This window comes from Petaurus breviceps, unplaced genomic scaffold (assembly GCF_028583685.1).
Source record: "Petaurus breviceps papuanus isolate PSGF00001 unplaced genomic scaffold, PetGlider_PUasm1.0 151, whole genome shotgun sequence".
Taxonomy (NCBI): domain Eukaryota; kingdom Metazoa; phylum Chordata; class Mammalia; order Diprotodontia; family Petauridae; genus Petaurus; species Petaurus breviceps.
In genome coordinates this window covers 29667083-29801305 of record NW_027185712.1, presented here as the reverse complement: position 1 = coordinate 29801305, position 134223 = coordinate 29667083, and the positions used below count along the sequence as shown (strand labels likewise).

Below are 134223 nucleotides of genomic sequence, written 5' to 3'. Positions count from 1 at the left end.
ATTATTCACTCTGAGAAGTTTCTTCACATACTACTCACATTCTATCAATCCCTAGTTAGCTAGGAATTAGCTAAAAATAGGTTATGAATTTGCAGCTTAATTCTTGAACTTTGCTATTCTTTTTCCTCGCCACCTCAGAAGGCCTGGTGGACCCTTCATTGTTCTGTAGCTTTACTATGAGTGTCCCAATAGGAAATCATTCATTATTTCTGATCTCACAGGTGAAGATACTTCCTCCACTGATCTAGGTCAGAGAAATGGATAGAGAATCTTTTTATCTCAAATCCATATTGATAAAGCGCTTTTACCAACATTTGGAAGTTTTTCATAGATGTCAACCTCTACTCTTTTTTCCTCCTGCAGCTTGGCCAAGAAAGTTTGTAATTTTTCAGAAGCATCCATAATAATGACTTCAGGACCTTGAATTTATTTTTTATGATTCATGTGGTTAAAAAAATAAATGTTATCTAGATAAACCAACCAGTAGATAAAATCCCTCCTTTCAAAGTGCTCCAACACTGGATTTTTCCTTTCAGAAAAAGTGAAACTTCTGTATTTATTTCAAACAAGTGCTTTGAGATTTGTCATCTTGAAAGCCAGTATACCTCTGTATGGTTAAACTTCACTACGTAATCTGCTATCATTATTGACAAAATCATCTTTTAAATGGGATGATTCAGAGACTCGATTTTGAGAAGTTGATAACTTTTATGGCTCTTGATAAGACTTTTTTCAGGGTTGTTGGAAGAGTCTTTGTTTCCAGCATCATGCTACTGTAAAAAAAAAAAAAAACAATGAGAGGAGGAACTGCTTTTTTCATTAAATTAAATAGACATGTCACCAAACAAGGAATTCCAAATTTGCAAAAAGTATGAGGCTTTTCTTTCAAGCCAAAATTTTGTTTGGGGGGAGGGGAAAAACCCCTACCATTTCTAAAATGTCAGTGGCCCTTGTTTCTCACAGGGACTTACAAAATAAAAATTCTTTTATATCATTAGTGTACCATCAAAAATTATTCTTTGATGGCATAGTGAGCAAAAACAAAAAACTGGCTGCATTGTCTATGATGTCTATAGTTTCATCCAGTTGCATAATGAAGGGGAATGGCAAGGCTTTCAATTCCTCAATAACCTTCATGTTAACATAGACTATCTGAGAACATATCATTTCATATGACAATGAAGCACTTCCATTTTTTTCCCTCTGTTTCAGTCCTTCTATAAAGTCTCTCTGATAGTGTGAGGTCTGCTTTGTTTGGCAATCCAGTAAGAAATTTATAGGATGTGACAAGAAAAGTTTTTAGGAAATGGCAAATCCAAGTTTTGAACCAATCCCAGATTTTTCAAATTGAACTTCTTTTCACGGAAAGAACCTATATCTAGAAGATGCATTTTCAGGACAGACAGATGTGAATTGTTCTTTCAGTTTTGCTGGCTTCATACTTCTATTCACAAAAATTGTTCTGCACAGAAAAATCATTAAGGCTTTTGTGTCTTGTCACATTCATTAATACAAACTATTAATATACAGTCTTCATTGTACTTTCTTTTTATTATATATCAACTTAAATTGAATCTATAAAAACATAAAATTAAGCTAAAACTAAATGTTTGACCTAATTAATGTTTTAAAACATTTTGTAAGGCTCTTAAATGATCTACTTGACAAATCTGCAGAGGAATAAGTAGAGTGTGTTGTTTAAACATAGTGTTAATGTGCCACCTCCTACAGGAAGCCTTTCTTGATCCCCTGGAGTTGCTAGTGCCCTCCTCCTTCTCAAATGATCACACATACATTGTCTACTTACATGTTAAAATCATTAGAGTTTAAGTTTCTTAATGGCAGAGACCATTTTTCACTTTGTCTTTGTACTTTGAGTTAGAACTAACGAGACACTAACATGATACTGGCCACAAAGATTCTTCCAACAACCCTGAAAAAAAGGCTTTTCAAGAAACATAAAAATTATCAACTTATTGAAAGCAAGTCTCTGAATTATCCCTTTTTGAGATGATTTTGTTAATAAATGACAAGAGAGTGATGCATCACTATATAGGAGCATAATGGTTTTCAGGGTGACAAGTATTAAAGCACTTCTTTGAACACTGGTTGTTGGATTGAATTTGTTATAAATTGCTTCTTAGAAATTTGGCCAATGGTTAAAAGTCAAGTATCAGTATAAGAGATGGGAAAACAACAGTCCTTCTAAATTAATTAAATTAATAAGACAGACTTTTATTTTTCAGGGTTAAATTGGGCCCTGATAATTTGCAATGCAAGGGAGAAGGTCTACATGTCTCTTCTTCATATTCCGTTCTTTCTGCTTCTTGGTTTGCTGCTTGTTGCAGGCAGCGTATGGAGGATGAAAGTTGTTAGGCGGGTCAGTGAGTGGAGCACTGGACCTGGAATCAAGAAGGCCTGGGTTAGAATCTGACCTCAGACACTTAAAGGCTGCTTGACCCTGGGCAATTCACTGAACTTGTGTCTGCCTCAGTTTCCTTATCTATAAAATGGGGAGAATAATGGCACCAATCTCCCAGAGTTTTTGTGAAAATCAAAGATAATATTTGTAAAGCACTTTAAAAACTTTAAGGCACCCTAAATGCTAGTGGTTATTATTATTATTATTGCCATTGTTATCATTATCATTACATTACAAACATCCCTGCAATGTGATTCTTTCTAGAAGCTGAAATGGAACCAAAGTAAGCAGAGAAAATGGTTTAATCCCATTCCTTCCGCTTCTTCAGGACCTTTGCTCCATCAATCATTATCTTTCTCAAGCCATCTTTAATCTCTCCCTTCTCTACTGTCTCCTCATCTACCTATCTATCTGCCTTCCTCCCTCCCTCCCTATCTGCACACACACACACACACACACACACACACACACACACACACTTTTTCCTTTAACCTATAGTCCCACTGCCCTATTTCCTTTTCAAACCCAAAAAACTTTTAGAAAGGATTCTATAGGGGTGGCCAGGTAGCACAGGAAGTAAGAGCACCGGCTCCAGTGTCGGGATGACCTGGATCAAATCCGAGCTCAGATACTTATCACCACACCCAAAAATAACTAGCCATGTAACCTTGAGCAAGTTACTTAACCCCAATTGCTTTAAAAAAAAACATTAACAAAAAAAAGAAAGGATTCTATAACTGATGTCTCCACTTCAACACCCACTCTTTGACCCCTCCAGATATGGCTCCATCACTCTACTGAAATTGCTGTCATTAATATCTTTAATGATCTAACATCCAAATCTAATGTCCTTTGTTCTGTCTCCATTCCCCTTGACATCTTTCCAGAATTTGATACTGAGGGTAATCCTTCTTTGATAATCTCTCTTCCTTTGTCTTATAGGACATCACATTTTCCTGGTTCCCCTTCTACCTTGTAAACTACTTCTACTCTGTCTCCCTTCCTGGCTCTCATTCTATTTTCCAACACTTTAATACTTATATTTGGAAAGGTTACCTCCTCAGTCCTCTTCTCTACTTCTCCACTTACTCTCTCATTTGCTAACATGATTTCTGTGTTAATGACTCCTAAACTACTCCTAATATCTCTCAGATACAGATTCTTATTCTCTATGGATTATCTCACCTAAATATACTATTGTACCCTAAATCTAACATACCAAAAACTAAATTATTATATTTCTATGAAAATCTGTTCTTCTTGACTTCCCAATTTCTGACAGTAACTAATGCTCAAAAAATGAAAGTTACTTTTCTGACTCTCTTACCTCCCATATCCATCAGTTGGCTAGTCCTGTTGACTCTCTATTTGTCACAACTCTTCTAGTGACCCCTCAATTTATTTTCTTACCATAATCACCATTGTAGTCTCCCTCCTTGAAGGTAAGGCAAAGGGGCTCCAGGAACATTTTCTCCACTCTGGGTTATCAGAGTTGATGTATTTCTTTAAAAAAAAAAAAAGAAAGAAAGACTGTAAAAAAGAAAATTAAAAAAAAAGAAATCAATGTAAAAACTGAGAGGTTAAGAGGCAGAGAAATGCTAATGCAACAGGAAATTAGAGGATGAAAGAAATTAGAAGAGATTGAGAAAAAGGACCACTGAGCACTTGAAATCAAGTAATAGATATGAGTCTATCCTCAAAGAGGATGCAGCTGGACAATCTGAAGAGGAAGTTGTTGCTTGTCCCAGAAGGAATGATGATGATGTACCTAATCCATTCACTGACCCCTTATCCTGCATATTCATGCTTGGAATTTTCCTTTACATATGTTTATAACACTGTAGTCCAACAGGTGCTATCAGGTGAGCCATCACCCAGGGAGGGTCAGAGGAAGAAAAACAATTCAACATTTACTTCAAAGTAACAAAAGAGACATTTGCTTTCATCCCAGGGCATATATTCAGGAAGGGATATAGAACCACCTAAGGTGTATCCAATATGAGGACTACTATTTACTTTCTGATGATTCACATATGCATAAATGGTATAAGAAGAAGGAATTTGAAAAGCATTACTAAGATTATGATATCTTGGTCATGAAACTAGAGACCTTAGGGGCTCAAATGTGTTTCTATCATTGCTGACCAAGAAAGAAGAGTTTCAGACAAGAAAGGCATATTTAGTTACAAATCTGGTATCTGAGAATGAGTTTTGGATTTATGGCCCATGGCTTAAAATACAAGAATAATAGTATCAGGAATAGAATGTACATAGTAGAGTGAGGTAAAGTTACATTTTATAAAGGTATAGTTTTCTGGAGTCTTGCAAATCTAATCAAAAAGGGTTTAAATTAAAAAGAAAGAGGAAGGGAGAAAACTGTCTATGAATCTAGATAAGCTAGATACTACAGAGATTACCTACAATGTTGGGACAAATGGTAGAGAAACCCCAAAACCCACGGAATATACAATTAAAGAAAAGACCTAGCAAAAAAATCCATGGCCTCAGATGTCTAGATACAAATGCACAAAGTATGGCACAGAGCACTAGAATTGGAGTCAGGAAGTCTTAGGTTCCAATCCCATCTCTAATACCTACCATCTTTGCAACTACTAGGCAGCTCCATGATTCTGAGTCTCTTCTCGTAAATTCCAATTCTTTGCAAACATCTGGAATATATAATTAAAGGAGAGTTATGAATATCTAGAAAAAGAAAAGGCAGAGTTTCATCAGAACTGGTTGCGCCCCCACTAAGCCCATTTCCTTTTTGGATACTATTATGGGACTGGTAGATCAGGGGGAATAACAAAAGTGGAGTTTTTCTAGATCTCAATAAAATGTCTATACTATTCTGGTGGAAAAGATTAAAAATGTAGGTCACAGAAGATTATAAGTGAATAGCTTCTGAAGTGGTTGAGTGGCCAGACTAAAAGATACTAATTAATGATTTGTTGTCAACTTCGATGGAGGTTTCTGTGATGAGAGAATTTTGTCTTTGATCCTGTGTGGTTTAGCATTTTAAAAAAATCAAGCATTTATACAAAGGCATAGATGTCAAATTTGCAGGTGCCACAAATTAAGGCACATAGTTAATATATTGGATAGTAAAGCGAGATGCAAAAATATTTCAAGAGGATAAAATATTAGGCATAATCAAATAAAATGAAATGTAACTGAATAAATATTAAAACTTACACTTAGATTCAAAAAGTAAATTTTGGGGGGAAGAGCCAAGATGGCGGCAAAGAAGCAGGAAAACTCCCTGGGCTCCCCCCATAGCCACCTCAAATACCTATAAAAATTGATTCTAAACAAACTTTAGGGCTACAGAACCCACAAAGTGACAGAGAAACAAATCCTCCACTGAAGACAGCCCAACAGGCAGACAGGAAGGGTTCATTACAGCATGCTGGGAGCAGAGCCCAGCACTGCCTGAGCCTGAGGTTTTAGCCTCAGGGTGGCCCAACCAGCCACGTCTAGTGGGACTTCAGGAGAGTAGATCACCAGCAGCTGTGGCAGTTTCCAAAATTATCAACCCATAAATGCCAGAGACAAAGTAAAAGGTCAGTGTGGACTTTGGGAACAGGGGGCTGAAGAGTGTGTCCGACCTCTGGCCCAGGAGGGAGAAGTGGCTGAGGAGTGGTGGCTGCTGCCACATGGCTACTCCAGAGCTCCTGACCTACAGATTGTAGGGGGATGAAGCAGCCAGTCTGAGGGGTAATCACTCTTACTTTAAACTGCTTGGATCTGGATCACTGTCTAGGGTGGAGGTCCTGGGGTGTGTGACCAGGTGCCAGAGCTTGTGGAGACTTCTGAGAGGGCACCCAACTAATAGATCTGGCAGCTGCAAAAACCCCAGCTATTTGAGACAAAGCTCTCCTCTCTGGAAGCAGAGTTGTATTGTGGCAAAAAGCTCAAATGGCAAGTATTTGAGTGGCAACATGAGCAAGCAAAGGAAGCAAAGCAAGCACAGCAATCCAACTTTAGATTCCTATTTTGGGGACAAAAAGGATCAAAGCATGGAACAGGAGGAAGACAAATAAGTCAGAACTCCTGCACCAAAAGCTTCCAAGAAATATATGAACTGGTTACGGACCATAGAGGAGCTTAAGAAGGATTTTGAAACCCAAATAAGAGAAGTGGAGGAAAAATTGGGAAGAGAAATGAGAATGATGCAAGAAAATCATGAAAAGAGAGTCAACAACCTGACTGAAGAAAATAATACCTTAAAAAACAGACTAACTCAAATGGCAAAAGAGGCTCAAAAAGCTAATGAAGAGAAGAATGCCTTAAAAAGCCAAATTTGCTAGATGAAAAAAGAATCTCAAAAGCTCACTGAAGAGAATCATTCCTTCAGAATTAGATTGGAGCAAATGGAAGCTAGTGCCTTTATGAGAAATCAAGATACTATTAAACAGATCCAAACAAATGAAAAAATAGAAGGCAATGTGAAATATCTCATTGGGAAAACCACTGACCTGGAAAATAGATCCAGGAGAGATAATTTTAAAATTATTGGATTACCTGAAAGCCATGATGTAAAAAATAACCTAGAAATCATCCTTCAAGAAATTCTCAAGGAAAATTTCCCTGATGTTTTAGAACCAGAGGTCAAAAGAGAGGTTGAAAGAATCCACTGATCACCTCTTGAAAAAGATCCCCAAAAGAAAACTCCTAGAAATATTATAGTCAGATTCCAGAGTTCCCAGATCAAGGAGAAAATATTATAAGCAGCCAAGAAGAAACAATTTGAATAATGTGGAAACACAATCAGGATAACATAGGATCTGGCAGTTTCTATATTGAGGGATGAAAGGACTTGGAATATGATATTCCAGAGGTCAAAGGAGTTGGAATTAAACCATGAATCACCTACCCAGTAAAACTGAGTATCATGTTTCAGGGGGAAATATAGTCATTCAATGGAATAGAGGACTTTCAAGTATTCTTGATGAAAAAACCAGAGCTGAATAGAAAATTTGACATTCAATTACAAGAAGCAAGAGAAGCATGAGAAGGTAAACAGGGAAAAGAAATCATAAGGAACTTACCAAAGTTGAACTATTTACATTCCTACATGGAAAACGATTATTGTAACTTATGAAACTTTTCTCGGTATGAGAATAGTTGAAGGGAATAGAAATGTGTGTATATATATGTATATATACATATATGTATACATACATATATATCTATAGGAGGGTATATGGGTGCATGAATACATACATGAGTATGTGTATATATGTGTACAAGTATATATAGACAGAGGGCACAGGACCAATTGAATATGAAAGGATGATACTTAAAAAGTAAAATTGAGAAGCGAGAGAGGAATATAATGAGGGGAGATGGGGAGAGACAAATTGGGATAAATTATCTCATATAGAAGAGGTAAGGGGAAACTGTTACAATGGAGGGGAAGAACAGGAAGGCAAAAGGGAATGGGTCAACCCTACTCTCATTGAATTTGGCTTAGGGAGGAAATGACATACACACTAAATAGGGTATCTCAACCTACAGGAGAGTAGGGGGAAGGGAATAAGATGGGGGATGATGGAGGGGAGGGCAGGTTAGTGGGGAGAGAAGTTAGAAGCACACACTTTAGAAAAGGGACAGGGTCAAAGGAGAGAATAGAACATGTGGGGGGCAGGATAGGATGGAAGGAAATATAGTCAGTCTTTCACAATATTTCCACTATGAAAATGTTTTGCATAGCTACACGTGTATAACCTATATTGAATTGTGTATCTTCTCAATAAGGGTGGGTGACCAGGGAGGAATGGAAAGAATCTGGAATTCAAAGTTTTAAAATCAAATGTTTATATATATATGTGTGTGTGTGTGTGTGTGTGTGTGTGTGTATATATACATGCAACTGGGAAATAAGATATACAGGTACTGGGGCATAGAGATTCATCTTGCCCTACTAGAAAGTCAGAGGGGGTGATGGGGAGGATATAGGAGAAAATTTGTAACTCAAAATCTTGTGGAAATAAATGATGTAAACTAAAAATAAACATAAAATTTAATTAAAAAACAAAAAATAAATTTCAAAATAACAATATTGAAATTAGGTGATTACACAGTATTGTGTCTGAAAAAGATCTGGTGTTTTCAGTGAATTGCAAGTAAGGTATAAGTAACAGTGTAATATAGCTCTCCTCAAAATGAATGCATTAGTCGGGCTATATTAGGAGCAGTGCTCAATTCTGGGCATGAGTTAGAGCAAGGACATCGACATAAACTGGAGAGCATACAGAGAAGGTCAATCAGGATGGTAAAGAACCTGATGATCCTGCCATAATTGTTAGGAAGTGTGATTGAAGTATGTTTAGCCTCAAGAAGAAAGGACAGTGGGAACATGATAGCTGCCTTTTAAGGATTTGAAAGGTCACTATGTCAGCAAGGAATTAGACAGATTTTCCATTGCTAGAACAAACCTAGAAGCAATAAGGAGATATTGAATGAAGGCAGAATTAGGCTTACTGGAAAAAATAAAAACTTTGCTTATATTGTATAAATTCCTTGAGGGCAGGGCCTGATTTGGTTTTTTGCCTTACTTTATATCCCCAGTGCTTAACACCTGACACATTGTAATCCCTACTAAATGCTCACAGGTTGATTAACATTTAAAGCTAACCAAAAGCGGGTAAGTGTCTTGAAGATAATGGATTCTCTCTCACAGAGGGTCTTAGAGTATACAGAGTGGTGGTCTTGGAGTGAGGAATCCCTGGCTTCTAATTCTACTTTAAACACTTACTACCTGTGTGACCAGGGTAAATTATTAAATCCAGAGCCTTTTTAAAAATATCCTCTCTAAAGTAGGGCTATTAGCACCTATTTCACGGGGCTATTATGAGGATCAGCTATGGATATATGTAAAGTCCTTTGTAAACCTTATATAAATAAATGCAAGCTATCATTATGCTAGAGGGTAGGAGTGAGAGAGATTCTTGGCTCAATATCGGTTGGACTAGATGGCTTCTGACATCCCTTTTAACTCTTTTTTTCTTTTTGGCTTTTTGGAGGGGGAGGGCAGGGCAATTGAGGCTAAGTGACTTGCCCAAGGTCAGGCAGCTAGTAAGTATTAAGTGTCTGAGGTGGATTTGAACTCAGGTCCTCCTGACTCCAGGGCCAGTGCTCTATTCACTGAGTGACCTAGCCGCCCCCCTTTTAACTGTTTAAAATTTGTGATCTTCCAAGTCTAATTCTCTCATATTACTATTGTAATACCTTTTTCCTTACCTCCATTCTTTTCCATAATCTATCCTTCACAATGACTACAGATTCATCTTTGTGAACTGATCTAACCATGCCACTTGTATACACAAAGGTTTTTAATAGCTCCCTGTTATCTATGGCATGCTGTCTAAACTGTTCAGTTCAGCATTTAAGGTTCTCTGCATTTACTTCCCCATCACCTTTCCAGTCTCATCTTATGCCACTCACTTTCACATATTCTATATTTCAACAAGAATGAACCATTACTTAATAGCCCCCATATTATATCCCTTGGATTCTCCACCTCTGTGTTGTTCACAGCATTTCCTATTTTGAAAATACTCTCCCCACAATATACTGTAAGCCTACTGACACTTCAAGGACTAATTCAAACAACACCTTTTTCTTGAAGTTTTTTTTTTTTACTCCTTGGATTTGAATATCCTTTCCCTAATCATTTCTTAGTATTTTTGTTTGCATCTATTGTGTTTTATTTTACATTGTAGTTATCTAATATGCCCTATACCCTATTTGTAGAATTTTGTAGAAGTCTCAAAGTCGGGAAGACCTCCAAGTCTCACCTCTGACACTTACTGATTGTTTGATCCCATTAGTTGTCACCTAACTCACATCATTGCTCAGGGCTCTAAGAAAATCCTCTTAGACTGTAGGTTACAGAAAAGGTGCCAAATTGCATTGGTAGAGGGTGCCTACTATATTGATGAAATCTCAAATCTCTTCTCTGTTGCTGTGTGTATGTGATCTCTTACTCCTAATGTCTTCATTGACAACACTGAAAAACTTGTCTGTACCAGATATATTCAATTTTTACTCCACAATCCCTTGCAAATTGGCTTTTATCCTCTTCATTCTACTGAACTACTCTCTCAAAGGTCACCAATGATCTCTTAATCATCAGATCCAGCTGTCTTTTCTTCAATTTTCCTCCTCCTTGGCTTCTCTGAAGCATTTGATATTGATTGACATTCCTGCTTCCCTTGCCTTCAGAGACACTAAGACCACCTTCATATACCAGCCTTCTCTGGCTTCTCCTATTCCCAATTCCTTACAGTGGATGCCCCTCAAAGTGCTGTCCACACCTTTCTCCTTCTACACTGTCTCCCTTGAGGGCAAGGACTGATTTTTCTAACCTCAATCTTACCCAGCACTTAGTATAGCTCTACACATAGTACATGCTTAACATGTGTTCATTAAATTGTCTTTAATACAAAACAGTCCATGTATAATTATATATATATATATATATATAGAAACAACAACAAATTTTTAGCCCTGATGTCAAAGTTTTGACAATACTAAATAACAAGAAATGAATCCATTTTTCCCCAACTTATTTCAATGCCTATTTAAAGTAATTTAGTCATCTGATGTTTGCTGATTGGGAAAGGTGGGTTCAATAATTTGTAGTATATGAAGGTAATGGCATTAAAAATGTGATTAATACAGGGATATAGGAAGACTTATGAGAGTTTAGTAAATTATATATACAAAACAATATTCATGATTAAACAGTGTAAATAAAAGAACAACAAATTTATTGAAACTAAATGCTGTGAGGTTGTGATAAGCAAGCTTGGACCCAAAGAAAAGATATGAGAAGACCCCCAGCCCAACTTCTTTGAAGAGGTGAGAGACTATGGGCATAAAACCTGTATATGAAGTCATTTTTTTCAACAACATGGTTAGTTTTACTGAACCTATGTTTTCCTCTTTTTTAGTTCTAATTTAAAAAATCTCTCTCACAGAGTGGGTTGTTGAAGGGCTGTATTGGAAACTACAGGTGATAAAGAAACAAAAGGTATCAATGCATCTCCTTTGCCATCCCAAGGAAAACAAAGCAAAATCCTGCTTAAGAATTAGTCATCCCTAGAAACTGTGAGGTATCTGAGAAAGATGGTTCAAAGATACATGTGCGAACTTAACCATTCTTAAGAGTATTTGAAAAGCACATTGATATTATGGAATTTTGAAATACAAAGTGGAAGAACAAAGGCAAGGGTGGTGGGAAGTCAGGGGTAGTGGATCAATATTTTAAAAGGAAAATTTTACGTATGTTTGACCTATTATTGGACAGAATTGTCTTCCTACAATTTTCCCACATCCAAATTCTTAGTCAATGTTGAGTCTGTTGTTCTGTTACTAGCTCTTTAAACAAGCCTAACCTGTGACTCTTTTTTACAGCCCATATATAATGATAAGTTTTCCACTTCGTAAGAATAACTTAAATACCACTTTTCCAGGGCAGCTTGGTGGAACAGTAAATAGAGCACTGAGGCTAAAGTCAAGAAGACCTGAGTTCAAATCCAGCCTCAGACACTAGTCCTGGGCAAGTCACTTAACCTTACTTGCCTCAGTTTCCTCATCTATAAAATGAGCTGGAGAAGGAAATGGCAAACCACTCCAGGGTCTTTGCCAAGAAAACCCCAGATGGGGTCATGAAGAGACAGACAAGAATGAGGCTACTGAATCCCCACTTCCACTCTAGTTCCACATCAAATTCCTGGGGAAAGTATTTCCTGACTAGATTGTCCTAAACTCTTCTTTTATTTCCTGGATACCATAACTCACAATCAACCCTTTAACTCTTCCTACCATCATTATTCTAATATGACCCTTTTCCTTAGAACCTTCTTACAGCTTTGCTTTCTCCCCTTTATTAAACAGTTTTTGTCCTCCTTTCTCTACTAAACCACCTGGGCTCTTGGCTCAGTTCTCTCATTTAATCCCATACCTCATTATTACTCCTCCTAATGCCTAGAAATCCTTTTTTCCTTTTAGCTTTAACAATACTACCTACAAGGAATGTCAAAATTCGTTTTTTTTCTTCTCCATCCATATATCTTAGCACAAAATTCTCACTTAAGCTATTACCTAATATAAATGATATTATTGACCCTTTGAACTGGGGCTTTTTGTTTATTTTTCCTTCATGTGTACCCATAACTATGCAACCTGTAAAAAAAATATTCGTTTGTAGAACACACAGCATGGCATGCACCAAGAAATATGATTTCATTAATTATGGAAAATTCAGCCCTTATTTTTGCCCCCTTCAATTCTCTCTTATCAGCGTATAAAATTTACTAATCTAGCTTAATTATTGGGCAGTTAGGCAGTACCATGAATAAAGCGCCAGGCCTGGAGTCGAGAAGACATCTTCATGAGTTCCAATCTGGCCTCAGACGCTTACTAGCTGTGTGACCCTGAGAAAGTCAGTTGACCCTGTTTGCCTCAGTTTCCTCGTCTATAAAATGAACTAGAGAGGAAATAGCAAACTATTCCAGTATCTTTACCAAGAAAACCCCAAATGGGGTCACAAAGAGTCAGAAATGACTGAAAACAACCAAATAGCAAAAATACTAATTATATGGTGTGAGGTCCTTCAATTTTCCATCTCACAATGGGTCTGGATACAGCCTATAATCGAGACACTTTAAGTGAATTACACATATCCCAGCTGAAGCTGCCAAGAGATAACAGGATATGTTTAAGCGACCTTGAAAAGTAAAAAAAATTATGATGCTAGTGAAAATAACAAAGGAAAAATATTTCTAAGAAAAGATTAGTTGATGAGTTACCAACCAGATCAAGCTGGAAAGTTATGGCAGTTCGTGTTTGACTGGAAGGAATGTACAGTCAAGGTGTAATCTCCCTGGACTTTTCCAAACATTGTAGATATTTGTGGGTAGTGCTGAATGGGTTTGCTTGTAATTTATTTACCACTTGATCTTCCAAAAGACAAATAGGCAAGGACTTAAGCACTATACTTATGTATCAGACACAGCTTTAACAACTGACATAGTAGGATCTTTTAACTTTTTCTTTTGTAGAAATTGTTCTCACAGCTATTTACCCCTTCATTTAGTGTAACAGTAATATACATATTTGTGGCTTATTTAATATATATTACTTACCTGGACCTAGATATCTTTTATTAGGAGCCCTAATAAATTGAGGTTCTAAGCTAATTTACAAAAATACATTTGCTAAGGGACAATTTGAAATAGGGCTTAAACAAGATATATTGGAACTGAAGGGATGTTGTGATTACTTAGTCCATTCTCATTTTACAAATGAGCAAACCGAATTCCACAGAGTTCAAATTACTCATCCAGGTTCTGTGACTAACACAATGAGTGGCAGAAGTCAAACTAGAAGCCAGAGCTCCCAATACTCAATGTTCTCACCACTATAACCAGGCTGGGAACCCAGATATCTCTTCAAATCACTGATTCTACAATTTGCTTTGGGACCTATTGCTAACTTTAAACCTAAGTTGTCTGAAAACATTCCTAAAACTTTACAAAAAAAGTTGAGTCAATGTGCCCAAGACAGCATGGTTGCAAAGTATCAATGTTCCATTAAAACTTTCATTGTATTGTGATAATAACAAAAACTACTGAGGCACAATGTAAAGACCATGGGCTTGGGTTTATATCCTGAATCTGCTCCTTGCTTTTTGCTCCATATTATTCACTTGGTTATTTCATCAACTCCCCTAGGTTCTTTTAGATGGATGGATGGATTGATGGGAGAGATAGACAGAAAAATATCCCTAGACCCTCTACTGAGCTATATATAATCACAAATTTCCTGTCTCTTGGACATCTTTAACTGAATAATCTATAAGTGCCCTGAACTCAACACATCTACAATAGAGCTACTTCCTCATAAATTCTCCCTCCTTCAGAACATATTAGGCACTATCATCCTCTCAGTCACCTCAGCTCACAACCTTGCTATCCTCCTTACTCATGTTTATTCCACATATCCTAATCCACTGCCAACTTTTATATTTCTTAGAAAAGGTATACCACAAGCCTTATTGCAGCTTAAAACTGTATCCCCTTCTCTCTACTTACAACTACAACCTTAGTTCAGGCCCTCATCACCTCTCACTTGAACTACTGCAATGGTTTTCTAAATGGTCACCCTGTCTCTTCTCTCTACTTACTTAGCTGCCAAGGTGATTTTTCTAAAGCATAGGTCTGATCATGTTACACCCCAATTTTTCAAGAAGCTCCAGTGTCTATTACCTACACAATAAAACAGAAACAACTCTGGCATTCATAGCTAATATAATCTAGCTCCTTCCTACCTTTCCAAACTCCTTACATGTAAAAATCTTCTCTGATGTTGTTTGAGATACAATGGCCTACCACAAAATGCTATATCCATGCATAGAATGCTTAGCCCACATACCTTTCATCTCTAAGTTTCCCATATTTCCTTCAGCTCAAAACTCACCTTCTATAAGAACCTTTTTTTCCCTCCTAGACTATTTTCTTTACTCTGTAAGTATCTTGTACCTTCCAAATTATTTACATGCTGTCTCTCCATTCCGAATATATGCTCTGAGAACAAGGGCTTTTTTTCTGTTCTTTGTGTCCCCACTGAGTAGCACAGTGCTTGATATGTAACAAACATATAATAAATATTTGTTAACTAATGAATGACTGACCTACGTAAATCACAACCTCTCTAGACCTTGTATTGACCAAAGAAAAGGAAGGAGGGGGAGAAATTACCCCAAAGGTCCCTTTGAGCCCTTAAATATGATTAACTTGGGCAAATGTTTGTATAGAGACCAAAGGTTTAGGTTAATATGCTTATCTAAAAACATCTGTGATGGGGCCTTGTTCAATGTTTCTTTAAAAACTTGATCCATTTAAGCAAAACAGAAAATATGTTTTCCTCTGAGAAAATATGAAGCCTTTTGGGGAAAAGTTTCTAGTTATAAGCTGTAGTTTTCATAACTTCCAGTTCCTGCAAATCTTGGAATAAATGAACTCTGAGTGGCAACATTAGTTATACTTTTCTCATTCACAAATTGCTGTTTTTGATAAGTTTAAAAAGATACTTGGACACTTCTCTCCCCCAACCCATCCCCTCCAGAGGCAGAAATGGTTGTTTTTAGTATTAATTCAGTATTGTTCATTTAAACAATTCCTGCTCTTTTCAATGGGCAAGTTCACAGAGCTCAGAAAGACAAGTGATAATGCCAGTAAAAAATTAATTCTGGACTTTGCCAGAATGATCTAGAACAAGTAGTTATTCTTTCTCTCATAAGGATGTTCATGGAAAGGGAGAGAGGGAAGAAGAGGGTGGGGCACAGAGGGGTAAAGAGAGAGAGAGAGAGAGAGAGAGTTGGGGGGAGGGAGAGAGTGTGTCAGAGGGAGAAGGAAATGCAGAGGCAGAGATAGGGAGAGAAAAAGAGACAGAAGAGAGGAAGGTTAGGGGAGGGGAAGGGAAGTAGAGAATCAGACTCCTCTCTAGAGAGAAGCTAAATTTAATGCATTTTGTTAAGTTTTCCTCTTTGAAAAAATGCAATGTCTAAAACTTACCTTTAAAATTTTGTATTTTAAATTTCATCTTTACTTCATTATTTGGGAAGATCTATAATTTACCCACATTGATGTATTCTTTTTCTCTTCTCCTTCCCCTCTACCAAAGAAAAGCCATCTGGTGGCCAAATTCTGGTAATAAATATTCTCTGAATTTTACTAGATCCAGGTGACAGACACAAAAGTCTGTTATTAAGTCTGCATTTGAAGCCTTTCTAGATAAGCAGGAATTTCAGAAGCTTGTCTTCCACTGGCATAGCCTTTCAGAATGAATACAGGATGCCCCCTATTCCATGAAGTCAACATAGAAATACTTCACAGCATGACTCTTTTTTATCTAAATGTATACTATTCTTTGAATTACAATGTGAGGAACATTTTGAGCAATATTCCCATCAAGAACATAACTAGATTTTAAAATGTAATCACATCAAGCAATTTTAAAGTGTTTTGAGCTTCTAATAAAGATTGTGTTGATTTGAAATCTGAAATGCACACCTTCACTATACCAACAAAACTGTCCCAGCTTATCAAGAGTTGAGGTTTGGAAAAACTAAAATCCTACTAAAATTAGTATACTTGAAATAAGAGTAACTATTAACCTGTGAGAGAATAAGTGATCTGAGAATACAGAGAAAGGAAATATTATAAGTTATGATTTTTTAAAATCCCATTTAAATGGTCCAAACCATAAAAACGTGCAATTTAACAAAGAAAGATATATATCCACAAAGACAAAGACAAAAGTGGTTTCCAAAGTTTATTAAAAATCAAAGAATAGAAAAACTTTACATAAAAATATGTCAATTTTAGCTTCCACATTGTTGTCCACACACAAAAAAAAATCTAAACATGATATCTTTTTTTTAAACCTGTAGCACATAACCACAGTGGTAGCCAGGCCAATTCATTTGGTTCACCATGACTGAAATGGAACATGATACCTGTGTTCTATGAATCTAGCTTTAAAATGCACACTACATAAGATACCAACTAAAGTCTGTGTAGTGGTTTCCTTAATGTAGGTTTATACTCAATATTGCTAATGTGTAAAGATTAGTAGTATAGGCCTATGTATCAGTCTTTATAAATATCTGTTTATGAATAGGTTCACAATTTAAATATTTTTAAATATTTTTGATAAGTTTCAATCATCAAGAACTGCAGAAAAAATGTGCTACTCTATTCTGGAATGCCCTCCTTCTAAAAAATCTGCAGTTGCAGTTTATAGATTCCAATGACAATGTGGGCTAGTCCTGCTTCAAAAGGCATACCACAGACATTTTAAAGCTTTATCATGCTAGATGCCTATTTTAACATTCAGATATCAATTCTAAAACTTCCCACTTCTCTACATCATTTAGATGTCATGGTAATAAGTTTTCCTTTCAACGTTCTCCACTAGTGGACTTCAAAAAACAACCCACCTGTAGTGTTTAGCAGGGCTAAAACCCCTCATTTTAAAAACGGGAAGTAAGATGGCATATGAGATGCAACCAACTCCCAGGACAACTGTGGTGCTTCTAAAACTCAGGGTTAGGCAGGATGTATATATTCTTGTTCAAAAAAAGGTAACAAAGACAGTGGTTGTCATGGCAGAATACACTTGCATAGTATACCTGTATGCATCTGTAAATTAAGTGCCAGTCACTCAGACGTGTGCAACCCTTGGCTGTGCTCTCTTGCAATACATTAAAAGATACTTCCTAGAGTGCACTGAGCAGATGAAGTACTTTTCATATATTTGCTCTTAACAGAACTAATGCATACTGCTATACAGATTCCATAATGGAATCAACATAATTCCTTTCTCCAACATTCCTAAAACTGGGCAAACCTTTTTCAGTAATGATGTTCAGCAGATCCCCCAAGTCATTACAGGTTCTGTTTCATTACTAAAACTGACTGGAACATTTCAAAATTCACGAAATTTTTAAAGTTTTTTTTTTTTTTTGGATTTTATAATTGTGACAACCCTTTTTTCACCCTTAGAAAGTTATACTTCTGGCACTTTAATTGCTGGATTTGTTGTCTAGTTAAAAAAGGAAAAAAAAAAAACAATTAAAACTCACTGGTCAGAGCAAGACAACTGACAGAGGCCAGACTAATGAGCTAATGAGGCAGGGTCAAAATGGTTTGGAGCTTAATTCCTTCAAAAACCATAAGCCAACTCTGCCTGTTCGTTATGAATCAAGAAGCCTCACATTTTACCCAAGGAAAAAAACAAAACAAAACAAAAAAAAATGCTCAAAACAAAAACAAAAACCCCTCAGTGTGGTGTTTCTAATGATATTCAACCTGCCAAAACTATAAACCCAACTTAGAAAATTCAACTTGGGAAAGGATATAAGATTAAAAAAAAAAATTCCCTCCTCCCTTAAATATAACTTATGTGAAAATATGAAATTAAATTAAAAAATTCTGAGTTATTGCACAAATTATAAGTTTTCAATATTTACAGAGCAAAAAAGTTCTGAAATTTGAAACAGAACATGAGGGCAGTAAAACTGTTACAAACTCCCAACTGTGACTGCTGGGGAAAAAAACATCAGGGGTTTAACTCTGCTCTGCTTCTTTGACAGAAATAAAAATAAGAAACCCAAACTGCTAAGGAACAAATGCAGCTACAGCAAAAATGCCAAAGCATTTAATGTCCTTGCAGTTCTTTATGAAGAGCTGCTTCGGCACTGAATGAATAATCCTGGGAAGGCAGAAAACAACTTCCACATTTAATAAGGCTTCACAGATGAGCACAACTACTTTTTCTTTAAGATGGACTTAACCACCACACAAAGAAACATGCAAAATAATCAGCTGCAGATATTTCACAATACCCGTACGCTGATGTGCTGAATGCTGGTCTCAGTTCCCCAGTTTAGTGTCCAATGTCACTCAGCTGCAGTTTGTAAAATTGGGGATAGATAATTCTGACCTGAGCCATTATCTGCTGAGACTAATAGGCAAACTGTCTCTTGTGTGTGTGTGTTTTTTCCTTCTCCAGCCAGTACGGTTATATTGGTGGTGTCCTCTGTTGCCCACAGGCTGCCGCATACCACTGCTGCCAACAGGATTGTAACCATTGCCTTGGTTATGATTATGAGTTCCTTTCATAGAAAATTTCATGCCATTGTGCTGCTAAAAAAAAAAAAGAAAGTTCTCAATGATGTAGCTAGCCTAACACAGCAACAAGGTCAGAAGTTATCTCAACTACAGTACAGTTATGTGTTATTTAGAAAACTTAGAATTGGCAAGTCTAGCACAAAGGATTCTAAAACTGAAGAACAGTTTAAATATTATGTAAAAAGTAAACATGCACATAATTTCTTTAAGTTCACAGACATCAATCTATTGGTACCATTTCCCATAGAAAAAAGACCCATCATAAACTTCTAAAGTCATTTATTTATAGAGAGACCATAACAGTAAGACAGTGATTTACACTTAGGTTTATATCAGTCTGTCAAATCCTGCACTTAGAACTAATTTCAAAGATTTGAAAAGTTTAAAACTCACTCTATAGATATTCAGTATCATAAAGACATTACAAGATATTCAGTATCACAAAAGAAACTTCTACAGAAATAGTTTAAAAGCAGAACAAGAGTAAACTCGAGTAAGAGCTGGAAAGCTTCCACAACAGAATGAGTAACAAGTTTGGGGGACAAAGGGGAGAAGATAAGAAAAGGAAGAAAAATCTCAATCATTTAGCATATTTGGAAGACTATTCTCAATTCTTACAAGTTCTGAATTTCACATGGGATATTCCCAATTTTATGTCAGCAATAATGTGCCTTCTGTATATTAGTGCTTATTATTCATTCTTGCTGTTGAAGTATAAGTATTATTATGACATAGTTTCATTCAGGAAGAAATAGTCTGACTCTCAGAGGATTAAAAAAGGAACTAACAGCTTAACCAAAAATTGTTACCATTTCTGTCCCCTCAACAGAGATTAGATTTCAATAATAAAGAAGCTAAATAAAAAATGAGGGAATAAGAAAAAGGAGGAATTCATCTTGTCACTGATAAACACATCCCATAACATATCAGTCCTAGGATTGTAAAGTCCCTATATCATTAAGGGGAAAAAATTCTTTGGTGTGGAGACATTTACCTTCAGTGCCTACAAGGCATACTGTCTCATCACTATCAATATTTGAGAAACTATGCCCCAAACTCAGTATACAGACACACATGCACACATATGAACACACATATACAGTCTATGTTTTCTTTATGACAATTGTTAATACTTTAGGCTATATATATTTAGGGGAACTGCAAGTAGATTAAAGGGAAATCCTTAAAATATTACAGAAACTAAAAAACTTTTATTTAATGAAAAATTTGCTAGGTAAGAAAGAGACAAAAACGCAGGTTATAAAGTAATGGCTAAGGCTATCACCTCCAATTCTCCAAGCAGTAGTTTTTATCTGATTAAAAGAAATATATTTATATTCTCTTGATCCTTAACTAATGAAGAAGTATTTATCAGGACATCAAGTTTTTAATAGCAATCTGTTAATAGAGAACAAAATATTTTTACTTTAATAGCTTAGTAATTTGAAATTCTATTTGCTAATAGGCATAAGAACATAAAAACTGAGACCATTAGGAGACAAGAAAAAAGTGAATTGGGACAATTAATATACTTTAAAGCTTAACAGAATTTCCTTTGGTCTATTTGTCAGGAATAGGTTGTGCTTAAAAGGTACTGTTAGCATTATACACTGTTTAGAAAATTGTGGGTGTGTCTTAAAATTGTAACTGTCACAAATATGTTAAGTGAAATATCTAGCCAATAGTATATAGAATTTTTTCAACAATTGTTGATGGCTAAAATTCTGAATTCAAATATTATATTAAAAAGATTTCAAAGCATACCTTATGATATAAATGGGGACTTGAGAGTGGGTTGGGAGATGTAGAAGGAACAGCAGGAGAGGACATGTGATGAACGGTTTTCAAAGATGGTGTCCCTTCAATACCAACTTGTCTGCAAGGAAGGGGGGGCACGCCTAAGGTAGGTGGAGGTATAGTAAACCTAGTCTATAAAAAGAAATAGTAATAAATATTCAATGAATAGCAGAACATTTTAAATACAATTAAATTTTTAATCCTAATCAATGAAATTTGTGTACTAAAACTAGAAAAATGAAATTCTTTACAGATGGCTTTTGAAAATAGGTACATTATAGTAGTTAATATTATTTAAAGTCTAAAGTAATCAGTTTTATTTAGAATTAGACTCACTATATAGGCAAGTAGCAGGAAGACATGGGTTTAAATTTCTCGTCAGACTTATTAGCAGTATATTCCTAGACAACTCACTGATCCTAAGTCAGATTCCTCATCTGTAAAATTGTGATAACAGCACCTGCCTCAAAGGGTTATGTGAGAAGCTAATCCTGAAGCACTATATTACATGCATATATAGCACATAAAGTACTTGTAAACCCTAAAACTGTTGTTGTTATTCAAGTACAATATGGAGGACCAATTCATAAAGTAACACAAATTTGCATAAATTAAATTTTGGCCCAAAAATCAAGAAATACTTTATTTCGTGTTAGAATACTACTATTAATATTCAGTTTTAAGAGAATGGTCTAAAGCAAAGGTGGGGAACCTATGGCCTTGAGGTCACCTGTGGCCTTCTAGGTCCTTGCATGTGGCCTTTTGACTGAGTTCAAGTTTTACAGAACAAATGCTAAGGGAATTTGTTCTCTGAAGTTTGGATTCAGTCAAAGGGCCACAACTGAGGAACTAGAGGGCTACAGGTGGCCTTGAGGCCACAGGTTCCCCACCCCTAGTCTAAAGCATAACTGTCAAACTTGAGGGTCAGCTTTGGGCAGGCCTCAAGCAGACAGCAAAATTCAAAATGCAACTGGGAAATAGCTAACAAAATTAAAATATGATAAAACATAGATAATGTGAATTTGTAGTTTTCTAAGTTAATATGCAGGCTCCAAGGATTCCTTTTACTGGGATCTGCTTCTATTTGAAATTGACATCACTTTAAAGTGACCTATACTTTCATTTTTTTTTTTGAAGATAACATTTCCTATTGCAAATATGTAGTGTCATTAAGTAAGAATATGTCCCTTATCACAATCATTATTCCAAAAGTTGATCTGACTAGTATCGCCTCTGGATTATGGTTGCTAGCAAAGCAATGACACTTTTTGCCTTATTGTTTTTCCACATGTCAACATCTTTAGTTTATTTGCTTTAATATTTTCATTGTTTTCCACTGTGAAAAGAGTCTTACTCAATAACTCTTCCTCAGACTTTTAGTTGTATCTTGAGATCAATACAAGTTTAACCCCCAAACAAAGAGTGAAAACAAACTCTTAAGTCCTCGAATGCCAGTGTGGTTGGATGACTACACAAAACTGAAGCCAGCCCTGCTCTAAGAAGAAGCAAAGCAAGGACCCCTCCATGTGTACATTCTTCCCTGTATAATTACTAACTGGGGTATCCCTTCATGGAGTTGTGAGAAGCTCCTGACCACAAGGTCAATGACAGAAAGGTCCCATACATACCAAAATATGAATAGCAGTACTCTGGCAGCAAAAAAAAGAAAAGAAAAGAAACAAAGTGGGTGCCTATCAATTGGAAAATGGCTGAACAAATTGTGACATATGAAAATAATATAGGATATCAGAATATAGGATAATAATATGAAATAATACATAAGTGTGTTAAAAATAAAAATGAGGAATTGAGAGAAATAGTGGATAATGTGTGAAGTGATAAGGAAGAGAGCAGAACTGAGAACAATATATACAATGACTACAATTTTAAAAACACTAAAAGGAAGATGAACTCCGAGTAATTAAATGAATGGTATTGGTTCTGGGAGAACAAAAACTGTAATCTACATTCCTCCTGAGCAGAGAGGTGGGAAACTCAGGGTGGGAAACATTGTGAACAATATCACACACTTTGTCACTTATATTTTTCTTGTCTACAAGGGAAAGTTAAAGGAGAGTGTGTGTTACTGAAAAGCGACTGATGTAAAAAAAAAAAAAAGACATCAATTTTTGGGGTGAGGAAGGTTGAGAAAAGTTCTTAGTATAATTCATGAGGACCTTGATATCTCTGAGATATTTTTAAATCCTAAACTCCTATCCTGAAAGCTTTGCACCAAAATCTAATTAAAGGACTAAGGAATGGTTTGCACTTGGGTAAGGTTGCAAGGAAGTCATGGGTAGAGTACCAGAGAACCCTGGCTCAACATCTGGTTGTGCTACTTCTTACGTGCCCCGGGCACATCCCATCATTTCTCTGAGTCTCAGTTTGTTCACCAATAGAATGAAGGAGTCAGAGACAATATCTGAAATCCTGTACACCTCCAGCATTCTATGATTCTGTTAAAGAAATCATTTCATCATCTGATACACTTTGTACGCTGCCTGTGCTTACAAGGAGTTGTCTCTACATAGATGTAGAAAATATTTTTTTTAATTGCCCCCAGAGAAACAGGATCATGAGATCATAGATTTGGCGTTGGAAGGGATTGTGTTGGTCCAGCCCCTTAGTTCTGCAGATAAGGACACTGAGCCCCAGAGAGCGGATAACCTGACTAAGGTCTTATGGGTAATGAGTGGCAGACCTGATCCTAGGGCTGCAAAGGAGTGCTCTTTCCACTCTACCAACTGGGGCTTGGCAAAGTGGGCTTTTCAGGGGTTGTTTCTTAGCCCAGATTATAATATAATGCCCAAATCGGTTTAATACCATTGAAACATTAACTGCCTAAACACTTAGCACTAAAAATGAAAAAAGAAAAAATGATAGTCCTAACTCTCAAAGAGATGACAATCTACTAATTGGAGATATGGAATACACACAAATAAATACAAGTTAAAGTGTGGTGGAGCAAAGAAGCCAGAGAGTGTTTTAGAAAAATTTAGGAAGAAAACATTTTCAACTAGGGAGATACTTTAACTTAGTTCCTCATTAGCATCAAATACTGAGTTAAAATAATAAATTGCAATTGTCTGAAATTACTCAAAAAATTTTACACATCTCCCACATCAGCATTTTCTTTCTTTTTAATAATAAATATTCATCATGTAAAATATGCAACCAAATGTGGCCATATTTTCCCACACTGGAATAAATAATATTCAAAAAGCACTGGGAACCAGCTATCCTATTTTATGCTCAAATCACTACAAAATTTTTGAAATTCTTTTAGCTTGGCTACTTAGGGAATACTTTCCCCCACATGTATATTCTTCCAGAGAATACTTTGTAAACAGATAAAAAATTAAAGTATTTTCAAATCTTTCCTTTGGACTACTAATCATAACTCATAAAGGGGGAAAATCTTTTTCCCAATTACTTGAAGTAGAATAAGCCCTATCTACCAGCTAATTCCTAAAGAATATATCACAGTAAATGAAATGGAAGAAAGTATAGCTTTTGTTTTAAAAAAAATGCTTTAAACTGAAAAATTTAAATATGGAGTGCAAAGTTCTATGTACACTAAAACACTTCTCACTAAGTGAAATTTAAGACAGATATAACATGGACCCCTTTCCTTTTCCCTTTCCCAAATAAAGGGATTTACTAAACTATCAAAAGGATCTCATTATAAGGCAATCCTGCTTATAAAAACAATTCCACTCTACAAGAGATTAAGATAATATTAAAGATTATAGAATCATAGAGCTGGAAAGAACTTTAGAAGTCATTTAATCCAACCCCTTAAATTTACAGAAGAGGAAACTATCAGGCCCAGGGAGGTTGGGTGACTTGCCCAAAGTCATATGATAATAAACATCAGAGGTGGGATTTGCTTCCAGGGTATTCTTATCAATCAGCCAAAAAAGGAAAGGCTTTCCTGTGGCATGTGTATTAAATCTTTAATATTTCTGAAAGCTGAGAAGTGTCAATTTCTAATTTCAATACATAACACTGAAATTAAGCCATTTAATGGAAGGAAGATAGGTAGGCTTCTGTGATTTCAGTATACAACTATTTTCAGGTTTTATAGCTAAATTAATAACTGGTATTTGAGAATTATTCACCACTCACTTACACCCCCCTAATAACCATATAAACCCCTTAGAAACTATCACTACAAGCTAGTTGCATCTTAACTGTTATGTACCTATATGCATTTTTGTCTATTTATATTTTTGTATTTACATATGGAATGTGATAGATGGGGGATGGGTACATGGAAAGAAAAATGGGACACATCTAAGAAGGGGATTAAGAAGAGAAAAGAATCTAGTCAATCAGCAGACATTTACAGAGCACTTACTATCTGCCACAAACTGGGCTAAGCACTGGAAATAAAAATAACAACAAAAATAAAGTTCCTGCCCTTGAAGAGTTCACATTCTAACGGGCAGAGCAATATGCAATAACTATATACTAACAAGATATATACAGAGCATACAGAAGATAATCTCAGAAGAAAAGGCTTCCTGCAGAAGATAATATATGAACTGACTCTTGAAGAAAACCAGAGAAACCAGTAGGCAGAGGTGGGAAAGTAGAGCATTCCAGGCAAGAGTGGCAGTCATTAAAAAGGCATAGACTTGGGAGCTGGAGTACAGTGTACAAGAAACATCAAGATGGCAGGTGTTGAAGGGAAGTAAAGGGTAGGAAGAAGCAAGATTGTGAATAGTTTTAAATGCCAAACACAGTATTTAACGTTTGATTCTCAAAGTGATAAAGAGCTATTCAAATTTATTGAACTAGGGGTGGTATGACATGATTAGACCTGAGTTTTAGGATATTATATAACTTTGGCAGTTGAATGGAGGATGGATTGGTATGGGGAGAAACCAGAGGCAAGGAAACTAACCAGAAGTTATTAATAGTCCAGATGTGAAAAAACAAAGACCTGTACTATGGTGGTAGTTGTGTTAGTAGAGAGAAGAAGACATGTACATAAGACAATGAGAAGTGGAAAGATCAGACTTGGTAATCAGTTGGATTTGTGGAGTGTGATAAAAGAGTCAAGGATAACACTCTCCAGTTATAAGAGTTGCGATAACTAAGAGGGTATCACTATCCTTGACAATAATGGGGAAGTCCAGAAGAGGGAAGGGTTTGTGGGAAATGATAATGAGTCTGTTTTGGAGAGGTTAAGTTTGAGGCACATACAGGACATTCAGTTTGAAATGTCAAAATGCTGTTGCTGATGTAAAACTGGAGCTCAAGAGAAGTTAATGCTGAATACATGTATCCAGGAATCACTCACACAAAAATGAAAACTGAACCCATTGGAGCTGATGAGACCACAAAGTACGAAGAAAGACGAGAAGGGGGTCCAGAAGAGTCTTGGAGGACACCTACAGTTAGAAGGAATGATTTTAATGAAGAACCAAAAATGGAGAATGAGAAATAGTGTTCATGTAGGAAGAGAATAAGAAGAGACCAGTGTCACAAAAACCTAGAGAAGAGAAAGTATGCAAAAAAGGTTAGGGTTAGAGTGGTGTCTTAAAAACCTAGAGATGAAAGCATCTAGGAAAAGGTGATCAAGAGTGTCAAAGGTTGTGAAAAAGTCAAGATATTTGAAGGTTGAGAAGGGGCTATTAAATTTATTAGTTAAGAGATCAATGAGGGACAGCTAGGTGACACAGTGGATAGAGCACCAGCCCTAGAGTCAGGAGGACCTAAATTCAAATATGGTCTCAACATTTACTAGCTGTGTGATCCTGGGCAAGTCACTTAACCCTGATTGTCTCCCAAAAAAACCCAAAAGAGATAGATTACTGGTGACTTTGAAAAGACTAGTTTCAGTTGAATGAAGAGCCTGAAAACAAGATTACAGGGGGTTTAGAATCAAGTGAGAGAAGAAGAAGTGAGGAACCAATTGTAGATGGACTCCTCAAGGAATTTAGCCAAGAAGATGAGAGTATATAAGGTATATAGAGAGAGTATATAAAGGTATAAGATACCTTCTGGGATAGTAGGACCAAGTAAGAGTATTTTAAGGATGGGGGGACATGAGTGTATTTAGAGATACCATCAAAGGAGTCAATAGATACAAAAAGATCAAAGATTAGATAGAAAGAGAGTGGATGACAGAGGAAGGGATGTGCTGAAGAAGACAGAATGGAATAAGATCAAAGATTCATGTAGAGGGATTTGCCTTGGCAAAGAAAAAGGTCATCTTTTCATGAGAAACAGGCACAAAAGAAGAAATAGTGGATGAAAAAATGTTCTTGGGTGAAAGTAAGATATGTTTATTTCTACATAGGTGAGAGAGGGTATGGTAGGTATGAAAATGTATATAGGTATACCACAAAGGTCACTATTCCATTAAGGCCTCCTTAAAATCTTCCAATCCTTTTTCATATTCAGAAGTATCCCTGATTAGGTGAGGTTTATAGTTTTTCCTCAACAACTTCCTCTCCCTATCCCCAGTATCTTCTTAATTTCCCTACTTTTAAAACAGCATTGTACTCCTCATCCAACATCACAGTTAAAAAAAATTAAAACTAACCAAACAAACAAAAATAAAACCCACTATTTTGGGGAACCATTTCTGCCAATGAAATATTTCCAACCAACTAGAATTCTGAATTCAGGAAATGAGAAATTAATATTTTAGAGAAATATAAAAAATAATTGTACCTGGTTATTGGTTGTCATTATTAATGTTCTAGTAGGAGCTGACTGAGGTTTACCACTTGGCATTGGCAATGCTGTAGGTAAACTGGCCATAAGCTGAGATGGTGCTTGCAGACTAAATTGGTAAACATTAGGAGTTGTGCAAGGTGGTGTATCAGAATCCTTTTTTGTAGAAAAAAATTAGAAAGGAAAAGCAGCTTCATAAAAGGAATATTAGCTTATTTGTAAAAAAAATAAGTAATGACAAACAAAATCATTAGGTCTTAGGCTAATGAAAGCTAATGAGCCCAGTATTTTTGTCAAATTGAAACCCAAGTCACAAAGTTACTTGTACTTTCTATGAAGCAATTTCAAAACTAGAATTCAATTAGAATAAAAAATGTTATAGAGGAAACATTCAAGTCTTTATTTTGTGTCTCCCTACTGCAAAAATATATTTAAATTCAATATTTAAGAAATTCAATTTTTGTTTGATTTTCCTTTAAAGTAGCATAGATGCTATTAACCACAAGGATCATATCCCCCACATAGTAAATACATGGATAAAGAAAAGGTTATGTAACAGCAATGAATCAGGTTTAAGTCTTTATGACAATTTTTAATGAAAGCATTTATATAGAATATTCTATATAACTGAAATTCTTATGTAAAAATACCAACTTTAAGGGAGATTTTAACATTTAACACTAAGTACACTGCTGTAATGTGTAAAAGAAGTATCTTTAGAAGAAGGTATTATCACTATAAACGGGTGCTTTACGTTGACTCAAAACCACAAAATAATCGATACTTACAATATCACTTCCAGAAAGTGAAGATACAGAAGAAGCAGATGAACCAGAGGAAAGAGGTTGGGTGCTAGACAAAGGTAAAGTCAAACGCTGGCTAAAGGGTGATTCTGTGTCTCTGTTTTGAGGCTGATCCCCATTACATGGAGTTATCTGCTCTTTTATTTTTATTCTATTATCTGTTAAAGAAAAAAATTAGAGTAAAAAAAATTTCTTAAATATTCTATGTTGGGTAATTTTTATTAAAGAATTTTGTAAAAATGAACACATTAGTTTCTCAGTTTTTATATACAACTGAAAAAATGTTACTTGTCTTGGAAAAATATAAAAGTCACTGCAAACATAATTATCTTTCTTACCAAGATCAGGTGATAGATTAATTTTGTTTCCCCATTTTTCTTTGATCCATCCTCTATAGTCAATCACTTCCTGTGTTACTTTGATGATTCTACCTAGTGTACTTTAAAAAAAAGTTTGAAGATTACTGTAAAAATTTCTGAAAATTACCTTGTATCCTTCCCACTAACCAGCTAAGCTAAATAATATCTGTCAACGTAACAGCTTGTTCAGTCGAAGGCAATTGAAAAGAAGCTAACATTTTATAAAATTTCCTTGATTTCTGCTATTAAGTAAAAATCTTGTCTACATTTCAGATACTGGATGCTGCTATAAACTTAAGTCCTCTTAAGAGATCATGTTATGGAAGTTGTGCTCAAGATCCTTATTTTCATACTAGCCCTCTTCTCTTAAGACCTACCTAGGAGCTAGCTATTCTTAATTTCTCCTACAAAGAAAAATTCTTTAATTAACTCAAAAGCCTAAATAGCATAGCACCCAAAAATCTATTTAATGTAGATATTAATGCCATATACACTATAATTCAAATTTCATGTGGATAAAACTGTCTCTCTTGACAGGGGATTTCATATATTGTCAAATGCTATATATTCAATAAAATGTGCCATAATTTTGCCTAATAACCTTAGTAGGAGAATCATTGTCAACAGATGAAATTTTAAGCAAGAGCTATCCAAAATCACTTTACATATTAAGCAGAACAGTTTGCGTGATACAACAGGAGATATATGTTCACATAGGCTATCCCAAGCTTATGAATGGGTTGTGTTCTAAAATTGTATTTATAAAGTTTGCTGTTTGAAATAGCATCACAGAAATATAAATGGCATTTAGGTTTTAAGACCATCCCACAAAGACTGATTCAACCCAAACTATAATCTAAAATGCTAATTATGATTTCAACTATATCTAAAGAATAATGTATTTCATGGTCAAATGCATTCTTGCTTCCAGCATGATCTCATTCTCCTTCTCTCCTCTTCCTTTTAAATAGCATGAGGGAAAGAAGCTCCTTTGGGGGGAGGAGAAGAGATGTGAAGGGTAAGGGGTAGATTCCTCAGGAATGAGACATGTTTACTTATTCTCTATACTTCACTAAGACAATTTTCTAAGTCAGTTCTCAAAGAGTGGTTAAAGGACCTCTGAGGGTCACTGAGATACTTTGTGGGGGTGCTCAAGGCCAAAACTAATTTTATAATAATACTAAGGTGTTTTAATTTATGTTATGGTAAATATCAATAGATATAACTCACATAAAAAAAGCTCTTTGAGGTTCTCAATTTTTAAAAATGCAAAGGGGTCCTGAAACCAAAAAGTCTGACAGCCACTATTTTTTATTTTAAATTAAGGAACAAAAAAGGTGTTGAGTCACAAGAGAGACATGAGGGGGACTACAATTATTCAGGCAACCTCCCCCCTTCATATGTTCAGTTGCTTCATAGGTTAAATTTTGGCAAAACTGTAGACTTCCTGTAGAGATAACAAAATCTAAGAAATAATTAACTAGCGACTGTTCAGGTTTGGATTAGGATTTGAAAAGGGCAAAGCAAGAACACTTAAGGAAAAGAGGACCCTAAAATAAATGCTAGTTCTGCTAACATCGACAATTTAGATTGTCCATTTTCTGGTTCATCAATTTGTAATCAGAGAAATTCTGCTTTTGCTAGTGCTTTCCAGATGTTAATGAGTATAGCAACACCATCATGGTAGGTAACTGAATATATAATTCTAAAAAATTCTCAAAACATAAGAGATCCATATTACCTCTCAGAATCTCTGTTTGGGTATGATCTTGCTAGTGGTGACACTGCATGGCTAAGAACAATGTAGGCATAGTCAAAAACTTGCTTCACTTGCATGGCACCATATGAACTTCTGCCAACATCATTTCCTATGATAAGATAACAATTATAAAAATCTACAAAGCATTTAAAGAACAAATACAGAGATTTTTTTTATTTACTTTTACACATGGCATTTTCTTTAATCAGTTCACAATTACCCACAGCAATTACCTAGTCCTTGACTTTCCAGCCAAATCTTAATCCTTAATAGTAGGGCATGATATATACAACAGGACAAGAGTGGGGAACAGGTGGCTGAAAAATTATATAATTGAATATATTTCTCTCTTTTTTTTAAGCAATTGGGGTTAAGTAACTTGCTCAAGGTTACACGGCCAGTTATTTCTGTGTGTGGTGCTAAGTATCTGAGCCCAGATTCTATCCCAGGTCATCCCGACACTGGAGCCAGTACTCTTATTCACTGTACCACCTGGTTGCCCCTAAGCAACTGGGGTTAAGTAACTTGCTCAAGGTTACACAGCCAGGTGTTTCTGGGTGGGTGCTAAGTGTCTGAGCCTGGTCATCCGGACTCTGGGGCCGGTGCTCTTACTTGCTGTGCTACCTGGCTGCTCCAAACATTAATTTTATTTTTTTAAGCAATTGGGGTTAAGTAACTTGCTCAAGGTTACACGGTCAGTCATTTCTGGGTGTGGTAGTAAGTATCTGAACCCGGATTCGATCCGAGGTCATCCAAACTCTGGGGCCGGTGCTCTTACTCACTGAGCCACCTGGCCACCCCTGAATATATTTCTAACTATAATCTAAGTTAAAACACAAATGATTTTTAGATTATGTTTCGTGACTCCTTTTCTCCTGCCTTGAAAATGGGTGATTGAGAGTTGGTCATAAAATTTTTAAATAGTTACAGGAAAAACAAAGCCAAGCAAAAACTGCTGTCTCCTAATTAAATATTTTGTACTCAATCATTAAGACAAAACTGACATACTATGACAGCTAAGATAATTTAACTATCTGAGAGACAGAACCTAAACCTAAAACTAATTACATACTACAAAGCATATACTTGACAGAACTTAGCACCTTCTTATTAGGTCTTAGGCACTTAGGTCAAAGCTTTGATCCTATAAACTAGTGCAGATTTCATTTAAATCAGTCACTTAACTAGATAAAATCATTTTATTGGTTTTCCATAACTAATATATAATCTTCACAACTCAGAGGGAAGGGGAGAAGAGGAGACAGGTTTTATATAAGATTACCACTAAGTGGAAATCTATAAGAACTAGAAATCTTAGCAACTTTCAGTATCCATCGTATTTCATAATTAAATAAAATAATCCCTAAATTTTACAAAGGATGAATAACGTTCCTTTCCATAGAATTATTTCTTGCTCAGACTCGGTGAAAATGAGAACATTTAACAATTTTCATTTAGTCTTACCAGGCAGTAGAGGATCTTCAATGCACAACATGGATGGTCTATATCCATTGGTCATGGCTTTCATGATTTCTTCTTTGGCGATATAGGCACCTCCATTTTTTATTCTAATACCAGTCTTCAAGTAATTAAAATTTCTTCCATACAGTTCAAAAAATTCTACTAGAAGCATTCCAAGGTTTTCATCAGCTCTTCTGGCATCAATTCTGGGATGCAACTGTAAAAGAAACACATTTCCTTTTGGCACAGATCTAAGTGAATCTTCTAAATATGTCATGTACCATCAACTCTTTGTTGTCTAGGCATCCTATAAGACTCAAATCTCCCAGCATTTCTCTCGCAGTCACTAACTGGTGCTTATTATGATCCTAAGACCCTGAAAGAATTTGAACTTTCTGAATCAAAGATTATATTTAGCATATTTATGATGTAAAATACATTTTATGGCATATTTCAACTATTTCAAAATTGGTTATCTCTTTGTGGTTTATATGATAAATCAAAGTTTTTCACTATATTGGCTTGAACAGAATTACTCTATTCCTAGGCCTTGCTAGAGAATAGTTTACTACCCTAAACCTTGGTTAAAATCTAAGTTCTACTACATGTGTTATATTGGGCAAGGCATTTAACCTTCCTGGGCCTTAGTTTCCTCCTCCATTAAATGAATTTGTTGGAATAAATGACCACCAAGGACTCTTCCTGCTATAAATTTATGATCCTGCAAATTAGCTTGAATTCTAGACAATTCAAATCTAATATTCTTTACTATTCTGAAGTAAAGCCAAAAGGGGGCAGCACCAGAATGAATAGTTCACATTTTATGTAAAACAGAAAAACCAACAGACTAATGTGTAATAATTAATAAGTATATTTCCACTACTCAAACTTGTATGTGATTCAGGTCACTATGCTCAGGCACCTTATATTTTACTTTAAAGAGAAAATTTCAGCTTACATGAAACCTAAGCAACTGGCAAACAAGAAGAGATGAGGAAGGAGGAGGCACAGAGTCCTAAATGCTGCTTTTCCTGAAAAAGCTTTGTAAAAACTTGGTATCTCCTTCTTATACAGTCTCCAACACAGTAATAAGAGATACTAAGGTCTATGACCTTAAAGCAATAATATTTAATTAAGTAACAGTAAATTAATTGCTTTCCAATTGGGCTTTCTAATAGGTTCTCTGAATATAAAGATGACAAATGACAATTTCTGTCCTAGTATATAGACCACAACAATAAAGTATATCAGCTTTCCCAATCCTAGAGAATCCTCATTCTTTAAGTAACTGGGTTACCTAAGTACTCCAAGGTCAAGAATATAAGGAAACTAATAAGAACTATGTAGTCCAGAAAATTTTCTTTAGAAATAATTTCAAATAGAAATTCATACTCCATACTGTACTATTTACAAATATTTGGTGTGGGAAAAGCTACAACAGTTCTAGTCCAACCTCTTCCAAAGAAAAATATGAAACACACTATCTTTGATTAAGTAATATAACAGAATATAAGATAAGATTTTCATCCCCTGATTTTGAGATCAAATTATACAAAAAAATTGTAGACCACCTACAAAGCTGCTGTGGCAATACGTGATGATGTGATGTGATATGATGTGATGTGACATAACGTGACGTGAGGTGACGTGACATAACGTAACGTAATGTAACATGACATGATGAAGGTTACTGTCAAGAAAGATGAGTTACAAACAATTTAAAAGAAAATTATTAGGTGACAGTCTAGATAGAGGGGATGCAGAGTATATTAAAATATGAGTCAGCTTTCCATTTTAGGAGACTAAAAGCAGTTACCACACAAGAGTTTACAAACAGACACTGGAAAAAATTAATTTAAAAGAATAATACAATTTAGAGGTAAAATGGATATTAAGAGATCATCTAGTCCAACCCTCTTATTTTATGATAAGAAAACTGAGGTCCAGAGAGGACAAGAGACTTTAACATCATGATAGTAAGAAGCAGAACTGAAAACTGAACCCAGGTCTCCTGACATCATATACTTTATCCATCATCCCAGGCTTTTTCATAATGCTTTGATGACTTCAAGGTGACAACAGAATATCTAAGTAGAGGTATCCTTTAGGCAGATGTAAATATGGAATTGGAAAGCAGGACAGAAGTTAAGCTTGGAGAAATATATTTGGGAGTTAAATATCACCTTTGTGCTGTTGAGTGAAACATCAGAGTGAAAATGTTGTCTACCAGAGTGAACATAAGAGAAATACTAACTAAAGATTAAATCTACTATGCTTCAAAGAAGAAAACAATCATATACCCATTCATTCTCTGAGAGCACCAGTTTCCCCATCTGCAAAATGAGAGAGTTAGGTTAGATGAACTCTATGATTCCTTCTAATTTTAAGTAATATTATTCACAAGATTATTAAACCTCTGTAAATCATTGTCTTGGTCACAATATTAAATAGCAGCAGTTTTATTATAGTTGAATTATATATATGTGCAGATATGTGTATGTGTATTATGGATATGTGTATATACCTATACATATATACATGGAATTAAGGGTATCTTAAGAGACTCCATATGTTCTCAATTGGCAGATAAGGAAACTTTCTTCATACTCTCAGTTCTCAGAATAGTGCCTGGAGTATAGCAGGTGCATCTACTAAGGATTGTCTATCACATTATCAGAGTACAAAAAGCCACAATTTTAGTAACAATGAATTTTCCTCATGTCTCTTATAAAAACTAAGATTATACTTAATTCTAAGGAGCAAATATCTGGAGTGAGGAGACTTGAATTCAAATCAATCCTCTCCTGTGACCTTAGTCTAATAACCTCACTGAACCTCAAAGCTGCCTCAATTTGTAAGATGAGATTATCAACTACATAGTTGCTAAACCCCATCCAGCTCTAGACCTGGATGTGATTTTATAATTTTAGAGTCTTGTATCACAACACTTAGAGCTCAAAGACACACTCCAGATTTTCTAGTATCTCCCCCATTTTTGCAGGTGAAGAAAGTGAGAACCAGAGTGGCTCAGAGACTTGCCCAAGCTTACCTAAGTAACAGAAATGGGATTCAAACCTCAGTTCTTAAATGCCTTTTCCAGTACACAACACTGCCCTCAAAACTGGTAGGACTCTACAACTCAAGAGATCTATTAAAGAAATTATTATAGAATGAGTTACTTGATAAATATTGTAATCTTGCCTAAACATAGTAATAAAATTTTTATCTTACCTAACTGCCCTGGAAAAGTGCTTAATGAAAACAGAAGGGGAAGAAAGAGCATTTAAGTTAATCTATCTTCTCAAAGACAAAATTTGAAAATATTATTGATGAAGTAAAGTTTCTTTAATGAAAGGATATTCAAGTTCTCTGCCAAAAGAATAGCTGTACCATATTTTTAATTAATCTACTAAATATAACCATATTCTATCTTAAGTGAAGATTTTCAAAATCAACAGTAATAGAATATAAGCACTTTGAGGGGAGTAACTGTTTTATTTTATCTTTATGAATAGTCCTAGCACAAAAGGTGACAAATGCCTACTGATCCCAACAGTAGAACACCATTTAGAAAAAAAAAAGTTTATTAATGCCTAGCACAGCAAAATCCCTCTTATTATGAGAGAGGGAAGCCTCTTTTCCCCATTTCCCCATTCTTCCATTTCCCCTCATATATCCCTATATATATATAATATATATAGGTGTATATATAATATAATATTATATATTTTATATATATATATATATATATATACCACCTGCTCCACCAAACTAAAGCTGTGAGTGGGGGTGGGCTAGGAACTGAAGTGAGGATGATCTCCCCAACTACTTTAGGCACCAGGCTAAAGAAAGCTCCACCAGGTGCTTCTAGTAGAAACAGAATAAGATATTATTTAGTATAGGCCAAAACTTAAATTGTTATACACAAAGTTTCAGGTTTCTTTATAAAAAGCCACTTTATGTCACATGTTAAAAAACAGAATAAGGAGATACCGAGGCAAAAAGGACAGAAACATTTTATCTTCTTACAAACAAAATGAAGGATAACTAGAATAAAAAACATACATTAGTTCATCTTTAAAAACTGATTACTTACCTGTAGAAAACTAATGGCCATTAAAATTAGGCTATAAGAGCTAATTCCACCTGTAAAAACTTCATTCAGGTCCCTCTGCAAGAGGAACTGCTTTAATACTAAAATCAAGTAAGGCAGCAATGAGTATTTCTGTAAATAAAAGAAAACAGTTGCACTATAGTTAATACACTTTAGATAAATTCTATAACATCTTAAAGGGGGGATAAAAGAGGGTTACAATCTCCAAGTGAATTATGTAAAGGCTTTAGGAGCTGTCCTAGGTATCTAAATAGCTGAAAGTTGCTTTTCACCGGCTGGATTGTCAAGGTACAAGTTTTGCACCTTGTGTTTGGTTTTGGTTTTGTTTTGCTACAAGAGGAGAATGGGGCAGGTAAGGTAGCTTTAAACAGCTTTTAATGAAAAGATATCCCTTGAAGAAATAAGTTCACCTCCTTCAAGTGACATCTAGCTCTCGAGCTACAACTATCTTCTCCAAGCTCCTAAAAATTGTTATTTGTTTAAAGGACCATACTAGAGAATTAAGGATTTTCTCAACCAAGCCAACTTGATTCACTTTCTCCCCAACCTCATAAAAAATTTATAATTTAAAGTAGTATGGGAGGGAGGCTGAACTTTGGTAACTTCAATAAAATGTTTTTCAGCACAAAATTGTCTGTATCGCTTCCAATCCATCTTCTTATTAATTTTTATTCTAAATTTAATTAAATACAAAAATTTCAATATAAAAACAAGACCAAAAAAGAATCTGTGAAATTATATATATTTTAAATACACATACACTACAAGGTAGAAATAAATTTTATGTCTCCTGCACTTTTTGTGTTCTGTATATTTTAAATACATACACAAATATATATGCAGTTTTTATTTAAAAAAAAAAACTCTTAACAAATGCCAAACACCAAAATAAGCATTTCCATTTACATCATAAACAGTAGGAGCTTATACATCAAACTGTGAATCTCTATTATGCAAAATTTGCTTTTACTTTTAAGTATAGTCCTTATAAGCTCAACATTTAGCTTTCAAAGCTATTCTGCTTCTCGGTGAGTCCTCCTGGCCTTCCTTCTGTTCTCTTCTCATTTAAAAAAACTAGGATCCCTATTCCTTCCCCAGTCTCCAGTCCCAACAACCTCAATAGGATTAGTAAAAAGAAAAAGGAAGAAAACTGAATCCATCGTAATAAACATGCATAGTCAAACAAAACAAAAGCCTATAATAAAAGGTTTTATTCATGTTCTTTATTACGTATTTTAAAAAATCTTTCTCAACTGATTTCACCTCTTTGGAAGCAGATACTCCAAAGATACCTAACTTTGGATATCTTGCTCAGAATAGGCCATGGCTACAATAATCCAATGTTAACTTGTGATCATTAAGCTATAGTGTAAGACTGAACCAGTTAAATGAATGATTTCTCCATTTTCATTCTCTGTAAACATCTTTATTTTTTGTATGCAATCTAAATAAGCACAGGGTTGGTTTTTTAGTTGTAAATTTTAGCCCCTTAATTACTAAAGAACTATTTTTCTACTATAAAGATTTTATTACAGAGTTCTAATGTTGAAATTTATTAGAAGTACATAACTCTAGTCTCTGAAAAACAAGCTAGGAACATTAGTATTCAGGGAAAAAAACCAGATTCCCACACTTAAAAAGTATTAAATATATTTGATATCTATGTTTTAAGCACCAACAAGGTAGCACTCAATCTGATTCATTCAATATAGGTATAATCTCTTTTCCAAAACAGATATACTTTAAATATGAATGCAAAGTAAGCTATATAGTTTTTTCTTCTTCCAATTTGACTTCTTATTATAAAACTGCAAGTTTTCTCATAAAAATGAAGTTGGAAATTTCTGGATAAAAAAGAGTTAAGATGGTAGTATCTAAACCAGCAATACATTTGGTCACTGTGGTACAAGTACTTCCTAGTTATTACTTCTAGTCTATCAGCTGTTCACTGCATACAACATTCGATCTCCCACCTCCATGCCTTTGCTCAGGCAGTCCCCTCATGTCTGGAATGTGTTTTTTTCTTTACTTCTGCTTCTTATAAGCCTTAGCTTCTGTCAAAATACAGCTGAGGCTTAAATACCACCTTCTACACTAGAAATTTTCTGATCTCCCCAGTTGCTACTATGCTCTATTTCTTAAAATTTGTTTGCATTACTTATTTCTCTATACATGCAAGATGCTTAGAGGCAGGGACTATTTTGTTTTTTTATCCCCACCATCTAGAACAGTGCCTTACATATAGTGAGTAATAAACATTTATTCAACTGAATTTGAGATGTTTTGCAGATTCATCTCCCACTGAGATTTATTCACTCCTTCAAAGACAGCTGATACAATTCAGTTGTGCTGCAACAGCCAATCTAAGCAGTAAGGTATGCCTTCCCTGTGATCAGAGGTAGGTAGCTCTCTGTCTAAATGTACTCCAAAGAGGTCAACAACTATCTATTTCCATACTTTTTGAAACTAAGCTTCTAATACTTTAATATGCTAAGGATCAGTGATTTATTTCATCAATGTGACCAATCCCTACAACACAAATCAGAGTTCCTTGAATGACTGGCTTAATGAGCTGCTATTTCTGAAAAACATCACCATGGAGGAACCAGGCTTCTAGAGGAAGACTAAGAACTTATCCTGAATGACAGACAGAAAGGTCATCTACTAGAATTACAAGCTTACAAGGATCTGCTGGTATAACTTTTTAGAACCCAGCGTTAGCTCCACATCATAGGGCAGGAGATGGTAGTAGAGTTTTAGAACAAAACACTTAATTTAAAAATGATACCTGGGAGTTATTAAATAATACCCAATTTGTTTACCTTAACTATTTTCCCAATAGCTTATTCTAACTCTAACCCCAATTAGAATGACTAACTTTAAAATACTCTTGACTTAGTGTTCAGCTATTTGGTTTCAGTCTGATGTTAAAGTCCCTCAAGTCCTATGAATAATCTTCTCTTATTCAGATCTTCCTATCACCACCACCCAACCCAACTACAGCCATTATCCCCATTATGCAAATTAAGCTGTGTGGTAACACAGCTGAGAAACTTCATAGGAGGGATGTAAACCCCAGTAAATCTTAACTCCAAATTCAATACTCTTCTCAGTTCATTTATGCTTTTCAAACAAAAGCAGGAACATGTAACATGAATTTTTTGACCATTTATTCACATTTTTATCTCAACATTTTTACCACACAATAAGAAAAAAATTATACAATTACATGAACCTTGTCTATTATCATCCTGGTTAATCTTTCTTAATTTAAGATTGTTAATCCTGTTCACTAAGGAACAGGAATTTACTCCAAGTTAAAAAATGAGTAGTGATATTAATGGTAACTAAGTCTAACATTTTCTCCCTCTTAAACAATTCTTGATGTTCCTGAAAAATACACCTTAGAACACAAAGCTCTAAATAAAAACAAGGGCTACTCCCATATTTCTTTTATGAAGACTTCACCATTTATGTGACTAAGGGAGTCCTTAAGAAGTAAAGGTAAAGGTACTCAAAGAGAGGCATCCAGAATGAATTTAGTCATGTCCAACTGATTGAAAGGTAGTCAATATGTTTAATATTTCCATTAAGTTTCAGATTTAGAACTTCAGTATGTTTGACCCAGAAGGGTAAAAAAATTTATTTAGGTCCAAAGAGGCAAATAATTTGCTCATGACTTAGATATATGTATACCCCTATCTCAAACCAGATTCTAAACTACAAAGGCAGGAATCACACTTTCTTACAACAAACAGCATGACACCTTCACTTATTTATTTATTGAATCCCTGCTCTATACAATGCACAGTGTTAAGTATTGGGAGAGACAGATTTATTTTTAAAAGCACAAATCCTACTTGCAAAGAGCTTTTATAATCTAGTAAAAGGAGAAAATTTGGACATAGATTCACACAGTATAATGTAAACTAGAATATAGTTAATTAGATTAGAAAGTACTATGAAATCAGTTGAGGAGAAAAGTACTTGATAGAAACATAATAAAGAAAAGAGAGAAAGGTTAAGGAAAAAGGAATAAATGTTTATTCCTTATATCTTTACCTCATCAACTGTTCTTACTATTTTTATCTTTTAACCTTTGTCTGCTGTGGTAAGAACAATGTACTTTCTATTTCAAGGAGAAAATAAGCCCCAATGAAGGTGCTTTAGATATAAACCTGTTGCACTAGAGATCACAGTATTGCTAAAGAGAGAGACAGAGAGAGAGAGAAGAGAGAAAAGAGAGGAAGGGGGGAAGGGAAGGAGGAGAGAGGGGAAAAAAGAGGGAAAAAGAGAGGAGACATGGGGGTGGTAGGTGGTGCAGTGAATAGAGCACTGGCCCAGGAGTCAGGGAGACCTGAGTTCAAATCCAGCCTCAGACACCTAACACTAAAAACTAGCCATGTGACCTTGGGCAAGTCACTAAAACCCACTTGCCCTCCAAAAAGCAAAATGAAAAAAGAGAGAGAGGAGGTAAAGGATGGGGGAGAATGAGAGTAGAAGAGAGTGGGGGACACATGAGGTAAGTGAGGGCAATAAGAGAAAGGGAAATAATGAGACAAATATTGGCCAATAATTATCGGTTGTACATGTGCACAAGTAAATATCTGGAAGTGTGTCTTATTTGTGTCCTAATATATTTATTTTAAGATCTACTGTTCTGTCAAATTCTACAGTCCAGCCAACTTAGCTAATTTATCACATTAGTAATATGGATCAACTACTCCTACCTACTGGCCTTTGGTTGCCCAAGCCCAAGGAACTGGCTCTTGCTGTGACAGGAAATCTATAAAATGCTTTGTCAGAAATAGATGAGCCTCAGTTTCAAGGTCTTCTTGAATGTGGTGCCCAGTGTATAATATTCCAGCTTCTTACATGGTTCAGAACCTTTACCTTTATAATACCTCTCCCAATAATGTATTTCCTGGTTTCTGACTTCTCTAATTAATTGGCCACCTCACTGGTAGTCTTCCTATGCTTCCATCTGACCCATAACAGCAGCATCCTATTGTCTACAAATATCTAAAACGCAATCAAACAATTAACAAGCATTTATTAAGTTCTTACTAAGTACCAAGCACAGTGCCAGGAGCTGTGGATACAACAACAAACATGAAATAGTTCCTGACCCCAGGAAATTTATATTCTATAGTAGAGATATATATACAAATAAAAAATAAAATATATATCCAAAATAATTACAAGGTAATTGGGGGTAGGGAGGAAGATTAATATTAGCCCTGGAGAGAGGATCAGGAAAGGCCTCAAGTAGTAGAGAAGGCAAGATATGAAGGCAGAAATGAAGAAGGGAACACATTCCAGATACTAATATGACCAATCCAAAAGCATGGCAATGGGAGATGGGAATGTCTGCAACACAGTGCCTTTGAATAGATCCTACCGTTTGTAAAGGGTGGTGTATGTATAATAAAGGGTAGTATAATGTATAACTAAGTAGGAAATGTTAGTTGGAGTTGGGCTGTGAAGGGTTTAAAATAGAAAAGCTTTTATCTGATCCTAGATGTATGTAACAATGTCTACTGATCAGGGTTAAGGACATGGTCAAATGTGACTTAAGAATATCACTTTTTCTGCTATGTGGAAGATAGACTGGAGTGGGAGGAGGGAGGCAGGCAACTGGAGCCAAGAAGAATAATTAGGAGACTATTGCAACAGTCCTGCCAAGAGGTAAGAAGTGCCTGAGCAAAAGTAGTTACAGTTTGAATAAAAAGAGGATGGATTCAAAAGATACTGGGGAGGTAGAATCAATAAAAACCTTAGAACTAAATGGATATGGTAAAAGGAAGGAGTTAGCAGTTGGAGATGTGAAGGTTATAAACCTGACTGATTAGAAGGACATCGTGCTATTAATGAAAATATAAAGTGCAGATGAAGAGAGTATTTAAGGGAGAAAGTTAAGGAAAGAAGCGAGGTAGGAAATATAATGATTTCTATTAGGGACATGTTCGATTTGAAATACCTGAATCCAGGAAGAGATTTCCAGCAGTCTCCTGACTGTAGGTCAGGAAAGAAACTAGAACTGGATATATAGAACTGGGACTCATGGACATGGAAATAATAATCCCAACTATGGGAATTGATGAGGTAATTAAGTGAGAGAATGTGGAGGGAAAAGAGAAAAAATTTCCTGGGCAGACCCTTGGAGAACATCCACAGTTGAGGGGTAGGAACTGGATGATTAACTAGCAAAGAAGACTGAGAAAGAAAAAGAACGCTTTTTAGTTCTAAATTTAATATGGTATCAAGTAGGGTCCAATTCAATTTAAATGCTCAATAAATGCTTAATGACAATAAATGTGTCTATATAGACCATGCTGGGGGGAAATGGAAAGGAATAAACAAATGCCTAGAAAGGAAAGGGTGAAAATTTCATAGATCAACTGAAAAATTCCCATGAACTTAGACATTTTATAAAGCTAGAGATATATCTTGTACTTCAGGAAAATTTGGTAAAAATCCAAAGTTACAAAACAAATTAAGGACCAGTTGCTAAATCACAAAAGATTAAAATAATCAAAGAACTTCAAAGCAGAAAAAGGCCATAGATATTGATTTTAATCCATACTCGTAGGAGTAATCACTCCCAAATATTCCCAACAAGAGATTATCTAACTACTGACAGGTAGAACTGGGGTTCTATAAAAGAAATTATATTACATATATATGTATGTGTGTGTGTGTGTATATATATATATATATATATATATATATATATATACATATATAATTACATTTATAAACCAGTACTTACTCTGGCTACTCTCTCTCTCTCGACTTGGCAAGAAAATTAAGGGTTTGCCAGATGAAGCAGTTTCTAGCTAGTGTAGTGACTGATTCATAGTGGTTAAACTTCTATAGGAAATGGTGATAGTCTGGGTCATCCATTCTTTTATATATTTCTCATTTTAAGGGATGAACAGTTTGGTTAAATACAGAAGCTCCAATCAGACCAAGCTGAGTACTATATCTTCTCATTTTTATTTGATATTCTAATTTGGTATTGATTTTAAATTCTGTTCACTGATAAGGTTATGATTTCCACATTAGTTTTTAGTATTCTAGTTTGCTAAAATGTAACTAATTTCATGTTTTATGATGTTAGGTGTTTTCCATTTCCAGTTCCAACTCTTTTTTCAAAGAAAATATTCATGATTCACACGACTGGAGTTTGTATTTTGCCTCTTGTTTCTTATTCTGACTCATGTTTTCCAAGAAATTTTTCTATGCTTTCCCCTAATCTCAATTTAATATAGAAGTCCCCAAATATTAAATTATATGTTGATTTAATTTAGAGGATTTTATTGAGTTCTTGGTAGATTTTCTTCATATCCTCATCCTTTGAAACAAGAGTTGATACAAAAGCGTCAGGTATTTTTATAATGATCTTATTGCAAATACTTATCACAAACAATAAGAAACAACTAAGTGTAGTAAGGGGTAGCTATGTGGTGCAGCAAAAAAGCTGTCAGGCCTGGAGTCAAGAAGATCCAAGTTCAAATCCAGCTTCCAACACTTATCAGCTGCGTGATCCTGGACAAGTCACTTAATCCTGTTTGCCTAAGTTTCCTCAGCTATAAAATGAGCTGGAGAAGAAAATGGCAAACTACTCCAGTATCTTTCACAAGAAAACCCCAAATGGGATCACAAGAAGTCAGACACAACTGAAACAACACAACAAGTGTAGTAATGTTGTTTCTTATTATCTTATGATAGAGCTAACTCCATCAACTTTTATTTGCTTCTTAAAGATCATATGAGCCCCACCAAGTCTTATTATGATGCCCCCTTGTGGCACAGAGGAACCCTAGGTTCTTATGCACTAGTTCTTTGAAGATTCTGCCAGAGCAGAGTTTTCAAATGAGATCCTGGCAATATACAACTAGCTAAACAAACATAGAGAAACTCATTGTCAACAGGTGGGTCACTAGGTGATGAACTCAGAGTTATTCAATTAAACTCAATAAACATTTATTAAGTGCCTACTATATGCCAGGCAACGGGCTAAGTGCTAGACAAAGAACAGCAATCACATCACCCCAAAGTGTAGCAGCCATGGAACCTGTTCCTAACATAAAGTCCAAATTCAAGAACGAAAGCCAAATTGATGGGTAAATCAAAGAAGAACTAATCAGAACCAAAAATGACTACTAATTTAGAGATCTCCCAAAAGAAGAAAGTAATTCTGTGATAATTGTTAGGAGATACTGGAAGAAAAAAAAATTAATTTTCCACAAGGACTATATGAATACCTATATTTTTTTTGATCTCTTAAGGAATTAAGATATTTTTTTTTAAAGCTGTGGAAGAAAGAATAAGAAGGAGAATAAATAGTTTAGAACAGAAAGGAGCAAACCTTACCCAGTAATGGACTCCCTAAAAAATAGAAAAGATCAAACCAAAATAAATAACTCCATAAGATATCAAGAAATATTTTTTTTAAAAAGAAATGTAATAACTTAAAAAAACTAAAAGAAGAAAAATCTATCTGCTACTAAAAACAAAAAACCTATAAAATGGGTTAAGGAGGGAGAATTTAAAAATCATCACATCCCCTGAAAAAACATGATTTTTAAAATATATATTTCAATAAATCACAAATGATAACTAACCAGATCTATTAGCATAAGAAATCAAAGATAGAATCTTATCACTTTCTGAAAGAACTCCAAAATGAAAAGTCCTAGGAATGTCAGTCAAATTCCAGAGCTCCCATATCAAAGAAAAGATACTGTGAGCATCCTGAAAGAAGCAAATCAAGTACCAAAGATGAAATCTAGGATCCCCACAAGACCTGGAAGTTCCTAATTTAAATGAAAGGAGATTTTGGAAAGTATTATTTCAAAAGCAAAAGACATATATATGCATGCAACCAAAAATAACTTAACCTGCAAAAGTTAAGTATCATCTTACTAGAGGGAAATAGACTTTTAATGGAATTGAAGATTTTCAAGCATTTCTGAAGAGAAGACCAGAGCTCAGAAGAAAACTCTGAAATGCCAATACAAGAATTAAGAGAAAGTGAGAAAGGTAAAATTTATCTGAGCAAATGGAAGTGGCCTTCTGATAACGTAATGTGATATTCATGATAGGAGGAAATGAAACAAATGTCTCTTTAGAGACATTTAATATTTTCAAAGAAAACTTAGGGACTTAAATAAGAAAAATACAAGTTCTTGGGACAGATTAGTCCCTATCTGACAGTTTAAAAAGAGGGAAAATTGGGGTGGCTAGGTGGCGCAGTGAATAGAACACTGGCCCTGAAGTCAGGAGAACCTGAGTTCAAATCCAGCCTCAGACACTTAACACTTACTAGCCGTGTGACCTTGGGCAAGTCACTTAACCCCAATTGCCCTACCTTCCCCCTCCAAAAAAGAAAAATAGAAGAGGGAAAATAAGAGAGAATACAAAAAATACATTAGTATAGAAAATATTGGAACTTATTCTTTTTCATAAGTAAGATGTGTGAGAAGTATGAAAGCATGGAAGGACTGTGGGGAATGGGCATCATTAAAACCTCACTTTTAACTGAAACAGATAAAGAAGGGTTAAACACACACACATACCCAAACAATTTGATGTAGAAATACATCAAATTCAACAGAGAAACAATCAGGAATTAGGGGTGCAGAGTTAAGAAAAAGGAGAACACTGGTGAAGAAATAATGGCAGGCAGAATAAACCTCTTGATGTTGAGAGATAAAGAAAAAGGAAAGCAGAGAATTAGATTCTAAAGGAGATGCCCATCCATTGGAGAATGGCTGAACACAGTGTGACATAAGAATGTTATAAATTATTGTGCCAACAGAAATGAGGCTGAGAATTATTTGTAGTATGAATTGATAAAAAGTATGCAAAAACAAAATAATGGTTTACACAAGGACAACAACATTGTAAATAAAAACAATTGAGAAAACTCTAATCGATGATATGACCAATCAAGGTGATGGGATCAAAGTGCAGAAAGAGTCCAGGAAAACACATACACTTTTAGACATGGCTACTGGGTGGATTCTTTTTGCTTAACTACCCATATTTTTTACAAAGATTCCCCCCCCCCCACCTCACTTTTTAAATTTGGAATGTTGGAGGAGTGTTGAATGGAGAGGACAGGTTAGCAATGCTAGTACCAAAAAAGGCAGCTACCCACTGAAACATTTTTTGTTTAAATGAACAGAACAGAAAAAAATACAGACAAGTAGGACAAATTTACATATAATGTGTGGAATTTGTTATGTACTTTTTAACAAACAAACAAAAAAACCCAGTATGAATTAGAGACTCACATACAATTCTGTGTTCTGCTCTTTATATGGAAGTGTTTTTTTTTAATTTGTAAGATAAAAATTTTTTTAAAATAGCAATAGAGAGAAAAGAACTTACAGAAAGTTAGATGAGAATGCAACTAATACCACAGATGGGTAAGAATGAAATTAGAAGTACAAACAAAAAATTAAAAAGATCTATGAAGATTTATATGGTAAACTGTTGTCTTCAATAATAATAGAGGCATTATGCTTGGACTATAATAGAACAGTTCCTAAGGGGGCATAAAAATGTCTCTAAAGAAATTAAAGATGGGAAAAACAGCTGAACCACACTATAGATATTTGGAAGAGGTCCAATAATGAAGGAATGAAAGCTCAATTTTTAAGGTATTATAATCCCTTAAGAAAAAAAATCTTGGAATTTATTTGGAACTCAAAAAAAGATGTATGAGGAAATATCAATAACTATAAAATCAATTATATATTTATTAAGCATCTACTACTATTCACCACATACTGAGGATAAAAGATAAGAGTGATGGAGTCTGTTTCCTTAGGACAATGCAAAGCATCCTAAATGAGATCTATAAGCAGAGTTCAGCCTAACTATACAAATAGGAAAAAGAAAGTGGATGAAACATGTCTAACATCCAGAATTTTAACAACATAGATGGATAGAGTTGGCCCAACAGTAAAATGTTTTGGACAGATAGTGCAAAGTGACAATGAGCTGGGTCTAGAATTAAATAGGAAGAGAAGAAAAGGTTGGATTGCCTCTGGGAAATTTAATGACTCCAATCTTCTCCTTGAAACAAAGGTACATTTTAAAAATATCAATATTCTTCTAAAGATATTTGATGACTGAAAGTCATAAAACATCATATCCCTGAAGAATTAAAGTTGAAGGTCATTCCAAGGGTAGTAGAGAAGCAAAGAGTAATCATGAGGAAGAATTCCAGAGGAATGGTTTAAAAGATACCATTAAATGACTGACTTTGATAGAGCTCTTCTCAGCAATGCTCTTCTTAGACAACTCTAAAAGACTCGTGATGGAAAATGCCACCTACATCCAGAAAAAGAACTATGAAGACTGAATACAGATCAAAGCATATTATTTGTTCTTCCTTTTTTTGTTTTGTTTTTTTCTTTCTTGTAATTCTTCCCATTTGTTCTAATTCTTCTATACAACATGACTAGTGTGAAAATATGTTTAATAAGAATGTATATGTAGAGCCTATAGCAGATGGCATGCCATCTTGGGGAGGTGGAAGGGGAGGGAGGTGGAGAAAATTTAAAACTCAAAAGCTTATGGAAGTGAATGCTGAAAATTAAAAATAAATTAATTAATTAAAATTATTAAAAAAGATAACAGAGAAAACTATGATTGGGGAAAAAAGAAGAATAGGATCATAGAATCTAGAAGGTCTCTAAGATGTCAGAGTCAAATCCACATATTTTACAAATGAGGAAAATAAGGCCTAGAGAGGTTAACTGTCTTGGCCAAGACCATAAAGGTAGTAAAAGCGTCAGGAGTGGATGTGAATTCAAGTTCTTTGATTCAAGGGCTGGTTCTCTTAAAGAGACCAAGCAAAGTGAAGAATTGTAGGGAATGACTCCTAGTATTTTGGAAAGATCTCCCATGGAGAATTTATAGGAGGACATGGATAAGCATTACAGACTTTGTAGGCATGGATGGGTTTTGCTCTGCACTTTGACAGGGAGATCCATATCAGTGAGATCAATGAGTCATTAAAGTATGAGATGATGTAATTTGTAAACATCAGAATTTTTATAAAACTTTGATATTTATGTTTTTAATTCTGATAATTTGGGATAATAGGACTTGTAAAACTTAGGTTAAAAAGAAATCATTAAAAATCTATACAAACCTGTATCTGATTACTTATCATCTCAGGGAAAATGGAGAGGAGGGAGGGATAGAATTTGGAATTCAAAACTTTATAAGTTTTAACATGTAATTGGGGAAAAAAATAAAATATTTTTTTAAAAAAGCCTAAGTATATTTTAGTTTAACAGTTATTTCCTGAAAAATGAATCACATTAAAGAAGGTTTATAACTTTTTTGCAAGTCACCTATTTTTGGTATTGCTCTAAGAAAGGATTTTTAAAATCTACAGCGAGACAAAGCTATCGCTTAAAAAATGTTTCATTCAATCAAGTGTTCAAATAAAATGTTAAGTTCATCTTAATCAAAATGAAGAGCATTTCAAAGGATATATTTTTCCTTGATTTTTTTAAGTTGTAGTAACAGTTACAACTGAATACTAGACAATGTTACATTTCTGAGCTTTAAACTCACAACTAATGTATGATTTATTGAACTCTCATTAAAAATCCTGAATTAAACTCATAAATATGGCTAGTCTTCTATGTTATTTCTACAAATAAATACAGGAAAGAGAATTTTAACAACTTTTTTCACAACAAAATTCTACTTTGTTTCAAATTTAAAGATAGAACAAGATAGTTCACAATGTAGAAGCAAATTTGCCACATGGTTACTTTGAATAGAACTCTCTCAGCTACAACTCTTCAATGTAAATAGTAGCAAAAATGCTCAAGTTTGAGTGGAAAAGCAAATCTTCTAATTACTTAGAAAAGGACTCTCCTTTATAACTTTGTAGCACAAACTGGAGCAAATATAATGCATTAAAAATAAAACTAAGTCATTTTCCAAATATATTCCATATCCAACATTGTTTCTTATATAGTTTAAAATCAAAGAACTAAAATTTTAAAAATCAAAGAACTAAAATAAGTTTTAAAATTCCTTACATTTTTTATTTGAGATTCAACTTTAATAAGCATACCTTCATATAATCCTTGATCAAGCGAGCTGCCTTCACACCAGTTTCCATATTAAAACTGATGTCAACTTTCACTTCTGTCTCCTGGTCAGTGAGTTTTATTATTGGTACCTGAAAAAAGTTTTAAAGAAACTGATAAACAGTCAAAGGATATGAATAGGCAGTTTTCAGAGGAAGAAATTAGAGATATCTATAATCATATGAAAAAAATCCTTTAAATCACTATTGATTAGAGAAATGCAAATCAAAACAACTCTGAGGTACCACATCTGACAGGTCAGATTGGCTAACACAACAAAACAGGAAAATGATAAATGCTGGATAAGACGTGGGAAAATTGGAACACTAATGCATTATTGGTGGAGTTGTGAACTGATCCAACCATTCTGGAGAAAAATTTGGAACTATGCCCAAAAGGCTATAAAAACGTGCACACCCTTTGACCCAGCAATACCACTTCTATGGCTGTATCCAAAAGAGACAATACAACTAGGAAAAGGACCTATATGTACAAAAATATTTATAGCAGCTCTTTTTGTGGTGGCAAAGAATTGGAAATCAAGGGAATGCCCATCAATTGGGGAATGGCTGAACAAGTTGTGGTATATGAATATAATGGAATGCTATTGTGCTAAAAGAAACAAGGAGCAGATGGACTTCATAATAACCTGGACAGACTTATATAAACAGATGCTGAGTAAGGAGAGCAGAACCAGGAGAATGTTGTACACAATTACAGACACACTGTATCTGTGATGACTAACTGATAGACTGGGTTCCTCTCAGCAATGCAAAGCTATATAAGACAACTCCAAAAGAGTCATGATGGAATGGGCTATCCACATCCAGAGAAAGAATTTGGGAGTCTGAATACAGATGGAAGCAAACTACTTGCTCTCTTTGTTTCATTTTATTTCTTCTTTCTTGTTCATTCCACTGGTTGTAATTCTTCTTTGCAACTTGACTAATGTTTAATTTGAAGGTATTGGTAGAACCTATATCAGATTACATGCCACCATAGAGGGGGAAGGGACAGGAGAGGGAAGTGGAGAAAATTTGGAACTCAAAAACTTGTGGAACTGAATGTTGTAAACTAAAAGTAAATAGTTTTTTTTTAAAGAAAGAAATTACTGACTTACTATGTAACACTTGTAGTTATTTAATAAAATTTTTCAAAATTGCTAGCTTCTATACATTTTAAGAAATAAAAATAACAAACACAGCTGGACAAAAAGGACTTAGCAATAATACCTCTATCAGTGAAGAGACTGAAATCCTACATCATCTTGTAATCATAAACTGGATTACCAGAAATGTAAATGATGTAAAGAAAACTAATGCTCCCTTTCAAAATAACTATAAATAACATAGTACTTACAGTATTTTGCATATAGTACAATTTAGTAAAAACATCAAGGCAATGTAATACAGTACTTCAAAGTTCTAGAGTTTAAAAGAATCTTAGAAATACATCTCATTTTTACCAATGAGAAAACTGAGCCCTCCAGAGATTAAGGAATGTGCTCAAGGTCCCACAGTTTAGCATTCTCATCATCACTGTAATAATTATAAAAATAACACTTACATAGCACTAAGTGCTAGGCTTTGTGCTAATCACTTTACAATTTTTATCTAATTTGATCCTTATATAATAAATATAAGAGGCAGGTGTTTTTATTATCCCCAATTTAACAGATGAGAAACAGAGAGGTTAAATGATTTGCCCAGGGACATCTAACTAGTGAGGATCTGAGGCTGGAGCTCAACTTAGGTCTCTCTGACTCTGAGTCCAGCTCCCTATTTAGTGTGTCACCTAGCTGCCTCATAATTAGTAACAGAGCTGAAACAGTATCATTCATGACTACACCAAAATGCTTCTACATGAAAGTACAACTCAATCAGTAAATATAGATGACTGAGATCTTATTTATTCTTGTTTTTACAGAACGGAGAGTTTGGGAACAGCAGGTACCCCAGGGTCAAAAGGATACAGGTGCATCCCTCCCACAAAAATTTGCCAGTGGTGTAACAAGGTAGTGAAAAAAACACTTTGTCTATTACTAGTCTAAATTGTAATTGCTTATTACTTAATATTTAATACAAATTATATTATTACTCAATACTACTTATATTAAAACCTCTTTTTTTAAGGATTTCTAAATACTTTAATTTACCTTTAAGAATCACAACATGGCAGCCAGGTGGCGCAATGAGTAAGAGTGCTGGCCCTGGAGTTGGGAGACCGGGGATCAGTTCCGGTCTCAGATACTTAACACCCACACAAAATAACTGGCCATGTAACCTTGAGCAAGTTACTTAACCCCAATTGCTTTAAAAAAAAAAAAGTGGCTTTTAGGGGTGGCCAGGTGGTGCAGTGAGTAACAGTGCCGGCCCCAGTGTCAGGAGACCTGGGATCGGTTCAGGCCTCAGATACTTGGCACCCACACAAAATAACTGGCCATGTAACCTTGAGCAAGTTACCTCACCCCAACTGCTTTAAAAAAAAAAAAATCACAACAAATTTAACTTTCTATATCAGCAGGAATGTTATCACTCATCAATATAAAGATAATATTTTTTACCCCTGTAAATACTATAGTGAAATATAAGAATAAAATTTTATTCAATTTGAAAACTGAGCAAATAGTTAACAAAAGTTCCTTTGCTGTTCCTCTATCTGGACTTTTATATTAATACCACTATTTTGGAGCTTACTAACATAATGGGAGTATACTGAAAACCTAAAATGCCCCTAGCCTATCATCTGCAAGGTCTCTGAATGACTACAATCTTTCTAACTTGCAGCATATCTCTTCCTCCACAAGGAAGAAATTAAGTTTAAGTAAAATTATGGTATTCTGCCAAGAAAATCTTGATTGTTTATTAGTTCTTGTTCTACTTGTAATTAAGATTTCCATTAAGTTTTTATACAGCTGGTAATCATGATTACAGAATACATTACAAAAAGATTGACATTATATACACTCAAATTTTAACCTAGACAATATCTAACTGTTGAAAAACTAAACATATTAAATCATCATAATCTACTGGACCCAAACAGCTGCTTGTGCATTATTTTTTTCAGTTCTTAAAACCCACCTGTTTCTTTACTTTTAAAAAATACTTACTGTAGCTTTGTCAAGTACTTTAATGGAACATGGCTCAGCCACATTGTGTTTCCGTAGTGCTTGTTCCAACAGCTGTAAAGGAGGACGTTCCCATTTTCCAAAAACTACTAAGTCTATGTCACTACATAAAAGATAGAGTACATATGTCAATAAAACATGCAATAAAGTACAAATAAATCATTCACTCTGTCTTTAGGAGCATAAAATAATGCTATTAATTGTCATCACTTGTAAATGGCAGCTTATTTCCCATTATAAAATAACAAAGAACAGAACAGTTAATTAGTTTCCTAAACATCGTACAGGCATAATTTAAAAAGAGAACCCATGTCTCCTGATTCACACTCTGTGACCTCTACTGAATACAGTGTTTTTCCAAGTCAAATTCACCTTTTGTTAAATGTAATTTGTGATGTCCCTGGGCTATCTAGAATCATCATATCTATCTCTCCCTCAATCTGCAAATAAGTAATTACAGACCAGAAAAACAGACATTAACTCTTAAATATCAAATTGTTAACGAAATTTCTTATGTAATTACATTAAATCTTACCCATAATTATAAGTAAAAAGGCCTATAATGGGAAAAATCAAGAATTATAAAAACTCATACTTAGGAACATTGAATCATAGAGTTAGATGGCATGGATGCCAAGTAGTTCACCCTCTCATTTTATAATGAAGAACTGGGGAACTTAAATAAGTACAAAACTAAAACTGTGAACTATGAACATAAAATTATAATAAATTCTGAAAGCCCATGATATTTCATTTCTTACCACCATTTTCCCCTAAGTTCTTTACCAGTCCCAATTTGGCTATAATCATGTGATAAATAATCTTGAAACTTTAAAAAATTAAACACCACTTTAAATCTTTAATGCACATACACACAATATTTAATGGGAATTAAGAAACAAAGCAGGTAAAAATTTAACTTAAAACTAACTTACCTAGTTGGAAGATAAAGTCCTGTACTAAAGCTGCCAAATATCTGAACCTGAAAGAAAAAGATATTCTCTACTAAAGCATTTCAAAGCAACTCATTATTATAAATTCTGACTAAATTAACAAATTGAACATAAAAAAGAAAATACTTATTATTAGATACAAAGCCAAACTAGAATTTTAATAATAAAACACACCAAAATTAAATAATTGGTAAGAAAAAAATTAACAATCTACATTTTTTATTTTATTGACTTCCTATTCTCACTGTATGAATCTCTAAAGCTCTCAAAACCAAAGAATTAGTCTTGTTGCTCCACCTGAATAACTTTTAAAATAAATATTGTAATTTTTGAAAGCCCTATGATAGATGACATTGTTCCTAAATCAAAATAAATCACTTAAGCAATTACATTTGTAAGAACATCAAAAAGTGACATATAATTCATCTACTACAAAAATAAAAATATCTAAAGTTTATATAGCACTTTAAATTTGGCAAAGTGTTTTACTTATTCAGTGAAACCTTAAAACAACCATAAGTGTTATCTTCATTTTAGAGGTGAAGAAACTAAATCTCAGAGAAATTAAGTCATTTGCTGAAAGCCACACCAAAAGTGTCAGAAACAGGATCTGAATCAAGATCTCTCCTAATTCTAAGTCCAGTCCATCTGTAAAAGAATTCAAATATGCATCAAATATGCAAAAAAAAAAAACCCTGATATTTAAATCATGATATTTAAACACAAGAGCCTGATGAGTTAGCATTAGTAATATGTGGGAAAACTATGGAAGATGGGGAAAGTAACAGAAGGTTAAGAAAAGGACAAATGTTTTGATTTCCCCACTCCCACATGTTCCCCCTTCATCCCCTCCCCCCAAAAAGAAATTTGCAAACTACAGGCCAGTGAACTTGAATTTGATTCCTAGGAAAATCCTAGGATGGATCACTAAAGAAATGGTGATGAATATCTAGAAAAGGAAAAAGTGACTTGAAAGAGCCAGTATGACTTCATTAGAAATAGGTTATACCAAATTAACATGATTTCTTTTTTTTTTGATGGATTGCTAAAACAATGAGAATTCCATAGATATATTTTACATGTATTTTAGCAAAACTTTTGACAAAATATCTCAAATTACTCAGATGGAAAAGATGGAAAAATGTGGAGAAGATAATGCAATTAGACTGATTCAGAACTGGTTGGATGGTCAGACTCAAAAAGTAGCTGTTAATGGTTCATTATCAGCAGGGCAGGAGTTCTGCAGTGAAGTAACCCAGGAATATGGGTTTGGCTCAATGCAGTTTATCACTTTTATCAATGACTTAGATAAAGATAAAGATGGAAGATTCATCAAAGTTGCACATGACATTAAAATGGGAGGGACAGCTAACACACTGAATAAGTCAGGAGCCCAAAAATATATTAGCAGATCAGAATATTGGGCTGAATCTACTAAGATAAAATTTAATAAGAATAAATGTAAATCTCACACTAACAAAAAGATAATTCATAAGCACAAGATTATAGAGAGATGCTTTTATGACAACAATCTGGGTGTTTTAGTGGACTACAAACTCAGTCTCACTCAGCAGTACAACGTGGCTGTCAAAAGAAAAATCAAATAAACAAATATAGTCTTGGGCTCTGCTAAACGGGAGAAAAAAGGAGGTAAAAGTTCTTCCACATTCTGTCCTGGCGAGACTATTATCTGGAGGATTGTGTTGAGTTCTGATTGCTTTGTTTTAAGGAGGATATTAATAAACTGGAGAGATTCCAGGTGAGGGAAAGCATCATTGTGAAGGGCCTGGAATTCATGTCATACAGGACTGGATAAAAGAAACTGAAGATATTTGGCAAGGAACAAATAAGATGAGAGGGAGAGATTTTAAAGGGCTATCAAATAGAGATGGTATTTTTTTTTTTTACTGGGTGGTTCCAAATGACAAATACAATGGGTAGAAATTGCAAAGAGTTTAATTAAGGCTTGATATTAGAGGGGAGGGTTTCCTAACAATTAGAGCTGTTCAAAAGTGAAAATGGCTGCCTTAAAAAGTAGTCGTTTTTTTCCCACTCGGAAAATCTTCAAGCAGAATCTAGATAACCTCTAGTAAGGTATTTTATAGTGAGGGTTCCTTTTAGGTGGAAATTAAAGTAGATAGCCACTAAAGTCTCTTCTAATTCTCAAATTCTAGGATACCCTAAAAATTGTATTAGAAGCAAACTAAATGTAAGGATTATAAAATAACAAGAATATTCATAGGCTACACAAAGTTTTGTTATGAACATATTATATAATGCTATAAATGTGCTTTAAAAGTCAGTTTATTTTTAGAATGCTACAACAAATTATCCCTAAAATGAGTCATATATTAAAGCACAATAACCAGCCAAGCTAGAAACTATACATTTAAGAGCCTTAAGTAATAAAAACAACAGGTTGATTATATGCCAGGATACTAACTGGGTGAATAAAGTCTAAATAAAAATGACTGCTGTATTTGTATAATTTCATACACACACACACGTACACACAGTGTGTGTACACGTGTGTGTGTATGTGACTTTTCTCATCTCATGCTAAGGCAAAGAAAACTGTAATTTTAATAATTTCATGGAAATACAAAATGAATTTATCTACCCAAATCTTACACCATTAAAGAAGAAATTGTATTTTCTTACTACTAAATCAAAATCATTACAAATTCACTAAACTGAAAAAGTTTTGGTAGTAACTGACATCAGCAGTTTCCTTAATTTTTTTAAGGATTTATTAAAATTGGAAAGCAGGGGGCAAGGAAAAGGATAAAAATCTTTACCATACATTTTAAGACTAAATGGTCTGGTGGAAAACCAATGAAATTAATCATTCAATTTTTTTAAAAAGTAAATTGTGGGACATCAGTTTAGGTAGCTGCAGTGGGAGAGACAGAAATTGTTAAGTAAATGACTGAAAGGAATCTTTTTTAAACACCTCATTAGAAGTTCAAGAAAAACATGTGTTGATAATAGAGGTCTTTTTTATACACCAAAAGAAGAATGGCAGCAAGATAAATAATTGAACTAGTGAGCAAAATTCAAAAAATAACCCCAAGAAATCAAAATAAACACTAAATTAATTCTTCCTTTTCACTGCGGAAGCCATTAAAGATGATTCTCATTCTCAAATTGTGCTTTCATATGGGTAAGGTTGAGATAGAAACCAATGATAAATGTACCAGATGTTCTAGACTGTCTAGAGATAGGAAAATAATTTTGATGGGATGACACTGAGCCAAGAGTTTTGAAGGCACTTAATGGTGAAATTGGATAACTATAGGCCAAAATGTGTAACTTCTCATTATACACAGAAACTGAGTTGAAGAAGTGGCAAATGGCCAATAATTATGAGACAAGAATGCTCTACAATAGACCCTGAGAAATAATTAAATCTCATTTTCATAATGAGTAAGGAGGTAGAATCTATAACAATGCTTAAATAAATAATTTAGTAAGAGGAATTCATGCCTGACTAACTTACTAAAAATTCTGTAAGGTAAAAACCTTACATTTAGATAACCAGGAACTGTGGATAATAGTCTATAACTGACAAAGATTTTCTGAATCGGGAAATGTAGGGGGCGGAGCCAAGATGGCGGAGTAGAAGCAAGACCTTCCCGCGGCTCCAGCTTCCACCTTCCCCAATCCATGTAAAAAGGGGACTCTAAACAAACTTTGGAGCTGCAGAACCCACATAATGACACAGAGAAGCTAACCTCCCGCTGAGGACAGCCCGGCAGGCCAGCAGGAATCTGCCAGCACAGCGCTCTGGGAGCCGAGCCCAGGCTTTAGCCCCAGAGCGAGTCTGACCAGCCACCAGCCAAAGGGACTCCAGATCAGCAGCAGCTGTGGCCGTTTCCAGATTTATCAACACATAGACACAAAGGACAAAGTGAGAGGTCAGTACAGTCTGGACTTTGGGACCAGTAAGTGGGAGTGCGTGGCTTTTACCCCCGGGGCGAGAAACCGCTGAGACTCCAGCACAGCCAGCCAGCTCCACGTGGCGGCTTCAGCTCCTGGCCTGCAGAGTGTAGGGGGACCAAGCACCAGTCTGAGGGGTAATCGCTCTTGCTTTAACCTGCTTGGATCTGGATTGCAGTCTAGGGTGCAGGTCCTGGGGTGTGTGTCCAGCTTCCCAGAGCGTGTGGAGACCTCAGAGAGGGCACCCATCTAATACCTCCAGCAGCTGAGAAAACCCCAGCGTTTGGGACGAAAACTCCCATCTGGTGGCAGAGTCCTACTGTGGCAAAAAGCCCAAAAGTCAAATAATTGAGTGGCAAAATGAGCAGGCAGAGGAAACAAAGCAGACAGAAGATTCCAACATTACACTCCTATTTTGGGGATAAGAAGGAGCAAGGCATGGAACAGGAGGAAAACAGTAAAGTCAGTACTCCTGCACCAAAAGCTTCAAAGGAAAATACAAGCTGGTTACAGGCCAGAGAGGACCTTAAGAAGCAGATAAGAGAAGTGGAGGAAAAACTGGGAAGAGAAATGAGAACAATGCAAGAAAATTATGAAATGAGAGTCAACAGCCTGACTGAAGAAAATAATACCTTAAAAAACAGACTGACTCAAATGGCAAAGGAGGCTCAAAAGGCAATGAGGAGAAGAATGCCTTAAAAAGTCGAAATTTGCCAGATGGAAAAAGAATCTCAAAAGCTCACTGAGGAGAATCATTGCTTCAGAATTAGATTGGAGCAAATGGAAGCTAATGACTTTATGAGAAATCAAGATGCTGTCAAACAGATCCAAACAAATGAAAGAATAGAAGGCAATGTGAAATATCTCATGGGAAAAACCACTGACCTGGAAAATAGATCCAGGAGAGATAATTTAAAAATTATTGGACTACCTGAAAGCCATGACCAAAGTAAGAACCTAGAAAGCATTCTCCAGGAAGTTCTCAAAGAAAACTGCCCTGATGCTTTAGAACGAGAGGGCAAAATAGAGGTTGAAAGAATCCACCCATCACCTCCTGAAAAAGATCCCAAAAAGAAAACTCCTAGGAATATTATAGCCAGGTTCCAGAATTCCCAGATTAAGGAGAGAATATTACAAGCAGCCAGGAAGAAACAATTTGAACATTGTGGAAACATAATCAGGATAACCCAGGATCTGGCAGCTTCTACACTGAGGGATCGAAGGGCTTGGAATGTGATATTCCGGAGGTCAAGGGAGCTGGGATTAAGACCAAGAGTTACCTACCCAGCAAAACTAAGTATCATGTTTCAGGGGAAAATATGGTCATTCAGTGGGATACAGGACTTTCAGGCATTCTTGCTGAAAAAACCAGAGTTGAATAGAAAATGTGACATTCAGATACAAGAAGCAAGAGAAGCATGAGAAGGTAAACAGGGAAAAGAAATCATAAGGAACTTATCAAAGTTGAACTATTAACATTCCTACATGGAAAAACAATAATTGTAACTTATGAAACTTTTCTCAGTAGTTGAAGGGATTAGAAATATATATATATATATATATATATATATATATATATATATGTCTTTATATGAGGGTATGCGGGCATATGAATACATATGTGAATGTGTGTATATACGTTTACAAGTATACATAGATAGAGGGAACGGGACCAATTTACCAGGAAGGGATGATACTTAAAAGGTGAAATTGACAGGTGAGAGGAGTATAATGAGAAGAGATGGGGAGAGACAGAATGGGGTAAACTATCTCATACAGAAGAGGCAGGGAAAAATGGTTGCAATGGAGGGGAAGAATAGGAGGGCAGAAGGGAATGGGTCAACCTTATTCCTATTGAATCTGGCTTGAGGAGGGAGGGAAATACACACTAAATAGGGGACCTCACCCTCCAGGAGAATGGGGGGGAAGGGGATGAGAGGGGGGATGATGGAAGGGAGAGCAGGCTGGGGGGGAGGGAAGTTGGAAGCACCCACTTTTGAAAAGGGACAGGATCAAAGTAGAGAATAGAACGGGTGGGAGGGAAATGTAGTCAGTCTTTTACAATATATCTACTATGTTATTGTTTTGCATTAGCCACACATGTACAACCTATACTGAACTGCTTGTCTCCCCAGTGGGGGTGGGTGGCAGGGGGGGAAGGGAATAAATCTGGGATTGAAAGTTTTAAAATCAAATATTCAAATATATGTGTGTGTGTGTATACTATTATTAATACCATCTTACATGTAATTAAGAAATGGGATGTACAGGCACTGAGGCATAGAGATCCACTGGAAAAGTCGAAACAGGTATGGGAGAAAATATGGGAGAGAGCAGATTGGAGGTGGGGATATCCTGTGGGACTGCTGTTTTGGGGGGATGGCTGGGGGAAAAACGGGGAGAAAATTTGTAACTCAAAATCTGGTGGAAACGAATGATGTAAATCATAAGTTAATAAAGCATTAAAAAAATAAAATAAAATAAATGTAAAAAAAAGATTTTCTGAATAGCTATACTTCAATTTCTTTTAATAAATATTTAAATGCTTATTACATTCGAGGTATTGTAAAAGGCATTAGGTACATACAATACCACATTTAAAGTGGGGAAAAGCCACCAATTCATGATCTCAAGAAACTTACAAGATATACTATATAAACAGATAATTAAACACAAAATAATTTGAAGGAAAGAGCACCACCAACTAGGAGGTTCAGAAAAGGTAGATCAACTGGGAGAGAGAATATTCCACGCATTAGGGATACCTATCAAAAGAACTGGGGGCAGGGAATGGCAAAGTTTGGGAAACAGTGAATAGGTCAGTTTGAAAGTAATGTCATTATATAAAAGGCAGGAATGTGAAGCTAAATCTGAAAAATTAGCCTAGGGTCAGAAAAGGAAGTGCAAAATTCTGGACTGAGTGTATAGGGAGTCACTGAAGATTTCTGAAGAGAGGAATGACATGGTCAAAGCTATACATCAGGAATATTATTTTGGCAGCTCTATGGATGGTGGATTAAGGAAGAAAAAGACTTAAGGCAAGAAAACAAATCAGAACACTACTACAATAATCTGGGAAAGAAGTGAGAAGTACCTGAACATCGGGATGACAGAAGTATGAATGAAGATAAGAGGATAAACTCAAAGGTGTTATATAACAAAATTTAGAAATGGGCTGGATGAAGGGTTGGAGTGGTATAAGACCAGAAAAAACAAGGATGATTCAGTTTATAAACCTAAGTGACTGGAAAGAGAGTGGTGCCTTCAAGAAAAATAATGAAATCTGGAAATGGGATAGGCTTAATGAAGAGAATTATCAATAACCATTTTGGAGAAATTGAGACTGAGAGACCTACAGGACATTCAGGATAAACAAATAGCAGAAGACAGCGAGGGGGTTAAAGGAGTCTTGAGTTTAGGAAAGAAATTAGAGCCAGGTTTTAACTTGGGAGTCATATGCATCAAAATAATAGCTGGACCCATTAGAACTAATTACCAAGGAAGGAGAAATAAAGAGAAAGGGGAAGAGGGTCTAAGATAGAGCCTGGAAGGAGGAGGGGGAGGGAAGGTGTAGAGAAGAATGGTACAAAGCAGTATAAAAAGGAATAGTCAAAGAGGACTGAGGAAAGCTAAGGAGACAAATGGAAGCCAAAGAAGTACCCAAAGGGGAAGAGTGGTTCACAGTGTTGAAAGCTGTCAAAAGGTCAGGGTGAATGATGCAATTAAGGTATTATTATAACTTATGAGAGAATAGATTCCACTACATGATAGTAGAACCAGATACTGAGGAGTCAAAAAGTGATTAGGAGTTGAAGAAGTGGAGGTATTGACTATGAATGCCTTTTTTCTCCAGGATTTGGCTGTGAAAGAAAAAAGATCTAGGGAAAAAAGAATGAGGAAATGGCATGGTTGAATGAAGTTTTGTTTTGGTTTTTTAGGATAAAGGAGACCTCACAGCACATTTGTAGGGAAGGGAGTGGTTGATAAAGAATTTTAACAGGAGATAGAAGTTAACTAAAGGGAAGAGAAAACAGATATGGACCTTGCAAGGAGAGGAACTTCATTGTCAGAGATAAGACAAAAGAAAGAGACTATGGCATAAGAGAGAATGAGGACTTTCTTTTTTTCTTAAAGCAATTGGGGTTAAGTAACTTGCCCAAGGTTGCAGGGCCAGTTTTTTTTGTGTGGGTGTTAAGTATCTGAGGCTGGAACCAATCCTGGGTCCTCCCGACTCCGGGGCCAGTGCTCTTACTCACTTCACCACCTGGTGGCCCAAGAATGGGGACTTTTGAGTATAGAATAGAGGAGAAAAGGGTGTACATGACAGAGGGCCTCAAGGATCTCTGTTGAGTCAGCCTGGGATAGAGTGATATAGGGGAGGAGAAAAGAAATTTTAAATTATAATAATATCAGGAAAAAAAAATAAAAGAATTACTGGGCAGTAGTGAAGCATGTTTTTAAAATATTTCTTTACCACGGAAATGAGAAGATCATTTTTATTAAGGTTAAACAAGAAAAGAATGGAAAAGAGAAAGATAAATGGAGGTATATGGAATGGTAATTGGGAATATAGTCTTACACACAAAGAATCTGTGATTTCATAAGCACGAGGCACTTCAAAGGGGGAACTCCATCCACCAAAGCCTACCTCAACGGTTTAATATGTAAATTAAAAGGAGGTGCCTAAGGTAAAGAAAAGTTAATGATTTGCCCAAGGTCACAAAGAGAAGAGTAAGAAGTAGCTTAAATCTTCCTGACTTCAATTTCAGGACTCTATCCTTTATGTCACACTGCCTTTACCAGAACTACTCCTATCTTCATGACTTTTTTATAAATGATGTGGACAAAGATGTACAAAGAGTACTATATAAAGACTGACACATTTAAGGCAAATGTAAGGCAAAGAAAAATTAGTTTTACAGTACAAATGATAAATTTACAGTCTACTATAAGCTTCTTTAGAGCAGAAACAATGCCTTAGACATCTTTTATCTCTTACAGTGCCTAGTACAGTGCTGGTCAGTTCAGGAGAGTTCAGTAAATAAAACTTTTTTTAAAAGTATTAAAATATGCAATTAATAGTTCATCTTTATGCGAGGTGGCCAGGTAGCACAGCAAGTTAAGAGCACCGGCCCCAGAGTCGGGATGACCTGGGATCGAATCCAGGATCAGACACTTAGCACCCACCCAGAAACACCTGGCCGTGTAACCTTGAGCAAGTTACTTAACCCCAATTGTTTAGGGGCGGCCAGGTGGCGCAGTGAGTAAGAGCACCAGCCCCAGAGTCAGGATGACCTGGGATCGAATCCAGGCTCTGATACTTAGTACCACACCCAGAAATAACTGGCCGTGTAACTTTGAGCAAGTTACTTAACCCCAATTGCTTTAAAAAAAAAAAGTTCATCTTTATAAAATATAAAAGTTTATAAATAAACTTTTTAAAATAATAAAAGTTTAAAAATAAAACTCAAAAATAAATAAATAGATAATTTAGGTGATAAGTGAAGTGGTTTGTCCAAGATTAAACAACGGATGGAAGAGTCCAGGCTTAAACTTAGTTTCTTCCTTCTATAATTCTATTCCTACTGAGTACTATACTACTTCTCAGATGGCATGTAGATTAAATGAAATTAGAATGTTTGGAAATTCTTAACTTTTAAGGCAGGAGTAATAAAAAAAATCATACTTTTCCTTAAGATGTCTGTTTGGTAGCACTCTGACTAGAAAATGAGTCTGATTCTTTAGGCAATTATATTTTTAAGCTTACCTATATAATCATACAGAGCTTTGAAAATATGCACTTACATCAGCTGTAGGCCAAAGATCTTTTATGACCGTTTCTATTCTTTTAACTACTTCTCTTCGCATAGCTGCTTCTTCAGGACAGGGGGACATGAAATTATAAAAGTCAATTATTTCCTCATGAAGCCTAAAAGGAAAAAAAGGGGAGAAGGAAAGAATCATTACTATGAGTATAAATAAGCTTCCCAAGTTTGCTTAACAATACAGACCTATTAACAGCATTATTTAAGCCATATAAACAAATCATAGGAATAATTTTTAATTCTATTGGTTATTTTATAGTTAAATGTATAAGTTATACACTTTTAATAATAACTGGACTAAACTAAAATAAGTCATACAAAAGGATTTGGTTCTGAAGATATAAATGGGAAAGGGGAAAAGTGGATTAGTGGAGAAGAGAAGCACAAGAGGGAGAGGGGAAAGGATATATAGAAGAGAAAAAGCAATATAAGTACGTATATAAGTAGTCACAGAATTCTACTACAGCCAAAGAACTCAAAGTCATTTAGAATTAGCATTGCTTAACTTAATCCAATAAACATCCAAAGGTAAAAGAGAACACTGGAGAGCAACAGCAAGAAATAAGTTAATTTTAAAAGGAATTATCTTATTTTTATTTTTCTAAATCAAATCCTGAATAAAATGTCTAAAATAGAGATCCTCCAAAAGGCTTACCCACCTCCACTTGCCTCCAGCCACTTATCTTTCCAGTCAAAAATTTATATCATCAACTGATAGGCTCACTCAGCAAAGACCCTTGAGGGCTCTCTGTCATGTACACCCTCTTCTTCTCTATTCCATCTCCTATAGCCCAGTTATTATTAACCTCACTATGGCTTTTATAGGAAAGAAGTACTTATGCCAATTTAGCACAAAGATTTCAAGAAGGTTAGTCTGTTATTTTATTACAGAACTAGGAGGCAGAAAAGAGTAAAAGTAGTACTACAGAATTTTTTAAATACACACACACATATATACACACAAACACATATTTTATATATATATATATTTAAAATTCATGTGCTTATATTGAAAAGTATGTATCTTATAAACATACATATTCCATTGTTACTGGCAATATAAATGATATTGACTTAATAATAATAAATGATTAATGACAAAATATTCTGTCAAAAAAGGAATACAAAACAATGCCACTTTACTGTTACTGTACTACATACAGCTTCTGGTGCTGACTTCAACAAGCTATCTAGTAATGAGTGCTTTGTTGTTGTTGTTATTTTTAAACAAGACTTTAAAAAATTGAAAAGATGGACAGGAACAATAATGATAAAACCCTGGGGGTAGCTGTGGATTACAGTATTTTAAGCAGCCCAGAAGTTCAAACTGCTTGAGTAATAAGAGTCGATGCCATTTGTTCATGATTTATGGAATGAAAATAATTGCAGCATTTCAGAATGCAATTAAACTGTGTAAAATTTTTATCAGAATGGTAATAACCATCATTCAAATGTAAACACTATCTTAATAGAACAGAGTTATTCAGGAGCATAAGTAAAATCTTATAAAGTGAATTTATAAGAAAAGGGGCAGAAGAGCAATGAAATCAAATAGTTTTAGTACATTTATTATTATAATAGAATTTTCTGTTAATACATAACCATATATTTTATCAGATGAATTGAGAGTAATTTAAAAGCACTATGTATCATGTTTTACATTTAATATACCATATTTATCACTGTAAAGATCAAACTGCCCACAACTAGAAAGAACAATTAACAAATTAGTGAGTCCATAGAAACATCTTTTATTAAGACTTTTTATATCAGTAAGATGGACCTACAGAGGCAGCAGAGTACTACATTTGAAGTTAGTTAGACTTGGGTGCAGATCCTGCCTGTGACACATCTCAAAGAGAGTGACCCCCTAGGCAAGTTCAGCTTACCCTCTTGGCCTCCAGTAATTCTGTAGGACATCTAATAAATCATAGACACCTGTGATCTCCTTTGGTGCAATATATTACCACAAAGCAATCCTTAGACAAAAAATTAAAGGTCCTTTATTTTTTCACTTAAAATGAGCTTATCTTTATTAAATTTATTAGTGATTATGAGCATATAAAAGAACAGCTAAGAGGAAATAACACAGGGATAGGAATCAAGAGACCTTCCTTCTACTTCTTGCTACTTTTATAACTTTAAAAAAGTCACCTCATCCCTAAAAAGTGTTAGATATACTTCTCCATTGGTAAAAAGGGAATAAAACATGCCCTACCCTAGCTTGAAGGGGTAGTGTAAAGGTAAAAATAATTTTTGCATGGTAGTTTTCATTTATGATTTCTTGAAATAATAGGCTTTGATAAGCCCATAGGGATATAAATTGAGCTATACTTGACTATGCTATTAAACCCAAATCACTATGGCTCTCACTGACTGGCTAATCATTTAGTAAACGTTTACTCAGTGCAATGAATGAGGGGGAGTAAGGGCTTTGAAAATAGGTTAAAACATTATATAATTCAAGTATCAATTACTATTATTATAACTTCAGTTAATCAACACCAGTACAGCTAAAGCATCCCAGAAATTTGCATTTCACAGAACTTCTAGGTAACAGGAAGAGAGCATATATCCATAAGACTTTAAAGATCTGAACTCAAAATCGACATGACAATAGAGCTGAACTAAAGAACACTTATTTTTGAAAGACTGTTACTCTTCTACATGAAGTTAATTTTATGAGTTTTCAGAAATTGAGAAAAGGACTCATTTTGTGGATAGCTTATTGAAGTCAGCACCAAGAGCTTTATGTAGTACAATAAGAGTCTTTTCATTTTAAAATTTAAAAGCCAAAGAATAGGAATGGAGGGAACTGAGCACAGGACAAATGCAGTAAATTTTTTTATAACTAAGCGTAGCTTGGTATAAGAGTTCTATTTAATCCACTGGCCCAAAACCTGAAAATTTATGAAAGTTGCTACTTTGAAGAAGCAAAACAAAAGTGCCCACTCCATCTCTAGTCTACCATACCTTATTCTGTTAGCAAAAATTCACAAGCAAAAATTACATTTCGAATTACTGCCTCTTTAAATGAGTACTTTGACAAATACTTCCTGACCATATGTCTGTTTATTTTTCACAATCATTTGCAACATTTTACATGTCTAAACAAGAAATTTTTGAAATATCTTTTTGTTCCTTTGCCTCGATGCTTCTAGTTTTCAACCTTTGTTGAGCTTTGTTTCTCAGGGGAGTTTTGGAGTGGGGAGAGGAAAAAGATTTTGGGGAAGGAATCTCTCTTTTTTTTCTTAGCTAAAGTTAAGAACAGATAACTTGAACTTTAAATTTATATGAAGTCTCTTTCAAGATGTTGTTATTTGAGATGTTACCAGCAAGATTAGACACCACTTTTTGTAAACATCTTCAACACCATAACCTCAAAGGAAAGGAATTATGTATAGATAAATTACAGCTAAATCCAAAAGATAAGACAAAAAATCTCATGAGTTAACTCCAGAAAACTTTAATACTTACGTGCTATCACTCAGCATCACTAACTTTAATGCCTGCCTAATGAACACAGTATCAAGCTCCCAAGTTTGTGACTCAGGGGACAACTATGGGAACACCTCCTTCCCTACCATGGTAGTGACTTTGCCTGTTCTCAACACACAACCCACAAAAAGCAACAGACATTGATTCTGCTCAGTCATGGGAAGCAAAAGGAGTTGGAGGGAGGGGAAAATGAACTGAGGCTGGCCTGAAAACATGTGTGTAGGACTTATAGCGAAAGGATAGAGGAAAATCAGGGTAATGGGACTAGAAACCAAGTTGGAACCAGGTCTCCCACCTCCCAGCTTATTCATGGAAGAGATCTGATATAATATTCTCTAATGAGAAGAGGGTAAAGTCACCTAATAAATCAGCCTTGAGGGGTCTGTTCATCTGTGTAAAGGTAACTGGCAAAAGTGCCAGAGAATGTAAGAAAACTGTTGAAATACTATAATATCAAGAGAGAAAGCCTGAATAAAAACATAGTTCATATGCAGTTGAACCAGAAAAGACCTAAAAATAGGAGGAAGAATGAATAGAACCTTGAGAAATGAAAACACTTTCAACAATTTTAATAAAAAGGAAAATAAACTAATGTTGTCTGATAAAAGAGACACACATGAACTCCATGGATATCATGGAAAAGCAGTAAGAAATTCCAGAGTGACTTGAGAGAAGTAAAACTCTTTTAAAAAATTAATAAATTTACATCAAAGCCTAAATAGCTAAGAAGGAAAAACTGAATTTTTTATCAAAGTAATAGCAAGTTTCCAAAGCAATAGAATCTATGAGAGAGATAGAGACAGAGACAGAGAAATTTGAACATAAAAATACTGAAGTGGAAGAAAATATGGTGGAAAACTTGCAAAAAGTATCCATATTAAAAGAAGGCATGAATTCCATGCCTTCAAAACTCCATGAATTCCATGACATCTAAGATATATCCAGTGATTTGAGATCCTAAATCTCTCAGATTTTTATGAATTTTAGAACCTTAAAAGCATAATTAAAGAAAGAGAGGTAAATGCAAACTAAGCACTAATCATGAGAATCTACAAAGTACTACCAGGATAAAACTTCACACTTCAAATACTAAGAGATGAAATAGTTAAATTTAAAAATTACATTTACAAATTTTGGAAGCCATGAAGAAAAAATCTTTCAAATATGAAAGAAAAGTAGTTTCAATATAGTATTGTGTATATTCATAATAAATTAGAGGAATGGAATTTTATATTCAAAAGAGCAAATCAGCCCAAACTGAAACCCTAAATAACTAATGCTAGAAACTTAAAACTAATCATCATTTTTAAAAATACACACACATACACACACATGCATGCACATGCACACGCATGGCATGGGGCTGAAAGTAAATAAGTACACTACACCAAGAAAAGACTAATGAAATTGTCTCATAGTTACAGGTTGTAGGTTTTGGTTTTGTTAAAGAAAGAGCTATGTAAAAGGGAAAATAAATTAGGGTCTTCAAAGAATAAAAAGGATCAAAGAGGCTAAGTTGTAACAGGGAAACAGAAGAAGTTAACATTAAAGAATTGCACTTACATGCCAAGGACTAAGTACTCTGAGCCCTTAAAGTTGTGAATTAATGTCTTTACAGGTGAGAATAGTGGAATAGGAAGATGCATAGTGGGGAAAGAGGATGTAGAGAAGAGAAGAATAAATGATACACTAACTCCATGGGTGATGAATAAAGAAATGGTAATTGCTATGGTCTCTTGGCAATGAGTGGCAAGAGACAGTGTGGTAAAGGGGAGGGAGTATCTTCTACTTAACAGTACTCCCACGGGATAAGAGGTGTGTAGCTGTGGTAGATCAGAACCTGGAACGCGTATTATTCCTAAAGACAGTGGGCACTGCTAGTAGTACGGGTAGTGAATCATAGAATAAGAGACAAGATGATATAAGTCCTTAGGGATAGAGGTTGATCATGAGGAGGCCAAGAAATGGGACCAAATCTCATGATGTGGGACAAAGAATGACTCTGTGTACTGTGGCCATCTAACATTATTTTCCTTATTTCTAAAAGTGGGGCACAGCAAAAGGAAAAAAAAAAAACGAGGATAAGATAAGGTCTAGTAAGGTAATAATGTACAAATAAGAGCTAACAGAGAGATCAAAGCTGGCACTTCAAAAACATTAACCCCATGATGGGCAGGAAGATAACAGAAAAGTATGAATATAGCCTTCAGAAATAAATCAGAAAATAAAACTAAGAAGAGACTAGAAGGAAAGAGAAATAAAGAGGGTTACTGAACTGAATATGGAATTTTCAAAATGCGAAAATGAACAAATCCTAAAAAATCTTTAAAATGAAGAGAAAAAATAAAATGGAAAATTAAAGAACTATGTAACATAAAAAAAAATCAACAACAACTAAAAGCTGGCTTTTTGAAAAGACCAACAAAACTGATAAACCTCTAGCTAACCTCTTAAATAGATGAAGGAAGAAAATCAAATTACTGAAGTAAAAAAAGCAACAAAATCACAACAGAGAATATAAATTATAAATACACATACAAGTATATGGCAGAGAATTTGAAAGAGATGGAGGATTATCTACAACATAAAAAATAAAAATTAGTAAAATATGAAATACAGATCTTAATCCAATTTCAAAAAATGAAACTGAACTAGGAACTATTGCGGGGGAAAAAGAAGACAGAGTGGGGATCCCCAGTACAAATAGATTTACTAGTGAATTCTATCAAATAATTAAAGAATTAATACCTATGCCATACCAATTGTTCCTAAAAATTAAGGGAAAAAAACACATTACCTAATGCATTGGTAATTTTAGAGTTTTAGTGTTAGAAAAATGAGTTTTAATGTCTGAACCTGAGAAGAAAAAAGACAAAAAAAAATAAACTATAAATTATTAAAACTAATGAATATTATTTTTTAATTCTAATAAAAAAACTAATATATACAAAAATTATGATTAAATTGGATATTCATGGGATTCAAGCATGATTCACCATTAGAAAAACAATTGGTAAAATATTTTTAAAAGAATACCCCAGAGGCAGCTAGGTGGCACAATAAATAGAGCACCTGCCCTGGACTCAGGAGAGCCTGAGTTCAAATCTGGCCTCAGACACTTAACACAAAAACTAGCCATGTGAACTTGGGCAAGTCACTTAACCCCAACTGTCCTACCTTCCCCTCTCCAAAAAGAAAAAAAAAAAAACAACCAAAATAATACCCCAAAATCATATGATTATTATTTGCTTTTTGGAGGGAGGAAGGTAGGGCAATTAGGGTTAAGTGACTTGCCCAAGGTGACACGGCTAGTTTTAAGTGTCTGAGGCAGAATTTGAACTCAGGTCCTCCTGACTCTAGGGCCGGTGCTCTATTCAATGTGCCTCCTAGCCACCCCATGATTATTTTAATAAAGTAAGCATGCCTCTGTTCCTTAATGTTATTTGGCACAGTATTAGAAATATTAGCATTAAAAACAAGAGAAAGAAATTAAAATATAAACACAAGCACAGGGGAGATAAAAATACTATTTATTCACGATGTGATGGTTTACTTAAGATAACCTCAGAGAATCAAATACAATTAAGATGAATAGTTTCAGTAAAAGTAACAGGATACAAAATAAGCCCACAAAAATCAATAGTATTTTTAAATAATAGTAACAAAATCCAGAAGGAAATAATTTAAAAGGAAGTCCCATTCAATATAACAAATACATAAAATAACTATAAGTCCATAGACCAAGGCACATTCAAGACATATGAAGCTACAAAACATTTTTTTTTTTAATGACAAATATTTGGAGTGAAATTTAATGCCCCTGGCTGGTCCAAATCAAAGTTTGAAAAAAAATTACAATCCTACCTACATTATTTTACATATTCACTTACTAGGTCAATGAAAGTACAGGCATACCTCAAAGATACTGCAGTTTGAGACTACTGTAATAAAGAAAATATTGCAATAAAGTGAGTCACACAAATTTATTGGTTTTCTGGTGCATATAAAAATTATGTTTACACTAAAGTATAGTTTATTAAGTGTACAATAGTACTATACATAATTTTAAATGTACATGCCTTAATTTTAAAAACACTTAAAAATGGCTAACAATCATCTGAGCATTGAGAGGGTAAGTAATATTTTTGCTTGTGGAGGATCTTGCTTAGATGGTGATAGCTGCTGACTGATCAGAGTCATGGCCTAGTTTTCAGCCTGTCTTGGTTTCTTCACTAAACTTCATCATTTCTAGCTTTTGATTTAAACTGAATGACTTCTGAGTCTTCCTTTCACTTGAACACTTAGAGGCCATTATAGGATTATTAATTGGCCTAATTGCAACTTGAATAAGAAGGGAAGTTAGTAATTGGTGATGGAGAACTTTTTAACAAATACTTCTGATATGGGTTGAATATTCAAGATAGCTAACAAAAATACATAAGACCAAGAACAATTTCTCAACAGAGTTGTCAAAGGATATGAACCAATAGTTCTCAAAAGCAGAATTGCAAACTATTAAGAACCATATGAAAGACAGTTCCAAATCATTAAAAGAAAAATACAAGTAAAACTAAATCAAAAAATGACAAAAGATGATGATAATAGCAGGCATTTACACATGGCACTTAAGGATTTACAAAGCACTCTAAAAATATTATCTCATGTGATCCTAACAACAATCCTGAAAGGTAAATGCTATTATTATCTCAATTTTACAGATGAGGAAATTGAAGCAAACAAAGGTTAAATGACCTGCCTAGGGTCACTTAATTAGTAAGTGTTTGAAGCAGAATTTGAACTCAGGTCTCCTGACTCCAAGTTCAATGCTCTATATACACTACATCACTTAGCTGACTACAGGAATAGTCAAACCTCGGACAGGTTAAGGAAAGAAAGGCACACTAATACACCTGTTGATGGAAGCTAGGAATTGGTACAATCATTCTGGAAAGTTATTTGAAATTTTGCTAAGCAAATTACTAAAATATCAATCTACTTTAACCCAAAGATCATCCTGTTAGACATAATTACCCTTGCCCTCAACCCCCTCTCCCCAAAGAAGATTTAAAAAACATAAAAGGTCCAAAATATTCATATCAGCACTTTTTACAGTAGTCAAAAACAGGAAACAAAGTAGATGTCCATCAAGTGGGAAATGGCTAAACAAATTTTGTTACATTAATGTGCTATAATATTACTGTGCTATAACAATAATACAGAGATGCTTGAGAAGACTTTTACAAATTGATGCAAACTAAAGAAATTAACCAGGAAAATAAACACCATAATTATAATGATGTAAATGGACCAAACAAACAAAAAACACATTAGAAATTGAATGCTATGAAATTATAATGATCAAATGTATTCTCAAAGAAGAGACTTTGAGAATATACTTTCCTTCTTCATGTAGAGATATTGGACATAATCTTGTTCTTAGTTGCTATGCTGGATTGTTCTGCTAACTTGTCTTCCCTCTTTTTTATTCTTTGGTATAAGAGAAATCTTTCTGGGAGGGAAGAAATGGAAATGGAAAACTGGGAAATGGAAGGTATTGCATAAAAAGATCAATAAAAATTTAAATTTTAAAAAAGTATCATTATGAATGGTGACTGAACTGACATGGTAATTCAGAAAGTGTGTTGTGTTCCTCATATGAAAAGGGTCATATCTGGGGCGGCCAGGTAGCACAGTGAGTAAGAGTACCGGCTCCAGTGTCAGAACGACCTGGAGATCGAATCCCGGGCTCAGACACTTAGCACCCACCCAGAAACACCTGGCCGTGTAACCTTGAGTAAGTTACTTAACCCCAATTGCTTAGGGGCGGCCACGTGGCTCAGCGAGTAAGAGTACCAGCTCCAGTGCTGGGACGACCTGGAGATCGAATCCCGGGCTCAGATACTCAGCACCACACCCAGAAATAACTGGCCCTGTAACCTTGAGCAAGTTACTTAACCCTGATTGCTTAATTAAAAAAAAAAATAAAAATAAAATTTAAAAAAGGGTCATATCTTCTTAAGAGTTACAGAAATATAAATATTATTGTTATTAATAGAGAAGACAAGGAGTGTTGGGCATTGTCAGATAGTGACAAGTCTTAAAAAGAAGGCAAATTTCAAAAATATTATAGCAAAAAAAAGTACACTTAAAGATAGTTTTAGAGAAGAGATAACTCTCAAAAATGAAAAATTACTTATATAATCATAAACAGTGCCCAGTAAAAATTCTCTAGCAAAACTGATAAGTTTCACAAGGTGCTTGCCTATAAATTAAAGAATTAATGAGATTAAGAGTTAACTTCTAAAATCTCTCTACTGGTTCTTTACCTTCAGTCTAACAAACAAACGCCCTTAACTGCCCCACCCTTAAACATATGTATATATACTACACTCCTAACCTTAAGCTATTGTCCCCTATTCCTTTCCGTTCTCCCTTTCACAGTTAAACTTCTAGAAAAAAAAACTGTATATGTTTGTTGCACCTACTTCCTAACCATCTGGCTCATTCAACTTCTTGAAATCTGGCTTCCATTTTTATTAGTCTACTGAAACGGGTTTCTCTCTAAGGTCACTAAAGATATTCTTAGCCCTAAATCCACTGACTTTTTAATGTGTTCTCAATGTCCTTGACCTGTCTGCAGAATAAGACTATGGCTCAGCCCTTCACTGTAGTCATTCCTTCTGTTTACTTCACTGCTTCCTCATCTCTCTTCATGCTCTCTTCTATGTTCTTGTTACTCTTGTGACTTCAATAGCAACTTCTATGAATCCCAAATCTTCATTTGAAAACAACCCCCCAAACATCTGCTTAATTTCCACTTCAATATTTCCAAATACCAGATAGCTACCACTACTTGTATGTCCCACCAGAACTTCACACATCCAAAACCAATCTATCTTTTCCCTAAAAACTATTTCTCCCCTTTATTTTTCTATTTCAGCAGATAGCATGATCATCTTCCTAGTCACACAAACTTATAACTTTAGAATCAACTTTAACTCTTCATTTTCCTAAAATAAACATATATATGTATATATACAGATGTCAAATACCATCAATTCTACTTCCACAAAATCTGCCCCATAGCAAAACATTACTGTGTACTATTTCACTTGGTAACCTCACCAGTTTCATGGATTCAATTATCATCTCATTACTAAAGATTCCCAGACCTACTTCTCCAGCCTTAACCTTCCTCCTGACCTCCTCCAGGCTCACAACTCTAAATTTCTACTGGACATGGTGAACTGGATGTAGACATCTTACACTCATCAAGTCCAAAGCTGCACTCATTATCTTTTCTCTTCCAAATCCTCCCCACTTCTCTATTACCATCAAGGTCACCAACATCCTCCCAGTCACTCAGGCTCACAACCTTGACTCCTCATCCCCACCCTCCCATATCCAACCTATTAACCAGTTCTGTTGGTTTTACTTCAGAAACCTATCTCTTATATAAGCCCCTTTCTTTCCTCTGATGCTGTCACTACTCTGATACAAGCCCTAATCACCTCATGCCAGGACTAAAGAGTCAGCTAATTGGTCTCCCTGCTTCAAGTTTTTCCCCATTCCATTCTATCGTTCACTCACCTTTCAAACTGATCCATCTAAAGTGCAGGTCTGACCATGTCAACCCTGCCCCATTCAATAAACTCCCATCCCTCTCCTAAAACTTCCAGGATCTTGTAAAATATCTTCTGTTCGGGTTTTAAAGTCTTTCATATCTGGCCCTCCCCTGACTTTCTAGTCTTCACATACCTTACTCACTTCCAGGTACTCTGTGATGCAGTGCCACTAACATCCTAGATGCTGCTCACACAAAACACTCCGTCTTCCAATTTGGGGCATTTCACTGGTTGTCCCCCATATCTAGAACTCTCCATCCTCATCTTCATCTTTTAGCATTCCTCAAGTTCCAGCTAAAATCTCATCTTCAACTAAAAGCTTTTCTTGATCCCCTTCATGTCAGTGCCTTCCCTCTGTTGATTATCTCCAATTTATCTTATATGTGTGTATATAAATACATGTATATAAACACATGCATAAAACTTGCTTTTACAGACTTCATTCATATTCCCTCTCCCTTCCCTCTCACAGGGACTGTGAGCTCCTTAAAAGTGGGTACAGTTTTTTTGCATCCTTTTTTGTATTTCCAGGTCTTAGCACAGTGCCTGAACATAACAGATGCAAAATATTTGATGACTGACTGGCATTAGCTCAAACCATTCATTACCTGGATTGTTGTAATAGCTTCCTAATTCATCATCTTGCCTCTTGGTTTAGCCTACCCACTCTCTAATTTACCTTGTGTACTGCTGCCCAAGCAACCATCCTAACATACTGCTTTGATCCCCAACTCTAACTCAAAATTCTTCTGACTACTAAATAAACTCCTGGACTACAGGCACCTAGCTTCCTTATACTACATGTACTCTCCACTACACATTTTCTTCTTGCACTGTTTATTCTATGACTGCCCTTACTTATGAAACCCACTTACCCTGATTAAATATTCTACTTCCAAATCTACTTCTAAGGAAGTCTCTATCATTTTTCAAGTAGTAACTCAAATGTCCCCTTTGCCATGGAGCCTTTCCTGATTCTTCTTAGCCTCAAACTGAAATGATTTCTCCTGCCTCAAATTCTTCATGGTCCTTTGGCTGAATTACACTCCCTTTTGTAACATATGGTTAGCTACTTACAAATTTTTCACACTCACCACCTCTACGTCATTAGACTAAATGCCTTTAAAAATGAATCTGAATCAAATCTATCTACCTCTGATACCTAGCATGATGCCTTGCACCTAGTAGTTGCTAATAAATGGTTTGTCAGAGTGAAAAAGATGTACAAAAGTTCAAAACAAGGCACAAAACTAACTGAAGAACACCAGAGTGACAAATATATCAAAAATATAGCACAAGAAAAGTCCCATAGTATCAAAACATAAGGGGAACTAGAAGGGGCCTTAGAGGTCATCAAGTCTAACCCCAGATGAGAATAGGGTTACAGATGAGGAAACTAAGGTACAGAGGTTAAGTGACTTGCACAGGGTTAAACTGTTAATAAATGCTTAGACAGGATTTTGAACTTAGATCTTCCTGACTCCAAGTCTAGCACTCTACTGGCACTACCCAACCCTGAATAAACTGAGACTTATTTTTTTTTTAATGATAAGACTTTAAAATAACCTTTTTTAGTTAAATACAAGAAATAAAGGAAATATGAACACACAGCTTTGCATAGATTTGTAATGTTGACAAATGACTGAGTAAAAGATGAATTATACTATTTTCATCGTCAAATCAACTTTCCAACTAAAAGCAGAAAACAGCCTTTGATCAGTCAGACAACAAACATTTTAAGTGCCTACTATATGCTAAATAACAGGGATACAAAGAAGGGCAAAAAACGTTCCCTGATCTTGAGAAGCATGCAAAAGGTACAGTCGTAATTCACATAAGCAGTTGTTCCTAATGAGTTCAAAAATCTCTAACAGGATGAATTCTATTCGAGGGTGATCACAAGCAGCCCAATTTATTTAGCCTGTAAGACTCTCAAGAAGTGTGAAACAGTATAAATATTATTATCTCCACTTTGCAGGTAAGGAAACATTAATATCATATAGGCTAAATAACTTGCCTAGATTCATAAAAGAAATGTCAAGTCTATAATTCAAGCCTACAGTAGTAGGTCTCTCCTGATGAAAATTTCAGTACTTCTCTCTACAATCTAACAGTCTGGAAAAAAAAAGTGGATAGCTTTAACTACCAAATAGTAAGAATAGTGAAGAATGGAAGAGGTCCTTGAAGATCTGTCTAAAAAAGAGAGGGTAAATGTTGCCACTATCTTCCAGAAAGTATAGTCTGATAAATTTGATTTCAATCTATCACAAATTTCTAGAACAGATTATTCCTTTTTTTTTTCTTTTTGGAGGGAGGAAGGTAGGGCAATTGGGGCTAAGTGACTTGCCCGAGGTCACATAGCTAAATTTTTTGTGTTAAGTGTCTGAGGCCAGATTTGAACTCAGGTCCTCCTGACTCCAGAGCCAGCACTCTGCATTCACTGCACCACCTAGCCACCCCCCTAGAACATATTACTAAAAACAAACGTGAGAGCTTAAAAAAGAAACCAGTGCTCACTAGCATTGTCAATACAATATCAGTAAGAACAAGCTGCAGCAGATTAAGACCCGTGGCTTTTTTAAACAAATGTTCCTGTGTTGATAGATTAGAAAAATATTGTTAATATAGTATAACTTAACTTTAGCAAGACATTGATAGCGTGTCCCATGATATCCTTGTTAATAAGATTTTTTTCTTAATGTGAGCTAAGGATTGTTAGATGGCACAGGTCTTTGAAATAATTTTTTTTCTTTAAAGAAGACTAACTTAAGATATGGATGAGGAAAAAAATCTTTGAATTAAAATTTGATGCAAATTTGAAATGCGCAATGTATTGGAAATTGATATTAGAATTATAGGCCATTCTCTAATAGATATCCACAAATATCCAAAGCTTATGCTAAAATCAAAATGAACTAGAGGTTCTGATTGGGGGCTGGTGGAGACAAGAAATGACCTAATAGAATAGCACCATAGGACTAGAGCTTTCTGGAGATGAAACCCATGACTAGAATATGGATATGTATGAATATTTTTTTTAAACCAGAGCTATAATTTCATTGGTAAAGAGAATTCCCAGTTAGGAAACTCCTAGAAATATCTAGTAGATTAGCACTTGCTCTGTAATTTATAATCTTGGAGAAAATCCTTGATAACTGAGAGATTAAACTGCACAGGGTCACAATTTGATCAAAGCTGACTCACTATCCATCCACTCTATATCACACTGCATCTCTTTGAATGGGCATACTTTGAAATAGGTAAAAAAGGTAAGAGGATAAGATAAAATTGTATATTAAGAATATAAACTCATGTAATGACATCCAGGAACAAGAGTAGTGAATGGTGGAGAGCATTTGGGTGAGGATCAATGGAGGGAGAAACAAATCATTTTGTCATCAGAATATATCATGTGTCAACAGAATAAGGAAATAGATGAATTCAGGAAACATCACAATGCTGGCACAGAGGCATAATATAGTAGTGAGAGGAGAATTTTAAACATCTAGACATCTGCTGGATCTGTCTTCTCCCAAAGCAGTACAGTTAATAGTTTCTTAACTTACTTTAATGAAAATGATATCCTTCAACAAATGGAGGAAACAACAAGGGGGAATCCTATTCTGGATACTATTCTCACTAAGAGGGAATAACTGGTACTGAGGTGGAAATGAGGAGAGTCTTTTGGAAAAGGTTTTCTAGTGACAATGAAAAACAGGAAAGTCAAGCATAATTTGACATGTACCCTAGATTTGGGGAGAGCAGTTTTTAAAGGATTCTGAGGAAGGATGGTTTTAGGATCCCATGGTCTAAAAATCTACAGAGGAAGTCAACTCAAAAGGAATAGACAGCTCTCAGGGTAAAAGTCTAAATTCACAAAGAGGAACAATTCCAATGAAGAGGGGAAAAGGAAGTTATATAATTAGATCAATATGGATGCACAAGAAACTCACCAGACAACTTAGGTATATACATTATGCTTAAAAGCACCACAGAAAGTGAAATAATATCCATGCGTGGGGGGGAAAGGGGGGTTGGGTGTGGGTGGGTACAGTTGGCTCAATATTAAGCAAACTAGAAATGTAATACATCATATCAATAACAAAAATAAAGAAAATCACATGATTTTATAAATAGATGAAATAAAGACTTTTGATAGGATACAATAAGATACTGGTTTGTTGTTTTCTCTTTAAATTGAAAAGTGTGGGAAGACACAGCCTTCCTTAAATAATTTCTATCTAAAATCAGGAATTAATTTCATAATTGAGCAATGTTATGAGCTTTTCCATTAAAATTAAGGGTAAAGCAAGAATGTCCACTGTCACCACTATTTTTTGATATACTTACACAAATGTTATCTATTAAAATAAGACAAGATAATGAAACTGAGGGATAACTTAAGCAAAGAAGAAACAAAATTATTGATCTTTGCAGATTATATGGTTCCAAATAATTAATTGCATATTATATTAAAAATAATTAGCTAGAAATATGAAACATCAACATAAGGACAGCATATTATTTGGGAGTCTGATTACTACCACATACTCAAATATCATATAAATACAATTACAAAACAATCTACAGAACTAGCCAAAATAATTTTTAAAATTCATGTGTATAAAAAAGATCAGGAACCTCAAGGGAAACAATGAAAAATAATTAGTAGTATTAAATCTCAAACTATACTACAAAATAATTATGATCAAAGTAATTTGGTACTGGTTAAAAAAAAGAAATTTTGATCAACTGAACAAAATAAAAATATATTAGTAGCATAGCACTCAGTAAACCCAAGGATACCAATTCCTGGGGTAATGATTCTTTATTTGATGAAAATTACTGAGAAAATAAAAAACAATCCGAAAGAAATTAGGTTTATATTACTATATCTGACATAATATTAAAATAAACTATCTATATGACCTAGATATAAAAGGTCATATTGTAAAGAAACTGGAAGAGAAGGGAAGATAGCTTTCACAACTGCTGACAATATTGTTTGACAAGGGACAGAGATTATCATAAAAGATAAAAGGGACAATTTTGATTATATAAGATTGAAAAGTTTTTGCACAAATAAAATCAATGCAATTACAATTAGAAAAGAAACAAGTTAACTGGGGAAAATAAAATCTTTGTAGCAAATTCCTTGATAAAGATCTGATATCCAAAATACAGGAAGAACTGATACAAATATGTAACAAGAGCTATTCCTCAATAAATAATCAAATAATATCACAAGCAATTTTCAAAAGAAGAAATGCAAACTATCAACAATTATAAATAAAATGTCCCCAAGTATTAATAACTTTTTAAACTAAACTAAATACAGGAAGAAATTAAAACTATCTATAGTCATATGAAAAAATGCTCTAAATCACTATTTATTAGAGAGATGTAAATCAAAACAACTCTGAGGTACCACATCATACCTATCAGATTGACTAACATGACAAAATAGGAAAATGATAAATGCTGGACAAAATGTGGTAAAGTTGGAACACTAATTCATTGCCATGGAGCTGTGAGCTGAACCAACCGTTCTGAAGAGCAATTTGGAACTATGCCCAAAGGGCTATAAAAATGTGCATACCCTTTGATCCAGCAATACTACTTCTAGGGCTGTATCCCAAAGAGATCAAACAAATGGGAAAAGGACCCACATTACAAAAATATTTATAGCAGCTCTTTTTGTGGTGGCCAAAGAACTGGAAATCAAGGGAACATCCATCAATTGGGCATTGGCTAAACAAGTTGTGGTATATGAATGTGATGGAATACTATTGTGCTATAAGAAATGATGAATAGGCAGACTTCAGAGAAACCTGAAAAGATTTATATGAATTGATGCTGAGTACAGGGAGAAGAACCAGGAGAACATTGTACACAGTAACAGCCACAGTGCGTGAGGACTGATTTTGATAGACTTAGCCCTTCCCAGCAATTCAAGGATCTAAAACAATTCCAAAGGACACCATGGTGGAAAATACCAGCCACACCCAGAAAAGATCTATGGAGTCAGAATGAAGAACTAAGCAGACTATTTTCTTTTTTGTTTTTTTTTCCTTTCTCATGGTTTCTCCCATTCATTATAATTCTTCTATGGAACATGACTAATGTGAAAATGTGTTTAATAGGAATGTATGTGTAGAACCCATATTAGATTGCAAGTCATCTTGGAGAGGGATGGGGTAGGGAGAGGGAGAAAATTTAAAACTTATGGAAATGAATGTTGAAAACTAAAAATAAGTACCTTAATAAAAAATTTTAAAACTAAAGTAAATAAAAATTATATAAACAGCTATGAGGTTCTATTTCACATAGATCAAACTGACAAAAAAATAAAATGACAGTTGTTGAAGGGGTTTTTAGGAAAAGAGATACACAAATTCACTGTTGCTGAAACTATGGATTAATCCAACTCTTCTTCAAAGCAATTTGGAACTATGTAAAAAAGCCACTAAATTGTACATATCCTTTAATCTAGAATACTGCTCTTAGGTCTACACTCAATAGAAATCAGTGATAGCAAAAAAAAAAAAAGATTTATATATACAAATATATATGGGGTGTATGTGTGTGTGTGTATCAGTCCTTTTTGTTATAACAAAGTATTGGAAACAAAGTGAGTGCCCATCCATGGGGGAATGGTTGAATAAATACTAATAAATGAATGTAATAAAATATTAATGCATTGCTTAAAAAATCATAAATTCAAAGAAACCTACATACACACACACACACACACACACACACACACGGAGCAATGACAAGTGAAATGAGCAGAATCAGAAGGGAAATTTACATTGTACAATAATGCAAAGGAAAATAACTCTGAAAGACAACTTCTGTGATCAATGCAGTAACTATGATTTTTCAAATAATGACGATTCATACTTCCATCTTGGCAGAAAACATGAAGCAGAGTTGCAAGACAAGTCTTACATTTTTAGATGTGGCCAATGTGCAAATCTGGTTTGCTTCACTATACTTATTTACTAGAAAGGAGGGCTTTGATGAGGGGAGTAAAAAAGGTACAGAGCACAGAGTGGGGTAGAAAGTTGTGGAGAAGTTGGTGAGTGATGAAAGTGATAAAAAGTAATAGAAAAGTACATCAATGAAACAAAATACATAAAAGAGTAAATGGAAGTTCAGAAAAGCAAGTAAATTTTATTACTATCATATTAAATTTAATATACACTTTCAAAAATTGTAATAGAAATTAAGTTGCATATACAATCCTCTTTTTTCTGGTCTTTGAATATTGTGTATGTGTGTGGTCAACATTTGTTGAAATTTGTTGAATTTTTAATTAAAAAAGGAAAGATGCCAATATACAACATAAAAATAAGAAAAAATAAAAACTAATCAAAGTTTTTTAAAATACAGAAGATGAAACAAAGAATAGATATCAAAAGAGGAATGCAAAAGCATATTACATTCATTCTGTAAGAGTAGGTAAAGGGATGAGTAAAAATTGGAATAGTTAAGACTGGCAAATAAAGGGGGAAAAATAAACTTTCTGTTTTTAAAAAATAGGTTTTTAAACTTAGAAAAGAGGAGGATTGAAGAGGAGATGGGATGAAAACTGATAACAAAGAGAAATTAACAGCTACTCAAATCTCCCCTTATTTAGCTTGCTTTGTGGGCCAAAGAGAATGATCATTTCAACAAAAGTGCAAGAACAAATATGGTTAACACACCTATATGCCCTAGATGAATTCAAGTCACCTAGATGTGGTGAACCACATCCTCAGGTACTCAGAGAAGTACTACTGCTGAGCCATAATCACTGAGAGAGGAAGGATTATAGAGAAATAGTGAGATGACATAGAAGTAAAGAAGAGCAAATGTCTCACTTTTCACAAAAGAAAATTAGAGAATGCCTAAACTCTAGGTCAACAAGATAGCAATAAATTCCTTGAAAATTTTAGAACAAATTAAAAGGATAGTGAAAATCTTGTAAAGGACTTGGTGATATAAAGAGCCAGCATGATTCAAGAAGTGAAGAATGATTTCCTTTTTTTTTAGCAAGGTTTCACATGGTAGATCATGGGAAATATATAGTTTAACTATATATAAGATATTTGATAAAAATTTCATATTACACTTATGGAAAAGTTTGGAAATTATATATAGGTTAGCTGCTAATATAATTTGACAGATGTAAACTGCTGAATGGCAGGAATCAACGATTACAAATTATAGTTAGAAATCAGCTCATCAGAAGGGCTCTACTGGAGTACTGCAGGGATCTGTATCTTTACCCTGAGCTATTTAATAATGATTTGGATAAAGGCACAGTCAGGATCCTTATCAATACCTACAACAGAGTCAAGAAGCAAAAAATATCTTGCTTCACAGGCTCAGCCACTGGGCTAAATCTAATAGGATGAAATTCAATAAATAGAAATGTGAAGTCTTATACTGGGGATCAAAAAACTAACTTCACAAGTACCAACTGAAGGAGGCATGGTTGAAATAGCACTTTGATATGGGAATTTTAGAGGACAATAAGGTCAATACGAATCAACAGAATGATGTTGTGATGGCAGTCAAAAATAACTAATGCAATCTTAGGCTACATAACAGCTTCCTAGATTAAGGAAATGATAATCTCTCTGTACCCTGTTCTGGTCAGACCTTATCAGGAATATAGAGCAAATAAATAGATACAGATATAGATATAGATGACACCAAGTGAAAAGAACTTTGTTAAGTCAAAAGTGTTCAGACCTGTGCAACCAAAAAAGCTAATAACCTTATTATAAGAATTGGTAAAGGAACTAGGGATTTTTAAAAAAATAAAATTAAAATAGATTGGGAAGAGGTGGGAGGGAGTGGGAGGAAAGGAGGGGAAGGGGAAGAGATAGGGAAACTGTCTCCAAATACCTGAAAGGCTAATATGTAGATGAAGTATGAGACTTATCCTATTTGGACCCAGATAAAGTTAAATATAACAAAACTCATTTTTTAAAGAATACATACTTTATATCTTTCTAACAAGTGGCAAATAAATATACAAAAGTGTAAGATTATATTGCCAATAAATATTTTATGTACTTTTTGCTGAATATTTTCAGGGACTGCAAATTTTTGTAGTTTTATTTTAGCTTCTCTCTTGAGTTAAAACAAAATCTATAAATTAAGAAAAGAAAATACTTTCTTATGCCTTCTTTTTCTCATTAAACTCCCCCGTATCAAAAGCACTTAAAATCATTCCATCAACCTTAGAAGCTGCCTCCAACTTTCCTACTTACTCTCCATAACTAGTTTATTTTTGATTGTTAAAATATTTCATTAGATAATCATAAAAACAAATCATTAGGTCATTAATACAAACATTTAGAAAGGAATGCCAAAACAGTTCTTATTGAAATACTAAAAGAGGCTTAAGACCATATCCTGAGTATGCACATTCTTGTCCTTTGCTGGACATTGGCAGAAGTCTCTGAATGAAAGCATAAAAGCGAGAAAAACTGTAATGAATGTTAATTAAGCATCTTTAAATGAGTAAAGCTTCCTAGAGCTGCTAAAGCACCAAAAGGTTGAACTGTCACTACAAAATAAGAAAATTTGAAAATACATGGCAAACTGAGTTAATAAGACCGATACAAATTTTCAGGAGCATATTTATTACATTTAGGAACACTTAGCCCAAACCACACACTTGTTCAGATATGTCCGTCCTTATGCAATAAATTTAGCCTTGTTGAACAAGTTGTGGTATATGATTCTGATGGAATACTATTGTGGTATAAAAAATGACAAGCAAGATGATTTCAGAAAAAAACTGGAAAGATTTATAAGAAACTGATGTAAAGTGAAGTGAGCAGAACCTGGAGAACATTGTACATAGCAGCAGCAAAACTGTATGATGATCAACTGTGAATGACTTAACTATATTCAAAAATACAATGATCCAAGACAATGCCAAAGGACTCATGATGAAAAATGCTACAGAGAAAGAACTGATGGGAGTCTGAATGCAGATTGAAGCATACTATTTTTCACTTTATTCTTTTTGTGGATTTTTTTATCTATGTTTTCTTTTACAATATGACTAGTATAGAATATGTTTTTCATGACTGCACCTATGTCAAATCACTTACTATTTCACAGCGAGAGGATAGGAGAGAGGGAGAGAATTTGGAACTCAAAATTTAAAAAAAAACAAAGTTAAAAGCTGTTTTTACGTGCAATTGATTAAAAATAAAATATTATTAAAAATAAACATAGCCTTGAAAAGCTGTGCAAAAATCAATTCCTATTTAACTATATCATTTTCCTATTAGTTGAATTAACTTCAGAGGTACAAATAAAACCACAGGGGTGGTAGAAAATATCTCTACAATTTGTTGCAACACATTTTTTAAACAAACTTCCAAGGTGGGTATGTTGTGATTTTTAAAGGAAATAATACTATTAATTGTGTATTTAACTTAGCTAATATCAACTTAAATTAAACCCTAAAGTTTTAAAAGGATTCCAAATCTGAATATTTTAAAAATTATTTTCTTAACAGTATGCCTAAGAAGTTAATCATCATCTTAAATGAGAGTTAAGACTAAACAACATATTATGCTTACGGTAACTTACATATCTAAACAATTACTTGCCTTTAGTATACTATTCAGCCACCAGAAAGTCAGAAAAATGCACAGCTTAGTAGTGATTAGTTACTTAAAATAACCAACATGCCTACTAATTCAATTCTCCAAAACCTTTTTGGGTTACTATACCAACCAAGTTAGCATTACTTATGTTTATTCCAACTGGAAATAAAGCAACTTAAACATTTAATTTTATATTTAGAAAGATAATTAATCTACTAAATCTAGAAAAGCAAAATGGTTTCATTCAAAAAATATTAATAATGTAAGGTCATTGTTTTCCTCTTCCTCATTTACAATTATGTGCTAGAGCCTTCATTTTCCCAGAGTCTACTCTAGTAGTGTCAAATTCAAAATAGTAGAACACAGGCATGTTAGTCATAAGTTGATGTTATTTGTCACCTTTATTTGGGGGGAGGGGCATTATAACCTGAACTTTAACACCTCAAGCATACTGTCAATTATTAAAGTTTGATCAGAACATTATTTTCCCTAGACTTGTTCATTTAAAATTTTTCTGTATTCTGATTTTACTATAGTTGTAAAATTCGGATTTACTATAGTGCAAAACTATAGTGTCTATAGTTTCATAATACATCTCTGATTGTTAAAGGAAAATAAACGAGGAAAACTGAATTTATGTAACAGAAATGCAGTTTATAGATAAGTTTTTATAGACTACATTTATTCCATTCAAAAAGCCATACATCTAGACAAATTAATATCATAATAGGCAATCATAAGATATTTTACCATTCATTCATAATTGAAAGTAGAAGTTGCCAGTTCCCTCAATTTTAACATAAAAAGTCATGGTTCTTACTTTGTAGGTGCTTGTACTTCTCAGTTAAAAGAAATGAGAGCATCTAATTCATCCACAATGAAAAATCAATATATGAACATGTATACTTTGAACTGCATAATTGGTACAAAGAAGAGTTAAACTATTTTATTTGGGGACAAATGGAAGTTGACTCCAATTAGTCCTTGCAAAAAGAAAGTCAATATACATAGTCCCTAAAACTTAAAAACACTTCAGTCCCAAAAGTTTATTTGCAAGTCATATGTCTAGAAGGCAATGCACTTTCTCACAGAAATAATGTTATTAAGTAGTGGTTAAACTTCTAGGCCAGTCTACCAAAAAACCACCTAACTCATAATGTAGGTGAGGTTCATTACAGAAGTTGCCCAGGACAATAAGGAAATGCTGGGCTTAAATTAGGGCAAACCAACTAGGTTCAAATCACGTTCTGGAATTTACTGTGTGCATCTGGATGAGTTAAACTTTGCACCTCAAGGAACTCTAGGATTTATCTACAAATCATAGTTCCTCCACACAATGCCACTTAATCACTGTATTAAACTGAGTAGCAGCCTTAAAACCAGGCAGAGTTCCAGAAGTTCCACTTCTGACATTTATTAGTTGTGTGATTCTGGGGAAGTCACATGTCCTCCCAGGGCTTCAGCTTTCTCAATTATAAAATAAAGGGCTTGGTGTCAGTGACCAAGTAGGGTAGTTCCTATGATATTCCTCCTTCTCCTTTTATTCCATTAAAATAAGTTTTCCCCAAGACTATGAAGCTTCCCATTCTTTTTGTCTCTATGCTTTTTCTCCTCTAATCTCATTCACACCTATGCCTTTGATTTCAACTATTACTTCTACATGGATTACTTCTAAATCCTTACCCTTAGTCCTAATCTGACTCCACAATGCTGTACTAACATTACCAATTGCCTATGGCACTGATGAGTAACAAGTAACTGGTACATAAAGTTAAAGCAAAACTAACCAGTTTTCCTCTAAAGCCTATACAGGGAATGCAACTCCTTAAATGCACAAAATCAGTAGAAAAAGTAAGAGTTTTCTAAAAAGTGCTGGTACTTGCACCAGGAAGCCTATTTAAGCCTGATTCTTACCAGTAAGAAGGAATGGTTTGTTACACACACACACACACACACACACACGGAAATGACCTTTTCATCTCAGAATCTGGTACAGAGGAGAGGAAAGCAAGCCCAGTATGACATGTACCCCAGGTTTCAAAAAAGAGATTATGAAGGCACAATAGGAAGTCTGATGAGGGAGAAAAGGTCAAACAGCCCGAAAAAGCAAAAACAGATATGTAAGGAATTCACTGCGCAACTAAGACTTTTAAAACATGAATACAGATATATTCCAAAGAAGTCAATAATAAGAAAAGCTCTACATAAAGAAAAATATTTACAGTAGTATTTTTGTAATAGTTAACATGCAGAAACAAAGAAGATGCCTATTGATTGGAAAATGGTTAAACACATTGTGCTACATAAATATAATGGAATATTACCATGCTATAAAAAATGAGGAACACAGCCACAAGGGAAGATTTATATGATTTGATGCAAAGTAAACTAAGTAGAATGCAGAAGACATTTCATGACAATAATGGAAATGGAAAGAACAACAAAACAACTGAAATCAAATGTTTGAAATTATAATGATCAAGCTTCATGCCAAAGAAGAGAAGCAACTCCTCTCTGCTTCTGCACAGAATTATGGGTATGGAACACTGTATATAATATCAGACTTTTTCAATATGTTGGTTAGTTTTGCTAAATTTTTTGTCTTTATAGTAAAATAGCTCCCTGGGAAGGAACATAATATAAAAACAAAAGTATCAATAATTTTTTTTGAAGAAATGTGAAAAGGACAAACACAAAGGCAGGTAGCAGAGAATGAATAAGCATAGCACAGTCTCATAAGCACTAAAGCTCAGGGAAAAAAAAAACTTTCCTTACTCCAAGTCCATGACTCTTTCCACAATAACACACAAGTGTCTGAATAGCTAACACTTCTACATACCACTGTAAGGATTACAAAGTGTTTTATGGTCATATTTATTCAATCTTGAACTCCATATTACAAAGATTAAAGTGAGGCAGCAATATATTTCAAATATTGTAGAAATATTAAATTATCTTTTAAGTGCATTAATCTTATATAAACATGCCAAGATATACCAGCCAATGATTTGAATCACATAAGCCAGCACATCATTTGCCCGTATCCTTAAGTACAAAGATTCCCAAATTTATTTGGCCTACTACCCCTTTAAAAAAAAATAAATTACTCAGCACTCCAATGGAAATCTACTTTCTTTACCCCTTTAATTTTTTTTTAATTTTCATCATTTCAAAAAAATTTAAAATATTTTTTAAATGATGCCATTTTAATTTAATAATTAATTGCAAATTTGTGGGGGGGGGGGGTTTCCTGTATTGTAATTTTGATTACATAATACTGTGTCATGCAATCATTTAGTTGTGTTGTAGACAAGTCATTACATGCAGATATTCCTGCTGATGCATGCTGGTTTTATGTGTATGTGTTTATAAATATATATATTCTGATAATGTGCAACACTTGCTTATTAAGATAAGACCTGTCAGCAAACTTGACCACTGATTGGTTATAATTTGCATTTTGTGTGTTTATTTGGAAAATAATGTAATCACTATGACTTTAACTCTGTTACACAACAGATGAAACATGTACAAATGGTTTTTCAAATTTTTCTTCTTTTCCCTTCTTTCCTTATGCTTTTACCATCTTCTTATTTTTATTCAACCCCCTCCCCATTGTACTGGAGGTTACTACTGCCCCAGTGCCCCCCCCCAAGGGCCAGTATCACACATTTTGGGAACATCTGTTAGATAGGGAATTATATATATATACTAAAGGTTAACATAAGAGGATCGAACTGTTGGATATGACACTTAGTCTAACTATAAAAATTAATTATAACTTTCTGAATAATTTAAAATAATTATAATAGCTAACACTTATAAGGTGCTTTAAGGTTTCTGGAGTACTTTACAAATATCTCATTTCATCCTTATAACAACTGCTTGAGGTTCATACTATTATCCCCATTTTACAGATAAGGAAACTGAAACAGACAGAGGTTATAACTTACCAAGGGCCATATAGCTAGTAAATATCTGAAGTAGGATTTACTTGGGTCTTCCTGACTCTAAGTCTAGCATGCACCATCTACCTGACTCTACTTAAGAGACTTTGTAATATGCCTGACAGTTTTTAAAATGATACTAATTCATCAATTAGATATATCTACCCATCACTATAAAAGGTACCGTGATGCCTACACAATGCTAAGCACATTGTAAACGCTCAGAAATATTTATTAGTTGCTTGATGTCATCATTAATGCAATTCAGTTCCATCAAGATAACAACATGAAAGCATGAAACAAAGAAGGATGCTATCACTTCACATTTGTATTTAGCGCTTTTAAGAATTTAAAAGGTAGGGCAGATAGGTGGCGCAGTGAGTAAAGCGCCGGCCCGGAGTCAGGAGGACCTGAGTTCAGTTCCGGCCTTAAACACTTAACACCCACACAAAAAAAACTAGCTGTGAACCTTAGACAAGTTATTTAACCCCAATTGCCCTCCAAAAGGCCAAAAAAAAGAAAAGAATTTAAAAGGTACTATCACTTAGATTATGAAAATTCACCTTCAAGGTGACTCTTATGAGATAGAAGGGATGTGATCTATTGTTAACAGGTAAGAAATTAAAACTTCGAAAAGCTAAGTTATTTAACCAAGATCACATCACTGATAAGTGTCAGAGAACTAAAACCCAGTAGAGAGTCCTAGTCCAATACTTTTTGCCACATCACACTGTGGACATTTAAACTCCCTCATATGAAAAACTGAAAAGGACCAATCAGTTGAAAAAGCAAATGTTCTTAGATTATGCTGAAATACAATATTAAGTAACGTCACAAATGTAGCAAACAGGTAGACCAGAAAGATCTGGAATGGTTCAAAGAAGTTAGGAAACGAACCTCTGGGAGCAAAAGAGACAAAGGTAATATTACTACTGCACCGATTAATGATAAAAGCATGTATTCTTACTCCCATTTGCACACTAGAAGATCCTGCCAAAATCAGTCAGTCAATAAACATTTATTAAGCAACTGTTCCAGGGACTGTGCTAAGTCCTGGACTATTCACTATTCCCCAAACTCTTCTTGAGTGTCCTGCTTTTTTATATCTGTTTATCCTATATATATTTATATCTGTATATCCTATACCTGAAATTAAATTTAATACCATAAAAATGGATTAATTCCCTACTCTGTGCAAGGTACAGTGCTAAATGTGAGAGACACAAAGATGAAAACTGACAGTCTCTATATTCAGGGAGCTTATGACGGAATATAACATTCCCAAATACAAAAAATAAAAGATGGGGTAAAGTAGAAAACTTATGCTCTAGAAAAATACAAAAAAAACAAAGAACATTGGTGGGGGGCAGTTAAGGAAGAGGGTAGTGAAATAGGGTGGCATTCATGAAGGAAGTAGCCCCTGAACTGAGTCTTGGAAGAACATTTCAACAGGCAAAGGGGAATGTCCTACATGAATGTATGGAGAGAGAAGATAGCAAAACTATCCCTATTACACACACACACACACACACACACACACACACACACACAGAACCTACCATCCCTATAGTTCAACTCAAATGCCATCACCTCTACAATGCTATGCTTGATCATTCTTCCCCCACAGACACATCTTGATAATTACCTCTCCACCTCCTTGAATCTCTCATAGCTTATAAATCCAGAAGAGAGGTACAAAGTGCCATTTTGCATTATGCTGCTAAACGACCTGTCTATATTTACTGCCATATCAGCTTATGTATAAAAATATACGCATTATCTCCCCTAGCAGATTACAGGAACTTTGATGGCAAGAACTATCTCTAATTATTGTTTTCCTTCTTATAACCGTTATCACACTTCTCCATCTCTCACATAGTAGGCAGACAGTTGTTTTCTGGACACATTTGCATGTTCAAGAATTTTATTATACTAGTAGAAGCAGGTCATGAGACTCTGGGGACTGATTCAGGTTAAAAATATTTTTAAATAAATTGATAAGGAATATTATAAGATAATAAGAATGCTAGCATATTAATGTATATGGTATTATAAAAATGAAAGACAGCATGGCAGTGTGAATAGGGTGCTGGCCTCAATTCCAGGAAGATTCAAGCTGGAGTCCTACCTCTGACACAGATGGGCCACATAAACCTGGGCAAGTCACTCATGATTTCAGTGCTCTAGGGAACTTTATAACACTTACATTGCAGAGAAGGTTCCAAACTGCATTGATAGAACTAGAATCCTCATCTACAAGTTTCCTATAGCAATGAAATCACACAGGCCCAGTTCCTATCCCTAACCACATAACTATCAAGAAGACCAAAATACTCATATCAGCTGGTCAATGAATTCTCAACTCAGGAGACAGTTTATTGTGAAAATCAATTAAGATCAGAAGTTTGTTTAGTGAATATCGTCAAAGTAAAGAAAAGTGGAATGAAGTAACTTAAAGAATAGTGTCATCAAACCATGACAATATAATACGCCCCAATGGTTGAGATACACTATGTTTGATTGCTAATTAGGCATTTTCCATCCTGGACAGCGATGAATTAACCAAAAATTTATTCTCTGGCTCCCATTTTTCTAAATTCCAGGCAGATAATTGTTCTTCTATTTTAATTTGCAAGACATTATAACTGATTAGAGCCTATATTATTTTAGTTACACTTTACTTTTCTTGATAAAATCTGTAACCTTTACTTACAAGAAGGCCAAAAGTTGCTCCAATAAAATCTATTAGGCTACACCTTCTATAAGAGTAGTAATTACCTGCATTTTAAAAATTGCATTATTCACATAATTCCTAAGTACAGATATAAATTTTAAAAATTATTGTGTACCAGGGGCGGCCAGGTGGCTCAGCGAGTAAGAGTACCGGCTCCAGTGTTGGGACGACCTGGAGATCGAATCCCGGGCTCAGATACTCAGCACCACATCCAGAAATAACTGGCCGTGTAACCTTGAGCAAGTTACTTAACCCCGATTGCTTAAAAAAAAAAAATTATTGTGTACCTTCATACTGATCAAAACTGAAAGAATATTACAAAGAAGTAAATGCTACAAAAGATTTTTGTGTCTTCTTGTGAACAAAAATTTTGGTATTTTGAACCTACCACTAGTTTTCTTGAGCTTCACATGTATTCCTGATGGTTTATATATACATGTTTCACTTTGAGCCATATTCACATGATTCACAACACAGATCTAACCATTACATGAGACTCCCATTAAACAGTGAAGTAGTTTTACCACTTTTCTGTAATACCACAATAGCAGTAGTTATAAAGGGGGAGGGGGTAATATTATATAAAATTTCAGAAAAATCAACCATTTCACTCAAATGAAAGCCATTTTTCTAAAACCCATGGCATATTTTAACACATATGCACATATTTTAACAGTAGGAAAAAAACTACTTAATGTTCCACATTAAGGCATACAAAAGCCTACATGTGGTCTACTCCTACCTTAAACTCACGTTAAGACTTAATGGAATAAACAATTTAAATCTTGTCTCAAATTCTGGAAATCTGCAATGTGTTTCCATTCTCACTATACACTAACTAACTAGCATGGCTTCTGTATTCTCCCTCCTGGAAAGTCCCTTTCATCTCTAATGTGCTCCAACCCTTTTCCAATACCTTTTTAGTCAGTTTTTACAACTTATCCATTTTCTCCTTATCATCCTCAATTCCACCAGGCTAGCTGAGTGCCTCATCAACCTGGTCTCCTTGCCTCAATCCTCTGCTGACTGGACACTCCTATGACACTAATATATCATATTATCTGCCATCAGATTATTGTCATCACTGTCAAACTGATCATAATTCTCAGATCAAGTCTCTCTACTACTCCAAAGCTTAATAGTATTTCATTACATACTAAATCAAGTCAAAATTCTTTATCACACTACTTAAAAATCTTGCCTCCATAACCAATCTTTCCAATGTAATCCCACACCTGCAAGAGCCCTGTCCACTCCACCTCCCCCTTCAAAACATAAACCCTGATTCCAGCATGTCCCTGCAGTCATCATCAGGGAGAGCATTTGTGCAAAATGAGACCTGAAAACTACCTCTACAGGTGCTACAGTCCCCTCTTCTTTACGATAGGGAAGACATATCTAGTAACCAATTAACTATAAAAATAACCTAGGCATTTTAGTGGATTGTAAGCTTCATGACTCACCAATGCAATGTGGCAGTCAAAAAAGCTACTGTAATCTTATGTTCAGAGTATGAGAGGCAAAAGTCTTGCTTTGTCTAGGTCGTATTACTTATGAGCATAACTCTCCCTTTGCTCTAGGAACCATATCTTAAAATGGAAACTGACATCCAGGAGGGTGGTTAGATTAATGAAGAAACTTGAAACCATATCATAAGAAGATTGGTTAAAACATCTGGAGTTTTTTAACGTAGAAAAGACTACTTATAGGAAAGGAATATGATAGCAATCTGAAAATATCTTCAGATCTGCTCTAAGGAATAGGTCTTATAAGACTTATCCTGCTTGACCTCAGAGGACAGAACTAGATGGTAAAGGTATAAAGAAACAGATTGTAGTTAAAGAAAAACATCCCAGCAATCTTAGTTGTCTAAAAAAAGGAATGAGATACATGAGTAGGTAATAGGTTCCACCTCACGGGATGGTTTCAAAAGGAAGCTGAATGACCACTTGTGTCACAGATGTTGTAGATGGGATTCATACTCTGAGTAGGTAAGGAAGTGGACTAAATCTGAGTAATACAGAATCAAAATTTTATCATTCTATATTTCTCATTCCCCAACACATCTCAAGTTTTCCCACTTCTAAACTTTTATTTATGCTAATCCCTTATCTGTTATACCTTACTCCTATCTCTGCCTGCTGAAATTCTACTTATCCTGCAATATATAATTTAACGCAATCTCCTCCTATACAAGCTTCTCTTAACTCCTTAGCTACAAATTACAGTGTCTCTCAGACTTCTGAGTTTCCTAAAGGGCAGTGACCTGCCTTGTTTCTCTTCATATTGTCCTTGAGTCTTCAATTATTCACCTTTCATAATGTAGCAGCTTAATAAATAACTGCTGAATCAAGTAATGCAGATAAGCCACAATACTTCAACAAACTGATTTGGCAAAACAGAAATTTTAAAACCTTTAAAGTGGGTTATGTTAAGGCTTGCTAACAAGGGTCTACTTAGCCAAGAATACTGTCTTAGGAAGCAAACCCTGTGGAAAAGGGATCCACTGTCCCTGCCACCAATACTAACTGCCACTGATGGTGCAGGTAAGACCAAGAGCTCCTGGAAGAGCAATATGTCTCCTACCTAGACCACCAGCCTTGATTTCAACCCGCCTCTGTAGCCTATCCTTTCTATGTGACCTAGGAAATGGTTCTACAAGGGCTGTAGCCCCTTCCTCCTTACTAGCCACAGTATTCAGAGATCCAGAAAAAGTTCTCACCAAAGTCCTTAGCACCATGCAATAGTTCAACAAAAGAAACAAATGTTTTATCAATAGAAATGACATTAAAGATGTATTACCATCTGCTTACTGCTGCATCATAAGGACCACTGGACCTTTCTATCTAACTTGGAGAGAAAACTTTCTATAAGTATAGTCTCCACATATTAGTAAGTGAGCTCTTTGAGGGCAAGGAATGTTTTACTCTTTTACTGGTAGGATTTGTTACATATGTCCTCAATAGATGATTTTTCATTAATCTGCTGTTCATCAATTTGGTTACAATGCTTTTTTCCTTATCTAAATAATTTGTAAGTCCTTTGATATTCTTGGAGTGATTTTTCCTTCAAGTTAGCCACAATATGTTAGTAAATTATAAATTGACATTTATCATTAGATACATAAAGGTAGTGATGATGGTAGTGTTGGGGGGGGGGGGGTTTGGAGGGGTGGAGGGGAAGGAATATCCTAAATAATATTTTCTGATTTCTTCTTCCAATTTCCTGGAAGAAAATTAAGGGGAAAAGAAATAAAGATTTCTTTGCTTTTTTAAGGCTATCCCAACTCCAAGTATATAAAATATTAGAATTTTACTTTTAAAAGATACAATATGTCATTATATACATGTAACAGAATCAAATGAGATAATATATGTAAACTTCAGGTTATAATTATGTTCTCCTATTAGAATATAAGTACTGTAGGAATAAGGATTATTTCATTTTTTGTACTTTTATCCCTAGCACTTAACATATGTTGGGCACTTAATAAACACTTTTTAAAAATTGATTCCTAAGATAACAAATCAACTTTAGATCTATAAAAATCTAAAAACTGTGTTGCATGTCTTAATTTTTCTAAATTTTCTAAACTCCTTATACCTTTTCAAAACATACCATTCCTAATTTCTACATTTTATATTACCAGCATTAATGCTTAAATATAGAAAGTCAACTATTCTTCATTTTCCACTTCATCAGGTATTCTTTCCACCTAGAGCTCCCTCCACCTGCAATGTCTTCCCTGGTCCCACTACCTACTGAAATCTTAGCCATGCTTCAAAATATTTCTTCATGAAATCTTACCCAAATGCCAATGAGAGTGTTTCTTCTCAATACTTTCTATGTACCTATTATAAAAATAACTCATATTCATACAATACTTTATAGTATATAAAGCACTATTCCCCCAACAACTCTTTGGGGTAGTAGTACAAGTATTGCAGAAGAAGAAAATTATGTTCAAAGAAGCTAAATGACTTACCCAAACATAGTTATATAAGTAGCAACATCTATAACTGCAATCCAAGTATTCTGCCTTTGAATCAAAAGCTCTTTCCAATAAATCTTCCTGTTACTCTAATTCACTTGTGTCCATTTTGCATTATAATTATCCCTCATCATCCCCTCTAACTCGATTATAATCCCCATAAGGATAAAAAACATAGTTGTATTTAGTTTTTTATCTCTGCTGAAAAAGTGCTTAGGACTGTTAATAAGAAGACTTACATTAAATACCAAGAGAAATGAAAGACAGCAGGAAATTGAATGATGCCTTGAAATGAAAAGTATAAAAGTTAACACTTGGTTTTGATAATCTACTTCAAGACTTTAATTTAAATGTACCTTCACATAAGTTCTGTACCAATATCTCAAAGTATTGTGGTGATAACTCCAGGTTACAGCAAAGTATAACTTCTGGCAGGTTCCATGTCAGAAAGACATCAAATATGGTACCTAGTGAACCACTCTGACAAAGATGTACGGTAGGCTTATAATCAATAAGCTGGATACTTGCTTGGTAATGAAGTCTTTGAAAATGGTAACCCATGAAACAGAAAAATATCATTGTGTCATTTAGTCTTGTGACATTATCGTCTGCCTGTGTAGCAGCAGAGCACTCAGCAGAGGGTGCTAACAATCACAATACAAATAGTTTTTAAAAACCATTTATAATGAGATCCTTGCCTAACAACAAATATCAATCAACACTACTGTTGTAAGTGAATTCAGAAGTTATAAGCAAATTGCAGTCAAATGGAAGGACGATTCATAGAGAAGCAAACAAGAATCATTTCATAAGATATTTGGATATCTCAATGCTAAAGAGCTTATTATAATGAGCATAAAGAAAACACTAGGGAGTTGACTAGAGTGTAAGCATAAATATCTTTTGAAGAGGAGGAAATGGAGAAAAATTCTGTGATGAACTTGATAAAACCCTTCAAATTAAATCAATATATATGTTAATACTCAATTACTTCAATACAATGATGCTAACAGAGGAAGACAGTGAAAAATACTGGAAAACTTTAGGACATTAGAGACCAAAGGCTCATTGACAAGGCAGAAGTCTCATACTTATGAATTACACTTTTCCCAAGAAGAGAAACAATAAATAAATAAATAAAAAGATATGGCTAGGAACAGACAACCCAAGAATAAATAAAACTGACTTGACAGGAATCAATTTATTTTTGACATGGGAATATTTTCTGGATATTCATCTGATGGATGAGCTGTCAAACTATCAACTTGCTACAATGAAAATCAAAATCAATACCAAACAGAATAAAAAGATTTATCATGTCAGTATTAAAAATCACATTACAAAAAAATAGAAGAGAAACAGATTATATACATCTCACAGCTATGGGTAGGAGATGTATTCTTAACCAAACAAGCAATAAAGACAATTTACAGAAGATAAAATGGATAAATTCATTGATCACATGAAACTGAAAAGCTTCTGCACAAACAAACTTAATATATTCATGATAAGGGGAGCAATTGAAGGGGGAAAAAAAACCTTTGTATCAGATTTCTCTGATAAGGGTTGGTATCCAAGATGTATAAACAATCAACAGGTATGTGTGCATATATGTGCATATGTGTGTACATACATGTATATACACATGCATACATGTATATGACCAAAAATCATTCCCCATTAGATAAGTTTCAAAGGATATATGCCAGTTCTCAAATGAAGAAATGCAAAGTATTCCCAATCCCATGAAAGAATGTCCCAAATCATTAATAAAAGACTTGCAAATCAAAACAACCCTGAATCTTCACCTCATACCTCACAAATTGGCAAAAATGATAGAAGAAATTGAAGGGAATGTGGGAAGGTAGGTGTGCTGGTGCATTTTTGGTGGAGCTGTAAATCAGTATAACCATTTTGGAAAACAATTTTAAATTATGCAAAGTGACTATAATACTATATCCTTTGACCCAGGGATTTCATTACTAGGCTTATATTCCAAGGAAGTCAGTGATAAGACAGTCTCCATGTACACTAAAATATTTAAAGCAGCACTTTTTGTGATGGCAACAAAACAGATATCAACCTATTGAGGAATGGCTAAGAAAATTCTAGTACATAAATGTAACAGAATATTACTCTGCTTTATAAAGTGCTAATTGTGATTAAATACAGAGAAGCATGGAAAAATCTATATGAACTGATGTAAAGTAATCAAAGCCAAGAAAACAAAACACACAATAACAATAATGGAAACAGAAAGAACTATAAAGAAAAAAGCAAGTGGATGTTGCAAAATAATAAAAAATAAATATGACTTGAATGAAAATATACAAGAAAATACCCCCACTCCATCCCTTGGCAGAAATGGGAGGTCCACAAGTTTTGTACATTGCACATATTTTCAGACTTCAGAATATGATGTTTCATGTAGAAGGAACAGCAAGTAGGTTAGTTTGGCTAGACCAGACAGTGTATGAAAGGGAGTAATATGTAATAAGTTTAGAAAAGTAAACTGGAGCCAGATTGAGAAGAGCTTTAAACTATAAACAGAGGCATTTATAGTTGGTCCTATGATCTAGAAAGCCATTGGAGCTTTTGAGGTAGTGGCATGATATGGTAAGAGTTGGACTTTAGAAATTACAATTTGGAAATGTGGAATCCGGATAGGTTAGAGATTAGGAAGGGAAAGACTGGTAGCAAAGAGATTCAATTAGGAGGCTACTAAAATAGTCCAGATGAGAGGTAACAAAACCTGAAAACCTGGTAAATATGTAAGAATATGGAAAGAGTTGTGGAAGCACAATTTACAGAGTTGGCAATGGGGATGACTCCAAGGTTAAGAATCTTGGAGCAACTAGAAGTGTAATGACACCTCAACAGAAAGAAGGAAGTTTGGGATCCATCAGGGGAGAAAAGAAAAGGAAGAGAAGATAGTGAATTGTTTTAAACTTGGTGAGTTTGCAATACCTATAGAACTCCAACTGGAAAATGATGAGTAGAACACAGGAGAAAGATAAGGGTTGGATATGTAGATCTGAAAGTCATCAGCATGGAAATAATAATTAAATATCACACAAGAGCTCTATTACCCCACCAGACTGCTTATCCTCCCCTACCTACGATATTCCACCCTGAGGCTAATCCAATAATTTCTGAGTCCCTGTCTGGAGCCACTGTATCAAGAGAAAACTTAGTCTGCTCACTTTCCACTTTCCTCTCACCCTTCTTCTGGCTTCACTTTCACATTTACTTCCCCCACTCTACTTTCCTAATCCCTTTTATGTTGTCTTTCCCCCTATTAGAATGTAAGCTTCTTAAGAAAAAGGATCATCTTACTTTTTTTGCTTTTGTGTGCCCAGTGCCTTAGCACAGGGCCTAACATACCGTAAAGAAACAGATAAATGAATGAAGATAGAGAGAGAGAGAGAAAGATAGAAAGACTGAGCTGTCTATCCGATGAAGTCACCAAGTAGATATGGAAGAGAAGGCCCAGGAATCAGTGAATTCCAGCTGTCACTGGAATAGTTTCCCTTCATATCTTCAGAATTTTATTCTGTAGAAGTTTTCTGCTCCTACTGGTGTAATATTCCAGTAGAATTTTAGCCTCTTGAACCCTACTTATTCTTCCTCTGAACTCTGTACTTCCCCAAACAAGGATCCATGTTAGACTATGCCCAACTTTGGACAGAGTGATTGTTGCTTCACTTCAAGATTACCATTATTTCTACCCATCCTGGGCTCCCTGTTGATGAAATTCAGACCTCATCAAATTTCATCCATCAGACTCAAAAGAAAATTCTCCCTTGCTGATTCCTTCACCTTTTGAAGGACAAAATTAGAATTAAGTCAAGTCAAGAAGCTATTAGTGGAGAAGAGAGGAAAAAGGGAGAGAGACAGAGTTCCAGGAGAAATCTGAATAACTAAAATCACCCCATGAATAACACAGCATGACTGTACGAGATTTCTGACCAGTTTCCCATTCTTCCTATCTAGTTTCCCTTTCTACCCAGGTAATCAATAGTATACTCTGATGACACAATACTTCTGTTTTTCTCTTCACTGATTTACTCCATCATTCTCCATCTCCATGGTGATTTCTTCACATGAATATATCACCTTAATTAATAATTAACGCTACCTCATTCCTTTTCTTTGCCTATTATAGTAGCAAGCACCCTAGCACATGCAGGATGGCCTGCTAGCACAGGTTCTTTGATCTGCTTTTAAAGGAAAGACTGCTCAAAATTTTGCTTTTTAATTACATTCACTAGTTCAGGTGACAGGTCAGTACCCTGAACTTGGAGAAAATGCAAGCAGAGAAATTAGCACAAAGACCAACAGACAGGGCTCCAGCTGTCTGAACATAGCAATATTGCTAAGCACTTTTATATACATCACTGGATCAAGAACATCTGAGCGGTCAGGGGGCTCTGAACACATGGCCACTCAGTCTCGACCACGAAATCAAAAGATCTTTCTCATGAGCGAATCCCCAAAGCAAAATGCCAGCCTCCCAGAATATATAACAAAGACTTGGCATCTGATTGGCTGAGTGCCAAGGAGTCTGAAAATCCTCTTCCCCAGCACTTAATTGGGAACTCCCCATAGCCCAGAGCCTGATTAGCTCTGGGCCAGGGTTCTATATGCTTATTAATGGGCAGGAAAGATCTTCAAATTTCCTTAACATTATACCTTTTTTTTTTTAATTAAGGTATATTCATCCAAGACAGTGTTCCATGTTCATCTCATTCCCATCAAGTCTCAATAATAACTATGAAATCAAATTTCCCTCCTTGTTAGGACCTGTAGCTCCTTTGCTTGCTTCCTAAACTTTATGCATTCATGTAAAAAGACATTTGAGGCTGAGCATTTTTTAGGCTCTTTTGTTATATTTTGATTCCTATGAACATCTGAGTGTGTCAACTGAATGTCTATGCTGTACGTAGTTCAGAAAGACTTTATTAAGAAAGAGGCGGGGGGGGGGGGGGCTAGGTGATGCAGTGAGTAAAGCACCAGCCCTGGAGTCAGGAGGACCAGAGTTCGGTTCCGGCCTCATACACTTAACACCTACACAAAAAAAAAACTAGCCATGTGACCTTGGGCAAATTACTTAACCCCAACTGCCCTCCAAAAAGCAAAAAAAAAAAGAGGTGAAAAAGTTTAACATGAGCATGATATCTTGTATTAATTTATCTTGGGTTATAAAGACAAGGGGTAATAACTGGGCCTGTAATTTCACTGATTTAGAAACTCCTAAGAAAACTCCACATGACAAGGTAAATAGATAGCTTCTCTGCAATTTGTGGGCTCAGAGAGTTATCTAAAACGACTGAGGCGTTAAATGATATGCCCAGGGTCACACAGTGGCATGGTAAAAGCAAGACTTTGTCCTTGGTCTTCTTGGCTCCAAGGCCCACTCTTTCTCCATTATGCCCCAATGTCTCTCTTTTGATTTATAGATCTAAGATTTAAAATTGAACTAATTAATCTACCCACAAATCTGTATAATTTTGTAGGACTAGTTTTATGAATAAGTATTCTTTCTCATTTCAGTTGCCTGAAAATGGAGCTTTTTTTTTTTGTCACATACTTTTCCTCCAGGTCACCACCCAAAATACTCTACTTATTTTTTTATTCTATTTATTTAACATTCTATTTTTTTTTCTAATTATGGTTCCTCTCCCTTCTTCTCCCAATATGGACCTTCAGGCTCCAATTTTTCTGACTTTTGGGGGTGGGGGAAGGGACAGAGAAGGGTATGTATATGTAGTATATGCATGTATATCAAGTATAAACTTCACAGCCTTCTTCCCTTATTTCTGCTGCACATCCTCTAGATTTCTACCACAAAAATCTTCATGGAAAACTTCATTCTACCACTCAGGTATTGTTTTTAAGTATAATTCAGTAAAAGGAAAACCTCATTTATTCACAACCCAATTCAGTGAGACAGGGGAAAAAGTCTACTTTTTTGCTACTTATAAATAGGGGCTTGCTAAGCAAATTAAAACATTCCCATGTTTTGTTTACATAATTAAAGTTCTAGAGAGAACAATTTTCAGAACTATTTGGGCTAATCACTCAAATTTAAAACCCATATGCAAAAACAGACCTATTTGCAAATGAATTAGGACATCTAGATGGAAGCCTTTAAAAATTATGAGTAAAAAGAGTTTAGACTTCAAAAGCAACAAACTGAAAAACAAGTTAATGTTGCATTAACAATAAATTTAAAACAACAAATCAACATACTGAGTTTTAAGCAGGGATTTTCAATGAAAATTCAAATTTTAAACTCGATAAATGTTCTTATTAACTTCATTTTTGAAAAGCCTTAATTCAAGCTACTCTGTTCATTTGAAGACAGTTTAATTTCTGTATCCTATATGTAAAAAGAATCTATGGAAGTACTAATACTTTACCGAGCAAATAGTAAGCATTTCATAAATGCTTTTTAATTCATTCAAAAACTTGCTTCATGGTTTGTTTGTTTAATGTCAAAATAAATGCCTTCCGAAGCCATCTTTTATAATAGAATATCAATTCACCAGGAAGGAAGGGATACAGGTGAGTTTTTTGAGCTATGAATGTATTGAAATTACATGTAACCATTTTGGGATTAGAACGTTGAGTCACTCAGACAAATATTAAGTTATAATAATGTTATTAAATAATATTAATGTTATATATTAATATATCTATTAACTACATAGCACCAGGCTCTGAAGTGCTTGGAATAATATGAAGATCAGAAAAAAATTCTCATCCCTTACAGAATTTCCATTCTATCAGGAGGACACATGAATTCAGAAAAGTAAATATAAAATATATTCAAAGTAAATTAAAGAGGAAAGAGTTGGAGAGTTTGCAGTAGGTAGAGATTCCTTCAAGTGGAGGTAAGAAGTAATTGATTAGAATGCAAAGGGAAGCAAACTGAAGAGAAAATATCTGGTAAGGGAAAAAGCAAGTCATATTAGAACCAAAGTAAAGAGAAATCTAGACAACAGAATAGGAACAGAATAACCAAGATGAATCTAGAACTATTACATAAATGTTCTCAGAGTAAAAAGAATGCAATAAGGAGATAATTAACACCCCTCCAAAAGAAGTGTCACAAAGAATAGGATAAAACAGATGGACCTTGGGGCAGCCAATAATGGAGAGAAAGATAAATTCACTTCTTCCAAGTAGATACATAATTAGATAAGTGGAACTTTTGACTGTAAAATACAATGGAGAGTAATTTGTGCCCAGAAGTTACCAAGTCTTTTAACCTTTGAGTCAACTGAATATTGTGATGTTTATTTTAATAAAAGAGAAGTTTTTCAGTAGAGTTTTTAGGAGACTATTTTTGGTAGTAAAAGCACAGATAAGTAGATCTTGCCCAAAACTGGTATTACCTTAGTCACCCATACTTCAAGTAGTTCAGGTACAGGAAGCTAGAGCTATAATCAGATTCAATAATCAAGTATTTATTAAGAAATCTTTTTGAGGTACCAGGCATAGTGCTAAGCACAGGGAACACAAAGAAAACAAGAACATGAGGTTCACATCTTAAAGTCTAAAGAAGGCCTTAAAAGATCTAATTGATTCTCACTTTTTACCAATAAGGAAGAGGTCTACTTAGGTTAAATAATTTGCCCAAATTTTGTTATGATGCAAACCTAGGTCTCTAACCTCTAATCCACCTTCCAAATGCTCCAACCAGTTTTTAGGATGTAAACTTCACTAATAATAATAGCTAGTATTTATATAGTGCTTTAAGGTTTACAAAGCTCTTTGCAAATATTTGCAAAAAAAGTTTCATTATCTACAAAACTCCAGAAGAAAGGTACTATTATAATTCCTATTTTACAGATAAGGAAACTGAGGCAGAGAGAAGTTTAATGATTTATTCAACATCACACTGCCAGTGTCTGAAGCCATCTGAACTCAGATCTTCCTAGCTCCTGGTCCAGCACTCCAAATCACTACCAGTACTCTACATCACCTGTTTATGGTGCCATCTCTAAGACCTTTTAGTGAGCAATGCTTTATTGACTTAATTCAAGTTATGAGTATATCTAACAAGGCCTAGGGGGAAGAAAGTTTTCCTGGAGGCTCACAAATATAATTAAAGAAGGCTTTAAACAAACAATGAAAAAAAAGTCACAGAGTGCAATGTCCACATAAATCCGGTACTTCAAAAGCAGGTATAACACAGAAAAGAGAAATAGTGATTCACGGGGGACAATATGAATGAAGAGAGAAAGCAATAAAAACTATGGCTTTAGATGTCTACTGTATAAATAGACAAAATATAGGTAACAAAGAGAGTAAATGAGAGATCCCTAAGGAAAGAAGGCAAATTTGACCTCATGTTTTTATCGCAGACATGGCAGTGGTAAATCCCATGACTAGAAAATAGGTCTTGGAAGAAATATGCCTTATTTATTTAAGAGAAAAAACCAATTATCTATTAAGAAAACATAAGTTTTGGGGCAGCCAGGTAGCACAGCAAGTAAGAACACCGGCTCCAATGTCGGGATGACCTGGGGATCAAATCTGGACTCAGATACTCAGCACCACACCCAGAAGTAACTGGCCGTGTAACCTTGAGCAAGTTACTTAACCCCGATTACTTAAAAAAAAAAAAAGAAAGAAAACATAAGTTCCTGAAAGGATATAAGTCCCTAGCAGGCAGAGACTATTTTGCTTCTGTTTTGTCACTTAAAAATAGTAAGTTTTGAACTAAGGATTATAAAAGTGGCTAGTAGAAAGAAGCCCAAAGTAAAGGAGGAAAAATTTTCAGGTAATAACAACTGACATTTACATAGTACTTTAAATATTTTCAAAATATACATTCTCATACATTTAACTTCAACCTTAATGAGACAGGCAATATAACTTTTTTTTTTGAAGTTTTGTTTATTTGTTTTAGTTTTTGTTGTTAGGAGTTTGAGATGGGAGAAAGGCTAGAATGTAACTGGTGTGTGGAATTCACATATGGAAATTCCTTCATTTTTATTTTTGCATCCCCAGTCCCCAGCACAATGCCTGCCACATAATAGGTACATAGTAAGTGCTTACTGATTGAGGAAATCCTGAAATCTAAGAGTAGGGAAATAGACTGCACAATATTTGGTTAAAGATAAAGGAGGAGGGGCAGCCAGGTAGCACAGCCAGCAAGAACACCGGCCCCAGTGTCAGGATGACCTGGGGACTGAATCCGGGCTCAGATACTTAGCACCACACCCAGAAGTAACTGGCAGTGTAACCTTGAGCAAGTTACTTAACCCCAATTGCTTAAAAAAAAAAAAAGATAAAGGAAGAAAGAGAAGATAAATTGTTTCAAGACCTATTACAGACCAAATGGACAAAAGGAAGAATCAGATGAGGAGTTTGAAAAACAGATGAAAAATGTGGCACATTAGCATGATATTCTGATAATGGGGGATTCTGGCCATCTGTAGGAACTCTCTGTCAAAAGCAAAGCAATTAGTTAATATGTGATTTACCTCAATGATGAAGCAGGAGTTTAAGTGGCAATTCCATCACAGAAATAGGAAGAAGAAAAATGCAGGCCTAGTTTGACCTATGCACTAGTTCAGAAAGGCTATTTCAGAATGTTTAGATAAAGGACAGATGGAATACAGAGGCTTAATATTTTGCAGAGAAGGTAAGGCCAAAGGGTACATAGAGTTAAAGGACCCTTATGTACAAAAATATTTATAGCTACTCATTTTGTGATGGCAAAAAAAACTAGAAACTAAGGAGGTCCCTATCAAATGGAGAATGGCAAAACAAATTATGATATATAAATATAATAGAATACTATTGTACTATAGAATTATGGAGAGAATGTTTCAGAAAAACCTGAGGTTTTATGAACTTGTACAGAGTGAAGCAAGCAGAACCAGAACATTCTATATAAAAACAATCATCTAAAAACAAAGAACTCTGAAAGATTTAAAAACTCTAACCAATGCAATGAATGATGAAGTACATTAGTCACAGGAAAGGTGATGGATGGATGGATTCAGGGTACAGATTGAGACTTATACTTTTTGGATATGGCCAATGTGGGAATTTTTTTTGTTCAACTATATATATGAGTTATCAGGGTTTTGTTTTTCTTTTCTTTTTCTAATTGGGATGAGTAAGAAAGAGGAAAAAATAGAATTCTGAATGAAAAAAATGTACTTGTTTTTTTTTTTAAATGACAAAACAGGAAGGGAAGTTGAAGATCACCTAGTCCAAAACTCTCAATATATAAATAAATAAACTGGAAAAAAATAAATGGAAAAAATGGGACTCAAGAGGGGTAGGGAACATGTGGCTTCAGGGTCACATGTGGCCTTCTAGGTCCTCAGGTGTGGCCTTTTGACTGAGTCCAAGTTTTACAGAACAAATCCTTTTTATTAAAGAGATTTGTTCTATGAAGTTTGGATTCAGTCAAAGGGACACGCTTGAGGTCTTAGAGGGCCACATGAGAGAACAAAATAGGTGGCCATTAATAACAAACTGTGGTATATGAATGTAATGAAACACTATCACACTTAAAAAAAAAGAGAGAGACCAGTTCCATGAGAGCATTGGAGAATGTGCCACAGAAAGACTGTTGAAATTGGGAATGCTCAGCCTGAAGAACAGCCTTGAGAAAGGATGTAATAATACTCTTCAAATATCTGAACAGCTCTCATGTGGAAGAGAGACTAGACTTGTTCTGCTTAGCCCCCTCACAAAGGACTAGAAATAACATGAAATCTTTATAGAGTGGTAGATTTAAGCTTGATGTAAAGAAAACATTCCTAACAACTACAGGCTTCTCCAGGATGAAGGTTTTATGAATCTGAAGGGACCATCAGTCAGATGCATACTGGCCTATGTCAGCCAAAATCCTTTCAGTCTTTGGTAATGTGTCCCTCTAGCCTTCTAAGCATTCGTTTCTATGTTCTGTCACTCTACACCATACAAATGCAAAATCATGCCATAAAGTTAGCTGTCTTCACTGCTTAACATTTCCATCACTGTCTAAACTACCAGAACCGTGAGAGGCTCATTTCACCAAGTTTTAAAATTCAACATTGGATCACAAATCAAGAGCAACAAAGAACCTCAGAGACTATCTAGTTCAACCCCTTCGTTTTATATGTAAGGAAACTGGGACCAGAAAGGTTAAGTAAGTTGTTCAAGGACACACGTAAATGTAAAAGGTGCTCTGAACTCCAAGGACAATGAATTCTCAAATTAGTCATCTGTGGTCAGGTAAAATCCAATCTAAATTGTATAATCCTCTACCAGCACTGCATTAGGCAAAATATCTCTGACCCAAAAGGCAAGCACTTTCCTCCTTCTCTAATTTAGAGAATTCGTCCATGAATTCTACAATGTAATTCAACAGCCATTTTACATCCCTATTATGGGCCAGAAAGGTTAGAGGGCTGAACTATCCAAAGGCTGAGTTCCAGTTCGAAGAATCACTGACATCCTGTGGCAATATAAGGAGTTTGAGAAAACTTTGTTTCAGTATAGAGAAGGAACTGAAGAAAAAGTCAGAACTGTAAAATAAAATACCATGGAATAAAACAGCACTTGTGTTCAATGTGTTGTTCATGAAACTATGCATCTCTCAGTGACTGAAAAAAATTGCCATTCTAAGGCTAGCTTAGGCCCCACAGACTACCACCGTCAATTTTTTCAAATGTTTATACCAGTCTTATCTAAACTATAGTATATCAGCCATTTGACAGAGTCAGTATTCTGTCATCATCTAGCACAGCATAGCAATCAGTCTGTCAGATACGTATACAACAGACACACATGTTGAATGGTGATCCCTGGCTCTATATTCCCAAATATCACACACCATTAAAACAATAGATCTGAGTTAATCATATATAGTGGGTAGATAAGTAAAAACAGTAAAATCTGAATATGACCTTTAGAATATAGTATTAATTTAAAACAATTTGAAAATAAACAGAGGTATATAGCCTTTAAAGTATTTAGACTTCACAGGAATATACCTATGAAGATTCCTTGTTGCTTAAAAGAACTGTCAAAAGGAGACTTTAAGAACCCTGACCTGATACATTCCCCAATCTAATACTGCAGTCCCTACATAAAAAAAGTGTTGAGACCCGGTGAGAAGTCTTTCCCCAAACCAAAATTGACTGGAAAATCAAATGCAAAGAGATGACAATAAGAAATGCAACATTTATTTAAAGGGGAAACTAGGTGGTGCAGTGAGTAGAGCACCAGTCCTGGACTCAGGAAGACCTGAATTCAAATTCAGCCTCAGATACTTAACACTTATTAGCCATGTGACCTTGGACAAGTCACTTAACACCAAATGCCCTGCCTTCTCCACTCCAAAAAAAATTTTTTTATTTAAAAACTTAGATAATATATAGGTATAAATAGCTTTATATAATAGATATGTCACACATGTTTAATAATTTTAAATGCATTCTGAGAAATCAATATTTAAGTTTTCAAAGATTAACTTTTTATAAAATGAAGAATACAACAAACACCTAATTTATGTTTTACAAATCTGTCAGTAAAAGTACTATTCAAAACACTAAGCATGATCATTTTTTCAGCTGCTTCCTAATTTTAAAAACCATGTGTAATAGCAATGGGATTTAAAGATCCCCCTGTATTGGCTTGGTTTTCTGATTGATTGGTTTAAAACCCAGAGCTTGTGAATCCCACTTGTGGAATGGACTTGCTGACATGAAAAGAGAGGGCTAAAGTGGAAGGAGCTGGTGACATGAATTTAGAGAGGTACTAGCAGAGAGAGAAGCAGAAGAATTTTTTGGAAGCAGCATCATGGAGGCAGAGAGAGGGAGAGGATTGCTGAGGGCCAGTTTGAACTGCCCAGGACTTTTGAGAGCTGCCACCCAGAGCTGCCAAGGACTGAGGAGACAAGGCTGTTATGCTGGTACTTTGTCTGTTTTGATGTTGTTTTGCCAGATTCATCCACTGGTGAAGGACAGTCCTGTTGTTGCAGAGCTCCTGGAACCTTGCTGCTGGTTCAGGGGTCCAGAGACTGTTCTATAGACAGAGAATGAATTGTGCCCACTGGTGAAGGCCAGTGCTGTTGTTGCAGAGGTTCTGGAACCTTGCTGTTGGTTCAGAAGCCCTGAAAAAGGATTTTCTTGTTGTATGTTTACAGAAATCTTGGAAGAGGGTTTCGCTAATGTTTTCAGGGGTCCTAGGACTGTTCTGCAGACAGAGAATGAATTAATGAGGACACTGGCATTGTATCTTGTGGCCTTGGTAAACTTTGTCTCCCCAGGAACAAAGATTGCTGAGAACTTGCCTCTGGTAAAGATGAAGAAAAGACCTCTCTTTGGGTATTAAATGCTGGGCTTAAGCTTGTTGTAACTCTGGGGCAGATGGCCTATTCAGTTGTGATCCAAGGGTGGGAAACTTTTGACTTTTTAGTGCTCTGTGACTGACTAAATGACTGTACTTTGCTTATGATTGGAAAGTAATCTCCATTTGAGAAGAGGGGCTTTGTGATTGACTAAATGAATGTACTGCCTAGGGGTAGAGTAGTACTTGGGAATTATTGAATTACCCTTGGTGAATGCTGTATTTTGAATTATGCTATATTTTGATTTTCTCTGTTCTTAATTAGTCACTGAATAAAATAGAGAACAGCTATGCTGATATTCTGAACCTTGGGAAGTTGCCTTTGCTTGGCATTACATTATGGCGTAGTCAGTAGGATTACAAAGTATGTGCCTCTTTTTGTTCCAGAATCCATGGCCATTTAAATTGAGATTTTAAGGCCAAGGATCCTGGAGGGGTGGAATGTAATAGTAATGTAATTTTGAACTTGAAGATCCCTTTTGTGTTGGCAAAAGTAGCAGGTACTTAACACTTAGTAACTGATCAAGCCTCTGATTGGTGGAACAGAAGGTATGAAGTCCTGCCCCTTGTTACTGGTAACAGGAAGTTGGCTAAAGGAAGTGAAGTAGGTAATACTGTGTATATAAGAAAAGCCCCAGAGAGACACAGTCAGAATTTCCTTGAGACTGAGATCTGGTGGCAGAACAGCTACAGAAGAATGAAGAACTGAGTCCTGAGAACTTGTGGTGGTGGAGCTTCTTCTGAACAGGATCCCAGGAGCCCAAAGCCCAGAGCCAGGAGGCCAGGAGCCCAAGAGCCGGGAGCCCAAGTGACTGAAGCATGACCAGAATGCTGAGACTTTGTTTGTGGCTTGGTTGAGTCTTGAATTCCTTGGAGCAGAAATGGTGAAGGAGCTGAAATGGACCAGAACCTATGAATGTCAGTGTGGAGCAGGACCTGCCCAGAAAGCTGGTCAAGGAACTGGGAGCTGTCTGCCAGTGAACCCAGGTGACAGTTTGGTGAATCCAGGTAGAATCTGGGACCATGGAAGGGGATCCAGGGAATCTGAGAACAGGGCCCAAGTCAAGATGAAGAAAAGACCACTCCTTGGGTACTGAGTAATTATGGAATTACAGTTTACTAGTGACCTAATTGTGGAGGGTTTTGTGTATGATACTTAGTAAGACTTTACTGAATAAGTGACTGATTGTACTTTGAGTACTTTAACTATTGTTACTAATAAGTGACTGACTGAGTTAATCAAGACTTTGCCCCAAGAGTGGAAGACTTTGAGACTACTGATTAGTGACTAATTGAGTTAATCAAGACTTTGCCCCAAGAGTGGAAGACTTTGACTGTGTACTTTGATACTACTGATAAGTGACTGATTGAATTAAGAGTGACTATTTTGTGACTGATTGAATTAATTTAAGAGTGACTATTTTACTTTGAGACTATATTGTGAATATTATAGTGATTTTCTGTGATAAGTTGTAATATGGTGAATGCTGTATTTTGAATTATGCTGTACCTTGATTTTCCATGGATGTTTTGCTTTTGTTATGGAATAAATACAGTAATCACTGTACTGACTAATCAGAACCTTAAAAAAAAAAAGCTAGGGCAGCCAGGTAGCACAGCAAGTAAGAGCACTGGCTCCAGTGTCGGGATGACCTGGGGATCAAATCTGGGCTCAGATACTCAGTACCACACCCAGAAATAACTGGCTGTGTAACCTTGAGCAAGTTACTTAACCCCGATTGCTTTAAAAAAAAAAAAAAGCTGTTCACAGTAGCAGTTCTTCTGGAAAGCTTCTGTGCATGGCATTACACCATGCTGTGCATAGCTACATGCATAACTCTTTCATAGTATACTTTATATTTACATAGTATGGCTCTCATTTAATTCTTTGAACATCAAGGCAGGAGGTATAAACATATTGTCTCCATTTTTAAAATGAGAAAAACTAAGGTTTGGGAATTTAAGTGACTTCCTCAATGTCACAGGCTGGTAAAAAGAGCTGAGAGACAAATTAAGGTAGCAGTGGATATGCAAATCTGAAGTTGCCTCTAGATCACTACTAAGAAACCCTAGTCCAGGGCACTGGCAAAAGGATGAAAGAGAGTAAAGTTGAACTATGGGAGAAAAAAAAAAGAAGCAAAAGGAGGGCAAGTTAGCTTTGACTAGACTTTTGGACCACTTTCCTATCATTGTGAAGTACTAAAACTTCATACTGTCAGTGTACTCTGAACCTACAAAAATGGAAATTTGGATGTGAAAGAAAAAAAAACAATCTGGCTTCTGAATTTATTCAGTTTGTTAAGTGATTAGAGGATAGTTTATGGTGCACATTTCTACTACTGCCTTTCTACTTGATTACTTTATGCAATATAAATCCTAATCATTCCTAATATTTGAGTCACCTCACTTTTTATATTCCTACTCAAGACTTTTTTTTCCCTGTCATAAAAATAACAAAACTTCCATTTTCATGCCTCCTTCCTAATAAAATATTGTCAATTAGTCTAGTTTCCAGATAAGGGTTAGTCTTCAATAAAAGTTTCTAGAGCTTCTAACTAGAAAAGTGCTAGATAACAAAAGCTGCATGGTTTACATGCTGCATGATTCACAGATCCAGCATTAAGTTAAAAAAAAAATTTGAATTCCAGTTCTGCTACTACCTGTAACTGAATAAATCATTTTACTTCCCCAAATGCCTTTCCTTATCTATCAAAATAATAATAGTAGTAAGATTTCTACAATGCTAAATTTAAGGTTTGCAAAACACTTTACATGCATTATCTCATTAGGCTAGATGACCTCTAAGGGAGGACCCTTCTGGCTCTAAAATCTATTATCCTAAGATTCTAAAGCTAACAGTTTTGATACTTCTTTGATCTTCTTTGGCCTTGAGGTTTACAGTTGTTATAGAAAATCAAGCAACTATTCCCTGCCCTCAATTATGATAATTCCAGCACTGTTTATTACACACCTATTACACATTCTTCAATTCAGCCAAACTGTCTTTCTTGCTTTTCCTCATATTTGACATTCCATCTCCCATATCTTACCTTTGCATAGGTTGCCCCCTCGTGCCTAGAATGCCCTCCCTCCTCACCTTCCCTCTTACAAATGTCTAGCTTCCATCAAAGCTCAGTTAAAATACCATCTTTTACCTGAGGATTTTCCTGATTCCCCCTAGGAAAAAAAAATGACCTACTATATATTTTGTATCTACGTGTATGTGTGTGCTTTCTTACTCTGCAGAAATTAAATTTCTTGAGGAAAGGGAATGTTTCATTTTTGTCTTTGTATCTACACTGGATAGCATCATGCCTGACATATAGCAGAGGCTTTGAAAGACCCTAAGTAACTAGCAATTGATGAGGGAGTCACTCCTGAATCAGCTATATACATTCAGAACAACAAATTCTTAGCATGAGAAAAACCCATTTTAAAAAAGTGCAAGGGCATTTAAGGAAACAGAAGATAGAAAAAATCTTCAAAGATTTTGTTTTGGTTAACAAACTCTTTTTTACCATCAAAGAATCCCCAATACTTGATCTCTAATGTCACTATCTAAGACATAATTGCAGAGAAAAGAGAAATGGCACTGAAGACAATGAAAATGGAAAACTAAAATAAGAATATACAAAGGTGGTACCTGCTGGAAACAAGAGTTTTGAAGATGTTGAAAGACTAATTCTTCCCTCTCAAATGAATGAGAAGATATCAAAGGCAAAGAAAAATAATCTCAAACATTCACACACACACATACACATACACACACACACACACACAAATCAACTGAGAAATCAATAACTACCAAGCTAAATGCCTACTTTCCCATATGTGTAAAACTGGCATAAAAAAAATCTAAACACATCTCTATAATTATCTCTGTTGAAGGAAAAAACAGGTTTTGCAAACAATATTCCATAGAAGAATACATCTCTGCTATCCTACTTGAAAGATGCAGAGAATGCAAAGCCCTATCACTGTAGAATATTTTTTTAAAATTGTTTGGGTACAACTCTCCTCTTACAAGGTATCTTCTATACATATGCCAAAATTGTCAAAAGAAAAATAAACATGTTAAAAGTGAGATTTTTTAAAAAAACACATGATAATATTCGTTAAGTTCAAGATTTGCATGTAGTGTCATGACCAAAGTGTATGGCATGCTCAAGCACTAACTACAAGCAGCGGACCTGTGTGTGATGAAAGGCATTTTTTCTGAGTCATCCATTTTTCAATTTCAAAACATCCCTAACCCCTATGGAATGGAATGAAATTTAAGAAACCACTGAGTCCCACTTCTATCTCAGAAATACCTGGGCACTTCCCTATAATATTTACTAATGCTTTTTTTTTGTTACTGTTCAATAACTAGCCTCTCTCCTCACCTCCCTAATACCCAGGTTCCCCCTCCCTAATACCCAGGTTCTCCCTCTCCTTTACTGACTTTTGAAACAAAAATTTGCACAGCCACCCTCAGACTGTTAGGGTGGCAAGGAGATAGAGAGGTTAAAAAAAAAAAGTCAAGGTATTTCAAAAACCAAGAAAGAAGAGCAAGTTATGCTAGGTATTAACCCAGGGAAGTTCAGAGGCAGGACTGGTACTAGATTTTTTTAGTACCACTGACAAAATTTCTTTTTCAGCCCCAATTTTAATCTTTCTTCTGACTCTGAAATATTATCAACTATTCTCAAACTGTCTTTTTTTTAATGTAAAAAGAATAACAGTGTCCAATAAACTAATATAGATTAGGAAAACCCAAGCAAACATTTCACTGATCCCCTTTTTCTTTCTAAAAGTTCCCATTTGTGCTGCCCCTTTTACCCTTTGACCTGATTTTTGCCTTATCATACAATCAAGATTCAATTAACTCCACAAGTAGATTGGGCAAATACTCATAATGCCAAGACACTTGTTCTAAGGGTAGAAAGTCAATGTTGACCTTCCCCCTACAATTTTCCAGAAAAGTACAAGTTGCCACATCGGCCATCAGGCAAATGTCCAATTGGCCTATGGGTTAAAGCTACAATTCCATACCCTAATCCCACAACCAAATCTGAAACTATCAAGGAGATAAGCAATTTCAGCAACAGATCCTCCACAGCTGATCAATTAAGCAACTAAAAATTCCAAATTTTTATCTATTATTCCCGGTCGGTTCCTTTCCAGGAGCAAGTGAATTGAATCCTTTGTAGTGTGCTAAACCATCACATTAGGCATATACACAAATCACAGGTTCAGGCCCCAATGCAGAAGCTTCAGGAGTAGTTTATGACTGGCCTAGGTTTCCACATGTATCAAAGTGGATAAGGATTAACCCATAGTCTTTTCTACCTCAATCTCTGACACAACTCTGATTTTCTAACTTTCAAATTTTCGTCCATCAGTGGAGAGGAATAGGTAATATGACAGCAACATAATAAGTGGGCCACTGCCTAAGTCCCTTCAGGAAGTAGGTGACAAGCCATCAGTCTCTCTTTTCTTTAATGCAAAAGTGAGCTTGCCTTCAGTTTACAATAATATAAGCAAGCATTTCAAAGGAAATAGGGGAAAGTGTGAATTCTTGAGGTCACAGGTTAGATAAAAGTCCCTAAGCATTTTGAACATCACTAGAACTAACCGATGTTCAGTGTTTATACCACTAATTCTAGCAGCGGCATAAGCAACTTTCCACAGTCCACAAAATGTCCTGCTACCTAACAGTGCAGAGGTAAGTAATGATAAACAAACAAAACAATGAGGACAACTAGGGTGCAAGGTACAATCAGCAGACTCATTTGGCAAAGCACTGACATGTATGCCAGACATGCCTCCCAAGATGGACAGTATTTAACTACCTGTAAATAAGACGTTCCTTATAGGACATACATGTCTCATTTTGTTTAGTAACAAGACAAAATTCTACTCAAATACTTTTAAGTGTACTGGTACTACAAAATTTACAAACATATTATTCAAATTTCCAAGTTCAATCTCTACTTAGGAAGCTCTAAAAAATAATTTAAAAAATGTTTAAAGCTCTCTTCATTATCCCACTAAGCATTCTAAGTAGCCACAGATTTAGACTTCAAATTCAAACCAGGTGAAACAAATGGGCAAGTGGCTATAATGTATCAGGCATACTCTCAAGTATCAATTTCCATGCATTCCAAAGTACTTGAACTAATTTTTTAAAAACACACAATAAAAATTGAGAGACCTAGTTTAAATAGAATCCTTTACTATCACTTTTTCCCCCACACATCTGTAGGACAACAATAATCAGTATCCTTAATAACTTTATAGTGCTGCAAAATCTGGATGTGTCAGGTTAAAAAGATTTAAGTTATATTTTCTATGTTGCGTATGGCTTATTGTCTAGATTGCTTGGAAAAGCATAATAATAAATGCTAACTGCCCATAACACAAGAATGTCCCAAACAGCATGCACAGTGCTTTTCACACAAGAAGTACTTATTAATAAATATTTATTGAAATGAATTCAAATGAAGTCAAAAAAGAAGAAAACCTTTGCCTTTGTTTCCAAATTCTCAATTATACAAATACTAAAATGAGAGATGATGGAAGGGACAGAAAAGTAAGAATTTGTAAGCATTCATTACTTTTAAGCATTCATTACTTAGGATAGTAGCAAAGTGGAAACCATTTTTTTGAAACTTCCAGGTTCAATATTTTCACCAAAATTCAGATATAACAAAGTTTTTTAAGTGAACTGAGTATTTTCAGGCACAGCTTCCACTAAGAGAATAACTACTATGAAAGCTGAGACTAAAGACCTACAATTGTTTCAGTTTTTTTTTTAATGTAATGTATGACCACTTAACCATAGTTTAACTGTAATATAAAAGCTGTAACTCCTGAATTAGTCTTTAGGCTATTCAATTCATTATTACAGAAAAATCTAATAAAAATCTAATAATCTAATGCATTACACACCACAATTTTCTTGTCTTTAAAACTGTTTGCATTTACCTTTAAAAAAAAAGTGTAACTGAACATCCTAATAATAAAACTTACACAATCAAAACCCCATGCCAATTTCCTTTAAGACAAGTTATACAAGAATACTTAAATGTACTCCCTGTATAAAAAGGTGGAGAAACATTAATATTTCCTTTCCTAAGTGATTAGTAGTTTTGCACAGTACCACTATAGAAAAGCCATATGTAATACTCCAGTAGTCTTTCCCTTCCATCTGTCAGTTTCATGATCTTAGCTGTTATTAAAATTGAAACTTTTCCCTTTAAAGACAAAGATAGTTATAAATTATATCAAACTTACCTCAAAGGTTGGAGCAATTTAATTTGTCTCTAAATTCATGAAAATGAATAATTTCAAAAGAAATTATTCAGCAGCAACGTCTTCTGCTGCTAGACACTGTCTGATTCAGTACAAGTGACTTTTTACTGGTACCCTACAGTTCACGTGTCTGCCCAGCTCTTTCTGCGGGATCCCTAGTTAGACCTGATCTCTAGCAGCACCCAGGTCTCTTTTCCAGGTTTTGTGCCAAATAAGGAGCAGAAAATTTAAAAGCGGGAACCTCCTTGCTATCTAAACACCCTAACAATCACTTTCGTGTACACTTCAATTGCCCTTCTTCACTACGGCAATAGGGGATACAGTGACTTGAATAAATGTTTTCCATAAGGGGCTGTGACTTAATCCCCAAGCTCTCTAGCTATTTTTATAGCCTGTTCCACACTACTTTGTATAACCAAGCATCCGTTGCTCTGCCCCACCCCCCATAAAAGTCTTGCACTTCAGAAAGAAACCAAATAACCACTGCCCCTTAAGCCCCTCCTTTCTCTATACGTTAGGGTATGCCGGTCACTCCCCTTCCCCCAATACACACACGTTAGCACGCCATTTCCTAACATTTATGGCTGCAATAGAACAATTACATCCCACCCTGCATCCCCAGGTTCCCGTTACTTTAACCCTCCGAGCGCTGTCCGCTCTCTGCAAGCCATTACTCACCCTTGGATGCCCGGGCTGTAAGTCCTGGTCTTCCAGGGGGTGCCAGGTCTCTGCTGCTGCTCCTGGGGGAGGTGGTTATTGTTCAGAGCCGCCCCCCGGCTCCCGGACAGCAGGTAGTTCATCCCATAAGTGCTAGCTTTATTCTCCCTTTTCCTGCGGCCCGGGTGGTACTGGTGCTGCTGGATGGAGTTGGCTGGGGCGGGGGCAGACGACGGAGGGGGCGGGGGCTGGGACTGCTGCTGCTGCTGCGGCTGCTGTTGCTGCTGCGGCTGCGGCGGGGGAGGAGGAGGCGGCGGCGCCAGGAGGTTGCTGTTGGCTCCACTGTGCGGGTTATGGTGGTGGTGATGGCCATTCACGCTGTTGAGATTGTTCAGTTTGTTCTCATTGAAGTTAAAAAAGGCGCCGGGGCCTCCGCCTCCTCCCCTGCCAGGTAAGGTCCCACCGCCGCCCCCCGACAGAGTCCGGCCGGAGGAGGCGCTGCTCGAGGACGAGGACGACGATGAGGAGGAAAAGCCGGGGCTCTCGGTGCCAGACTCGTTGTTGGAAGAGGTGGACGACGACGAGGATACCGAGGGGGACTTCTGCAGCCGCCGCCCACTGTCAGCCGTCCCGACCGCGGTGGCGGGGACCAGTCCGGTCAGCAGCACCGGCAGCGCCGCCGACGGCGGAGGCGAGGAGGCCGAGGAGAGGCTGCCGCTGCTGCCGCCGCCGCCGCCGGGGGTCGGAGCCGGGAGAGCCGCGGCAGGGCCAGCTTTGACAAGTGGGGTGCAGCTGTGGCTCCCGCCGCCAGGGGTGCAGGGAGAGGAGGCGGCAGCGGTCGTGTCCAGGGCCGGAGAGTTGAGACAGAAATACGGCGGGTAGCTAGAGCTGCTCCGCCCCACTCCCTGCGAGGTCTCCCAGATCTGCATCCAGAGAGCATTAGCGGGTCCTTTCTGCTCGGGCTGAATCCAGGCCACACGCGGATCCATTCACCCTCTCTCCGCCGGCCGCCTCTCTTCCCCGAGCGGAGACGACTGCAAGCACACGAACCCTCCCCACCCCCTGCACGCGCGCGCACACACACGACACACTCACTCACACTCACACACTCACAGACCCGACTGGCACTCACTCACCCCAGACAGAGTAGGCTCGGTAGCCGGCAAGAGCAGCAGCAGCAACCCCGCCCCCTGGCTCTCCCGAGCGGCGGCGGAGCACAGCCCCGCAGCCCTGCCCTCCAGGCTCCAAGGCCTCCACCCCCCACTCCAAGCTCACACACAAACCCACCCCCCCACCCACCCCCCCAGAGACAGACAGAGAGACAGACACCGAGAGCTGCCGGCCGCGCGGTGCGGCCCCGGCGCTGCTCCAGGCCGGCTGCTCCTTCGCTCGTTCTCCCCCCTCGGTGTCTGGGCCGCCGCCGCCGGGGTGGGAGGAGAGAGGAGAGAGGGAGCAAAGGCGGGAGGGAGACGGAGAGGGAGAGAGGGAGGCAGGGAGGAGGGGGAGGGAGCGCAGGCGGTGGCGGAGGCGTCGGGCCCGGGCTGGGCTGAGGCTGGGAGGCCGGGACCGGGACAGACAGGGTCGAGGCCGGGGACGCTGGCGGTCTCCGGCGCTCAGCACGTTCCTGGTGGGCGGCTCCGGCCTTTCTCTCTGGGTCTCTCGCTAGCTCTCTCAAGGGTTCCCGAGTCACACGCCCCGGAGCGGGGGCCGCGGCGGCGGCGGCGGCGTTATCCACAGGCCGGGGGGAGCGGCCATCTGTAATGGGGCGGGCGGAGAGGGGGAATGGGGAGGGGGGGCAGCCGAGGGGGCGGGCCCAGCCGCCGCGCAGCCGGCACAAGACGCCCCGGAGGAGGGGACCGGGCGGCGGGCGTGCTACGTCTACCCGAAGCCCGGGGCTTCTCGGTCACTCTCCGGCCCCTGCTATTCGGGCACAGACAGTACAGAAGACAGCAGCACATGCGCAGTGAGAATTCTGTTGCCGGCGAGGGCGGCCCTCCCTGCTCCCCCCTCCCCCTCCCTCTGCCCGCCCCCGGCCCCTCCTCCTCTTCCCCCCTCCCCTCATTGGAGCCTCGGCGGCGGCCTCCTCCTCCTCGGTCCGGGTTCCTGCTCTGTGCTGCTGTCTTCTGTACTGTCTGTGCCCGAATAGCAGGGGCCGGAGAGTGACCGAGAAGCCCCGGGCTTCGGGTAGACGTAGCACGCCCGCCGCCCGGTCCCCTCCTCCGGGGCGTCTTGTGCCGGCTGCGCGGCGGCTGGGCCCGCCCCCTCGGCTGCCCCCCCTCCCCATTCCCCCTCTCCGCCCGCCCCATTACAGATGGCCGCTCCCCCCGGCCTGTGGATAACGCCGCCGCCGCGGCTCCAATGAGGGGAGGGGGGAAGAGGAGGAGGGGCCGGGGGCGGGCAGAGGGAGGGGGAGGGGGGAGCAGGGAGGGCCGCCCTCGCCGGCAACAGAATTCTCACTGCGCATGTGCTGTCGATTTTAAATCCTCACTAGACTCGGCCGCCTTGGTTACCACGACTGCGCACTAGAGCTCTCCTCGGGACTGGTGAAGGGGAGGCTAGTTGGAAGATGTTGGAGTACGCGACAGGGAGGGGCTATCGAGCTGGGGAAGGGGTGTTGGAGTGGTGTGTGGAGGGTTCGGAGGCGGCTCACCCGCGCTCCTTTTAAAATGAACTTGGCCTATGAGGAAGAGGTTAATGTGTATGTGTGTGCATGTGTGCGTGCTGCAGGGACTGGAATGGCACACACGGATACACGTTGGGACCGGGGCCAATTCCCGGAGACGTGCGCGCGGTGTCTGCTAGCGGGAACATTTGGAACCTCTCAGAAAAGCCGAGACGCCGGCAGCCCGGGGTCCCTTTACAACCCCGCCCGGCTCTTGAGTGCGCTTGCGCAGCGGGACCCCTTAGCCGTCACCTCTGGATGGAACTTTCTGCGCAGCTGGGGAGGGAGGGGTCCTGTCTCCCCACCCCCACGCCCCATATTCTGGGCCCTAATTCCGGAGGAGGGAGAGTGGGGAAGGTGATGAAAGCTGCCAAGGCTTTTGCTGTTACGTTGAGTAGGGAGGAGGGAAGCGGATGAGGGCCCGCATTGATTGTGAACGGTAGAGCTCAGCACTTTCCCTCGAGCAGCCTTCCTCCCCCTGTCATAACTGGGGCCATGTGCCTCCTACGCCAGACCAGGGGCTCGCCTGTCCCCGAGAAGCTGTGATTTATAGCTGATCATCAAACGGCCGCTTCTATTTCCTCTCCTCCCCGCTGGGTTCAAGCAAGTGCCTGCTAAAGCCTCCGCCGCGCGGCGGCCCGACTTGAAAAGAGTCTGAATTGCCGTTCATTGGCCCCTTTCGTCAGCCCCTCTCCCAGCCCCCGGTGCAGCTTCCCAGCGTCGGAGCCGACTTCAGAATCTCTTTGGTCTCGTTAAACAAGAAGTCCTGGCAGCGGCATCTCCGTGCCCCGAGTGCGGGTGGATGTCCCGCTGCCGAGCAACGAGCCCTGGGAGTTTTACCCTGGTTGCCAAGCTGCTAGTTTCAGTTTCGTTTCCATTATACTGTTTCATGAAATGGGATTGTATTACATAAGTAACAAAAGTATAATAAATAACTTCGGCCTGGGTGGGAACACGACCTACTGCAGGGTGCTAGAGCCGGCAGGAAGTGGCGAATCAAAATTCCAGCCTCCAAGCTGCAGAGTAGTTATCATTTTCTATGGGGAAGGGAAGAAAAGAAAGAAAAAGGTTTTGCTCCCACCGCATTTGAAGCACAATATGTGTATGTATGTGCACGAAAAAGTGAAAAGTTCAGGTGTTAATTTCTAATGTTCGTTATGGAGTGTCCCTGGAGGAATACCTAGCCACGCATCTGGTTAGAACATTTTTCTTCCAAAATAAAGTAACTACAGTTTTGGGAGCGTTTTATTGCCTAGTGTGCCTGCCTACTAAATTTTGAAATACTTTTCCTTACTGTTTTTATGCTTCAGAGTAATAATACACAGTAATACCTCATTATAGAATTATTAATGTTGTAAGCAAGTTATTTTCCTTCTTAAACAATTAATTTAGTGGCAAAATTAGACATACCAAAATTAGTAATGCAAACATTCTCAAGGAAATGACTCAGGCACCTAACTGTGGGTCTTCCCTTGGATTAAAGTATATAAATTGATGTTCTCTTTATTGGCAAAACTTATTATATTATTGCCCAACTTTCTGCTACATTTTATTTTTGGCCTGTTGAATATGAAACTTTGGGCAAATCACATAACCTTTTAGTGAACAAGAAAATCCTCTGACGGTCAAGTTGCAGAGGAGATGCCAAGCTGCACTGGTAGAAGGAATTTCCTTACTGGGAGTTTGCTCGATAAAGATTAGATCTGAAGAGGAAAGAGAAGAATGGTAACCAAGCATTAAATCCTATTGATCATACTTAATCTTTAAGTACTAATGCAATGTGAGATTTAGTGGCTATATTGCTGATAATGTTGAGTTCTACCCACCTTCTATTTACCAATATAAGATTTACTAAGCAATCACACAGGTACTGTGTTCCCATAGAAAGTAACAATTATAAGCCTCAGGGAATTTTATGGAACTTCAGACAGATTTTTTTTTTTAATTTATTGTGAGACATCTGTGGAATGCTCTGCCTTCCTTGGTTCTTATTTTTCAATCTATTATATAAAACTAGTTTTGTAAAATGCCCAACCTTAATTGAGTGATAGTATTGAATGTGTCCACTTAATGATATTCTCATATTTTTTTAAAAGTAATATAAAGTATATATTACTAACAGCTAACCATTCTAAATAGTTTACATACACCAATGATTCCACTGTATTTTGCTCTGAGGTATTTTGGAAAATGATACTGTTGAGTAAATAAACCAACTAAATAAATATTTAGACTCAAAAGTTTTATGATGATAACCATAAAAGCTTATTTTGAAAAATACTCGGCTATAAAATATGTTCATTAATAATCAGACTAGAGAATATAGACAAGTTGATATACTAAGGATATTTCTATTTTATTTTCACTACTTTTATAATACATCACATATAGGCTTATCTTATTTTTTTTAATTTTTAAAAAGAAAAGTCGTTATTTTCCATTCTGTAACTTACATTTAAACATGAAGACTATTCCACCATTTTTATTTCTAATTATGCAATTTTCTCACAAACCTCGAATTGCAGGTTCATCAGCACATGTTCCTTTATTTTATTCACTGGCAAACCTCATCATTCATGGAATCTAAATTTGTTGCTATTTTTTACAGTGATTCAATCCGAAATTTGTACTGTCTTCACTGGCTGTGATAATATCTCTGTGATAATGTCACTCTGAAGAGAAGCATATGTTTACTGCCTATATGTCCTACTAACCCATTCACTTCTCAACCCTTGCAATATGATTTTCAACTTGACCACTTTGTTAAAACTGCTCTCACAATGTTCTCAAAAATGTTAAGTTAAATGCAATTTTCCTAATTTCTCATGCCCCTGGACCTCTTTGCAGTTTCTGATACCTCTTCCCAGTCCCACTCTCTCCTTCCCTGTTTGGATGAATAGCTCCTCCTTCTACCTGACTGCTTGTTCCCTGTATTTTTTTTTTTATTTATAGCCTATCCCCTAAGTGTGTTTGCCTCAGTGCTGTCCTTGACCTTCTCTACTATTTCTACACATTTACCCTTGGTGATATCATCTATTTGTAACAAACCTGAATTGACCTGTAGTGGTCATCCCAGGGACCATGTGCCCAGAGCTGCTCTGGAAACTTCCACAACTCCAAGTGACTCATAGCTTGGCTTCCTTTTTGGATGTAACTTCCTGGCTGCCTATGACCAAATAGTGGTCAATTGATGAAAGAATTTGGCATTTTAAAATTGTTCAGAACACCCTCAATAGTCCCCTCCTTCCATGTGGCAAGTACTCTCCAGGTGGTATCATATGACTTCAATGAGGGCTGGGAAAGGATGTCTTTCTCTACCTCGACATCACTGTGCTTCCACTGTCCTTTCCCAATTCAAGCATGAACTCAAGTGCATGGGCTTGCACGAAGTCCTACCTTTGTCCCTTTTGTGTTTGTTCTTTCCTAATCTCAGGCAAATTAATATCCCAGGTTAGATGTGTCTAGGATTTGAGGTAACCTAATAAGTTTGAAAGGACTAGAAGTAGTGGGTTGGAGCTGTTTGGGGGGTTGGAGGGGGGGGACTGCTATATTGAAAATTCATCCACTGACAAAATGTTTAACCCTGGTCTGGCCCATTTTACGTAAAACAAAAACATATCAGGAGTTGTGTGGATAGTGACCAGATGAAGTGTGATGTAATATACCTGATTAGCCATTCTGAAAAGTGCTTTATATTCTGATTAGCTTCCTGGCATATTGTAACAGTGATCATAAGTTGTAATAGAATTCTGTTCCATTTTGTTAATATACACTGTGAATCTTTTATGTTTAGTATTCCTTTGCATGTAGAAGTAACCTGCCTGTTCTATACCCTGATTCATATTGTTCATTTAGTACCTTGTTTTCTTCCCTCCTTTTTTGAATTCCTTAGGTTTTTGAGTCATAATCTAATTTATTGGGAGGGGGAAATAATCATAATAATAGCTAGCATTTATATAGTGCCTACTCATATATATATACACACACACATACATATTATATATATATATATATAACAAGGTACTGTACTAAGTGTTTTATAATTATTTTCTCATTTTATCCTCACAACAACCCTTGGAGGTAGGTGCTATTATTATACCCATTTTATAGTTGAGGAAATTGAGGCAAACAGAGCTTAAGTGACTTAACCAGAGTTACAGAGTGAGTGTCTGAGGTTGGATTTGGACTCAGGTCTTTCTGATTCTATGCCAAGTACTCTATTCACTATGCTACCTAGGTGCCCATTACATTATTTATTATAATTCATTTGTCTAAATTAAAGTCACCTATGGCGGTGAACTTCATGAAGCAACAAGTGTGAGAAAAAGGAGCTCCCTCTCACCAGACACCAGGATATTCACTACTAAACACTGTCAGAACATACCTACTGTGTTTCCCCAATAATAAGACCTATCCCGAAAATAAGCCCTATTGAGATTGCTACTGTAGTGAAGGTGATCCCCTGCACTACACGCTACATTATGGTACCCTCTGTATGCACCGTCCTCCCCCCCCGGGTGAAACGCATGCCGCGCTCCGAGCTGCATCCAATCAGAGCTGCAGCAGTGAGCGCGTCATCCTGTTCTTCCCCAGTGATTTGCTTATTGAATAAAGGTACATTTTTTTGTTCACATTTACCTGTTTATTAAAATTGCTGTCAATGTTCATTAAAATAAGCCCTCCCCTGAAAATAAGCCCTCTGGTGTTTTTCTGTTCCAAAAAAATATAATAAGACAGTGTCTTATTATCGGGGAAACACGGTAGGTACTAGACAAGAAAGGAAGAATGCCCTAGGCCCCATGGGTTCAGCCAAACAGTGCCTTAATCCTAGATACTCAGGTTCAATTACTGTTTCTATACAGTTGACCAAATCTATAAATCTAGCAATACCTATCTTTAGAATTCTAGTCCTACATTATAATAAATGCCACCAGGATGTGTTTTGCCATCTCAGATAGATCTTGCTATTCTCCCCATCCTCAAAGCCTCCCTTCTCTAAACTTCACTATTTTTGTTGAGGGTACCACTCTTCTCACAGTAATGCAGGTTTATAATCTTGAAAGCTTCCTAGGTTCTTCCCTCTCCCTCTTCCCCCACACTATCAGTTGCCAAGACCTATCTCTTCTACTTCTTTTGCATTCCTTTTCTTCTCTCTACTCACACAATCAACAGCCTAGTTAAGGCACTCATAGCCTCTCCATTGTTTTCATTAAGTCTCCTAACTGGTCTCCTAGCCTCCATTCTTTCCCCTCTCTAATGCATTCTTCATAGAACTGCAAAAATAATCTTCCTAAAGCATAGGTCTAACTACAATACTCCTCTACAAAACAAACAAAAAACCACCACAACTTTGAGTGACCTCTATTGCTTCTAGGATTAAAAAAAAAATAACTAGCTATTAAAGCTTTTTCATAATCTAACCACAACCTATCTTTATAGATTTATTTCATATGACTTGTCTTCACACAATCTATGTTTCAGAGAAATCAATCTACTCACTTGTTGTTCACCATGCCTAGAATGTACTGAGTCTTTATTTCTGCATCTTCTTTTGAGATGAGCACAGTTAATAGCTATTTTATCCTGATTTTCCCTGTTGTCTCTAAACTTGCTGTATCGTTCCAGTATAAAGTTAATTTCCTTGAGGTATTCTTGTGTTTTATTCTTTGTATCCCCAGTGTATTACACAGAGTTAACATTTGGTAAATATGTTGAATTGAATTGAAGTTGAGAAACAATATAGCTACTAGAACTTTAAAGTACAATGCATAAAAATCTTCCAAGAGTGACTTTTCCTTTCTACTTTTTCTGTTATATTTTTCTTTAAAAGTTCTTTTAATAAGGTCTCACACATAGTTTTTTTATTTGGTACAAAACCCCTACTTTCTCCCCCTTGACTTTTTCAAAGCAAAAGACCTGTGATTTCATTGATACAAGAAGTATAAGGAGAGAAAATCCCTTTTAGCAATGCAAGTAAGCATTTTCTCTTCAATTTGTGGTATTAAAGGGTTGCCTAAAGTTAAATGACTTGCCCATAGACATACAATCATTGTGTTTCAGAGGCAGCACTTGAATCCAAATTTTTCTTCCTTGGGGCCAGCTCGCTGTCCTTTGTAGAGTTTATGCCATGCTAACTTTCAAACTTTTCAAAGAGATATTAATTATCTCCTTTTAATGACCATTCTCTTTGAAAGTATAATATGTAACATTTCTAGGAAGGAGGATATTTGCTTTATGAGCTGCAGAACTTCAGAGAGAAAAAAAAGTTGACTGATACTATGCCACAATGATCTTGTGGCACAAAGAATACACAAGGTTTAGAAAGATTAAACCCATAACTGAAATATGACTTTCAAGAAGTATACTTTATTCAAAAGCAGGTAAGGTTGGAGTAACATGGAATAGTCAGAAAGCACCTTCATTTGAGTATGGAATGAAAGGAAGGGAAAGCATAGTGGAAAGCTTTTAATGAAATTCACTGAAGGATAAAACAAAAGCAGTTTTGTGATTGGAATACACTATAAACCACCTGGACAGAAAGAGGAACTAGATGAATAACTGAGAAAACATCACAATCCTGGCACAAAGGCATGATATGAGTGATGAGAGGCATACATTTTCTGGAAATCATCTGGCATTTTCTCTTTGCCAAAAGCAGACTAGAGGTACAGAATGAGCCACATATTTTTAGGCACAACCAATGATTGGATTTCTTTCCCTTGACTATACTTATTTGTTACAAAAGAGGGCTTTATATTTTTCAGGGGAGGGAAAATACAAGGGAGAGTAGTAGATAGTAATAACAAAAAATAAGAAAGAAAAAACATCAATGAAACATTTTTTTTAAATACACAGATGAGAACAGAAGGAAGTTCATAAGGGAACCATCAACCAGAGCATTTGGTAACTGCCATGTTAAATTTAATATATACAGGATGTCTCAAAAGTCTTAGTGTAGAAAAATACACTAAAACTTTTAGGATACCTGTACTTAGATTTAAAAAAAAAAAAGCTGTGGACAATAGATTCACAGTGTCATATACAATCTTTTTCTATTCTTCTTTGAATAAGAAAATGTTTACGTTTCTTGATATTTGCTATGACCATACTAATTTTTTTTAATAAAACAAAGAGTCCATGTGTCATGGTCCTCTAAAAATAGTTTCAGGAATACTAAAACCCATAATGAAGTAAGAGAGATTGATCTTAGATTTTGGAGACCAAGAGAATCAAGTAGGTTTGAAATTGATTTGGTATGAGTCTAAACTGAAGACCAATAAAAAGATTTATTTAAACAATATTAGGGAAAAGAGGAGATATAGAAAAGGAAATGGACCACTTCTTATAGTAAATATGATGATAACTGAAAACAGAAAGAAGAGCTTCTTACTTAATATTTTGCCTCTGTTTTCTCTGCCATGAAGAATGATCTTTGCAGAGGAAAGAACACAACAAAAGTATCTAATAAGGAGGTTTTTTTCTCCCAAGAAAAGTAAGAAGACAGTATTAGAGCACATAGTTGCCTTGTATGAATTCAAATCACTTCATCAAGATGAACTACATGTCTGGTCACTGAAAGAACTGATGGATGTGGTTATTGAGTCACTGTTAGTGACATTTGAGAGACTATGAAAAATGAGAGAAGTACCACAGGTCTGGAGAAAGACACATGTCCTGGTTTCCAAATAAGAGAACAGAGAGTGTACTTTAAGTTTGAGACTCTACATAGGGACTGAGTTAGTATAGAGGAAAACGTGTCCCTGGTTCAGGTGAGTGCTTTCTACTTCTTTTTTTGCAATAGTTTCTCAACATCTATATCTATCTATTTTTATCTTTTTAAAAGTTTGTTTATATTAATTGGTTAGATGAAACTAGGCTGCTAATTGTTGCATGTTGTTATTTGGGAGACCAAACCAGAATAGGGGCCTAAGTTGATAGCATTAGACAAGACATTCCCAGTCCCTCATGAGGTAATGTTAGAACTTCAAGAGAAATCCAGCTAGCCTTGTTTTGCAGTGTCATGATACATCAGATGCAATTAGAAGTTCTGATTCAGATTATCAGAGCTTATAAAGTCTGCAGAAGCTTTCTAAATTTTACTAGTGATCAAAGTCAAGCTCCCATGTTTTCCTCTATACTACCTCAGTCCCTAAGTAGAATCTCAAACTTCAAGTATTTTCTTCAAAGAACTTACCCCCACCAAATTAACTTTCAAATGCTGTGTAGCTGATGGACAGAGTTGTTTCAGACTTGTTGGTCAAACCTCTGCTACAAATCCTTAAAGGGATAATCAGTGAGTTTCTGAAAAAGAAAGCAATGATAACAAAGAGCCAGCATGTCTGCATCAAGAACAGATCATGACAAACCAACTTTTCCTTTTTTTAATATGGTTACTAGTAGATCTAGTGAACTAGTAGATCAGGTGAAAGTTGTAGCTATAGTTTATTCCTATTTTTAGCAAAGCAATTGATAAAGTACCTCATTTTATGCTTGTTAAAAAAGATGAAGAGGACAGAACTCAAAAAATGACACATAGAAGCTAACCTCCTGCTGAGGACAGCCTGGCAGGCCAGCAGGAATCAGCCAGCAAAGCGCTCTGGGATCCAAACCCAGGCCAACTCGAGTCAGAGGTTTTAGCCCCAGGGTAGCCTGACCAGCCACCAGCTAGAGGGCCTTCAGATCACCAGCAGCTTTGGCAGTTTCCAGAATTATCAACCCATAGATGCTAAGGACAAAGTGAGAAGTCAGTGCAGTGTGGACTTTGGGATCTGATAGTTTGGGAGTGCGGTCAGCCTTTGCCCCCAGGGCGAGAAGCTGCTGAGGTGCCATGGCTGTGCAGCCACCACCATGTGGCAGCTTCAGCTCCTAGCCTGCAGATTGTAGGGGGACCAAGCAACCAGTATGAGGGGTAAACGCTCTTGCTTTAACCTGCTTGGATCTGGATTGCAGTCTAGGGTGGAGGTCCTGGGGTGTATGACCAGCTTGCCAGAGTGTGTGGAGGATTCAGAGAGGGCACCCAACTAATACCTTCAGCAGATGAGAAAACCCTAGTGTTTGGGACAAAGCTCCCCACTCTGGTAGCAGAATCCTACTGTGGCAAAAAGCCCAAAAGTCAAGTAATTTAGTGGCAACATGAGCAGGCAAAGGAGGCAAAGCAAAGAGAGCAACCCAACTTTACACTCCTATTTTGGGGACAAAAAGGATCAAAGCATGGAATAGGAGGAAGACAGCAAAGTCAGAACTCCTGTACCAAAAGCTTCCAAGAAAAATATGAGCTGGTTACAGGCCATAGAGGACCTAAACAAGGATTTTGGACACCAAATAAGAGAAGCGGAGGAAAAATTGGGCAGAGAAATGAGAATGATGCAAGAAAATTATGAAATGAGAGTCAACAACATGACTGAAGAAAATAACACCTTAAAAATAGACTAACTCAAATGGGAAAAGAGGCTCAAAAGCCAATGAGGAGAAGAATGCCTTAAAAAGCTGAATTTGCCAGATGGAAAAAGAATCTCAAAAGCTCACTGAAGAGAATCATTCCTTCAGAATTAGATTGGAGCAAATGGAAGCTAGTGACTTTATGAGAAATTAAGATACTATTAAGCAGATCCAAACAAATGAAAAAATAGAAGGTAATATGAAATATCTCATTGGGAAAACCACTGACCTGGAAAATAGATCCAGGAGAGATAATTTTAAAATTATTGGACTACCTGAAAGCCATGATCAAAAAAAGAACCTAGAAATCATCCTCCAAGATATTCTCAAGGAAAATTGCCCTGATGTTTTAGATGTTTTAAAACCAGAGGGCAAAATGGAGGTGGAAAGAATCCACTGATCACCTCCTGAAAAAAAAGTTCCCAAAAAGAAAACTCCTAGGAATATTATAGCCAGATTCTGGAATTCCCAGATCAAGGAGAAAATATTACAAGCAGCCAGGAAGAAACAATTTGTGGAAACACAATCAGTATAACACAGGATCTGGCAGCTTCTACACTGAGGGATTGAAGGTCTTGGAATATGATATTCCAGAGGTCAAAGCAGCTGGGACTAAAACCAAGAATCACCTGCCCAGCAAAACTGAGTATCATGTTTCAGGGGAAAATATGGTCATTCAGTGGAATAGAGGACTTTCAACCATTCTTGATGAAAAAAAACAGAGTTGAATAGAAAAATTGACATTCAGATACAAGAAGCAAGAGAAGCATGAGAAGGTAAACAGGGGAAAAAAATCATAAGGAAGTTATCAAAGTTGAACTATTTATATCCCTACATGGAAAAAAGCGATAATTGTAACTTATGAAACTTTTCTCAGTATGAGAATAGTTGAAGGGAATAGAAATGTGCATGTTTGTGTATATATGTATATATATACATATACATGTATACATATACATATATATGTCTATATAGGAGGGTATATGGGCATATGAATACATATGTGAATGTGTGTATATATGTGTACAGGTATACATAGCAGTATGAGAATAGTTGAAGGGAATAGAAATGTGCATGTGTGTATATATATATACACATATATGTATGTATACATATACATATATATGTCTATATAGGAGGGTATATGGGCATATGAATACATATGTGAATTGTGTATATATGTGTACAGGTATACATAGATAGAGGGCACAGGACCAATTTAATAGGAAGGGATGATACTTAAAAGGTGAAATTAAGAGGTGAGAGAAGAATATAATGAGAGGAGATGGGGAGAGATAGAATGGGGTAAACTATCTCATATAGAAGAGGCAAGGGAAAATGGTCACAATGGAGGGGAAGAACAGGAAGGCAAAAGGGAATGGGTCAACCTCATTCTCATTGAATTTGACTTAGAGAAGGAATGACATACACACTAAATAGGCTATCTCACCCTAAAGGAGAGTAGGGGGGAAGGCTATGAGAGAGGGGAGGATGGAAGGGAGGGCAGGGGGGGGGGGGGGAGGGAAGTTGGAAGCACCCACTTTGAAAAAGGACAAGATCAAAGTAGAGAATAGAAGAAGTGGGAGGTGGGATAGGAGGGAAGGAAATATAGTCAGTCTTTTACAATATATCCACTATGGAAATGTTTTGCATAGCTACACATGTACAACCTATATTGAATTGCTTATCTTCCCAGTGAGGGTGGGTGACAAGGGAGGAAGGGAATGAATCTGGAATTCAAAGCTTTAAAATCAAATGTTTAATATATATGTACTATTATTAATATTATTTCACATGTAACTGGGAAATAAGATATACAGGCACTGGGGCATAGAGATCCATAATGCCCTGCTGGAAAGTCAGAGGGGGTTATGGGAGAAGATATGGGAGAAATCAGATTGGAAGAGGGGATATCCAGTGGGATCGCTCTTTTGGGGTGGTGGGTAGGGGGAAAAATGGGCAGAAAATTTGTAACTCAAAATCTTGCAGAAATGAATGATTTAAACTAGAAGTTAATAAAGCATTTGATTAAAAAATAAAAATTTTTAAAAATTTAAAAAGATAAAGAGTTGCGAACTAGGAGATGATAGAATTAGATGACTTTGGAACCAGCTAAATATACTCAAAAAAGTAGTTGTTTATTGGTTCAGTGTCAACATTGTACAATGTCTCCTATGGAGGGCCTTAAGGATCTATGTTTGGCTCTGTGCTGTTTAACATTTTATCAGTAAATTGGATAAAGAGATAGATGGTATGCTCACAAAATTTAGAAATAACACAAAGTTAACTTATACACTGGAGAACAGTGAAGATCTGGAGAGATCTATAAAGGATAATGGGCTAAACTCAAAAAGATGAAATTCAATTGGAATATATATGTCATACACTTAGGTTTAAATAATCAGCTTTGCATATACAGAATGGGGGTGGCCTAGTCAGATTGCAGTTTATCTGAAATAATCTGGGAATATTAATGGACTGTAAATTCCATATTAATCCAGAGTGTCATGGGCTGGACAAAAAAAAAAAACTAACACAATCTTGTGCTGTACTAAAAGAGCATTATTTCCAAGAAAAGGGAAGTGTTCATCCTTTTGTAATCTAGTCAGATAATATCTCAAAAATAATGTTTAGTCTTGGTCACCACAGTTTAAGGATCTCAATAAATTGGGAAGAGTAGCCAAAGGAAAGCCACTAGAATGGTGAAAAGTCTTGAGTAAATATCATATGAAATAAACTGAAGAAACTAGGAATGTTAATCTGGGAGGAAAGAAGCCATAGGCAAGATATGATAGCTTTGTTCAAGTATTTGAAGGGCTGTTATGTGGAAAAGGGATTAGGCTTGTTCTATTTGGCCACTGTGGGGAGAACCAGGAGCAATACTAAGAGCCAAATTTAGATTTGATGTCAGGAAAAACTTTCTAGCAACCAGAGCTCTCCAAAAATGGACTTGGCTGCCTCAGGAAGCAGTGGGTTCCCTGTCATTAGAGGTTTGAAGTAAAGGCTAGATGAGTTAGGCCTTTATAGCAGAGATTCTTTAGGTGTATGAGTTTGGATTATTTGGCTGCTGAGGCTCTTCCAAGTCTAAAAATCTGGTAATTCTGGAACAAAACCTTTAAAAGAAACAGTATAGAGTAGGGAATAGAGACCTAAACCATAAAGACCCAGATTTAAGGATTGCCTATGACACATACTAGTTTTGTGACTTTGAACAAGTCACTTTACCTCCCATTGTCCTAGGCAACTCTGAGATTATAAACTGCAAAGGACATGCAGATCTGCATTGGTAGAGGGAGCTTCCTCTACCAATGAAATCGCAGCTCCAGTCCATACCTTGATCCTAGAAAACATTAAACATAATGTGGAAGTTAGCACAGCTACCTTATTATTTTCTTAGATTCTGGAGACTGAAATTAGGGACCATTGGGAATACTTGAAAGATTATATGAGGCCTTTGTTTCTCTTCACCTCAGAAAATAGATGATGAGGCAATTGAGATATTGTTGTTTTGTTGTTTCAATTGTGTCTGACTCTTTGTGACCCTATTTGGGGTTTTCTTGGCAAAGATACTAGAGTGGTTTGTCATTTTCTTCTCCAGGTCATTTTATTTTATTTTATTTTGCTTTTTGGAGGGTAATCAGGGTTAAGTGACTTGCCCAAAGTCACACAGTCTGTCAAGTGTCTGAGGCCAAATTTGAACTCAAGTCCTCCTGATGCCAGGGCCAGTGCTCTATTTACTGTGCCACTTAGCTGCCCCAAAATTGAAGTTTTTTGTTTTTATTTTTTGCATTTTGAAGTGAAGAGGGCAGGGCAATTGGGATTAAGTGACTTGCCCAAGGTCACATGGCTAGTGAGTGTTATGTGTCTGAGGCTGGATTTGAACTCAGGTCCTCCTTACTCCAGGACCAGTACTTTATTCACTTCACCACCTAGCCACCCTTTCCAGATCATTTTACAGGTGAAGGAACTGAAGCAGACAGAGCTGAGAGACTTGCCCAGGGTCACACAGGTAGAAAGTGTTCAAGGTCAGATTTGAATTCAGAAAGATGAGTTTTCCTGACTGCAGTTGCAGTATTCTATACACCACCACCTAATTGCCCCACAACTAGTTAAAAATCCAACATAATTGCACAGCGTCATAGCCTGCTTGGTGGTGTGTTTGTCAAAATTTTCTCCGAACTCCAGTCAGTCCTCCACTCAGCTTCCAAAGTGATCTTTCTTAAGTACAAGTCTGATCACGTCACCCCCTTATTCAGTCAACTCCAATAGTTCCCTATCATCTCCAGGATCAAATATAAAGTACTCTGGCATTCCATATTCTTTACATTCTCTCCTCATCCTGAATTTTCCATTCTTCTTGTACTTTATCCACCCACCCAAATACTTTGAGATCCAATCACAGTGGCCTCCTTAATATTCTTAACTCACTCCAATTAGCTCATTCCACAAGATATTCCCTGTCCCAACACCTTGTATTTTCACTGGTGGTCCCCCATGCCTGGAATGCTTGCCCTCTTCATCTCTGCCTCCTGGCTTCTGCTGCTTCCTTCAATTACCTGCTAAAATCCCACCTTCTACAGGAAGCCTTTCTGGATCCTTCTTAATTTTAGTGACTTCTCTCTGTTGGTCATTTCCAATTTATCACACATATGGATTGCTTGTATTTATATGTTGTCTCCTCAATTACATTGTGAGCTCCTTGGGAGCAGGGGACTTTCTTTCACTTATTTTTTCCAGCATGTATCACAGTACCTGACACATCGTTGTTACTTCATAAATGTTGGTTAACTGACTGATCTATTCCAACAGGAAGTTTTAAAACAGTGTATCTTTTTTCTTCATTATAGAAATTTAACTTCATGTAGGTACCATCAGTGATTCCATGAGCATCATTTCCATAATTATAGATTCATATATGTCCAGTATGGTTTTTGGTACATTTATGAGGCCTACATTTCTTTTTACTTTTGGCCTTTGGATATGAATCTTAGGTTTGAAAACAAAGAACTAAATAATCAAAAGGGGTAAAGATTATCCTCCCACTAGGTCATGACCTTTAATTTCTTTCAATTCATTTTCTAGGTAAAGCAGAGACAGAGACTTAGAACAACAGAATTTATTGATAGCTATGATGACTCACCAAACTCCCTGTTGTCACTTCTGGTTCCTGGGGCCTCCCAGATGAGAGTAAGTTATTCAAGAAATGCTAGATTTGGCAAGTTTCAAGAAGTCAGGAACTACACCTTCTATTCCCAAGAAGACCCACAGCCTGGGTGTTTGGATAACTCATTGATCAA

At 36.1% G+C, this 134223-nt stretch overlaps 1 protein-coding gene across 3 annotated transcripts; it reads right to left on the bottom strand.

The window, feature by feature from the left end:
* Positions 1-16754: 16754 nt before the first annotated feature.
* On the bottom strand, positions 16755-118050 carry TENT4A (terminal nucleotidyltransferase 4A). 3 transcript variants are annotated; one of them, XM_069076916.1, is made up of 13 exons: positions 116848-118046; positions 63072-63195; positions 53310-53356; positions 52357-52477; positions 49229-49336; positions 36094-36222; positions 32001-32214; positions 30519-30645; positions 28757-28857; positions 28404-28576; positions 27613-27771; positions 20893-21057; positions 16755-19140 (listed from the first exon to the last, which is right to left on the bottom strand). In XM_069076916.1, the coding sequence occupies exons 1-13, from the start codon at positions 117813-117815 to the stop codon at positions 18949-18951; spliced, it is 2628 nt and encodes an 875-aa protein (XP_068933017.1). In that variant the 5' UTR covers positions 117816-118046; the 3' UTR covers positions 16755-18948. The 3 variants fall into 3 exon arrangements, with proteins under 3 accessions (XP_068933017.1, XP_068933006.1, XP_068933026.1); XM_069076905.1 differs by having other exon boundaries at positions 16755-19143; positions 116848-118045; XM_069076925.1 differs by lacking the exon at positions 36094-36222 and having other exon boundaries at positions 16755-19143; positions 116848-118050.
* Positions 118051-134223: the final 16173 nt, after the last annotated feature.

Excerpts from the sequence above, each read along its gene's own strand:
- TENT4A (XM_069076905.1), bottom strand. The coding sequence starts at position 117,815 with ATGGATCCGCGTGTGGCCTGGATTCAGCCCGAGCAGAAAGGACCCGCT. Across the intron at positions 36,223-49,228 it reads TGATCAAGGATTATATGAAG|AAATACTCATTGCTGCCTTA; the intron begins GTATGCTTATTA and ends TTTTATTTACAG. Across the intron at positions 28,577-28,756 it reads TAATCTATCACCTGATCTTG|ATAATAGAATAAAAATAAAA; the intron begins GTAAGAAAGATA and ends TTTCTTTAACAG.